The following is a 139,462-nucleotide window of genomic DNA, read 5'->3' as shown; positions in this document are numbered from 1 at the left end:
GTGACCTGGGAGGGTCCTGGCTGTGGACGGGATGACGGGGCCCCGGACCCCTGCCTGCCAGGTGCTGCCCTGAGTCCTGCAGGAGCCTCGTCCCCCCAGCCTCCCGCGCGGCCTCTTCCTCCAGGCAGCCTTCCCTGAGCAGGTCACACCTGCGTGTGACCCCCCACCCCGCCCCGGTCAGAGCCTGAGCTTGGCTGCGTAGGGCGCATGCTCCCACGTCCCAGGGGCCAGCCCTGAGCTGCGGGGACGGGGCATGAGGGGGGCAGGTTGAAAGCCAGAGCTTCGTCTGTTGAAGATGTCCTGGGCCTGTGAGAAGGGTGCAATGCCACACCTGCGTCAGGGTTTGGAAGTGAAATGACCCCCTTCCCTCGGCTCGGGGTACCCTGCAGCCCAGGCCCCACCCCTGCACGTGACTTCCACACGGTCCTCAATCATGCGGACCCGACCGTGTCCTTGCAGGGACGCGACCCTCAGGCGACTTCATTCCATGGAGGAGAAGTCAGGCAAGGCGGCCAGTTTGCACAGCATCACGAACCACAGGTGGAGCCGCTGCCCCGTCCGCTGTGGCGCTGGCATCCTGGCACACACAGAGCCTCCACGCAGCGCCCTCCTAACACCCAAAAAGCCCAGGCCCGCCCTGTGCTCCCACAAGCAGAGCCACAAACGGCATCTTCAAGAAGAATGACAAGAAGGGCCGGGAATTCACCCTGGGAGCAGGTGAAATTTGGTGGGAACCCAAAGCGGCCACCGTTGGCAGAGGGAGGGCCCATCCTGACACACCCTCATGCAGGGAAACCCCTGAGAGCCGTTTTCGGGAAGGAACCTAAGATTCCGTGGCCCAGTAAATCTTAGCACAGCACGGAACACCCTGAGCGGCTGGACTCAGAGATGGACCTGGTTCTGCCGAAGTCAGGGCCGGGGTGGGGGCCTGCCCGACTGCGGCCCTGCAGTGACCCTCCCAGCAGCGCTCCCACCGCGTCGGGACATACCCCTGGCCCTCCCACCCAGCCCGCTGCAGATGGGCCCGTCCACTCCAGCCGGTTCCCTGGTGAGCAAAGGAGCGATGCTGCTGGGTCCCGGGAGGCCACCCCTCCCTCCTGTCCCTCAGTGTGTAATCGAAACCGTCAGAAACTTTTCAGAAGGCGTGCTTTCCATATGCAGTGGTGAGGGCCTGGCGGTCCAGATGTGGTTAGACACAGAAACGCAGCACTGAGTTAAAAAAAAGAAACTCCGAAACTAAGGAATCATCACTGCGAGGTTGTATAATCCTTGTTTTGACAGAAAAGACAGCTTCCGGATTACCCTGTTCTATAACTGAGAGCCTCACACGCTGGACCGTCCTGCAGAAAGTGCACTGCGGGCGCCGTGCAGCACAGTCAGAAAGGAGCAGCCGTCGGGCTAATCAGCGGCCGTGGGGGCCTGAGCTCCACGGGGGGTTCTCACCAGGACCCAGGGTGTCGCCTTCGGGGTGAGCCTCGGATGAAGGTGTTTAGCCTTGAAAAACACAGTTAGAATTTGCAAAGGTGTCAGGGTGGGGGGACCAATCCCATCACTCTGCAGAGCAGGACACCGAGGGGCGAGTCCCCAGCCCTGATCAGGGACCCGCGGGGACCCCACCCGCCCCGCGCCCACATTCCACGGCTGGCTCTGCAGAACCTCTGGCACGTGGGCCCTGCACCAGCCACCCGCCTCCACAGTCTCCCGTTCTCCTCCCAGCCCCACATGGCTAAGTTCAAAACACACCCACCTCCAGCACACACTGGCGGATAGGTGTGCTCAGGTGAAAACACCTGGAAACCACTCAGAGCTGTCCTGTGCCTACCTAGGCCTCAGAGGGGCAGGACGGTGTAAAAGGAACTTCCCTGAAGCTTCGGTTGGAGAGAAGGGAGGAACGGGGTTAGGCGGGTGGAACACCCCTTGTGGGGAGCCCACCCGGGCTGCAGCGGGTCTGCCTGGAGGGACGAGCCCTCAGCCCCGCCCCCACGCCCTGGCTGACCGCCAGCTGCAAGTCCCGCCCCACAGGGCCTGGGCCGGCGTCGCTGCGAGGACTGTGCCCAGAGGAGCAGCAGGAAACGCGCCCTCTTCTCTTTCTGCTCCGCTGATTTCTGAAAATGGGGCCCAGCAGGTTCCGCCCCTGAGATGCAGCCCCGCCCCGTCCTGGGAACTGCTGTGTCGACTGGACGGCAAGACAGCCTAGAAAGATCACACGGTGGTGGGCAAGCACCCTGCCCCACCACGTTCTAAGGTTCCAGGGCCTGAAAGAGCACGACCCCCAGCGGAGAACCAGCTGCAGACTCCCAGCTCCCAGCCGGATGCGTCCGCCTCAGGCCCCTGCCAGGCTGTAGGGTTATCCATACAAGCCCGCCTCGTCCCCCTGGGAACTGCAAAGCTTCCTCTGCAGCCCCCCAGATGGGCCCATCGGTCATGTGCCCGTGACTAATCACCTGCTGCCGGTCTCACCTGTCCAGGGTGGGGTGTGGGCAGGCCCCTCCCTTCTGGGTGGGGCGAGAGGCAGGTGGCCAGAGCGGCCCCTTTGGCTGCATTGGCTGAGGTCCAGGCATCCCTAGACGTGCTTTCCCTTGGGGTCAGGGACTCCTCCCCCTCCCTTCCTTCCAGGCAACGTCCAGACAGCTAAGGTTTCAAAGCCAAAAAAAAAAAAAAAAGCGATTGAGAACTGAATACAACAATTCCACAAAATCTGCAGGAATGGGGGTCTCCCCCAAACCAAGTTCCTGATCCTGAGTTTGTGGGGCTGACGTGAGCCAACGCCCCCTCCCCGAAAACTAAACACGGGACCGAGCGCCTCAGGAAGGAAAGGAAAGGTGGTCGTGAGGGTCCCGTGAACTTGGAGGTGCTGCAGAAATTCGTGGGACAGAGTCCCCTTCCTCCGGTCCACCCCCGAACCAGAATCGGGCACCCTCTGTCCCCCTCCGCGGGCTTTCCCGCCAGGTCCATCTGCAAGTCCGTCCCCGTGGCTGAGCCGCGGCCGGGACCCTCTCTGTGCAGAGCCTGTCGTGAGGGAACAGAGGCTTTTTGTTGCCCTGCGGTTTCCAGGGCTGAGCTGGCCTCGCGCACCGAGTGGTCCTGCTCCACAGACCTTGGCCGCCTGGCCGCTGTCCAGCGGGGGACAGAGGGATCTGTGTTGGGTCCACAGCACAGCGCAGCCACGGCAGGAAAGCGGGGCGGCCGTTCCCAGAGCCCTGGACTGTGCGAACGAGGTTTCTTTTTCCGAAGCCGCCAAAATGTCGGTCCATGCTGAAAGCTCACCGCCAGCCAGGGTCACGGCAGTTACATCGAAAATAAAAATACTACAGAACCGGAAGCTGAGTACATTCTTTTTTCTTACTCTCCTTCAACAAAGCTGAATGGAATAATTGGGATCAAATCCTCCCCTTCGAAATCACATTTGGCGGAGAACCATCTGTGCCAAGTGTCAGCCTGGAATAATCCTTTTGCTGACATTACAAACCCTGTGAAAGAGAGTGGACCACAGAGATGCTGACGCCACCAGAAGCGCGGCAGGACAGACGAGATGTGAGTTCTCTTTAATTTTATGCTTAAAGTGAAAGAGCTTGTCAGCGGAGCTGCATCGAAAACGAGTCATGTAAATGCTGTGAGCGGTCTCACAACCTACCGTCAGGATTTACCCTCCAACGGAAAATACAATTCAAGCCCGGAGATTAAAATTAAAAGTATTGAATATAAAAAGCCATAGCTTCATGATCAAAAGAATAAAGCTCGGGCTTCCCTGGTGGTGCAGTGGTTGAGGGTCCGCCTGCCGATGCAGAGGACACGGGTTCGTGCCCCGGTCTGGGAAGATCCCACATGCCGCGGAGCGGCTGGGCCCGTGAGCCATGGCCGCTGAGCCTGCGTGTCCGGAGCCTGTGCTCCGCAACGGGAGAGGCCACAACAGTGAGAGGCCCGCGTACTGCAAAAGAAGAAAAAAAAAAAAGAATAAAGCTCACGTCCTTAAACGTACATTCCCAGTTACATAAACACCCGTGGGTGTCTCGGTGTCACACCCCCTCCTGGGTCCAGCCCGTCTGCTTTCCTGTGCAGGACGGCAGTTGCCACAGTGAGACTCCGACGGACCCCAGCTTCATGCTGCTCCCCTCACCATCTGCTTTCGTCCATTTACTGCTGGGGTCATTTACCGTTGCTTCAACTTTCAGGAGATGTCTCACCACCTCCTGCATCTGCTTGTCAAAATCTGTTCATTTCTTAGAAGGAGTCCGAGTCCCCACCCGAAGTGCAGCCTTAGGACGCCCCCTGGAACTCTGTGCCTCTCTTCTTTGGTCTTAGGTTGTGACTGTTTCCGTGCTTCTAAACACGAAAAACAAGCCCCATTCCCTGTGGTTCTCCGGCTCTGCCTTGTTCCCACCGCCAGCAGCCGGGCCTGCACCTCCTTCTCGGCTACTAGTCGACAGCTCAGGGCTCCACACGGGACTCTGCGGACTCCTCTTACCACCTGCCCCCGGCTGGACGCTCCAGTTCTCACAATTCCACAAGAAAGCGTCTTCTCAGCTGTGGGGCTTCTCTGGGATGTGTCCCGAGGGCCGTCGTTCCTGGGCCACAGGGCGTGTGCTTCTTCACCGACTGGGTGTTTGCGCACTGGTTCCCGGGCGGCCGCGCTCGCCTCGCGCCCCAGGTCCTGGCCGGTCCCCAGCACCACCTTGCCAGCCCCTCTCATGCCGCATCTCCTTGGGTGCGTCTCCCGGGGGTCTGCAGGCTCAAGCACCTTCTCGTCTCTTCCCGCCCCGCGGGCTTCCTCTCTTGGGCACTGCCTGTGCGTAAGCGTTCCCCGTTTGGGGTCATTTTGCTTTCTTAGAGCCATGTAGAATTTCTTTACTTTATCAAACGATGCTGGTCCTTTTCCCGTGATGCTCATTGTAACTATTTTCTGGCTGAGTTGTGGCTTTTATCTTCAGCTGGTTTACAGTGAGACTCTTACAATGTTAGGAAACGTGCTGGTGTCTCTTTGGCTTGTGATTTTTGTGGACTCGTTAGGAAATCCTTCCCTATCCCAAAGTCATAAAGATAATCTCCATTTTTTTTTGTTTGTTTGTTTTGTTTTTTTTTGCGGTACGCGGGCCTCTCACTGTTGTGGCCTCTCCCGTTGCGGAGCACAGGCTCCGGACGCGCAGGCTCAGCGGCCATGGCTCACGGGCCCAGCCGCTCCGCGGCATGTGGGATCTTCCCGGACCGGGGCACGAACCCGTGTCCCCTGCATCGGCAGGCGGACTCTCAACCACTGCGCCAGCAGGGAAGCCCAATAATCTCCAATTTTTTTAACTTTAAGGTTACACTTTGCACAATTAGCCACTCATTCACTTGTGGGTTATTTTTTTAATGTGGTAAAATAAACATAAGATAATATTCACCATTTTAACCATCTTCAAGTGTATGTTTCGGCGGCATTCAGTGCATTCTCAGCCCTATGCTACCATCACTGGCTCTTTCTTCACCCCGGACTCATTTGTTTTCTAAACCGTTTATTCAACAGACGTTCTGGAGGCTGTCAGGAGGGCCGGCAAGACGCTGGGACAGCCAGTGAAGGAGCTAACAGGCCTCCCCCTGTCCTCGGCGGCCGGCCCTCGGGGACGCGTCAGCGGTGAGAAGCGGGGACTCCCCGGCTTTTGCCCGAGGGCCGAGATTTGTCCCCTCTGACCTGTGAGGTGACGCGTGGGGCCATCACCCCGGCCACGCAGGGCGGCCCGCTTGCGGACCGGACGCCGCTGCATCTCAAGGAGCTGCCCCCAGAGAAGAGCTGCTGAGAGCACCTGGTGGCACAAACCGGCTCCCGGACGCCGCTGATGAGGGCTGTCTGTGGGCAGATGACGCTCCTTCCGTGCAGGTTCCAGATCTTCTGGAGCAGAGATGAGAGCCAGATGAGCTGGTGAGAGGGGCCCCGGCCCTAAAGGGCTCATCCTGGAGGGAGGCAGGCGGCTGCTCTGTTCTGTTCTGTTCAGAGAGCAGCTTTCACGGTGTGGTCGGCGTCCTGGCCCGGGGTCGGGCGGCAGGAGGGGCGGCTCCGAGAACAGCCCAGCCCTGGGGTCCCAGGAGGTGTGGGGCGGGGGGACCCGGGATGCCCCCGGCACCTTCTTCATGTGCAGCCGGCAGGGCCACAGCGCGGCCACGGCTCCCCCGGGTTTGCCGACGGCACGGGCTCCTCGGCACAGGCCTCGGCCACATGTCCGGTGGGTAGAGGGAGGGTCGGCCTGCAGTGAGGCCGCCGGCTCGGGACGCGCCCTGGACAGAGGCACAGGGTCGGGGGATGGCTCAGGACCAGCTCGGGGTGCGGACAAGAGGCCCCGGCCGGGTCAGCCCCCTAGTCTGCAGCCAGGCTGGTCCTGACTGTGTCACTCCAACCGCCCAAGGTGTCGCCGATTTTCACTCGCCTTCTCCTGAGCGGCGAGTTCCACCGGACCTTGGTAACAGAGCCATCGGGGAGCCGTCCCCAGAGCGAGGCAGGCCACTGGGGTGCCCTTCACATGACGGCACTCAGGACTGGGGAGGAAGGCGGCTGTTCCGTGTCTCACGGGGTCTGGAGCTTACACAACTGCAGGTGCTTTCTTTAAGGAGAAAGGTGTACAATTACAGTAATAGATCAGGACGGCACTGAACACCTGTGTGCAGTGAGAACAGAAGTGGCCACACAGCACGAACATTCTAAAGCTGCAGGACAAGGTCAGATGCGGGAGGAGTGCCCTCCCCGGGGCCGCGCCCTCTCCGCTCCCCGGCTGGTCCACACCTTGGACACAGGGAGTCCCGAGCCCAGCCCAGCCAGGCCACGTTTACTGACAGCTTAGGGAAGTTTCCTTCCGCTTTGCCCTGCGGAAGGGCTGCCCTTCTGAGGCAGGAAGGGGGCAGGGCACAGCCTTTAAAAGCACGACATAGCCCGAGGACACGACAGAAGCTGGTTGGAACAACCAGACGGCTGACAAGCAGACCTCCGCTAGACCCCGAGCCCAGTATCCGCTCATTGTAACACATCAGCTGCGTGACTCACCCACGGGAGCCAGGAGAGTTCTGAGGGTGACCACGGAAGGCCCAAAGCGGGCGACGCCCAACTCCCAGAAACTTCCCAGCCCTCCAGCCCTCCTACTCACCAGCCTGTGGCATTACCCAGCCCCATAAAGGCCGACGACCCCGCACCCCGGCCCTCTCGGCTTCTTGCTTCTCTCACTTCCGTCTATGGAGTGTGTTTCTCCCTGAATAAACCCTCTTTCTCTACCACGGCTCGCTCTGGAACTCCTTCCTGTGCGAAGCCCAGATCCGCACTCGGCAGCCGTGCCCGGGACTCGGATGGGACCCGGGAGGTGACCATCTTCCCACACCTCACTCTCTTACCTGCAACGCTTGGACCTCAGCTGTGCCAACTTCTCACCCCGCCTCAGCCTCCGGGCTCGGCCAGGTCCTGGGTGCCCCAGGGGTACCCTGCTTCACTCTTCCGCCTTGAGGGTCACAGAGGTCCACGTGGGCCATGGGTCCTGGGGGGGGGGAGGTCATGTGGAAGCCAGGACCTCGCCAGGGGAGGGGGCACCCCCTGGGCCTCGCCCCACATCCCAGAGAACGCTCTGGAAGGGTCAGGAAAGAGGGGCCCTGAGGGTGACTGGGCCGGGGGGTTGTGGGTGAGGACACGGGCATCACTCTCTGGCCAATGGGGAGAAGCACCTCCCGGGGATGCTGTGGCGGTGGGGTGGACACCTGGCAGGGGCCAGGCCCCGCGGCTTCCTGGCAGAAAGAGGAAGGAAGAGGGTTTGCTTCTCTGACTTGGGCACTTTCTCACTGCGTGCACGGTTAGAGCAGAGGCACCGGGCTCCGGCGCTGCAATTGTCATAGTTGTCACCTGGGCCCCCTTGCTGTCCCCTCACCGTGCTCTGTGGCTCACTCCCCTCTGCTCATGGGGGACCTCGGGGCCCCCACGAGTGCTGTCACTTCCTTCCTCTCACCTCGATCCCCTCAAACCCAGCCCCCAAGGGAGTGCCCACCTGGTCCAGTGCTGGGGGTGACCCCACTGCCCCTCAGTCTCCCCCTCCTTCTTCCTCTCCGGGGCTGCGTCTCCTCTACGGACACCGCCGTCCACTCTGCCTCGCTCCATCTGTGTCCTGGAGCCGCGCCAGACATCTGGGCATCCCTTCCACGCCTGGAGGAGAGGAAAGAAATTGGCTTTGAGGATCTGAAAGAAACCACTGCCAAAGTAAACCTTAGTGTCCCCCACGGTGACAAATACCACGGTTGGTTACTCAGACAACCGAGATTCGAACGGAAACGTGTGGGTCCCAAAGACGCCGTGCGGGTCCACAGTCAACCAAGGAAGCGCTTTGCAACAGCAAATGGCAACATGTCCACAGATTTTATTTTCTACTGAATCTCCTATCACTAGAAACTTTCTTTACTACTGGGCTAAAGAAAAAATTTTCTTTAAGGATTAAGATAGAAAGATTTAAGTTGGAGCCTAAGAACCTTGTTACATACAGCTTGGGGGATTGACAAAAAAAGAAGAGGGAAATGGCAAGGATGTTACGGGTAAATCTGCAAGTCTGTCCTGCCTGCAGATGTTACTGAGAGCTTTATATCTCAAGGTAGAATACGCTTCCAAGGAAAGAAATCATTTCTGGAAAAAGGACCTTTTGAAAAATGTTTTTTTTATTTTTATTTTTTGCGTTACGCAGGCCTCTCAGTGTTGTGGCCTCTCCCGTTGCGGAGCACAGGCTCCGGATGCGCAGGCTCAGCGGCCATGGCTCACGGGCCCAGCCGCTCCGCGGCATGTGGGATCTTCCCGGACCGGGGCACGAACCCGTGTCCCCTGCATCGGCAGGAGGACTCTCAACCACTGCGCCACCAGGGAAGCCCCTGAAAAATGTTTGACTGGTTCACATTCTCACAGTGTGTCTTTACATTTGGACTTTGGATAAACTAGAGGAGTGGCTGTGTAACGTACCCGTGTCCCCAGGGATCCCAGCACAGGCGTCACCTGACAAGGGACTCCACCTCCGAAGCCCTCGGGGCGGGTCTGTCCTCTGCTCTCCAAGCCCTAACCCTGAAGACTTAATTGCTCAGACAGCAGGCCCAGACACCTGGGAATTCATTGGAATTCAGATTCACTGGGCATTCTTTTTGTTTGCTTGTTTTGGTTTGGTTTTTTAAGTTGATATGTTGTATTTTTACTTTTATTCAGTTCAAGGAATTTTTTTTTTTTTTTTTTTTTGGCCACACGGCATGCGGGATCTAGTTCCCCAACCAGGGATCAAACTCGCTCCCCCTGCAGTGGAAGTCTTGGAACTGACTTCCAAGTGGAAGCCTGGAGTCTTAACCACTGGATCGCCAGGGAAGTCCCTGGGCACCCTTTTTGGGTGTGGGGAGACCCATCCCATCGCCCAGTGTGGGACCTGCAAGGAGCTGCCTTTTCACACTTCACGCCTGTGAAGTACGACCGTGGCTGCAGAAACGCCTGGGGGAGCAGACGCAAGGGCTGCACGGGGTCCCTGTGTTTTTACCCGTGTTCGCTTCATAGGTGGGTCTTGTCACCATCACACCTGTCGGGATCCTACAGGAATTCTTCATGATCGCTTAGCCACGTGGGACGTACGTCCTTTACCCCAGGTTGTGCTGTGCAGCTGCGATGCCCTCCCCCACCTCTGAAGAGGCACTGGACGCCAGGAACGAGGAAGTGGCCCTAAACCGTTTGGTTGAAGTCACTCCATGAATCATAATGATGGGTTGGAACAATAAGCCGCATTGTGAGCGCTGCACGAGTTCACCTCAAACATACTGTGCTGCTGTACGCAGCCTTTGCCCGGATTCCTTTTTAAAAAGGGAAGACAGAAGACCTGACTGCCCGCCCACGTGTGATTCAATGTCCGTTTGTCTCGGGTGGTTTCATATGCGGGAGGTGGGTCCCTCCGGCCGTATTGGGGGCTCCAGACCCCACCTACCCTCGCCCCCCAGCCCCTCCCCCAGCTCACTCCCCCGGGGACAGGACAGGCACGAGGCTGGACCATTTACTTAGTGATTACCTCCGTAACCCTCCTGACAACCATCAAAGAGGCAACAAGATCTGGACGCAGCCAGTCCCATGGACTCCAGTGAGAAAGGGGGGGAATTAGAGTCCAGGCTTAGAGGGGGCCGCCTTCAGCCCCTGTCGACTTCAACTTCTCACAGAAGCACAGCATGCCTGTGAGAGTCAAACGTATGAGCTAACGGTTTAAAATAAAAGCGCACATCACATTTAGAGACAGGAAACAGCCTGCAATTGAAAGTAATAATAATAATTTGAAAAACATAAAAAGACGACAGCGCATTGGCGCAATTTGTTCCTGAGAGGCTGTGGTGTGGACAGAGGCCCACGGTCACGAACACTGAGCGGCACCTGAGCCAACGCGGGCCACGACGTTCCACCTCGTGGAAGAGGAGGTCCCTGCGGTTGGCACGGTGAGCGAGGAACAGCAGGACTGCAGGTTTAGATGCGGAAGCGGCTCACGCGGTTCATGCCGGCGCTGACAGCGATCGTTCACTAAGAACGTCCTGCGAGCCCACCTTTGCTAAGGTTGGACATGAAGACGCTGTTTGCAAGGACCCTTGAGACACGCCGTCCCACTGACCCCCTTAACTTGTCCAAGGTTCCCCTCACGGCAAAGGGCCACCCCGAGCCCCAACTCTCGGGCAGCCCCTGGGGGGCAGCCTTTGTTCCGGTGCCCTTGGTCAGAGAGCATGTTCATGTGTCTAAGTCATGTCACCGTGCACACGTGCTGGGGATGTATGTCCAGAGAAATGCGTGTGTGTTACACAGGAACAAACCCAAACTGTGAAAATGAAGAATACCGGGCACATGGTCAGAGTAGGACCCACGAAGCTGCATGTGAATGTGGAGGAAGTCCTCTGCTCAAAGAGAAGGTGGGGAGATGCCCACGTCGAAACACACCACCTCTCCTGTAAGAATTGGGGCTCTCTGCTAAACACACGAAGTTGGCACTGCTTTTCCCCAGTAATCTAGTCAGTAGCAAAAATCACATCCAACTGGGCTTCCCTGGTGGTGCAGTGGTTGAGAGTCCGCCTGCCGATGCAGGGGACACGGGTTCGTGCCCCGGTCTGGGAGGATCCCACATGCCGCGGAGTGGCTGGGCCCGTGAGCCATGGCCGCTGAGCCTGCGCGTCCAGAACCTGTGCTCCGCAACGGGAGAGGCCACAGCAGTGAGAGGCCTGCGTACCGCAAAGAAACAAAAACAAACAAACAAAAAAATCACATCCAACTCTCCACACAACCCCGTTTGCCGTCCAGGACCCAACTCTCAGAGAACTAGAACTGATTCCCTAACCTTCATGAAGCAGTTGACGCCTTGTGTTTTCCCAACCGCATCAAAACAAACTCTACTGAGAACCCAGGGATGTGCTCCTGTCCACCCCAAATTCCCGCTTCTCTGTGAAAAGAGCACTGACTCTGGCGGACGAGCACTGATGAAGACCGTGGGGGCTTCAGAGCACAGGCCACGCCAGGCGCCCTTCCACGCCCTTCCAGGCACCTCACCTGCGCTCACTCGGGGCTTCACAAAAACCCTGCAGACAGGTTCAGCTCCATCCTTATTTTGCAGATGAGGGAGGAAAGTGAGGCAGACAGAGGCGGTCCCTCCCGAGGTCACGGCAGAACCCGCGCTCCTGACCCCACTCTGCTGTCTTGCTGTGTCACAGAATGTAACTCCCATGACTAAAAAGACGTGGGACTTGGGTCAACTTGTCCCAACGGTGAGATCACCATTGGTTACAAGAGGGTTTCCAGGATAACCCTTTAATTCTGAGCCCGGATGAAAGGAGAATTGCTGAGACCGTGGTCAGAAAACAACCCCGCTCATATCAGACAAGCCTGCCCTAGCACGGGGATTGGCACAGCTGGACGGCATGAAAGTATTTCCTTTACAGCTTGAAGAATACAACTGCAGAAGAATCGGATTCATTTTGGGTTTTCAATGCCTGTTCTAACTGGGGGGTCATTTGGGAATTCCCTGGTGGTCCCGTGGTTAGGGCTCTGTGCTTCCACTGCTGGGGGCGCAGGTTCCATTCCTGGTCAGGGAACTAAGATCCCATGTGCCGCGTGGCGAGGCCAGAAAAATGGGCGTCATTCTAAAAACACACGATGACGTGAAATATATGCTGTTCAACTCGGACTAAACATGCTTTCCGGGAACCAAGGGCTGCACGCCCAGTTCTGAGCACAGAGTCCTGACTCAGAAGCCCTTCCTCAAACCCAGGAGCTCCTTTCCACCCCTTGTCTTAAGAGATACACCCTCCTTATTGAGTCTCTAAACTCAAGTGGCTTGTGAAAGCCCTGTGCTCCAATACAAGTTCCCGGCCTTATCAATTTAAGTGCTGAAACTAGGCACAGGGCTCCTGGTATGACCGACACCCCGAGGTCAAGGAGCCGGATCAGGTGATTCCCTGCAGCCTCTGTTCTTGGAGACCACGTGCCCCTGCTCAGGACGACGCCCCTGTTTGCTGAAGCAAGAACCACTTGTACAAAGTGAGCCCCGGGGCTGCCGCAGCCGGGGCGCCAGTGCACTGGGAGGACGTGAAGAGGACAGGTGTGCAGGCAGGGATGTGTGCAGGTGTGTGAACAGGTGCAGGTGTGCCTGCAGGTACAGGCTGTGAGCAGCACAGCCCGGGGTGCCCATGGCTCCACGGCCCAACCCACCCACACCTGCCATACTTGCTCACTTCCAGGTGAGAGGGAGGGATGTCGCACTACCCGTCTATGTAAGAGGTCTCGCCGGAGATCTGGTGCCCAGCCCGCATGTCCCCAAGAGAGGACTACAGGGAGGGAGGGGCAGGCCACGCCCCCCCACTCCTGGCCCCACGTGCTGCAGACACCTGGGGCCTGGAGTGGATGAGGTTCTCAGCTCCTCACTCACTACTTTCCTCCTGGACCTCTTTCCAGACTTTCCCAAATGCCCTCTCCTCCTTGGAGACCTCCGTGACCTTCCAGTAGGAGTTACTGCTCCCTTCCTCAAGCTTCTGGGCCTTTCCAGCCCCTCTTTCCCCCAGGCACCTGCTGGGCCCACCTGGGCAGGTGTTATCCCCCAGCTCGGGGCAAACCCACATCCTTGCCCCAACCTCCCGGCCAGAGCTTGGGATGTACTAAGGGTTAGTCAATCATGAATATGAAGATTTAAGCCACTACACCCATCTAGAAGAAACTTTTTGCTTCTCTAAATGAGTCTATTTTCTCTCTCTCTCTCTCTCCCTCTCTTTTTCAAACAATAATGTGATACAACCAAAATGTCTCAGGAGCCTAGAGCGAAGGTGGCATCTTTGAGAAACATCTCCTGAATCCCTACGACGTTCTAGGGCTTCGAGGCGAATAAAAAGGTTCGGGAGATGTCAGACCACCCAGGGCAGGAGGCCCTCCTGACGGGAGAGCAGGGTGGGCTTTGGGGAGTGAAGTGGTGTGGGAAGGGGTGGAGAGGGGCCAGGCCAAAATGTCCTGTAGAAATTGGGATGAGAACCAACAAGGGGACTGAAGAGGAAGCGGGAGATGGGCATATTCAGAGGGGTTTCAAGGGGCCTCCTAAGTCTATTTCAGTGCACAAAGATCAATACCTAAGTCTATTTTGTCGATACGAAAAGATCAAAAACATACCCCCCTGGGCTTTGCTTAGGTTTTGTGGGGATTTTTGTTTGTTTTGTTTTGTTTGTTTTGGTTTTGCTTGGGCTTTTTCAGTCCAAGCATCCCTAGTGGCCTATAGATTCGTTAGGATTAAGTTTGCTTGCAAGCAACAGAAAAATCCGAAACAATAACCACTTAAAGATAGAAGCGTACTTCTCACAACCACGAAGGCCAGCGGTAGCCACCCAGGGCTGGGAGCATCCTCCACATGGTCCGGGACTTGGGTTCCTTCTCTCCGATTGGTCTGCTAGGATGCCTTCCACTCCCAAAGTTGTTTCATGGCTCAAGATGGATGCTGCAGCTCCAGCCATTACATTCCCCTTCCAGCCAGCAGAAAGGCACCCTTGCTTAAGGGCACTTCCCAGAGGTTCCACAAATCTTGTGCTTTTGCCCCATCTGCTGCTGGAACGTAGTCATATGACCACAACTAACTGGCAGGTAGGTTAGGAAATGCAGTCTTTATCCTGGGTGGCCGTGCTTCCCTGTGAAACGTGCGTATTCCATCACGAAGGAGGTGCGGATGGGTGTGGCCTGGCCTCTACCCCCCTCCTCAACGTGAACGCCCTCCTTCAGGAATATGTCCTTCTTCCGAAAAGTGAGGTCTCCGTTTGCAACTTTGTAAAACTAATTGGACACAGTATTTCTCAATGCCAACTGGAAACAATTACTGTAAGCAATTTTTTTCATAAAAGATCACTCCTTTGAGAATATATTTTCATATTTGTGCTTTCTTTTGACATTTCGGGAAGCAAAATTACATGCAAACATTTGTTCTGCAAACCCAATGTGTGAAGAAGCTGTGCCTCTGAGTTCCAAAATCTGTTTAGTTTGCACAGAGGCCCACGGAAGAGCATCATCTCAGCTCATGTTCCACTCCAAGGATCGTCTTCTTAATGCCACAGAAAATGGAACGCTGCTAAGGGGACACCGCTAAGAGAGGGGCCGTGGGATGACGAGACTTTAAACCCCTGCGGCCCCTTACAGCTGCATCTCTGTGTAAGTGGCTTCCGATCACCAGCGTTACCCCACGTGAGTTGTAAGTGCTCACCTGAATATTAAATGACAGTCAAAAATTACACATAAGGGGGCTTCCCTGGTGGCGCGGTGGTTGGGGGTCCGCCTGCCGATGCAGGGGACGCGGGTTTGTGCCCCGGTCCGGGAAGATCCCACATGCCGTGGAGCGGCTGGGCCCGTGAGCCATGGCCGCTGAGCCTGCGCGTCTGGAGCCTGTGCTCCGCAACGGGAGAGGCCACAGCGCTGAGAGGCCCGCGTACTGCAAAAAAAAAAAAAAAAAAAAAAATTACACATAAAATACAGAAAAATGTCAAGTATCTAGATCCTTACTTGATGTCCAATGTCTGTAACTTTGAGGAAAATGGTTTTGTCTGGAATCCAAGTGTTATAAAAATAGGACCTCTCTCTGGAAGGCCACCTGCAGAGATGGATGGCCACAGGGCAAGTCCCTCCTGACACGTGAGCTGAAGGAACGACGCCTGGAAACACGGCCGCGGCCTTCACTGGTCCTGGCTTAGATCTTGACCTCAGTCTCTGCACCTCCATTTTCCTATCTATAAAATGGCCCTACTTGCCCCGAGTGTGAGGGGAAGGGGGAGGGGAGGGAGGGAAAAAGCGGTCGGGAGAGAAGGGGGAGACTGGGGAAGGTGCTGACGGGGGTGGACGAGGTCAGGGGAGCCGCCAGCCAGGGGAGAGTGGACAGAGACTCCAGGGGCGTCTGGGAGCCCCGGCAGTAAGGTGGACGAGGGGCGTGGCCAGCAGTGAGATGCCCAGGAGCGTCCAGATGCCGACGGACCAGGGCCCAGCAGTGTGGGCCCCAGGACCGGCCGTGGGAGGGTGGGGAGCCCGGGGTGGCAGCGGGTCCGGGCGGCCGGGGGTGCGGCTGCGCCAGCCCTCGGAGAGGACGGACACCTCGGGCCCCTCTGCTGTCCTGCCACCTCCAGAGGGTTCTGGGCCCTCCCCGGTGCCAGAGAGCAGCCCGTGCTGAGGGCACCAAACCAACACAGGCAAGACAGTGACGCTGCCCAGGCCACCAGCACCCGGGCAGCCCGGCTCCAGCCACGGCCACGGGTGGAGCTGGACGCCGGCAACGAGACTTGCGCGGGCACATCCTCGCCTCTGCCAGGTCTGAGGAGGGGGAAGGGCTCTGAAATCCTCCAACAAGAGGCCAGACCTCCCCTGTGTGTGCTGGTGGCTCAGCCCGTGCTCGCGGAGACGCAGGCGTGAGCTCCATCCAGAGCCTAGGGGACACCGACACAGCCAGGCTTTCTTTAAGGGACCACGTAACGTAAACTCCTGAGCGTGCAAAAGCAATATTGTCTTTGTGCTTCCATGCTAGACTGTGCACCTTGAATCTAAATTGAGTACAGAGAAGATGGCGCTCTTCACTGTGCACTAGACAAACGCTGCGTAATAACGCTCAACTGGCTGACGTCCATCAACATTATATTTTGATAGGTTGAAGTCCCCAGATAGGTAATATTTTCTTTCTTTTTTTTCCTTCCAAATTGCATCAGTGTTCGGTTGAATAAGAAAGCACGACGGGGGATACTTCACGGCCTTAGAAACGCGCTCACACACACAGTCCCCTTCTGCCCACGTCGACACCCGTCCCCTGCCCTGTGGAGGGCCCCGGGGGAAGGATTCAGGCCCTGCAGCCCCGTCCCCATGGCTCACGGGCGGCACGGGGACCCCTCCCCACCTCGAGCCCTCCGAGGACTGGACGGGCAGCGGGTGCCCGGAGCAGAAGAATCCTCAGTGCACTGGGTGCTGGGGTATTTTATGGGTATTTTGTGGCCAAATGCGTACGGAAAACTCTCCCAAGGGATCAGCAAGGTAACGTAACAAGGAGAGCGGCGGGCGTGCAGTGAGACGAGGCCCCGGTGCAAGTGGGGCCACGAGGCCCACAGAAGAACTTGCTCCAGGGCCGGTGCAGCTTGTGACGTCCTGAGCCATCCTTTGCAGACGCCACCAGGTTGCTTCTGGACGTGGCGTTCTGGCTGAGCTGCTTCCACCGAGGTGATAGCCCCCAGCCCACGGGAAGAGGGAGCCCTGAGCCCTGACCTCTGTGGGGTGGTGGAGGGGACAGAGGCTGTATTTTATCTTTAGCATCTATTCACAGATTTTGCCAAGATTGCCCAAGATTAGCTGGCCATAATGGGCTGGATCATGCTCCCCAAAAGAGATGTGTCTAAGTCCCGACCCCTGGTACCTGTGGAAAGAGCGTGACCTTATTTGGAAACAGTGTCTTTGCAGATGTGATTACAGTAAGACCTCCAGGTGAGACCCTGCTGGATTTAGAGCAGGCCTTCCACCCAGTGGCTGGTGTCCTCCTAATAGAAAGAAGAGGGCGGCTGGAGACCCACAGACAGACACTGCCCTATAGCTATTAAAGAGACTGCATTTCAGTTAAAAACACTCCCAGAAAGAAAACTGCACACCCAGATGGCTTCATGGGAAATTCTACCAAATGTCGAAAGAAGAGATAGAGCCAGCTCCACACACACTCCTCCAGAAATTTCAAGAGAACTGAACAACCGCTTCTAAGGCTAACATCACTCTGATTGCAAATCCAGACACGAATGTTATAGGAAAGGAAGCAGCATCCTGCGTGAGTACAGATGCCAGTTTTCTTTTCAAATGTTTGCAAATAGAATCCACAATGTAAACAAAGGACAGTACATCAAGCCTAGGTGGGAGAAGACAGGGATGTCCACGTCACCGCTTCTACTCAGAAGTATACTCAAGGGCTTCCCTGGGGGCGCAGCGGTTGAGAGTCCGCCTGCCGATGCAGGGGACGCGGGTTCGTGCCCCGGTCCGGGAAGATCCCACGTGCCGCGGAGCAGCTGGGCCCGTGAGCCATGGCCGCTGGGCCTGCACGTCCGGAGCCTGTGCTCCGCAACGGGAGAGGCCACAACAGTGAGAGGCCCACGTATCGCAACAAAAATAAAAAAGTATACTCAAGACTCCAACCAGTAAGAAACAAAAGACATCCAAATTAGAAAGGGAAGGAGTAAAACTGTCTTTATTTGCAGAGAACGTGACTTTCTATCGAGAAAACACAGATACTAGAAATTGCAAGTGAATCTAGTTAGTTCACGACATGAAATCTGTATTAGAGATAAATCGTATTCTTATATACTAGCAGTGAGCAATCAAAAATGGACATTTTTCAACAAGAATTTACTGTATAGCACAGGGAACTATATTCAATATCTTGTAATAATCTATTGATCTAATGGGAAAGAATCTGAAAATATATATTATATATACACACATAAGTGAATCACTTTGCTGTACACCTGAAACTAACACAATATTGTAAATCAACTCTGCTTCAATTAAAGAAAAAAATAAAAAGGGGCATTTTTAAAGTATTGTGTACAGTAGCACCAAAAATTTAAATACTTACTGATAAATCTGACAAAAGATATACAAGATCATACACTGAAAACTACAAAACGTTGCTGAGAGAAATTAAAGCAAACCTAAATAAGTTGAGAGATAAACCATGTTCATGGATCAAAAGACTCAATATTGTTAAGATGCTATTTCTCCCAAAACTGATGTACAAAAGCAACACAATCGTAACGAAAATGGCAGAAGGAATTTCCTGTGTAAATTCACAAACTGGTTCTAAGATTCACATGGAAATGGAAAGGACCTAGAATAGCTGGAACAACTCGCAAAAAGAAAAACTATGTTCGAGGACCAATGCTGACTGATGTCAAGACACATTATAAGGCTCTAGTAATCAACACGGTGTAGAATTGGCATCAAAGTGGATAAACAGATCAACGCGCAGCATAGACAGTCCACAAATAGAAGCACATACATGCGGTCAGTTAACTCCTGACAAAGGTACAAAGGCAATTCCGTGGTAAAAGGATGGTCTTTACAATAAATGGTCTGGAACCATGTATGCCACGGGCAAAATATTAAAAAGCCATATATATATATATATATATCTCACATCAAATAAAAAATGTGTTCACAATGGACTATATACCTAAATGTAAAATATGAAATTATAAAACTTCTTGAAGAAAACAGGAGAAAGTATTCATGACCCTGGCTTCAGCAAGAATATTTTTAGATATAACACTAAAGCGCAGGATTCACTTAAGAAATGATAGATTCAAAATAACCATGAAAGACAGAACTCAAAATAAATATAAATATGAACACGTGGGGGTTTATCCAGAAATACAAGGTTGGTTTAAAATTGGAATATCAACCAATTTAATTCAACATATTAACAGGATTAAGGAGAAAAACTATATGATAGATCTTTGACAAAACGGCAAAAACTCTCAGCAAACTGGGAATAGAAAGGAACTTCCTCAGCTTTATTCAAGGTGGCTATGAAAACCCACAGCTGAGGTCAATGCAGAATCCCTTCCCCTAAGATTGTTAACAAGGCACCACCTCTGCTCAGCATCGTGTACTGACGTCCTAACCAGTGAAATGAGAGAAAATCAGAACAATAGAAGACACACATGTTAAGGAGGAAAAAGCAAAACGACCTTTATTCACAGGTAGCACGAGCATGAATAGGGAAAAGCCTAAGAAATCTACAAGCATGCTATCAGAACGAAGAAATGAATTTAGCAAGGTTGAAGCACACAAAGTAAACACACAAAATTCAGTTGTACTTCTCTATATTAGCAACAAACTTCTAGAGACTGAAATTAGAAATCAGTCCCGGGAATTCCCTGGTGGCGCAGTGGTTAAGAATCCGCCTGCCAATGCAGGGGACATGGCTTCGAGCCCTGGCCCGGGAAGATCCCACATGCCGTGGAGCAACTAAGCCAGAGAACCACAACTACTGAGCCTGCACTCTAGAGCTCACGAGCCACAACTACTGAGCCCACGTGCCACAGTTACTGAAGCCCGCGCGCCTAGAGCCCATGCTCTGCAACAAGAGGAGCCACCGCAATGAGAAGCCCAACGAAGCAGCAACGAAGACCCAACGCAGCCATAAATAAATAAATAAATAAAAACCGTCCCATCAGTCCCATTTGGGAATTCCCTGGCTGTCCAGTGGTTGGGACTCTGCGCTTTCACTGCTGGGGCACAGGTTCAATCCCTGGTCCGGGAACTAAGATCCCATAAGCTGAGCAGCACAGTCAAGAGGAAGAAAAAAAAAAAAAGGTCCCATTTACAGCAGCATCAAAACATAAAACAATTAGGGGCAGAATTAGAAAAACATAGGTAAGACCTATAAGTGATAAGCAAAATCATGAAACATTGCTGAGAAAAATTAAAGAAAACCTAAATCAATGAGATATATACCATGCTCAGGGATAGATAACAATGTTACTAAGATGTTGAATTTTCCAAATTAATCAGTAGCTTTCACACAATCTCATTAAAAATCCCAGCAGATGTTTTTGAGATATTAACAAATTGATTCTAAAATTTCTATGGGAAGTGAAAGGATCTGGAAGAGGAACAAAGTTGGGGGACTTACATTATCTAATTTCAAGGTTTAACACAAAGCTTCAGTAATCAAGGCAGTGTGATGTTAGCACAGGGGTCGATGTACAGATAAATGAAACACTACACGGGGTCCAGAAATGGACCCCATACTCACGTCACAAAGTTGCCAAGGTAAGTCAACGGGGCAAGGATGTTCTCGTCAATGATGGTGCTGGATATCCAGAGAGAAAACAATATAAGCCTCTGTCTCCACCCTCACCACAGGGCTTCACAAACAGTAATTTCCAATGGAATCTAGACCTACAAGGCTAAAGCTAAAACTATAACACTTTTTAAATTAATTAATTAATTAATTAATTTGGCTGCATGGGGTCTTCGTTGCTGCGTGCGGGCTTTCTCTAGTTGCGGCGAGCGGGGGCTACTCTTCGTTGCGGTGCGCGGGCTTCTCATTGCGGTGGCTTCTCTTGTTGCGGAGCACGGGCTCTAGGCATGTGGCACCAGCCCAGGAACGCGCCAACCAATGGAATAAAACAGAGCCTCCAGAAGTAGCTGCACAGACACTCCTCTTCATGCCCAAAGCGAGACCACAAGTGGAGACACAGACTGATCAACGGTGTTGAAAATATTGGGTCACTGCGTAAGAAGAAAAATCTGTAGCTGGGTTAGAAACAACCGTGAAAGGCAGAACTAAAAATAAATATTAGAAGAAAATGAAAGAATGTCTCTTCCTCTCCTGTAAATAACTCTGGAATTCAAAAACTAAACAAACCAAAACTACCTCATCACCCAGGAACAGGCAGGTACCTCCCGCGCTCCGTGCATCTGGAGCGCAGGAAGTGGTTCTCTCTACATCCACCTTCACCAAACCGAGCACAGCAAGAGCGGGGAGCTGCAGGGACACAGCTGTGTCCCCAGAGCACAGCCAGCAGCTCCTGGGTCCCAGTGTCCAGGGTCCAAGAGTTCCTGGGGATTCCAGGCGACTGGCTTTAGTGGTTAAACGACCCACCTGGTGGTTTTTTCCAAAACCAGGAAACTAAGGCCCAAAATGATTGAAAGCTTTCTTTCTCCTCTAGCAAAAGGAACTGCTTATAACTGCCTGCCCAAGACCAGCTTCTCCCAACCAAGCTTCCAGAGCCCTCTGGGACTTCCGGAACATTCCATCACACTATGAAAATTGAAGCCTAGGTGTGAATGACCAGTGCAAGCCAACAAGCTTCCCAGCCCCTCTTCCGAGCCCGCAGCACCCTCCCCCAGCCCCTACCTGGCCTTCTCAGTCCGCAGAACTGACTCCCCTCCCCCCCACCCCCCGCACGGAGGTCCCTCATCCCCAGCGGGTAACTGTCCTCCTTTCCAGCTGTAGCAGACAGGGCTCCCCATCCCATCCCAGCCCGTCCTGTCCCTTCCCCTGATCCGGGATCCTTCAGGACTGAGATGGGGCCACAGCGGTGGTTTCAACCTCCCCTGTAGGGCTGGCTTTTTGCCTCCTGCCCCCAGCCCTTCCCCAAAGAGACAGTCCTGGATCCGAACCCCTCCCCTCCCCAGGCCTCCACTTCCCTCCTACTCCTCTGTCACCCAACTTCCCCCACGGCCCAGTGCAGGCTGGTCTCCACCGCTGGCTACTGCCACTGAGTGGCCATCCCAGTTCTATCCTGGTCGGTCCTCCTGGCGGGGGCGACTACAGAGCATCACCCCTGGCTCCCAGCCCCGCTCTCCTGGCTGTCTTCCGCCCTCCTCGGCCACTCGGGGCCCACCAGGCTTCTGCTCGTTGTCAATGAGTGGAGCATGCCTCCCTCACCCCTTTCCCCTCACACTGCCCAGCCCCCCGCACCATCCCACCAGCTCTCCCAGCCGTCAGAGCACCTGAGCACCGAACGTCCAGGAGGTCAGCAGAGGGCCAATGGCCTAGAGGCAGAGGAGACGGAGCCCACCTGTGTCCACCAGCAAACGAGGCCCATCATGACCCCCGGTGCTTTCGTGTGGTCACAGCATGGTGGCGACGGCAGGCACTGCTCCAGTTGCCTTTTACAGATGTGACAACCGAGGTTCTGAGGAGTGTTCACTCGCCCGGGTCGAGCATGAGGCTTTGAAGAAGTTTGGACCCAGCCCTGCACTTTCCCTTCTGTATTAACAATGCACGCAGGATGCCGGCGACTTCAGGGGGGACCACTGGCCTCCCTTTTGGCCCTCCTTGCCCCAACGTCTCTCTCTCTCCATCAAAACACAGAAGGGTCCTCAGCATGGCAAGGCTTCACCACGGCATCCGTGAGGGTATTGGCTGTGTTATCAGAGGGCAGATCACTCCCTGACGTGCTGCCCAGGAGAACGCAGATGCCCCAGGAGCCCAGGGCTTTGGAGAAGGTCAGCCAGGCAGCCCCAGAACGATGTGGGAAGAACTGGAGCTCCTCCCCAAGGTTTCGGGAGTCCTTCCTCACCCGCCACCCACTGCCTTCTCCTGCTGTCCGTCACGTGCCTGTCGGGCCACAGGAGAGATCTGCGGAAACGTGGCTGTTCTTGATACTAAAGGTTTGCGGTGACTTTCTGAAATTTATAGACTTTGAACAGGGAGTTATTCTGCATTTGCCCTAGTTAGTACTGTGCCACAAGTTAGGGATCCCCTGTGTACCCCCTTCACCCAAAAGAGTAATCCCAAGAACTAGAGTCCTCAGGGAATGAGAAAGATTCATCACCCCCTTCTCAAACCACTGGGTCCCTGGACCCTGTGGTCTGAGTGGACCCCGTGCATCTGGGATGAGGCCTGCCCTCAGGGGCTCCTGGTGCAGCCCACAGCCAGGGCTGGCAGGACCACGGGGCAGCGCAGCGTAGCCCATCTGGGGAGGACAGGTGAGGAGGAAGAAAAGCCAAGGGAGCTGGGTCTGGGACGGGGACCCCGTGGAACCTCTCACACGTGCGCCTGGCCAGGCGCTGCTCAACAGCGCCCCTCGGGATTTGGGCAGCTGGGGCTGCCTCCCTTGGGGACTGCTCTGGGGCTCTGCACCCACAGCCCGGGGTAGCGCGTGCCCGCCCCATCTCCACGTCGCTGCACTCCTTCCGCTCCACAGGCCGCGCCCCGGCTCGGCGCCCTGAGCGGCGGAAGGGGGCAACGTGGCGGGCCGCGCCGCGGACTCGATCTCCCCTTCTCCGGGACCAGGCCCGCCTCGTGAGTCCCTGTGGTCAGGCCACCGCGAGAGGCTCTCCGCCAGGGCCTCGGCGCCCCTCGGGACCCGCGCCCAGCGGCTCCCGCTGGCACACCCGGGAGCAGCGCGCGTAGCCCTGGCCCGTCCGCGCGCGCTGGGGCGGTCTCTCCGGGCCCGCGGGGGGCGGGGCGAACAAGCACGCCCCTCCCCGGTCCGCCCCGCCCACCCCGCCGGCGCCCCCCGCCCGCCCCGCCCCGCCCACGTCATGCAGCCTCCCCTCCCGCGCCTGCGCGGCCGCGCGCCTGGCCCGCTCCAGACGCCGCGCATCCTCTGCCCGCGCCCGGCGCCCCGCGCCCAGCTCAGCGCCCGGCTCCGCGACCCGCTCCTCACCCGGCCCGGCGCCCCGCTCCCCTCGCCGCGGGCGGCGCGGCCATGAGGCTGCGGGGACGCGATCCCCGAGCCGCCCCCGCCTGCAGCGCGGGGGCCGGCGACGCGCGGCGGCTGGCGCCCCCGGGGCGGAACCCTTTCGTGCACGAGCTACGACTCAGCGCCCTGCAGAAGGCCCAGGTGGGTGTCCGTCGTGTGCCCAGCCCGCCCCGGGCCCGGGGCCGCGCCGAGGGTCGGGGATGCGCGGCCGGAGGGGGCTGGGAAGGGGACCTTGGGCGCGGCCCAGCCCCGCGGCGCCCCGGGGCCCGCGATCGCCACACTTCCCTGCGACCCGCAGCCTGCATCCCCCGCCGTCCTCACCCCATCCCCGGTTCCCGTCACCCTGGTTCCCACCGCCAGTGCCCTGAACCTGGCTCCGCATCCCCTTTCCCCAGGTCCCCGCTCCCGGCTCCATCCCCCTCTCCTTGATCCCTGGACCCCGCAGCCCTTTGCCCTGGCCTCTGCACCCCAATGTCGTACCCGCACCCCGGTCGGTCGGCGCCGCGCGCTCTCCTGGTCCCGGCGTCCACTGCCGCCGCGTGCAGGCCCCGCGCGGTACCGGAGCGGCTCCCCCTGGATGTGACTTCGTCACTTGATGCGCTTCGTGTGGGGGGACCTCTTTGGTCACTTGAGTCAGTGCCGGCGGCAGTGGGGTGCGGGCTGTGGGCTCCCTGGAGCTGCCGGCAGGACGGTTCTGCGTCTGCGGGTTTCCACGTTGTTTCTGGGGGACTCCCTTGGGGGTTAGTCTGCGGCCAGAGTCGGTCGCGGCCAGCCTGGTGCAGCCTGGGGTACAGCGCGCAGGCAGCCTGCTTCTGGCTCGTTTTATCTGCGGGGTGGTCTGGTCCTGGCTGAGGGACGGCGGCTGCAGGAGGCAGGGCGGCCCCTACACTTGTCCCCTGCCTTCACGTGGCTCCCGACCTGGAGGGGTACTTCTCTGACCTGCTGGGATCTCTGAGCTGACCGTGAGCTGTGTCCGCATTTCTGGAGGATTGCTCACAGGAGGGCCTTTCTTTGACTCCAAAACTATGCATAGAAGCAGGGAAGTTTCAGGTCTTCAGGGGTTGTCTAGCCAGTGGGGCGTACACCTCCAGCAACACTTTCTGTGGGAAGATCGGAGTTTTTTAAATGTGTAAAATAACTCATCTGAAATCATATTAAAGTGAAAAGTTCTTGAAGTCAGTCTAAAACTGTCATTTCCCCCGATGCCTGCCTCTTCTCTAACAGCCCCCTTGGTGGGTCCGATGGTTGCCAGTGGGGAGAAACGGGCAGAAGACTGGTGGGGGGCGGAGAACGGAGAGTGGCAGCCCCCCTGGAGACACGAAAGGACAGGGCCGTCCCACCCCGCCCGCCATGTGGTCCCCGGTGCCTCCCCCCTCGTCCTCATCGGCTCACACGCCCCCTTGTCTCCCCCAGGTGGGGCTCACAGTGGCTTCCTCTGAGCTCCTGAGTGAGCCCCCGTCGCTGTCACACCCCCGCCCCCTGCTTCCAGGGTCTTCCTCCCGCTGCTGAGAGCCCTCGGGAGGGGGCTCCCTGGGATGGAGCCCTGAAGCCTTCGGGCGGTTTCCGGCGCCCCCCAGGCCTGTCACCCTTGCTCCTGCTGCTGCAGAGCTGGCCCCTTTCCGCTCCTAACCCCTCTCTCCCGGCCCCTCTGCTCCTCCCTCAGGTCTGGGGTGAACTGTCTCCACCAGCAGGAAGCCCCCTGCGCCCTGGAGGGCCTCCTCCGTGTCCCTGTCACACTGGCAGCCCCCGTTGCTGCGGGCGCACGGGGCGGGGGGTCAGGTCTGTCCTGCCCGGGACCGTGCTCACTGCCCCAGGGGATGGAGGAGCCGCACGCAGAGCCAGCTGGCTGTTGAGGGAATGAACGGGCGAAGGGACAGATGTCAGAGCAGAGTCTGAAACCCTGACCCCCTTCAGGTGGGGGCCACAGGGTTGGGAATTGGAGGATCCCAGCTGTGGGCTGTTGTCTCAGCATCTGGATGAGTTCAGAAGAAGAATAGGTGTGTGGGAAAAAAAGAACAGGTGGGTGGCATGTTTTCACCTGCCTCCAAGGGAGGGATACTTTGTTTGTACCTTGTTGCAGTGTTTCAGAGGCCGGGTCAGAATAATCTTGGTGTATTTGTAACAAAGCCCTGTTTCTGCCCAGGGGTCTGAGGCCCCAGGTGTAGTCTGTACTCTCCAGTTTCCAAGTCCAGCTCTGCAGAGGCATTTCGCTTTTTACCAGCAACGTTCTGCAAAACTGTCCCCCTTTACCATACTTTGTTACAGTAAAGTTTGAGCAGAGTGGACTTGGCCTATGCAAGCAAAGAAAGCCCACCTCCCGATGTCAGTACATAAACGGATCCTGCAGTGTCCGAGACAGCCGGGGCCGCTCAGAGCTCACCTGAATTCTGAGTTGAGATAGAACAGTAAGCGTGCCTATATTTACCTGCTGGCCTTTGCTGTAGGGGAGGGGCTGCTGCGTGCCTGGGGATTAATGCCCAGTTGGCCCATCTGTCATTTAACTGCAGCTTTAGTGAGGAGCTTAAGCATCTCTTTGGACAGAAAACAACATGTTAAGACCTGAAAAACCATGAAGAGTGGAATATCACATCATCACCCTGTGATTCGGAGTCAGGCGGTGGGTCAGCGTCACCGGGTGTTTGTGTACTTCCCGCTGGAAGCCGCGGGTGTGAGCACATCCCCTCCAGCTCTGGTGCTTCCCCATTTCTGAACCCCCTGAACCAGTGTCACCGAGAGTTTACTTCCTGGAGAGCAGCCTGGTTTCCCAAACACCTTGGAACTGAGCCCTCGGAGGGAGAGGCCCTGTGTGCACCCCTCCCCCGGTCCGGTCCTCAGAGAGGATCACAGGAGAGTGACTCCAGGGACAGACCTGTTGGGCAGCCTGCGTGGAGTCCAATCACCCAGAAGCGGGTGATCTTTTTCTCCAAGTTCTGATCCAAATGCCCGAGTCTGGGGCTCGGTCCGGATGCCGAGCTAGGGGCAGCCGCTCTGGGGCAGGGAGCCCGCGCCCCGCACACGCCCCAGCCACTCAGGGGAAGGCCCCACATGTACGCACACCAGGCCCACCTGCACGCCCTCATGACCCGCAAGTCTGCGTGCTCCACGCAGGAGACTCCACAGTGAGCAGCTCTTCATCCAGCCCCTCCCACAGCCCCAGCGCTGTGCCTGGTGGCGGGGTGGGGGGGTCGGTGGTGGGGGGACGGATGAAGGGGGAGGTGGCCCGGCCTAAAGCCAGTGCTCTTGAAGGTCTGGCGATCATAGAAACTGGGAACGGGAGACGGAGGCCCTCCAGGAGAGCATGTGTCCTGTGGAAGGGGCAGGCTGTGTCCCTAGGGATCTGGGAGGCCAAGGCCCAGAGGCCCCTTCTGAGGACTACTGAGGACCCGGCAGCACGGCCCTGGAAGGCAGGCGGGTGGAGGGTCGGGGGCCGTGTCCTCATGTCCAGGTGAGGAAGCCGAGGCCCAGGTCCTGTGCTGTCCCCGGACTCCGGGCAGCGCGGGCTGGCTCAGGGCAGATGTCTGACCCGCCGCTTCTCTCACAGCTCACCGGGAGCCTCCTGTACTCGGCTCCTACTTTTCTGGAAGGATGCACGTGTGAAACTCCGCGGTGGTTAACGTGGAGGAGTGAGACGGGGGATTCAAGGGTGCGGGATCCGTCTTCTCATTCGTTGCGTTCTTCTGCCCTGAAGTGGGACACACACACACGCACGTGCACACAGTTTCCTCTTACACTCGCTTTCATTTCTTAGTGCTGAGCAAAGCACAGTCTTATTTCTCATTTTCCCAAAGCAGGATTTTGTCCCTGAGAGTGGGCCCGGCCCGCGCCGGCCCCGCAGGCCCGGGGACTGTCTGAGGAGGTGACCTTGGGCTCCTGTACCCAGCGAGTCTCAGCACGGCCTCCAGGAGCCTCTGTCACGAAGCCGGGCCCTGCCCACCTGCCCCCGGGCTGTCACCACACAGCCAGGACAAAGGCCACCATCCCCGGCGGGCGGGGCCCCAGCCCACTTCTCGCGGGATCGCTGCAGGTTAGCACTGGTGTTTCCGTGTCCCGTAAACCTTTAGTCTTGCTGTGAGTTATTCTGAAATGAGCGCAGAGGAAAGCGTGTGTTTGGAAATACCCTGTGGAAATGCGGTAGCGGGTTTGTTCTCAAGCCCAAGTCACCGCTCGGCCGTCAGTGCGAGGTTTGCAGTAATTTGCTCATTCACACGTTCCTTGGTGTTTTGACCACGTTCCAGCCTTGTGGGCCGGGCTGGAACCGTGGCTGAACACCCTTCGTCACTGCGCACACGGCTGCCGGCCTCCGGGCCCCCCTTGGGCCCAGCATCCTCGGTGGCGCTCCGCAGGGGTCCTGGATGGGGGCCGAGCCGAGGCGCCTGGGACTGCAGCCTGTGTACCCCTGACTCGTGTTTCCATGTTAGACCCAGAGGAGTGAGTTATTTTCCCTAAAAAGTTAGTTGCCACCTAAGAGCTCTTTACACTACATCGTTCACGCTTTTAGCCTTTCAGTCCCTGGAGCTGGGCCTCACCTTGCAGGGTCGTGCTCGGGGTCCTGAGGTCCGGCTGGGGAGGACGGGCCACCCGGCGGGCCCTGCTACTCCTTGCCACCCGAGGAGCCCGGGAGCACAGAGCGACCTCAGTGCCCGAGACAGCGGGGATGCCGCTGGGCTGGACCAGGCACTGAACGCCCGCCCAAGGCGGGGGCCTGTTTGCTAGCCCTGGAGGGGTAACAGCTGTCCCACGTACAGAGCGAGCGACAGAACCTTCTTTCGGTAGCAGTAGATATTTCTGACCAAGAGGGCAGAGCCAGTGGCCGCTTTTGTTTGTGGGCCTCATAATCTGCACATCCTCACTGGGTCTCGGCAGCTGGAGCCCTGGTCCCCCACCCTGGCTCCCTTCCTGCGGCTGGTTGCTGGCCTGCGACCACCCGGCACGAAGGGGCTGATGTGGGATGTGGAGCCCCTCCTCCCTCCCCCCAGAGTAGCCGGGGCCACTCTGCTTCCAGCCTCCCCGCAGTGCAGTGGTCTCCCGCAGGGCAGTGGTCTCCCCGCAGTGCAGTGGTCTCCCCACAGTGCAGTGGTCTCCCGCAGTGCAGTGGTCTCCCGCAGTGCAGTGGTCTCTCCTGCAGTGCAGTGGTCTCCCGCAGTGCAGTGGTCTCCCGCAGTGCAGTGGTCTCCCCGCAGTGCAGTGGTCTCCCACAGTGCAGTGGTCTCCCGCAGGGCAGTGGTCTCCCCGCAGGGCAGTGGTCTCCCCGCAGGGCAGTGGTCTCCCGCAATGCAGTGGTCTCTCCCGCAGTGCAGTGGTCTCCCGCAGTGCAGTGGTCTCCCCGCAGTGCGGTGGCCTCCACGCAGTGCGGTGGTCTCCCGCAGTGCAGTGGCCTCCGTGCAGTGCAGTGGTCTCCCGCAGTGCAGTGGTCTCCCCGCAGTGCGGTGGCCTCCACGCAGTGCAGTGGTCTCCCGCAGTGCAGTGGCCTCCCGCAGTGCAGTGGCCTCCGTGCAGTGCAGTGGTCTCCCGCAGGGCAGTGGTCTCCCCGCAGGGCAGTGGTCTCCCCGCAGTGCAGTGGTCTCCCCGCAGTGCGCTGGCCTCCACGCAGTGCAGTGGTCTCCCGCAGTGCAGTGGTCTCCCGCAGTGCAGTGGCCTCCGTGCAGTGCAGTGGTCTCCCGCAGTGCAGTGGTCTCCCCGCAGGGCAGTGGTCTCCCCACAGTGCAGTGGTCGCTCCCGCAGTGCAGTGGTCTCCCGCAGTGCAGTGGCCTCCGCACAGTGCAGTGGTCTCCCGCAGTGCAATGGTCTCCCGGCTGCCTGCTCTGGCCCCGCCCTCTCCTTCCATCACTGCCTCACCTGTACCTGGTCCTCAGGAGCTGTCCGACCGGTCACCTCCCCGCTTCCCCAGGCTGCTCAGAGGAGTGACTGCCTGGCTGGGGGACGGGCTGCCCCAGGCTCCTCCCCCCTCCTGCTACCCTGAGCAGCCCCAGGGCCCAGTGCCGGGACCAGCCCAGCCCATGACGATGGAACTGGCGGGCCAGGGGCTACCTGCAACCAGGGCGGGGGGGGGTGGGCAGAGCTGGGGTGTTCTGGGGGGCTGCCTGCTGCTGGGGGAGGTACAGAACGTACCCATGGGTCGCCTTGCAGCTAGAGGGGCCATCCCAGAGCTGGGATTAGAGACAGGATGTGGTTGGGGGGAACCCCTTGCAGTTGGGGGTAGGGCCAGGATGTTCCCTGGGGCTCCCCACAGCCACAGGCCTGGAGGCAGAATTTTGGTGAGGGGCCTCCAGCCGTCGGGCTGGAGTTGAGCTGGGATGTCCTGGGGGTGCTCTCGGTACCTGAGGGTGGGGTGAGTAGGAGGTGCCCAGCTGGGGGGCTGCCTGCAGCTGGGAGCCCCAGAGGGCCCGAGGCTGCTGGAGAGGCTCCCACAGCAGGGGGACCAGGACACTCTGGCCAGGGCCCCGCCACTTCCTGCAGGTATTTGCTGAACAGGTGGAAGCAGCGGGAAATGCTGCAGGTCTGGAATTTCGAGATTCTCTTCTTCAAACCCTGCAGTAAGGGCCCTGGAGATAAGGGATTTCCTTGAGCCACAAGCCAGGGTGGGTCTGACGTCTGGGCGGCTCTGAGCTGAGTGAGCAGGGGCCAGCGAGGAGCCTCTCAGGCCCGTTCTGTGCGGTGGGCGAGGGGTGGGGGTGGGGGGGCGGGTCCTTTGTCATCGGGGTTCTCACAGCTTCCTCCATCCCTGCCTTGGGGACCACCCCAGGCCCCCCTTCCCGTGTGTCCTGCCCCTGTTGGCCACCCACCAGGCGTGGTAGGATGCTCCTGGCTTCAGACAGTGCAAACATGAGAAGGGGTGCAGGTAGGAGCCGGCCGCGAGAGCCCCGAGGGCAGGACCGCCGTGTCCTGCGACACAGCCAGGGGTTCATAGCCACCTGCGGTGAGCCAGCCAGTCGGCAGACGTTACCTCTGGGCCCTGGCACTCACTCGGGTGGCACCCTTCGGCCCAGTGTGTTGTTTGTGGACACAGAGGTGCCCCGCCTCAGCTGCCCCCCCTCCCCCCTCCCGTGTTTCTCAGCCCCTCGGGGAGACATTCTCGAGGACCAGGCTGCTGGTAGTGCTGGTGGGGTGGGCCCTGCACCCCGGGGCCTGAGCCTCGGCACCTTTGTGTGGGACTTGCAGCCCCCTGGGTCCGCTTCTGCCAGTGGGGAGCTCGGAGCCTTGGAAGCTCCCTTTCTGCAGACACAGAATTACCGGGTGTCCTAACCCCACAGGAGAGATGCCTGGGGAAGGAGGTCAGGTGTCGCCGAGTTCCTGAACCAGCACTTGCTTTGGGATCTGAGCCTCGTGCTGGTGGAGCGTCCGGCCCAGAAGGCTTACACCTTCCAGCCTTTCTGCTGCTGCCCATCCGTCCTTCCCACAGAAGGGCTCCAGCCTGGGGTTTGCTTTACTGTGAATTTCACAGCTGGAGACCGCAGATCGCAATCACGGGGACCCCGGGACAGAGCTCTGGTCTCCAGCAGAGCGGTCCTGAAAACCCGGAGAAGATGAGATTTGGTACAAAACTTGGGTGCGTCGGAGGAGGAATGAGGAGGGCCAGGGAGGGTGTGGGCAAGACCCAGAGGCCAGCCCGGCGGGCGCCGGCGGCCAGAAGCAGGGGCGGGGCACCGGTTGTGGGCGCCCCCCACGTGTCCGCCCTGCCCCTCCAGGCCCAGCCTCCCCTCCCACACGTGGGAGGCTCTCCCCCTGCACTTCCTTCCGGCCTTGCTCAAATCCCACCAGTTATTATCCTAGGGGCCTTTCTCAACTGCCCTGGAGACCCGGAGTCCACGTGGCAGGCGGCTCCCGGTGTCCCAAGCGTCCACTGCCCTGGCCTCCCGGGTGGGCTCCTCTGCCATCTGCTGGAATGTACTGAGGCCTCCAGCCTGGCCTGAGTGCCCTGCCCGGCCTCCTTCAGGTCCCCGGGGCTGCGATCTCTGCTGCACTGCCCCCGAGGCCCCCGAACTGCCCCTCCGTGCTGACCGCTGACCCTGGGGCTGCCTTCCCACCTCCTTTGCCTGTGGACCATGGGCCCCACCACCCCCGGCATGCCCCGGCCCCGTGAAAGGCCAGTGTGAGTGCCGCGGCCAGACGCAGGCCGAGCCCGGCAGGATCAGCTGATGCGAAGACTTCGACCCGCCCCCTGGAGCCCTCGGACCCCGGCTGGGAGGAGGAAGGGCCAGTGTGTGGTTCTCCTTGCCGCCTGGGCTGCAGGGCGTCACGCTTAGGGTTCCCTCCGACCAAGTGGGTCTGGTCGCTCAAAGAGCTGCACAGGTGTTCACTGCGGCCTCACAAGATCACCCTGTCAGCTGTGGTTGAAAACGGTGAATATGGTCACCTAGGAAAATCGCTCTGCGTCGGACCGCGCGACGGATTTGTAAACCCGGTGAACTACCGAAAGACACTCATTTTGCAGGAGGTTCCGGATGAGGCAACATGCGCTAACACTTGAGTTGAAAGCTCTTGAATAGAGACCACTGGGATGGTGCGGAAGTTGGGCCTGCTTGAGAGTTTGAAAGAAAAAAATAGCTCTTTAGAAAAGCTATATTTAATTTTAGATTTGAGTGGGAGAGCTAGGAAGAAATAGCTTCTATACACAGTAAGCATGGGCTCTGGAAGGAGAGTTTTCCCGAGTGGAGGCACCGGTTATCCTAATAGACACACAGGTAGATGGAGGACCTCAGAGGTCAGTCAGTGGAGGCCTGAGGTCAAGAAGACAGTCACACCTTAGCAAGAAAAAGACAGATGAGTCCAGTGTGAATTTGGGCACAGGATTTATGCAAGTGGGCAAACCCCCAAAAGAAGCCCAGGTACCCAGTAAACATAAAGTGCTGCATAAGCACAGGACAGGACCTGGGCCCCTGGGCCCCCCTCGCTGGTGACCCCTCGGAGCTCTGGCCACACCTAGTGTTTCACCTGATGGTAAAGAGAAGCCTCTTCTGGAGAGCAGCTGTGTGTGTGACGAGGTCCAGGGAACAGCCACGTTTCAGAACGCCAGCCTTTTCTGTTTCGCTTTTGCTTTCAAGTATTTTAACTATTCGAATTAGTTGGGAAAAGGACTGCTGATCTCCTATTTGAAGGCGGTGTATGATTTGGACCGGAAGGCATTTTATATTAAGGAAGGTGTTTTGCTGATGGGGGTGAGCGGAGGGGATGCGCTTCCAGGTTGATTTGCTCGCTTTGCATCTCAGGCATCGGGTCCGGAGCTGGTACTTCTCCTTCCCAGCTGTGACCTCCAAGGGCCTGTGGCTTCACTGTGCCGGCTTGTAAGACTCCGTGGCAATAACTGTGCATTTCCTAAGAAACATAAGTAAAGTTAGATGTGGCTTTTTCTCCCTCGCCGCTGCGTCCAGCAGGTGGAGGGTTCCCTCAAGGTTCTGCCGGCTTCCTCCCGAGCGAGGCTGGGGTGCGGCCACCGGCTGCCCAGGGCGTCAGGTGTCACCTTGGCAGTTTAGCATCTTCTGTCTACTCTAAAGTGGGATTCTCAAAAACAGCTGGCTTTATAGTTTGTTTGTTTGTTTGTTTTAATGCATGTAAGTAACAGCAAAGCAAAGATTGATTCCCTAGGTGAGGCCTTCCTGTGTTTCTCCCACGTGCCTTGGAGATCTTTCTGCAGAATCTGCGAGGCTCATTTCTTACTTGCTCCACGTGGAAGAGCTTGGAGGTGACCAGGGCCAGGCTCCCAGGAGAGCACAAGACCAGCCCCAGACGCACTGCTCCCTCCCCTTCCACCCCAGCTGTGCTTGTCTGCAGGGGTGAGCTCTGTGCCCCACCGGGACTGCAGCTGACCTGTCTCGGGAGGCTCCTCCGGGTCAGGTCCAGGGCGCCTGTCTGACTCCCTCACTCCTCACCCTCTGGCCCTCGTCTGTGGCCGAGGGGTGAGAGGGTGCTGGACCTGGCCCTGCAGCTTGGGGAAGGACCCCCTGGGCAGGGAGGTGCAGGGAGATGGAGGAAGGAGGCCAGTGTGTCCGGCAGCGCCCGTGAGGGAGCCTGGGGTCAAAGGGTTACTCTGCAGCCGTGCAGAACTCTGAGCCCCGATCTGTTTTGGAGGCGGAGCCAGGAGGAGTTGGTAAGAAAGAGAGGTGGCGAGTGTGACTCCCAAGTGTGTGTCCAGGAACAGGCGGGTGGGCAGGGCCAGCTTGGGTGTCCCTTTGGGGGTTGTTGCCAGCTCTCCCGGGACGTCAGTGTAGGGGCCTCGTCCGCATCAGGCCAGGGTCCGAGAATGTGAGGGTGCTCACGGGAGGGAGGGGGTCCCAGGCCTGGGCTCCCCCCGCCCCCTCCGCCGCCAGGGCAGCCCCTTCTGGTCCAGGCTGCTCCTCGAAACTTGGCTTTGCTCCCACCGGCGGCTGACGTTGGGAAGCCGCCCCGCCTCCTGGCCCGGCCTCAGTTTCCCCGCCCGTCTGAGCCCATGCACTGTGGGTGCGTTCTTTCTCTGGGGGGTGGCCTGCACCCTGCCTTCCCTGGAAGGATGATCGCTGACGCCCCCTCTGGCGGCCTGCCTGCGTCCCGCACTGGGTGCCCACACTGTTTGGGAGGGTGAACTGAGTTGCGGGGAGTTGACGGTCGTGTTCCTGGCGCTGCTTCCTTGCACGCTGTGAGCTGGTGAGCCGTCCCCGTGGCTCGCTGCGCCCGTGCCGGGTTCTCTGGCTGGGAGCCGTGTGGGCTCTCCTGGCCTCTGGCGCTTCCTGTGGCCACCAGTCAGCCCAGCGCCTGCGTCCTGGGCTCCCATCCTCGTCGGTTTGGGGAGCCCACAGGGCAGGGCACCCTGGATGCTGGCTGCGTGCGCCCCAGGCCCCTGTGCTGGCAGTGCCTGTGGCGCCCCCGTTAAGCCAGGCTTCACCTACCCCTCAACGCCACCACCGTGAGTGACTGGCCTATTTTCTGTGTGCTCACCGAGGTCCGCCATCCTTGAAAACACTTCATTCCAGGTTGTGAAGTCATCTAATTGGCTTGCACGGGTCTGTCCCGTCTTGTTTCGTGCCTTTTTTACCGACTGTCGCCCTGGGATGTGTCGGCTGTGTCCCGTGTAATTCATCGCTCCTCCCCTGGCTGGCCCCTGGTGTCTGTCACAGGGGTGACCTTCAGCACACCTGTCCCCCGGTGGCGCCCTGGGTGGCATCCAGCTCCACGGCTACCAGCAGCACGCCCATGGGAGCAGCCCCTGGGGAGCGGGGCCCGCCAGCTGGCCCAGTGTCCACACACAGCTCCCCACCCCTGACCCCGAGTTCTCAACTGCAGCAGAGGCTCCAGCACCGTCCTCACGGCCTGGGGACCAACTCTGAGCTGTGGTTATTCCCAGAAACTCAGGAGCACGTGGACTCCAGCAGAACCAGTGGGCCCTGGGCTCTGCACTCAGTGGCCTTGTGGGCAGTGGTGCAGAGCTCTTGGCCACATGACGTCAGGAGCCAACACGTCTGATGGTCCACATCTGTTCTCTCAGTTCATGGATCTTACCCACTGCCCGAGGATGGTTTGTGGTGACTGTGGTAAATCGAGCACCCAGCGCACGAGGGCAAAGTCTATTCCTTTTTCTCTTTTCTTAAGTCCTGCTAGGATTTTTTTAAAATTTATTTTATTTATAGATTTTTGGCTGTGTTGGGTCTTCGTTGCTGCGTGCAGGCTTTCTCTAGCTGCGGCGAGCCGGGGCTACTCTTCGTTGTGGTGCGCGGGCTTCTCATTGCGGTGGCTTCTCTTGTTGCGGAGCATGGTCTCTAGGTGCTCAGGCTTCAGTAGTTGTGGCACATGGGCTCAGTAGTTGTGGCACATGGGCTCAGTAGTTGTGGCGGACGGGCTTAGTCGCTCCGTGGCATGTGGGATCTTCCCGGACCAGGGCTCAAACCCGTGTCCCCTGCATTGGCAGGCGGATTCTTAACCACTGCGCCCCCAGGGAAATCCCCTTTCTATTTCCATCAGCATGATTTTCAGGAACTTTCTGAGAAGAGAGATGATGGCTGAGGATGTGGGCTCAGCGCCGGGTTTGTGTGGCCAGCTGGCTGTGTGTGTGCTGGCTTATTACATCTCCTTTCATCATAGGAGGGAGTGCATTTCCCTCCAGCCTCCTGGTGAATGCGGTTCCTTTGGAATGGCGGGATTTCTTCCCAGGATGAAAGCACTGGCATCGGAAGGCGGCTTTGGAGAGTCTTCCTGGGCCTGCCGGTCAGCGTGCTGACGGTCCCGACGTGCTGGCACCCGGCATCTGGAGCGTCTGCTCTGCCTGTAACGCGGCCGCTGTGTTCTCCAAGCTGCTGACACCGATTCCCTAGTGCTGTCCTGGCCGCACGTGTCGCGTCAGGGTCTCGCACGGCTGACCGGGGTCCCTCAGCAGGCGTGTGCTCGAGGGCACAGGCATCGCAGCCCCCTGGGGCCTGTCCTCCCTGGGCGAGGGCCTGGGTCTCTCTAGAGATCTTGTCTCTTAAGTAACGCGTTATGTTTCCTCGTTGGTTGTGAAACATAAGGCACTTGGACCGACTTGCACGTGGGTGATGCCAACGGCCTTGGTGGCCTTGGCAGGGAGGAGGGGTGATTGCCGGGCTGGTCTGAGCCGGGCTTTGGAACCTCAGGTGCTGCACCTGGATAGTTCTGGACCGGTGGATTCGATGAATTCAGTGGGAACTGGAGACTGTTCACATCCAAAGCGAAATTGTCACTTTCACAGTCCTTATCACAGGAAGTGTCAAACTACAGCAAATGTTCTTGCTTAGGGCGGCGGCAAAGCGCCCCAGAGGGGCCGGCTCAAGCCACGGGAATTCATTCCTCCCGTTCTCAGGGCTGGAAGCTGAGATCCCGTGTCACAGGGCTGGCTCCTCCTGAGGCCTCTCTCCCTGACGTGTAGACGGCCGTCTTCTCCGTGTCCTCCTGTGGTCCTCCCTCCATGCATGTCTGTGTCCTGATCTCCTCTTCTTATGAGGACCCCGGTCACATGGGATTAGGGCCCACCTTAGTGACCTCATGTACCTTAATCACTTCCTTAAAGGACGGACCTCCAAAGACAGTCACATTTTGAGGTGCTGGGGGTTCGGACTCCAATACATGAATTTGGGGACACAGTTCAGCCCCTGACACCAAAGCAGAGGAAACGCAACGAGCCGCCCCCTCTCCCCACCTCAGCAGTCCCCCCTTACGGCCCCTCTGGGCCCACTGACACCCCCTCTTCCCCCACCAGTGATTTGCAAGCAGAGCCCAGACTCCGTCCTTTCACCAGTAGCAATCCCGTGGGTATCTGCCACTCGAGGACAAAGCCGCTGGCAGCCGCTGTGCAGGCCACTGTCACCCCGGCTCCGGGGCGGGGCGGGTTCTTGGCTACAGCCGCGCCACCCCCCACCCCCCACCCCCACGACACACACTCTGATCAGAGGGTCCCCGTCCAGCCTGTCGTCTTGGTTTTCTTCCTACAGTGTATTGGTGCATCTGTGTCTCCTGGCCTTCCTTTTGCCGACTGCTTGCTGGTCGTCCGTGTCTTCTGGAAGCTGGTGGCTTGACCCACAACTAGAGAGATCCCATTCCTGTCGGGCACGCCCAGCCCCGCCCACCTGCTGGTCTGCTTCCGGGCAGGACCCTCTGTCACACACACGTGCCTGGATGGTGGGTTCTGGACGCCTGTGCGAGCCCTTCGTGGACGCCCCCACGGACACGCCCCCTCCACCCCTTGGCCGTCCCGAGGGACAGTCTCACGGGACAGGCAGCGCGAAGCTTGACATTGCCCCTAGGCCAGTGTCACGATCGGGAGATGGTTTCGTAGGGTCGTCCAAAGGCAACCAGGGAGGCTGGGGCGCGTGTGTGAGCGTGTATAAGCAGAGGTGTGGGTGAGGGTGTGCGTGGACGTGAGCGTGTGCCCTGAGGCGTGCGGGCGTGAGGCTCCCATCACGCGTGGCTCTTCCTGTGTGCGTTCCAGTGCACCGTGTGCTTGGGGCCCTGGGTCCTTTGGGCAGGAAGCGGTGCCCTGGGCCCGGATGGATCACCGCCTGGACCCGCTCTGCTAGGGGCTCGTGCTGAAGTGTGCGGGGCGAGAGTGGGCAGTGCACCTTCAGGTCTGGGTTGAGCCGGCTGCCCGACGACACGGACGTGCAGAGGACTCGCATGTCTGCGTCTGTGCCTGTTAAGCCCCTTTTCCATGGGACGGTTTCTCGCAGGCAACTTCTAATGGCTTAATCCAAGTAGCTCAGCTGGGCACTCACTGCACGTCACCCTCAAGGGTTGTGTTACAAGCCCTAGTGTGGCCCTCGAGAAGGGTGACCATACAGTTGATCTGGCACTTTTGAGGGTGATGGGCCCCCGGTGACGGCCCAGGGCTGAAGCTGTGGGCAACATCTCAGGAAACCGGTCCCCCCACCCCCCGTGGGCTCCTGAAGGGACCCGCCTCCTCCAAGCAATTTCCACGGCCCCCGCGTGCTTCCTGCCCACCCCGCCCCCCCACCCCGGCGCGTTCCGTTGGTACCTGCCCATCTCGTCTGTGGGAGGCCTGCCTGTTTGCCGAGGGTCGAGGCTGTGTGGTCACTCACACGTCCTTTCCCCACTGGCTGCAAAACTCAGACACCAGGACCGCCTCCCCGAGGCACACAGAGATGCATCCTCTGCGAGGCAAATGTGGTCGCGTCTTGTCCGCGGGGAGTGGCCGGCGAGCCAGCTTGCGGGACGCCGTCCGCTCGTCAACCAGCAATTTGAACCGTGCACTTGCCCCGACTCCAGGGTCACCCCTTCACGCCTCGTCATCACCCCAGTTGGTCCGGACAGACTGGGGTGCTGCCTCCCCGGGGCCTCAGAAGCCGTGGGGAAACTGGGTGCTCTTTCTGGAGCCCTGAGCTCTGTTGTTCTCTTCTGTTACCTGCAGCAGCAGCCGTCCTGGCCATGGAATGTGGCTGCGCAGTCGGGGCGTGTCCGCGACCCGCGAGTGCTCTGAGCGTGCTGGCCCCGGAGCTCCTGTCCGGCGCTTTGCTGCCTGCCTTCTGTCTAAGGCACGGGCACCGGCTTTAGGGTCCATTTATGGGGACACACCGCAAAGTATCCAGTGGCTCAGCTGCCCTGCAACCTGGAGGAGCAGCGGCCACGGGTCATAGGACGAGCGGGTACGCGGGGCTCCCAGCACAGCCCCCGGAGCCGGAGCTCTGGGCCGTCGAGGTGACAGGCAGACCGAGAGGCAGCGCCCCGCCAGCGAGGAGGTGGGGTGTCTCTGCCCTCCCTCTGCAGCAAAGTTACAACAGCAAGGATGGAAGAGGATATGTTTTGAAATGAAGGAAAGGCTACATTTTAAAACCTGTGGGATTGAATTAAAGTCCTTAGAGAAAGCTGCCTTCTCCATGTGAATTTGGGGGAAATAAGGTATTTCTGAAAATATGCTCCAGGCTCTTTCCTCAAGAAGTTAGAAAGAACATTAGGGTACACTCAGAGTGGAAGAGAGAGGCCCCTATAAGATACAAAATCAATGCGACTGAATAGGTCACAGCAGAGATAAGGAACAAATGCGCAAGTGGTTCTGTAAACAGATTAGCGAAGGGGAGGGCTGTCTGTCAGCACGGGCCTGAAGGGTCTCAGAAGCACAAAGGCTATGAACGACGCCTAGATCAGGGCAGGGTTGATGTAACTTCAGGGCAGCGGTTCGCACGATTATCCTGAAAATGCACGATGGGGAGTCGGGTGGGAGGAGAAGCCTGCTGAGGACGCCCAGAGATTTCCTCCCTGACAGAAACACTGAAATAACTCCAGAAAATAAGAAATAGGAAATCTAGATAAACAATGAAAAGCATTGGAACAGCCATCAGGAAGCTCCGTAGGAATTCCTCCAACGAGGTGGGCTGGTGTCTGGCGTGGTGACCGCAGGACCCGAGGACGGCGGTGCGGGGGACGTGACCAGGCTCGCCTTCCAGACGCATGTTGGCAAACGAACCTGGAGAGGCCTTAAGAGAGGTGGCTTCCCAGCGCTGGAACCGAGGTTGTGACACCAGAGAAGCCGTGGCTGCCGTGGGTCACGTGGACAGGGTGACAGATGAGCACGTAATTATCCCGCAGGGAAGACTTGTGGTGACATTCACCCCGTTCACGCTGACCCCAAAACAAGACGCTTAGAAAACCCGGGGTGGGAGGCACGTTCCCGCCAGCACGTTCCTGCTCTGTCTGACCCCCTGGAGCAGACCCCCCACCACCACCATTTAACAGGAAGCATTGTCCCCAGCGGCGGCCACGACAGATCCGGGGTCACCGGCCCTGTTCCACCTTGTGCTGAAACCAGAGGTTCAGCCAGGGGACCCCAGCCCCTGAAGGCGGGGGGAGAGGCCGTTCAAAGTCGCCATCGCCACAGCACATGGAGATCTGGACCCACACCGGCCATGGGCGGCACAGGCCACACGTGGCCGTAGGGCACCTAGGATGTGGCGCGTGAATGAGAGGTGCCGTGAGCACAGAACACGCCGGATGCCCTGGACGTGATGAGGATAGTGTGAACTGGCTCGTCCACGCCTTGTGCCACGTGCGTGCGGAAATGATGGTATTTTAGGCGTGTTGGGTTAAATAAACTGCACGTTGAACTAATTTCATCACCTTTGTGTTTTTAAACATGGCTGCTAGAAAATGTAAAACGGCACACGTGACCTGCGTTGTATTCCTGTCGGGCAGCGCTGGCCTTGGTGGAGACCCCAGAGGATCAGGGAACGGTCAGCGTGCAGGCCTGCAGGCGGCAGAGACGGGCGTGGCGGGTGGTGGGGTGAGCAGCTTGGACACGGTACCACGGACCTGGGTCTCTTCCCGTCTTTCCTGTCTCCTGTGCACCAAACCTACGTGTTTCAAGTGTATTTTCTTGCAAATAATCAGAAACTCATATCTGTTGGTTGTAAGGCTCCGTGAGTTTTGTCTCGTCATCCCTCCGCTCCCCTATTTTCTAATCGACCGCCTGAGATCAAGTTCATCACAAACACGCTGTTCCTGAATGTCCCCCAGCCCCGTGTGGAGCCAGAACCTCACTGCACGCAGAAATGCTGGCGCCTCAGCCACGGCTGCCCGTCCACCGCGTGTCCCCCTCGTGCGCAGGGCCCGCCCCCCACGGAGCCCTAGCCTGCTTTCCCCGCGTCCACCGGGCCAGGCCCGTGGCTCTGGACGCCCCCCTCCCTCCCTGCTGGGCCCCCATCCCGTCTGTGACTTCCTGGGGTTGGAGAGTCCCCGAGTCCCCGTCTTCCTTGTGGTCTGAGCCCAGTCCTGCCAGCTCTGTGCCTGTGGCCCCGTGAAAGCATCCTTGTGTGCAGGGGCTGCTGGGCGCGCTGAGGAGGGGGCTCGGGGGCGGGGCTGCCTGCTGGGGGTGCTGGGAGTGGGCGGAGCGCCGTCGGCCGGGAGAGCACCCCGACCCCAGGCGTCCCCTCGGTGGCTGTAGGAGGGACTGGGCCGCAGCGTCCGCGGGAGGCGGGTGCCGGGGCGGCGCGAGGAGCCCAGAGGACAGTCCCGCGTGTGACCGTGCCCTGTCCCCGCAGGTGGCCGTCATGACGCTGACGCTCTTCCCCATCCGGCTGCTGGTCGCCGCCGTCATGATGCTGCTCGCCTGGCCCCTGGCGCTTGTGGCCTCGCTGGGATCCGCTGAGCAGGAACCAGAGCAGCCCCTGGCCTTGTGGCGGAGGTGAGTGCACGTCTGTGGGGCCCTGGGGCGTGTCGCAGGCCCACGCTCCCCCTGCCAGCATCCTGCCCTGAGGCTCCCTCCAGGGCCCCGCAAGCCGAGTGGCCGCCGTGCTGTGCCCTGAGCACAGGGGTCCCGCGCTTCCCTGTCCGCTGCCCTCGAGGCCGCACGTCAGCCTGCTGCCGCTGCTGTGGTCTCTGCTTCGTGTGGATGGACGTGTGAATCCACCTTAAGTGAAGATCCAACAGGGGCCTCACAAAAGGACATGAAACCACAGCATGTTCTCGTGTATTTAAATACCTAAAGCTGTCCCTTAACTCAAACTACACGCCGTTTCTAGTGAAGGAAAACGTTGAGCTATGGGAAGGATTTTGGTGAGTATTTCCAGTGTGTTAGCAGACACCGTTCCGGTCATAAAACCAGGTTGCTGGCCGCCTCCTGTGTCTGCATCTCTGATCATTCCTAAGGTCCTTGGACGGTTTATTCAGAACAGAAGTGTTCTTAGTTGAGCGCAGGGCCGGGGGTCGGCTGCAGCCTGTTTTTGTGAATGAGGTTTTATTGGGGTGCAGCCCTGCCCGTTCATTTGTACACCATCCAGGGCTGCTGTCCTGGAGGGCAGGGGTCACTGTGGCCAAGGCCACAGGCCCACAGAGCCTAAACTACCTGCTGCCCGGCCCGCAAGGTTTATGGACCAGCTCAGGCCCCTCCTTTCTCTCCCAGTGTCTGAGCTGCTGGAATGCTGATGCCCTGAGAGGCTGTGGAAACGGGCGCCCATCCTGGACCTTGGTTCCCCGCTGCCCACGTGCCATGGTCAGAACAGCAGTTACATGCAGGGCAGAGACGGCCAGTTAAGGTTCAAGGGTTTTCGGAGCCTTTCACGAGCATGGTGCCTGGGGACCCCTCACCCTCCTCGTGGTAACATTTCACGTCCTCAGACCATCCCCAGTTTCAAGTGAACCATGGTCTCTCCCCCTCCCTAGAAACCAGAAGGTAGACGTGGCTGTCTCCGTGGGTGTGCCCCCTGCACGGAGCCTGGCCTGAGGGACGGGAAAGTCTCTCCCAAGTGAATGAATGAATGGGTCAGTGAATGAATGAATGAAAGAGTGAACGAGTGCATAGACAGCTGGGTTTTCTAATCTCTTTGGAAATCATGATTTACCTTGAGATCTGGGGTTTTTTTTTAAAGTTTTAACTGTAAAATATGAATTTGGTATCAAATATATAATCAAGCAAAATAAATCCAGACCAAATCGGAATCAGGATTTCAGTTTTCACTTGGTTGAGGACCCAGAGCTAGAAAGCAGAGATTTTGTAGGTTTTTACAAATTACGAATGATTTGATCAAAAGCGTCTTAATTCCCTGTTCCCCCCGCTCTGTTCTGGGGCTGGGCTCCCCTGCCTCCCTGCTGTCCTGTCCCATGAAGGAAGAAACCTCGCACAACCTCGGCGTCTGTCTTTTCAAAACAGGTGACTCTGGGCTGTTTCGGTTTCCCTGTTTCGACTCCCTGTAGCTTTTCTTGTCTGCGGTAATGTACTTGGTCTCATCGGGTGATAAACGGGCCACAGCCAACTTTAGTTCCGACAGCCGCTCGCTTCCCAGAGGCACCGTGTGTGTGTGCGTGTGTGTGTGGCGTGCACACCTGATGTGCCCCACGTGGGGAGACGTGGGGTTAAGGTTCCCGGGAGCTCTGGGTGCTCGGGTGCGCAGAGCCTGAGCGTCGTCCTGAGTCTATGTGCGTATGGGCGTGTGTGTGTGTACACGTGTGCGTGTGTGTGCGTGTGTGCGTGTGAGTGTGTTTATATGTGCACTGGCATGTACCCCAGCTGCACATGCCGCCCACACTGAATTCCCACCCCCTGCAGCCCACGGGGTCTCCACACAGCAGTGTTTCTCGGAAACTCGGTGCACAGCCCTGGGCTCCGTGGAAACAAGAACAAACACCCGGCCCCGAGCTCCTCAAAGGAAACACAGTGACAGCAGGTCCTGAGTTTGGGACACGGGGAGTTAGGAGGAAACAGGTTTAAAGTAACAGGACTCCGAGTAGAGGACGTCACGTCATCAGCTGCGGCGGTGGGTTGGTTCACGCCAGGCACAGCTGTGCGGTTTTGAGCAGAGTTTTGTTTTGATCAGGGAGGATTTTTGCTGAATATAAGTTAATGTCAGTCAGACCTTCCTAAAATAAAATCTTGGGTTTTCAACGAAAGGAGGACGACACAATTTCGCATAAGACTCTGTGTTTCAAAACACAGAGTGTTGTAAAAACTTCTTACAGAACCCAACCAGGCAGGGCAGGAGACACTGCTGACCAGTCCTGCAGGCCCTGGCCCTTGGCCGACTCAGGGTTCAGGAGGGTCAGCTCAGCCGTCACAACCGGGTACCACGGCGGGGCTCAGACAGCAGGATTCGTTTCTCACGGTTTTAGAGGCTGAAGTGGGAGGTCAGGGCCAGCAGCCACGGCTCGTGGCGGGACCTCCGTCCACCTGCAGACGCCGCGTCCTCACAGGCAAGGCCTCTTCCTGTCCTGTAAGGACACCGGTCCCCTGGATCGGAGTCCCACCCCGGGACCTCACTGGCGCTTAGCTCCAGATACAGTCACGTTGGGGGTCAGGGCTTCAGCATAGGAATGTGGGGCGACATGAGTCGGTCCATCGCAGACGATGCCCTTTCCTGAGTGCCCCGTGTGGGGACGTCCATCCCTGGGTCATCTCCATGACGACTCTGAGTCGCCACGTGTATGCTGGTGGCGTTTCTCACTTTCGTTGGAGTAACGCGAGTTGGTGGTTACAGCAAAGTGGTGGGGAAGGGAGGGTGGCCGAGGGCAGGCCTGCAGTCCCTCCTCCCAGCGCCACGCAGACGCCCTCCGCGCGTGTGTGTGGCTTTTCTGCCGTTGCCTCTGTCACCCTGGGGAAGGAGCCACGAGCTCTGGGCCTGTCGGGGTCGGACCCCAACCCCGAGGGGCACCGGGCGGCCTGCGCATCTGCACACGCGGGGCCCTGCGGTGGGTGACGGTGGTGGGCGGCATCACCATGTGCTTCTCTCTCACACGGTTTGTCAGAGTCACCTGCACATCTGCCTGCTTTGTGCCGTCAAGTCTGAACTTTACTTCTTGTATTGTGTTTTCCATTTCACAGAATTTCCGATTTTATTTTGCCTGTTAACCAAGAGAATACTGAGCCCTGAGTGTAGCCTCAAAATTCTCCACCCCCAGAGTCCTGCGGCCGCTGCCTGGGATTCATCCTCCTCCCCGAGGGTCCAGGGCCCTGGCCGCTGCGTGGCGTGTGTTTCTCTTCTGCTGCACTCTCAGGCATGATCTGCATTTCCTGGGCCTGTTTTCTTTGTCTTTGTTCCAAGATTTTCTGAAGTATTGGGTTCTCAGAAGGAAGATGTGCAGGAGGAACTCATTCACATCTTGTGTCTGGAAACGTCTTTATTCTCTCCTCTGTGTTGGTGGGTAGTGTGACTGGGTATAGAATTGCAGGTTTCACGTCATGCGTCCCCAGAGCTTTGGAGATGCGCTGCTGACACCTGCAGCTTTGATGCTAGAAACCCGTTCGTTCCTCTCTGGGAGGTTTTAAAGTCTTCTCTTTGTCGTTGGAAATTTGAAAAATTCTCAAAGGAAATAACATGAGTCTTCTTCGTAAAATTCATTCTGCTGAGCACCTTGCGATGGTGCTGGAGATCTGGGTCTTTCTTCAACTCTGAGAAACTGTTTTCTTTGTATCTGATAGTTCCGTCCTTTTCTTTTTCCTGCATGTTCTGGGAGGTCCCCTTCTCCGCGTTTTTGAGCCTTCTTAGGGAACCGGTATTTCTGCATGAGACTTTTGATTTGCAAGAGTATTTTCTTTTTCTTGTCCTCTGGACCTTTTCAGAGCATCCCTCTCTCCTGGCACTGTAATGTCCCGATTCGTGTGGATTTTTACACGTCTCTTCCGATGCCTGCCCTCGGGTCTCCTCAGGGTCATACTCCTCTTATCCATCATGTAGCTGGTTCTGCCCACACGTCCAAGTCTGAGGTGTCCACCTGTGTGATGAACGACAGATGGAGTCGGGGTGCAGGTCCCTGCCCTTGAGCATGTAGACCTGTCTCCCGATTCCCTTCCCCTGGAGAAGCTCTGGCATCTCCGGTGTCACTGGTGCCCTTGCCTTGGGGACCGTGGTGCTGGCCCTGCACTGGGCAGTGGCCGGGGCTCTGCTCTGAGGCCGGTACCCACACCCATAGGCATCTCTTCCCCACAGGCAGCTTGGGGACAGAATTCCTCCAGGACCTTAGAGAATTATCAGATTTGGTTTTTCCTGTCCCAGTACATCACGGTCACTGTTTGACCTTTGGACCCGAGAGGTGGCGGGTGTGTCTCCGATGGAGGGGCTGAGATCTGACCCCCTTTTCACCAGCTCTCCTCCTGGACCTGCCTTCCTGGGACTGGCTGCGCTCCCACTGCAGCCTCCCCCGCAGTCTTGCTTCTTTCTCCTTGTGCATCAGCTGACATCCATTGGCTTTTATTTTTGTAAATGACTTTATCGTGAAGAATAACATGCATGCAGAGAAGTGCATTTAAAACTGTGCAGCAGAACAGGCGATGGAAGTGCGCACTTTGTGGTCACCTAGCTCTAGACGCAGCGCCCAGCGTGGCCCCGCGTTGCGTGGGCGACTGACTGTGCGGGACCTGCCCGTGGTCGGAGGAGGTCGTCTCCAGGTGGCTCCTTGCAGGCGCGGTGCCGCTTCAGAGACCTGCTCAGACCTGTCGGGGCTCATCTTGGGAATTCTCTTGCGAGGGTTGTTAAGCCCCTTGGGAAATCAGTCCAGTAAGGATTGAGGCTCCTGTGCTTCTATGCAGTGACTTTTGCCCAATTTGATCGCCCACGTAGCACAGCAGCACAGCGAGACATGGGTCCTTCTCCCAAGGACTCGGGTGCGTGGCCTGCCGTCACTCGCCCGCCGGGCCATCACTCACCGCGGTTTCAGGGACGTGAACAGTGATCTGGTTTGTAGTGTCAGAGATTCCCGTGAAAGGGAATGTGCAGGTTTAGATGCTTACGTTCTCATATGTTTAAAAAAGAATAAATAAGAAGCAAATTCAGTTAATCTAGCCTGATTTTTACTCTGTTTTCCAAGTTTATTGTCCATCTAATTTCATCCGCAAAAGGCTGCATCCCGGAGCCTGAGGCCGCCTGCGGGAGGCGAGGGTGAGGTTCACCCAGCACGTCTCTGCTCCTGACCTCAGCTCTGCCGCCTCTCCACATTTCAGCGTGCATTTTAGGTGCTGACGATTTCTTTTCATTTAAAACTTATATCCTTAGGATGCTGAGAGCTCACCCGACGTGTCTGTGTCTCTCGTTCTGTCCTGGGGGCCTCCCTTCTCACATGCTGCTGTCCCTGTAACGGGGCTGAGCCGGCTTCCGTTTTCCTGAGTGAACGGATGCGACAGCGTTCTGCTGCCCACGTGCACAGTCGGAGGGAAGAAAGCACAGCCGCCTTCCCTTCCCTCCTCGGATGTTTCAGTGACAGTGGCGGCAGGTCTCCTGGGATTGGCACAGTCCCTGATGGGGTGTGGGCAATGGGGCTGCGTCCCCCGCCAGGCCTGGGTCTGACAGCTGCGCTTCTGTTGCAGGGTCGTGGACGTCCTGCTCAAGGCCATCATGCGCACCATGTGGTTTGCCGGCGGCTTCCACCGCGTGGCCGTGAAGGGGCGGCGGGCACTGCCCGCCGAGGCCGCCATCCTCACCCTGGCACCGCACTCCTCCTACTTCGATGCCATCCCCGTCACCATGACGATGTCCTCCATCGTGATGAAGGCGGAGAGCAGGGACATCCCGATATGGGGAAGTGAGTGAGCCCCCGTCCTGCTGGGAGTGAACCCCCAGTGCCGGCCAGTCCGGATCACGGTGACAGCACAGCCACGCCCACACAGCCACGCCCACACAGCTCACGCCCACACGGCCACGCCCACACAGCTCACGCCCACGTGAAATAGGCACCGGGCCTTGCTTCCCTGTTTTCTTTTCTGTGATTTCTTCTGTGATATTGTTGGGATTTTCATTTTTTATGAACACGCAAGTGCCCTTGGCTATAAGGTGTTGAAGTGCTCCTTGAAGTTCTAACAAGAACGTGTCGCCCTCATCACACAGAAGCTCTAGAAGTTGGGGACAGCTCAGTAACTGTCCCATTGAGTTAGTTTCTGTACCGTAAATCCAGGTGTATGAGCGTCCTGAGACCTCGTAACCCGTCACCAAAGCTGAGGGCTTAAAATCACAGGAATGCGTCCTCTCCCGGCTCCGGGACCAGAAGCCTGCCATCAAGGTGCCCCAGGGCCCCGCTCCCTCCGGAGGCTCCAGGGGAGGCTCCTTCCTGCCCCTCCCATGCATTTACCCACCGCTTCAAATGTCTTGACCACAGAGCCGCCCGCGGCCTTTCGGCGAAGCGGGCGTCGGGCCCTTGTTGTCCGGGCTCGGGGCTCGCGGGACAGAGACTGCGTTTCCCTTCTGTCCTCAGAAGCGTTCAGTTCTCGGGTGGGACTCGGGTGGGGTCCCCACGGACATGCGCAGTCGGGGACCCCTGCCGTCCTGGGTCCAGAGAGCCCTCGGGGTTCCGCGCCTTGGGCCTCGCGTCCGTCCAGGAATTGGGAAAAGCCTCCTCATCCACTTTCTTCTCTTTGCCGTGTAGACAGAGTAGCTCTGACCGGTAAAACCCACCCCCGCCAGGTGAGCCGGCCTCCTTCCCCCTCGCCCCCTGGGAAGCGGCGCCGTGCTCGGCCAGGCCGGTCGCTGGGCTCACCTGTTTCCCTGCGCCCCAGCCTTCTGGGTGATTCCACCGAACCTCCCTTTCCTTCTCATGGTCATTTTTTAGCAGCATCAGGAGTAATTGGTGCGGAAGGATAAAAGAGTTCCAATTTGGTGAAGAAGCAAAATGTTTCAAGACATGGGAAAAACTATCACTGAGATCCACTTAGATTTTGGGAGTGCCATGGACCCAACTAGATAGAATTTTATTCTTTTTTAAAATGGTTTTTCTTTGCTTTTCGGAAGACCTCCAAGACGTAAGTCATGAAATATTACTCTTTACAAGTAACAGAAATGCTCAGAAAAGAAGCTCAGAGCTCATCTTGGTACCAGCGAGGTGTGGCCCTGGGGCAGAGCAGGTGGGGACGTGGCCTCACGGGCCCAGGAGGGACCAACTGCCACGGCCTCTGCCTGCCATCAGTGCAAAGTTTTCTAAGAAGTATCTTCCCGCCTTTACATCCTCGTTCGAGAGGACCAGTGGGCTGGGTATCGCCATCAGCTTCGGTCAGGGAGCCCTGACCTCACACGCGTGTTGGGGGCCGTGTGTGTGTTGCTGGAATGGGGTCTGTGTGAGTGTCCTGGGGCAGCCGTGACAAAGCAGCACAGACCACAGAGCTCAAAACTGCAGAAATGTATATTCTCTCACTGTTCCGGGGGCCAGAGGTCCAAAATCAAGGTGTCGGCAGGTTGGTCCCAAGGGAGAGTCCATCCCAGGCCGCCCTCCGGTCTCCAGTGGTCCCGGCTCTCCTGGGCCTCCCCCGGCCATGGCCACATCACCCCGTCCTTGCCTCTGTCATCACGTGGCGATCTCTCCCTCTCTCCTCCTTACGGGGACACCAGTCACTGATCAGGGCCCACCCCAGCGCAGTGTGACCTCATCTGAACTTGACGGCATCTGCAGAGCCCCTGTTTCCAAACGAAGTCAGTCCTAGGCACCTGGGCTAGGACGTCAGCCTGTGTCTCTGAGGGACACAGTTCAGCCCGCAGCGAGGCTGGTGGGGTCTGAGCCACGTGCCCCAGGCCCTTCTGGCTCTGGGGCCTCCCCACTTCCCCCCCACAGCCCCCCACCAGTGACACGGGTGACCAAAGGCTCTCCACGCCCCATGGGGTCAGCCCCATCTGTCTCTTTCTCCTGATTTGTCATCTGAGAACGCTTGGAGTTGTTACTGTGGGCCCCGCAGTTTGCAGGGCTTCTGGCCATCCTCTAAGTCCACTGAAGCCTCAGTGCCCCCCCTCCCCGGTCCCTCGTGGTCCGCGCTGGCTGGCTGGCTGCCTGCCTGCGCCACGGCACAGCCCTCGGGGCACCTCTGGGGGCTCACCTCTCACCGGGCGCTGTGAGCAGCACCGCAACACAAGCACCGCCCCCCTCTCTTTCAGCTCTGATAAAGTACATCCGGCCGGTGTTCGTGTCCCGGATGGACCAGGATTCGCGCAGGAAGACGGTGGAGGTGATCAAGAGGAGGGCGCAGTCCAGCGGGAAGTGGCCGCAGGTGTGCCGCGCTGCTTGCGTTCTCAGCAGTTCTCCTAGAGGCGACCTTAGGGATTGGAGGGGAAAGGGAAGCACGAGGGCCAGAGCTTGCTTTCCCCGGAGGCTGGGTTCCTTGCATTGCGTTTTATTTTCGATGAGTGCAAATCCAAGAACGTGCCGACTATCAGGTAGTTTGGGTTCTGGCGTTTTAAAAATAAAAGAAATAGGGGGAAACGATTCTCATGCATCTCAAGTTCCCGAATCGTCTTTTAAGTTCTGTGTCGGAAAGAGCCAGCTGCCCTGACCCTGGGGTCAGTATGGTCTCATGTCTGAATACTGCCTTAGGCTGCAAGGTGTACCCCATTGCTTCTAAGAGTCCCGGGCTTGTCTGTCTGGCGTGCGTCTGGTTCCCTCGGGGCATCGGGAAGGCTGCCCCGGGCCGGGGAGCAGGGCCTCGGCCAGTGTTAGCTGTGGGTGCCTTCGACCTACGCTGCGTATGTAGTTTTTCTTTTCACTCGAGCCGACCTCGAGAAGCCGGAGGTCCCACAGGACTCTGGGTTCTGGCCGCTCGGAAGACATTGAAGGCCTTGCTGTGGCACCCATGCCCGAGGACGGGCAGCCCTTTGGGGGCTGTGCTTCCGGGGCCTCCAGCTGCCATCCACACAAGAACAGGTTGAGCCCCTCCGCCATTCAGCTCACCTGCCTGACCCGCAGGCGTGCTGGGGTCGGTCCCACGCCGACTCGGTGCCCCTTGGAGATGATCTTTCTCTGGGGCTCAGGATTGAAAGCAGCCTCACGGGCTGTATTTTCCACCACGCAGGGGAAAGTTAGCTTACGTTATGTTGATGGAAGTCAGTAGGAGTTGGAGCGACTGGAGGTCCCGGTGAGGAAGGCGTTACTCCGCCGCCGATGCTATGGGTGTTTGCGCTGCTGGCCCGGCCCCAGCCTCTCCCCGACCCCACCCCAGGTCCCGTACTCAGCCACGGGCTCTCCATCCCTGCACCTTCGTCCTGCCTTGTGCTCGTGGCTGCCGGCTCCAGGCAGGGGGATCTCGTCCGCACAGCAGCTGCAGGTGGGCGCTAAGGCCACCTGTTCACATATCCCACCGCCCAAGGAGGCACGCGCTGTTCGCGTACCTGCGTTGCTTCCAGGTTTTAGTCAAACCAGCAGTCAGAAGGGAAATTACTGAAGCCTTCTGTATGCATCTTAACTTTTTCAACTGAATATAATTAAAGTGCCTAAGTCACATCAGGGCTGGAGGAAATAGGTTGTGAAATTGGCCCCTGTGAACTCGGAACTGTCCCTTTGATGCTGATTTTTTTTTCCATTTCAAGATAATGATTTTCCCAGAAGGCACTTGTACCAACAGGACCTGCCTAATTACCTTCAAGCCTGGTAAGTAGTTTTCTTAATTATTTCTTTTCTGCCTCGAGAAGGTGGGGGAGACCCTCACTCCCACCAAAGCGCCTCACCCAGGAGATGCCCTTGTGCCTGTTTCCTGTGACCCTGGGGTTTTCTCTGAGTGTCCACGGCTGGCACAGATGTTGAGGAAACCTGCCCAGCACTGAATGACCGCTGACCGGGAAGGCCTGTCAGAGAAGCCCACTTTGTTCTGAGACCCACACGGGAAGTATGGGCAGGGGACTTGCTGCCATGGAGATAAGAGGTGTCCCTTTCTCCCTCTGCAGGTGCGTTTATCCCAGGAGTTCCCGTCCAGCCGGTGGTTTTGCGGTACCCAAACAAACTGGTGAGTGTGTTTCCCTGGCACGAATGTCCAGTGAATTTCCTGGGCCTGAGAATTGCCCGGTATCTCAGGACATTGTCTCCATCTACCCTGGCACTCTGCCACACTCCCCAGCACTAGCTCACAAGTCCCGCTTTCATGGATCGCAAAGCCCTGGCCCTTCCTTGAGCCTGACGTGTAGGTGTGAGACCCCCGGGTCCCCAGTGGCTCTTGCCTCCCAGCTCGCACTCTGGGACACTTTAAAACTGAGAATATTTAATTCCCAGAGGCTGGCAGCAGGAGGGAAAGAGGCTAAGTACCTCCGTGGTCCCTCTGCCAGGTGCAGAAAGGTGATCTGGACGGGCCCCAGCTCAGCTCGCAGGGTGGGGGGCCCGGACGAGGTTCTGGTGCCTGTGGGCACGCCTCCTGGGCCGCCCTGCCTGTAACCCCCGTGTGACATCTGTGGGCACCAGGGGCTTTCAGCCCTCCCTCTTCCGGGCCAGGGCCCTGGGGTCCAAGGTCAGTGCACTGACCGTGTGCCCATGGGTGTGGACAGGCCCAGTGTGTGAGCGCCAGTCAGGAGTGGCAGCCGCACGGGCCGGCAGACACAGCTGTCCCTACAGCTCTGAAGAGGTGCGTTCGCCAGCCAGCTTCTGAGCATGAGAATCCGTCACCTGTGTGTAGGATTCTAGATGTTCCCCTTTTTAAGTTTGTTGCATCCGCGTATTGGAAGCACGGCGCTGGGCTCTTCGGGGAACGGTGACCCCCGCCTTGCGCTCAGTCTGTGTCACGTGCTCTTCGGCTGGCTAAGGTTTGAGCACCGACCTGCGTGGAGGGGGCTGGGCTGGGGACTGCGTGTGGGGCGCCCCGTGGCAGGTGGGTTTCCAGGAGCCATAGGGGGCAGGTGGGTGTCAGGCCTGCGAGAGAAGGAAGCCCTGGTGGGTGACCGGTGTCAGGGCAGAAGCACATGTGTCACCCACGGTCCTCACCAAGGCGGCTGAGGATGGAGGGCATCTGAAATGTTCCCGTGGGACCCCGGGCAGGCACGGGGTGGGGGAGATGCGGCCCTGTGGCTTTGTTCCGTGCTCCCTGCCCCCGTCCGGGGCTGACCGTCGGGGGCGCGTCTCTGACCGAGAGTCCAGGCGGGGACCCTGGGGGCTCAAGTGGGTGTGGAGCTGGAACGGGGCTGCCAACAGCATCACCTGGCTAGGTGGTGGTGATGGGCAGGGCGGGGCCTGCAGAGCACAGAGCAGGTCCGGGTGTGGACTGAAGTTGCCCCGGGCGCCCGGAGAAGGCGGAGGCAGAAGGGGGGCAGGACGGGGTCTTGGGCGGATGCTGGGATGGGTGACCCCGGGGCCGTGGGAGGAGAGGTGAGCGAGTCTGGGGGGACCTGCGGTGGTGGGCTCCCCCTTCTCCCCTGCCCCAGAGGGGACGTGGCTGGTAGGGAAGACAGCGCCTCTGGGGTCCCAGGCGGCCAGGGCGAGGGCGGGGCGAGGCCGGCATGCCCGGCTTCCTTCCTGACTCATCGCTCCTTTCCTGCCCCCAGGACACCATCACCTGGACGTGGCAAGGCCCCGGAGCGTAAGTCAGACCCCGCCCTGTCTTGTTTGTCCTGTCCTCCCAGGAAAGCAGGCCCGCTCCAGTGACCGCCGTGCTGCGTACTTTAGCAAAGGCAGAAACGGAGCGCAGGGCCACTGCTGCTGGGCGGCAGTTCGGTTCGGCCCAGGGAGGCTAGCTGCACGAGGCTGGCCTTCTTCCCACTCCTGGATTCCAGGGCCCTGGCGGGAACGTAACTGAGAACTTCTCTTCCCGCCTGTGTCTGTCAGCTCGGCGATCAGCTGCACACGGTCGGCCCGGAGAGGAGAGGGCAGCGTGGGGCCTCCTCCCGCGCGGCCGCTGGGGGCGTACGGGGGTCCAGGCGCCGGCATGTGGGCTGGCGTTCGGAGGCGGAGGGCCGGGCGGTGAGGCCACGCAGAGCGCTCTGAGGCCCCTGGCGCATGGGGGGGGAGGGGCAGTGCTGAGGCTGGAGGGCAGAGTGGGCGGAAGCTGGGGAGTGTCTGGGAAGGGGATCCTTCAGGGTCCCAGTGGCCTGGGCATGGGGATGGCATGATGTAGGGCCTGGGACAGCCAGGAGGGGCCGGGGTCGGGTAGACGAGACCTCCTGAGCCGGAGGTCAGACAGGGCACAGCCAGGCGGGTGTGCGTGTGTTTAATAAGCTCAGTGGCGGCTTCTGTTTAATCAAAGTAGCCTTGTCACTCAGCGGTGTGTTTAAGGTTCAGGTTGAGGCTGAGGAAGGCGCCGCATCCCCTCGGGAAGGAGCATTGCCTGCTCGGTGGTGCTCTCTGCAGGGGAGCGGGGTCTGGAGACTTTAACTAAAAGGAATTGGGAAGCTTTTAACCAGTGCTGTAAATGCGTTCATTTTTAAGGTTGAAAATCCTGTGGCTCACGTTGTGTCAGTTTCACAATCAAGTGGAAATTGAGGTTTGTATAGATACAGTGTTACACAGTGTTGTGTGGGAGTTTATACAGATGCCGTGTTAGACAATGTTATTCTGTCTGTATTGTTATAATGTTACATTGTGGTCTCTGTAGGTACAGCGTTACACAATGTTATTTTGACGTCTCTATACATATAATGTTATATGGATACAATGATATATAGGGGTCTCTGTAGGTATAATATTATACAACGTCATGTTGGTATCTGTGCAGATCCAAAGTTATACGTCATCTGTCTTGCTTTGAACTTTTTCCATTTCGCATGGCTCCTCAAAGGTGCTTCCCAGGGGGTTTGCATCAACTTTGTGTCTCTTGCGTGACTGTTTACCCATTCAGATAGGATTTTAAAAATCAACAGGAAGCTAAGCCCGCCATTCTTTTATTATGGTTAGCATAGCTTAAGGGCATACCTGCAATTACTGATTCTTTTGGCTTCTACTTCTACCCAGTACTGACACTGCTGATATCGAACTGCTAAACTTATCATACTGTTATCCTGTTTAATACTTGGTCAGACCAGGTAGACTGCCTCCCCGCATTCAGCCCGTTTCCAAAGTCACAATACCTGTCCTCCCTACTCAGATAAGTATGGTCACATTCATGCAGCCTGTAAACTTAATTGAGTGGATGAGGAATAGGGTTTATTTTCTTCAAAGGGGAGTTAACCTGCTACTCCTACACCTGAACATGAGAGATGAGTCTTACACAGCTTAAAGCATTTCATTTGCTACCTTCTGATAAATACTGCAGAGTAATACCGAATTTACAAATGAGCCCGGCTTTCAGCCAGGTTTTTCACTTCAGTAGAACATAAGCCGCTTAATTATGAAGGACTGGGCTGGAAGGGCCGTGGCCCGGGTCCAAGGGTGGCTGGCCTGCAACCCACGGTATTTTATGTGGCTCGTTTGCTGGTGGCCGAGAGGCAGCAGCGGGGAGAGACTCCAAGGAAGATGCTCTGTTTCAGACTGGTTTCTAATTTGAAGAGTTGGAAAGAAACTGTATGGCTTTGTGAAATCACTCTAAATTCTTTGCGTCACTCCTACAAGACGCCAGTGCTGATATGAGGAACTGTTGCAACTTACAAAGTTTTTAAAAAGGTAGCAGTAAGCGAGAGACTAGCATTATACGATGAGAACTGATAGGATTTGGGGATGTTCCTGTATTCTTGAATGTCCATACTAAAGAAAAGGGCTCAGTGATGGTCATTTTCCTTTTCTACAATGGGGGGTCGGCACAGGCTGTGAGACGTACTTATTTAAAACACGCAGAGACACACGTTCCTGGGACAGTTTATTATATTCTGCAAATGCAGTAGTTGTCAAAAAGCTAATAATAGTCTTTCAAGTGGAAATAATTTGTCGTGTTACCCGCAACACAAAACTGAGACTTTAGAAGTGGAAGCACACCTGCGATTCTTTCGATTGCAAAGACTAAGCCCCTGTGCGAAGTCGTAAGCACGACTCTCTGGCTTCTGTGTCGGAGGAGTGGTGCTCCTGCTGAGGAAAGGTGGGTTGTGAGTTTACACACGTGTGCGTGCATGGGCGGCAGTGACAACTCCAGAGACGATGCCGGTGGAGGGTGCTCTGACAGAGATCCTGATTTGTCCGGGAGCAGGTTGTCATCGTGGGGGGGGGGGGGGCGAGGGCAGTGTCTCGTGCTCGTGCAGGTAACCGGCGTCTCTGTGTGCACAGTTCCTTCCCGTGTACACCCCGTCGGAGGAGGAGAAGCAGGACCCCGCTCTGTACGCCAGCAACGTGCGGCACGTGATGGCAGAGTGAGTGCGCGCCCCTTCCGCGGCGGGGAAGCCCCGGTGCCCTTGGCCACCCTGAGTATTTGTTACCCAGGGTCCGTGTCCACCAGTGCCGTGGCCTCGCTGTAAAGCCAGTCAGCGGCGTCAGGGAGGCGGCTGGAGCCAGCCTAGGCTGGGCATCGGCCAGCGTGTGCTTGGCTGCGTGCATTGTCTCCTGATCCTGTTGGAGGACGTTTCTGCTTGTTCAACATTTGGAAGATGGTTCATTGCCACTTAATTCTGCACATTGCAAACGTCCCCATTAGCCAGCAGTCCCCACGGGGGCTGCGTCCGTGTGCGTCCCTTGGAGACAGGCAGCGGGGCCTGGGCTGGTGCGTCCTCGACACGTGCCATCTACCCAGACAGCGTTACCAAGGTTCTGCCTCCGTCCCGCCGAGCTGAGTGTGGTATTTGTGCACTTAATCTCGCGCTGCTCGTACCACAGTGTGTGTGTAGCTAGGAATATTCTCACCTCCTACTTCCCTGCAGTTCCCGCTTGTTTCGGGCCCTGGCAGCCTCAGCGCAGACCCCAGGTGCCTTCACCCTTCCTCTCAGTCCCAGCCCCTCCCTCCCCTCCTCTCTCCTCCGGGGCAGAGGCTGCCTCTGAGTTCGGCCACTGCGGTGCCTGGAGGGGTGCTCGGACGGCGTCACCTGTGGGGAGGGGCACACGGCTGCCTGGCGCGACTTAGTTTCTAAGGGAAAGTCCATCTCCTCGCGAGGGATGCATCGTCCCCGCTCTGGTGCGTCCTGTGAGACACGCTGAGCGAGGTCATGCGTTTAACCTCGGTACACGTGAATTGAACTCAGCCAGGCGTTCAGTCCGCCCAGGCGCCCTCAGAGTTAGGCGCCGGCAGTGGAGTCCAGCCAGACGCGCCCGCTCCCCTCAGGCCCCCCTTCTCCGAATCCCACATGCGGACACAGAGCTGCCGGGATGCGGGAGATTCTCAACTCCCAGCGTTTGGGAAGTCAGGGCAGTGAGTGACACCCTTGATCAACCTCTAGATAAGAAAATAATACCCACAGAGTCGCAGGCCTGACAGGTTAGGTGTAATTTTTTGTTGTCGTTGTTCGTGTTCAGACAAATTAACTACTAAATATTTTAAATATGTATCCTAAAGAAACTTCTGTGGCATCCTATAATCGGTGTTAACAGAGACACGTCGTGTTCAGTGGAAAAGGGCAGAAACCCATCGGGTCTCCCCTTGCCTCACAGCCAGAACCACGGGCGTGGGCCGTCACCTGCCTGGTCTTTAGTCACACCGGGGCTGCACCCGGGAAGGGCCGGGGTCCCGACAGCTTTGCAGGCGGCCCTGAGCCAGCCCCGTCCCCCTTCCCGTGGATAGCCCGGGAGCTCCTGGGGCGCTTCTGGCGTCCGTCCCCACGCGACCAGGCCTACGCGCTCCTAAGGGGAGCTTAGCAGCCCCGGAAAGAGGCCTTCAGCTTCGCTGTTTCCTTATTACCTGACGCACACAGCGTTGCCATGGCAGCAAGGAGCTATAGCGGTGCCCCAGTACCCGCCAGGGGCTGGTTCCCGGACCCTCGGAGACCAAAACCCAAGGATGCTCGAGTCCCTCCTGTGAGACAGTCTAGTGCAGCCGCCCCCCGCGTCCTTGGATCCGGAGGGCCGACTGTCCCATCGGAATGAGTAAACGCCCTTTCAGTGACGGAGGCGGGCTTGGGGGCCAGTTTTCTGTATGTGGTAAATTTCCTCCCGTGAACGCGCTTTCCATGATAGTCAGGAGAAGGCCATTTTTCTAGAAATCTGACGCCGCCCTTGGAATGACTGGGTTCTGACTCTCCCTCTCACTTCAGGGTGGTACCAGCACAGATAGCAGCGGCCCCTGCTGCCCGCAAAGATGACTTGAGCTGAACTGAGCACCACTGCGGGCAGCGTCGTCCTCTTCAAGGAGCTAGATGCATGCTAGCTCCCTAGAGGGCGGAAACCACAGCGATAGAGGCTAACCACGAAGCCGGGCGGCCCCAGGTGCCACGTAACTGAGCTTTGGGTCAGCTCTCCGGCCTTTATGTTTAGCTGAACGTGGTCTTTATTCTATTTATTGATTTGTTTGTCTGTTCCTATTTTGGCCACACCTCGAGGCATGTAGGGCTGTTCCCCGACCAGGGATGGAACCCGGGCCGCTGCAGTGAAAGTGGCAAATCCTAACCACTAGGCCACCAGGGGACCGCCTGAACGTGGCCTTTAAACATCACCTTCCCGCCCACCTCAGCGTCCAGCGCGCTCGCTCTGCTGCCCCGAGGGGCCGGCTGATGGCAGTGCCCTCCTCTCCCGCAGGGCCCTGGGCGTCTCCGTAACTGACTACACGTTTGAGGACTGCCAGCTGGCCCTGGCGGAAGGCCAGCTTCGTCTCCCCGCGGACACGTGCCTTCTCGAGTTTGCCAGGCTGGTGAGGGGGCTGGGGTGAGTTCCCTGCTGCTTTCTCTCGAGCACCCAGTTGGAGGCAGTGCTCCTGTGGGCGCCTGTGACGCCCACCAGGCCACCGCAGGGTCTCCGCCTGGGCACTTGGTGACCGAGCTGGAGGTCACGGGTGGCGGGCGATCGAGATAATTAATGGTGCTTTTTCTGAGGTTTGGGGTTTTTTTCTTTTCTCTTTTTTTCAAATTCCACACAGAAGTAAGTGTCTTAAACCCTGAATGGTCGGCCCTGGCTGTCTCTTTAGGGACGCGCCCCACCTGCCACCACCGTCCGCCATCCCCTGAGGACCTGCCTAAGGGTGGGGCCCGCACACCCACAGGGGTGTCAGTGCTTGTGCGGACGCTCACACAGGGCACACTCGTGCCTTCAAGCTCCTGGAAGAGCCTCTCTTCTCGAGGACTGACTGCTGCTTGGTCTATGAATCGTTTTAATGTTTTGTTGGGTCTTAATACATGACAGTAAATCTGCCATTTTCAGCATTTTGTAATTTTATTGAAAAAGAATGTTCCCCTCATTTTTTGTTTAGGCTAAAACCAGAAAAACTCGAACGCGATCTAGACCGACATGCAGAAAGCGCGAGGATGAAGCAGGGCGGGAGCTTGACGCTGCCCAAGTTCGCGGCGCAGCTGGAGGTCCCCGAGTCCCGGGCGCTGGAGGACCTGTTTGCCCTGTTTGATGAGGTACGGCCTTGTTGGGGGGGCTTGGGGGCAGCTGTTTCCCTTGTGATAGAAATGTTCTTCAGACAATTTTGGAAGCAGAGAAGGGGAGACCAGCCCTTGTTGCCCATCCTGCCAGCCACCCAGTCTCTGGGGGTATTTTCTCCCCAAAAGATGCTGTCGAATGCACCTAGAAATTTGGCTTTAAATCAACGTTTGCTGATAAACACGCCTGTAGTTGGGGTTTTTGTAAGCGGGTTGCCAAAAGGCCTGTGACGTCACACCCATGCTCGGGAGGGGGCAGGGCTGTCCCTGAAAGCGTCTCTTCCCAGAAGGGCGGCGGGGAGATGGACATGCGGGAGTACGTGGTCGCCTTGTCCGTCGTCTGCCGGCCGTCGCAGACCCTGGACACCATCCGGCTGGCATTCAAGGTAAGTGTGGCGTTTACGCGACCTGTAAGTTGTGGGGTCAGTGAGACCTGGGTCACGTGAGGCCTGTGAGACCTTTTATAGCCCTTATGACTTTGGTAAACTTGCCGTCTGCCTGCTCTTCTCACATAAGCTTGTACTGCAGCCGTTGTTTGTAAAGAGGCCGGCAAACCTCCTCTGCTTTATTTCTCCCTGGAATTTAAAGAGCCCTCACTCGTAAGAAGAGTGTGGGGAAGGGTCTTCCTGAGTCCTGGACGCCTGAGCGGGACCAATGGGTTCTGTCTCCCAACACGGCCTCCCCATCAGCGTGTTGACCAGAGGAAAGCAGGGCTTTGGGACTAAGGAGCCGCCTGCCCCGGCGTAGCCCAGAGCCAGGCCGTTCACCATGGGTGCAGTGAGTCTGGGGAAGGCCCATTATGGGGTCCCGGCCCGCCCGCAGATCCACCTGGCTGCCCTCAAGCATGGCCTCACCTGGTCAGTCCCCTAGGGTGGAGCTGGGCTCGCTTTGCCACCTAGACACATTCTGTCTGTGTCTCACAGGTGCAACTCACATTAGCCAGACTCACGAAAATATGATGTATAGGTCAGGAAGCCGCGGTCACTCACTGCCGGGAGAACCCCTTCTCTCCCTCCTGACCCTAGCAGACCCTCTCCATGGCAGACTGGGAGAGTCCCGCACGGTGCAGGGCGGCTTCTGCGGGCCAGGCCACGGGGGCTAATCAGACGGCGGCGGTCCTTGGTAGCGCCCTGTCTCGGAAAGCCTGTCCCCTCCGGCCTTGGCGGGCACCTCCCAGGGTTGCCCTTGGGCTCAGCGCCCCTGTGCCGGTGCTGCCTCGGCCACGCCCATCTGCTGGCCCTGCAGCAGCTTCTCTGACATCTTGCGGTGGACTCTGCTGCCACGACAGTGGCTGGCAGGGAGGTGGCCAGCTTGTCGCTCAGTGGAACAGCTGAGCGTGCGCACGAGCACCTTGTAGCAGCGCTACCAGGCCCCACCGGAGGGCAGGTGCGAGGGCTGCGGGGAGGACGGCACCGCTTGTGCCGCCTTGTGGGTCCCGGCACTGCTCCACGGCGACCTCCCCTGCGGTGACCACCCCTCACGGGCCCCCCGGGAAGGCAGACGGCCCCGCGCCCGGGCATCCCCACAGCGGGGCCGGTGTGTCCTGCTCATGTGGACATCCCGCCGCGGGAAGCCCACCTCTAGGCGGGAGGGCAGAGTGAATGCTCCAAGAAGTTCCAGGGGTTGGGGAGCAGATTGGTCAGGGGGCCCCCAGCGTGGGGAGGAGAGCCCACAGACAGCGCAGCGGTGACGGCCCCCAGCTCTCCTGCAGCCCTGGTCAGGCTGGTGGGGGGGGGGCAGGGGCCGCTCCTCCCAAACTAGGGCAGCAGGAGGAGGACGTCAGGAATTCACGGCGCAGGATGGAATGCAGTCGTGTGCTGGTCTCAGCCCGTCGGTAGCCAGGGCTGCGGCTGGACTGGCCCCTGGGGCTCTCACAGGGTGACTGCAGTGCGCCCTCGGCAACAGCCATCAGGGAGCTTGGAAAAGAAAGGTCTGTTACTCACAGGTCTGGAGGCACACGGCGTGCCCTGGGGGCAGCGAGGTCACAGCTCACGGGGCGAGAGTGTGGATCTGGGGCTCTGCCTTTGTCAGGGTTGAGGGTAGGGGCCTAGGGTTTTGGGGGTTCACTCTTTCTTGGCGAATTTAAAGCATAAGAGTGGGAATTAGGGCACGGGAGAGGAGAAGCGGGGTCCCTGAGGTGGTCAGTTATGCGGGTCACCCAGGGCCTTCTGGAAGGGGGACCTCATGGTGGCGGGGCGGCCTGGCTCCTTTCCTGGTGGTTTCACTGGTCACCGCGACTCACAGCCGCAGTGTTCATTCAGGTGGGCATCCGTGAAGTGGGCACCTCGCAGCCAAAGGCTGAACGCCAGGTCCTCACGTTGCAGTGTAGATACCACCCTTTCTTGGTGGATTTAAAACACAAGAGCAGGGCTTCCCTGGTGGCGCGGTGGTTGAGAGTCCGCCTGCCGATGCAGGGCACACGGGTTCGTGCCCCGGTCCGGGAGGGTCCCACATGCCGCGGAGCGGCTGGGCCCGTGAGCCATGGCCGCTGAGCCTGCGCGCGTCCGGAGCCTGTGCTCCGCAACGGGAGAGGCCACAACAGTGAGAGGCCCGCGTACCGCAAAAAAAAAACAAAAATAAAAACACACGAGCAGGGAGCTGAGGGCTCCCGGCTACCACCTGCCCGAGGTGCTGAGGGCTCCCGAGGGCTCGGTCGTGCAGCTGAGTTCCGGCCCTTCTGACCCTGTGCTATCTGGGCCGGCCGGAGAGCTGGGAACGCCAAGGAGGCGAAGCAGCTGCCCTGGATAGTCGGGGCTGGCGGGGCCGCGGGGTGACTCCTGCCCCTGCCTTGCAGATGTACGGGTCGCAGGAGGACGGCAGCATAGACGAGCACGCCCTGTCCAGCATCCTGAAGACCGCCTTGGGCGTGGCTGAACTGACCGTGACCGACCTCTTCCGGGCGATCGACCAAGAGGAGAAGGGCAGGATCACATTCGGTGAGTGGCTGGGAGCTGGGGAGGACGCCCCTAGTGCGAGGTGGGGGAGGCACTGCCCCCTGCACTCTCGCCAGGCTCTCCTGAAACCTGGCAGGGCTGGGGTGGGAGCTTCCAGTCTCGCTTCTGCAGGCCGTTAACAGAAGCACGTTCCCAGCCCAGCTGTAAAGTAGGCGCCATCCCCGGGGCTGCGGCCGGGCTGAGGTCAGGGTCCCCGGTGGGGGAGGGACTCCGTGCCCGGCCCGTCAGGACCGATTCCTGGGGCATCTCCTCTCCCGGGGTTTTGGCTGCGTCACCTGTCGCCACACAACGCGGGACAGCCGAGATCCTCGGGAACTGGGACCGGAACCCGCCTGGGGACCGAGGCCGGGGGTGTGGGGGCAGCAGGAGCCCCAGAAGGCGGCCCGCTCAGCGCGCCGGCCCGCGTGCACATCTGAGGATGAGCCCATAATCTCCCTAAAGTAAGAGGAGACGTTTGCTCAGGAAAGGTCATCGTGCACGTTGTGTTTGGATGTGTTTTTAATCGCGTCCAAATGTCAGGCAGGTGCCGCAGCGCGTTGGCCCGGGTGTGCGCGCGTGTCTGCGCTAAAGGGGGCCGCGCCTCCCGGGGAGCGGGTGCTACTGCCGAGGCTCGGAGCCCTGACCGACTACAGACTCCCCGTGGAGGCAGCTCCGCTCCCAGCGGGAGCACGCGTTTCCCTGCAGCCGCTGGAGCTTGCAGTGCCCTGGGCCCGGGCCTCTGAGCATCACCGAGCCCGAGGGCGCTCCCCACCCCGACGCCGGGACCCAGGGCCACCAGGAGACACAGAGCCGCGCAGGCCCCACGATGGCTCGGGGTGACTCTCTGTGCACCCGGTGTCCCCAGGGCCTAGCTGTGTCCATCGAGGCTCCTGCCTCGGGGGTATGAGGCCGCTGCCAGGATGTGAGCACGCAGAATACATCCCTGACTTGACCCTTTAGTTTCCCCAAAGCAGGAGTAGCCGAAATGACGTGAGAGCCACCCTGGTCTTCACACAGAAAACTGAGGTGCGGTGCCTCTCGTGGCCTCCCGAGGGTCCATGTAGATGCCACGACGCCCCCAGGGTGTGAGTGGGGCGCCAGGGAGAGACCCCAGACTCTAGACCTTTGCCCCCGCAGGCCGGTAACCAAGGTGCCTTTGTCTTTCCAGGCGACTTCGAGAGGTTTGCCGAAGCGTACCCCGACTTCGCGGACGAATACCTGTACCCCGAGCAGACGCACTCCCAGAGCTGCGCACAGACACCCCTGACTCCCACCCCCAACGGCTTCTGCGCTGACTTCAGCCCCGAAAACTCGGCCGCTGGGACGGAGCCTTTTCGTAAGAAGCTGGACTAGGACGTAAGGTTCTGGAGAGACGAGGCATCTCCGCAGCCGCCGCCCCGTTTGCTGTGACAGCATCCGGGCTCCACGCTCCCACACGCGCTGTCCCTTTCCTGCCCTCGGGCCCGAGTCCTAGAGCAGCGCGGGCCCGAGGCCGTGGCTGTGCGTGCCCTGACGGGCGGGCGCGGTGAGCTCACAGGGGCGGCTCCTGGAGCTCCCTTCCCGGCGGCGGCACTCGGGGGCCGGCCCGGGCGTTGCTCTCTTTTCACCTCGAGCCTCCCGTTTTGTTTCCATCCTCTCCCACCGTCCCTGCTGGTCCGTTCCAGGCTGCGCAGGCCGGCGGCTGCCACGCGCACCTGAACGCGGGACGTGTCACCCGCGTATCGATTCCGGCACAAAGTCTCTGCCGACCTCGGTGGAATCGGTGGGCAGACCCGCCATCTGATTTTTCAACGTTTCTATATTTGCAGGAGCTCATGAGTATTTTATAAACTTCATTTAGATACTTCAGGAAACACTCAGCATTTTTTTACGAAAAGAGAATTGCTTTTCTACTTCATCTTCCTTGGAGGGTCAGGGGATGTTTACTTACAGGCCCTTTTCCTGACAGACCCTGAGGCTGTCTGGGGCTTTGAGCTAACTCTCCCTCCGGCCTCTCTCGACCAGGGAACTCCTCTCCGCTGAGGCACCCGGCCCGGAACCACTTTTTTGTCTCCTCGGTCCTTTACAAACCCCCTCTTTTTATACCAGCTTGGGGTTTCTGTTTCCGTGCGACATGATCTACTTCACCAAAGTGTCAGCTCCGATCAGAGCATTGAATGTCGGGGAGATGAGGTGGGCCGGGGTGTAAATGGCGGGGGCGGGGTTTCCTGTCTCCCGGGCCGGGTGCCCCAGGGGATGGTGACACTCTGGAAGGCCCCGCCTGCGCTGACTGTCCCCCCATTCGCACCAGGGTTCTCGGGGCATCTGGAGACGGATGAGCCTCGGGGAAGGAGGGGGTGGGAAGCAGCGGCAACGGGCAGTTGGGGCGCCCGGGAGGCCCGGGGGGCTCCAGTCCCTCTCTATGTCCGGGGGCGTCAGTGGGGCGCAGCGCCACCGGGCTCGGGGAGGGGCTCCAGGTGCTGTCTTCACTCTCATGAAACCACCTTGATTCATGTCCTTGTGACATAACTAGAAACCTGTCCTCAAAGCACAATGACAACCACACACTGAGTCTGTTCCCTGAAGCAAAGCCTCTGGGTCTGTTTGGGCAATTTTTTTTGGTTTCTAATTTCTCCTGGGGGCATCTCCATAGGAAGGGACCACCAGAGCCAGAAGTACAGGGGAAATGTTTACTAACTGCCTGAGGCTTGGAGATGTGCGTGTCTACGGTTAGACGTCAGAAAAAGGAAACACCCTTAACTTCCGTTCATTCCGAAGCCCCTCCTGCCCCGCGCAGGGTGCGGGGTGACTGACATTCCAGGGCGCCGCCCGTCGGGCACAGAGCTTCCCGCACGGCCTTGGTAGCGACCAGGACTGACTTCATGATCGTGGGATGCGTGGAGTTTCATTTTTAAAAGAGAAAAACCCACACCTGGCAATGAAGGAGGTGAACGAACTGAGATGTTCCGAGGAAGGGCCTGGGCCCTGCGTCTGTGGATGAAGGGTTTTTGAATGAAATGCCGCTGTGCGTTTTCAGGAAAAAATCTCTGATAAACAGACATCGAATGGATGTTTGTCCCTCCTGATAACTCTTCTCTTTCGTAGCGACTTAGGGTCGCGGGCATCCAGAACTGTGAACGTACAGAGCTCGGGACTGAATCCCCTTGTGTGGGGCCAGGAGCCGCAGGGGCGCCCGCCGCCTGCAGAGGCCCTGCCGGGCGCGAGGGGGTGGGACGGGTGCCTCCCAACAAACTCGGGGTTTTCAATGGAACGAATAAAACGCAAAGTCTTATGTACTTGAGGACGTATTTGTTATGTGCGGTTTTTTTCATCAGAAAGACAACAGCGGACTTGACGCAGGCTGTGACAGGAGAACCAGTCCCGCTGAGATTTCTTAGTGCTTTTCTAGGACGTTGGGGAAGCATCGTAATTGAACTTCTGTAGAAAAAGCTTTCTGGATGGCAAAGGGAGGGTCGGAGGTTTCACGGGCACGCAGACAGCCGCTGACGCCTCACAGAACTCAACCTCGTAGGCTGTTTGCCGACCTGCTGAGTTGGTTTCTATAATTTCTCTGCGAAACACGCACCTTCTATGTACGCTTTGTCGAGCGGAGAGAGACAGGGATCTTGAATTCGTCCTATTAAGTCAGTGAGGGATTTAGAAATAGAAGTGAAAGAAAGAGCTGGCGTACTGCAGTCCCGAAAACTGTAGAGGAGAAAATTGAGGTTGTGTAGCCAGCGGCTTCCGGATGGAGTGACACTTAGCATCGTGTTCATGTCGTAAGTCAGGGAAGCCGGAGAGGGAGCCCGTGGTCTGACCCCATCGGGGCGGCGGCGGCGGACGAAATGCACCAGAATGACATTCGTGCACCAACAGGGATAGGCATTGGCCCTTCCTAACATAACAAATGGGTGTTGCCTTTGAACTTGGTTAAAGTTTGCTCAAGTCTTTAAGCAAAAAAAAGGGCCAAAGCAAGCCAGGGTCTGGACATTCCACATTCAAAGCTGGACACAGCTTCCCAGTCGAAGGAAGGGGACAAGCAGCCTCTGGGAGCTGCGGTGGGGGCGGGCGGGGGGGCACACTGCCGCGGCTTGAGGGGGTTCCCAGCGCCCCAGAGGGGCCGGGTGTTAAGGAGTGGTGGGCGCTCAAGGTGTTCCTGGTGGCGATTCCTACAGAAGCAGAAGGTTCACCTCAGCCCAACCCCCTGCCCCCATTTGCTGATCCGGCCGGAAGCCTTCCAGCCAGTGGGACAGTGGCAGACCCCGGCCCCCTCCTGGGGCAGAGCCCTGCACATGGGGATGCCGCCGAGAGCAGCAGGCGGCCAGTGGCCAGGACAGCCCATCCCTCCAGCCACGCAGGGCCCATCCTCGCTCCTTCCCGCGAGGGAGTGACGCACGTGACGTAATGGTCACTTCTGCAAACGCAGAGGCCCCGCCTCCTCCCAGAAAGTAAGATCCCGGGAACCCTCGCGTCCATCCCGGAGGTGTTCACTCTTCTGGTGCTGGCAGACACCCCCCGATGCTCTGTCACACGGAAAACTAGGTTTTCCCTAGTTCCCAAAGTGCCCGCTCCTCAACACTGCCGTTCCCTCTGTAAACTGAGGACACACACACACACACACACACACACGCGCGCGCCAGGCAGGAAGGCGGCTGCAAGGGCGCTGCCGTCCTCACTTCCGGGGCCGGTTGTGTGGCTGAGGCCGGTATTTACAACTTCCTTCCTCCCTCCCCTCCCCCCTCCCCCGTCCCCCGTCCCCCTTCCTCCCCCTCCCCCACCCCCTCCTCCCTCCCCCTCCCCCGTCCTCCCGCCCCCACCCCCTACCCCCTCCCCCGTCCTCTCTCCCCCGTCCCCCCTCCCCGTCCTCCCGTCCCCCCTACCCCGTTCCCCATCCCCTGTCCTGTGGCCCCCACCACACCTTGGACGGTTGGGTCTTTGCCCAGTGAGACGACTCACATTTTCACTCCAAAGTATCCGGAGCCTGTGGTCTTGCCTCTGCTGGTCACAGGATTTGTCCTGAAAGTGCGGAGAAGCACCCAGAGGAGCCCCGGGCCCCCTTCCCCTGCTGCCGTTAGCACCCGTGACACCCCCGGCCCTGTCACGTCGCCGGCCGGAGGAGCCCAACGGCTGGTGGCCATCTGAACTTGCAGCGCGGAGGCTCCGCGGTGTCCCGAGTAGGAGTGTCTCATCCTGCGGAACGGAGACCCTCAAGACGGACAAGCCCAGAGCTGCAGAGAAGAGAACAGAAGCATGTGGCTGGCTCTCGGGCCAAGATTCAGGGCAGCGACGGTTACCCCTCGCTCACCTGTCCTGGGGCAGCTCCAGCTGCCTGTCCCCGCGCGTCCCCGTCTGCCAGCGCAGCCTCTCTCCCGGGTCCAGCCAGGCGGCCGCACAGGGAGGAGAAGAGCCCGACGCTTCTGCACAGAAATAAAACCCTACCGCTGCTCACATGTCCCCGGCCGGAGCGCAGCACGTGGCACCCGAGTCCCACAGGCTAGGGCATCCCACAGACGCAGAATCACACAGGCCACACCCCGCGGTCCCCGGCCATGAGGGTGAGAAGAGCGTTCCCACGGGCCCCCGGGTGTCGCGGACGTGCGTTGTGAGCGACCAGCTCGAAGCACAGCCTGCATGCCACGGGGGCACCCATCAGGACGGGCCCCGGTCTCTGAAGCGTCAGAAGTCGTTCTCCTCCCGTCAGGCCGGCGGCTTCTGGAGGGGGCTCGCTCAGAGCTGCCAGGCTTCCCTTGCGGTAAGATAGATCCCTTCTTGACGTAACACGAGCTGGGCGGCGGGAGTCAGCGGCCAGTGAGGTCCGCAGGCCATGCTGCCAGAGCCGCAGGGGCGGGAAGGAAGTCTACCCCCGGCACAAGTGCATCAGGATGACGACAAGCATTTCCCCTCGAGGACGGGGGTCCGGTGCAAGCAAGCCGACGCCCAGAGAAGGGGCCGCGCTGGGAGCTCAGTCCTGGGCCCGTGTCTGACAAGGCGGGGTCCGGCCCGGCCACGCCAGCCGGGGCTGCTCTGGTCGCTCGGCTCCGGGTGGGCATCCGTGCCTCACCCAGCGCCTCCGTCCCCTGCCGTGCTGTACTCGCTGGGTCGGCTGCAGGCCCATAGCCACCAGCCGCATCCCGCCCTGGGCAGGGGCACCTGAGATACGCACTACAGAGGAAACACCACGAGCCCGTCGTGTAGCAATGTGTGGGCCCACTGGAGCAAAGACTGGGTAGAAAGCTGACCGAAAGAAACACCAAGGGTCCTATCACAGGTGACGGAGGCCCAGGGAAGGGGAGGTTAGGACAGAAAAACCTATTGGACAGAATAACGGCCAGAGTTTTCCCAAATCTAACAGCTCAGATATCCAAGAGGCTCCACCCGCCACAAGCAGAAGAAATATAACAAAAATACGGCAAAAGGCACTTTACAAAAAATTCTGGAAGCCGCTGGTAAAGAGGTAATCTTAAAAGCAGCCAGAGAAAACGAAAATACTATCATGGAACGAAGGTAAGAGTGACATGCATGTGGAAACCTGGCTCTGCAGAAAGAATTAGTGTTATTTAAAGAGAGACCGTGAAAACTTAAAAACGTATTGGAAGCCTTCAGAGAAAACAAAATAAAAACACAGAGGTATGACTAGTTAATAAGCCTATAGATAAATAAAATGGGATAGCTTAAAATAATAATGTCACCCAGACTAAGCAGGAAAGTAAGAAGAAAAAAATAAAGAACAAAGGACAGATGATACAACTAGAAAACAGACAGCGTGGTAAACCTAAATCCAACCGTACCAGTAATTACATTAAATATAGACTAAAAACTCCTAAAGGACAGTCGCTGGACCAAATTAAAAAGCAAACAAAAACCCTAACTATATGCTGTTTAAACACATGTTGAAAGTTTAAAAAAAAACAAAAAACGGAAATATATGTAACGTGCAAACATAACCACAAGGCAGCTGATGTAGCAGGAGTAATAACACCACAGCGAGCGACCTTTAAGAGGAGGAGGCTACGGCGCCAGAGACAAACGCCGCAGAGCCATGAAGGGCTCAGTTCACCCGAGGACACAGTCCTCCTAAAGGGCTACATCCCCAGTGACGTACCTTGAAATATACTAAGCAAACATAGGCAGAATGAAAAGACGCAATAAGTAAATCAGCAAACATAGCTGGAGATGTTCACACAATTCTCTCAGTCGTCTATAGAACCACCAGGGAAAGGAGCACAGTTCTGTAGAAAATTTGAAAAACGCTGTTTACCAAATTGACTTCATTGCCATTAAAAATGCACATGAAGCACTTGGCAAAATAGACTCCGTGCTTGGCTCGAGAGTGAATCTCAAAATATTTAAATCGTACAGTGTGTGTTCTCTCATCCAAAGGAAGCCGCCCATATTCCAGGGGCAGGACCGACCTCCACGGCCCCCCAGCCACACGAGAGTCTGGCAGGGGTCTACCACGGGATTGTCAAGAGCTGCTCGGGCTCTGATTAGTTCTTTCCAACTTAATAAACGCTAATGAGGCCACAATCTTGCTTTTGGTCAAGACGGAGGGGCAGAGGCTGCCATCCTGGAAGGGGATTTCGGGTAGAAACTCAGATGGGTTTTGCCTGAGTCGTGAAGAAGTCGTAACCCCCTCGGCCAAACTCGACTCTGGTCTTGCTACACAAAGCTTAAAAGCAAGACCTGAAAGAATGACCAAACTCTTTGTAAGTAGCTTACCTGCAGCCCAAAGTTCAAGAATATTCAGAGGAATATACAACTACCCAGCATTCAAGGGGTCAAATTCACAATGACTTGCATCCCATCAGAGGCCACCTAGACGCAAAAAAGCAGGAAGGATGATCTACAATCAACGAAAACAGACCCAGAAGTGACTCGGGCGATGGAATTAGTAGATGAAGGCGTTGACAATCATTATGCAAAATCTGTGTTCAAAAGCTAGCTGGAAGCAAGACTAACCGTGTGTAGTTAAGACATGACAGGTGCCTTTTAAAAGACACAAATCGAAATTCTACAGGTAAGAACTACGATGTTTGTGACGCAAGATACCCTGGTTGGGATTAAGGGTGGCTTTGACATCACAGAGGAGACAGCAAGGGAACGTGAAGAGTAGTAGTGCAAACTGTTCAAAACAAAATAGAGAAAAAAGAGCAACATTTGCACTGAGCACCCGTGAGTGTGAGACTTCAAGTGGCCTGATATATATACCACTGGAGTCCCAAGGGCAAACAAAAATATTTGAAGAAATACTTTCCCAAATTCAGTACAGACTATAAACCCCTGGGTCCAAGGAGCTCAATGAATTCCAAGCACAGGCGCCATGGAGGAAACACACCAGGAGCATCGTAATCGAACGCTTAAAACAGACGATAAAGAGAAGGTCAGCCACCAGAGGAAAAGGACACGGCAACGACCGTGTGCACAGAGCAGATTCTTCATCAGAACGACAGAAGCCACGTCCATAAACTACGCAAAGAAAAAGAACACGGTCAGCCCAGAATTCTTCACTCGGCAAAAACAGCTTTCACAACAGAGAAATAAAAATGTTTTTAGACACAAAAGCTAAAAGAATTTGTCACTGGCTGGCAGACCTCACTACACAGTGTGTGAAAGTAAGTCCTTACAGCAGAAGGAAAGTGATTCCATTCTGAGATCTCGATCCACACAGAGGCCTGAGGAGGCTCAGAGCTGGAATCATGTGGGTAATAGAAACACTTGTTTCTCATCATTTAAACCTCTGTAAAGGATGACTGAGTATCTAAAGTAAAACTGACAATGCATTCTGGGGTTCATAGCACATAGGTGACAATGGCACAGAGGCCGGGAGGGGTGACTAGAAGTGGCCCCAGGTCCGTCCTAATGACATGTACAGCAGTGTGATGCCACTGGAAGGTGACACGAAAATGACACAGCAAAGAGATACGGCTACGAGTCCAACAGGGGAAGCAGAACGTGGGACTTGAAAACTCCTCAGTCTGAAGGACAGCAGGAACGGTGGTAAAGGGGGACAGAGGGCACAGTGTAGCAGATGGTAGATTTAACCCAACTGTATCAGCACTACATTAAACGTAAATGGTCAAACACCCCAATCAGTCAGCAGAAATCGTCAGATTGGATGTAAAAGCAAGAACCAACCACAAGAGGCCTGCAAGAAGCACACTTTACCCGGACACCAAAGGGCCAAAAGGAAGAGGACAGTGCCAACTCCATCCAAAGAAGGTAGGGCAAACGTTGATCTCAGAGCCCAAGTGGTCAGTGGGTGTAAGAGAGGTCATTTCACGTAAGGATTCAGCTCCCAGGAGGCCATGGCAACCCTAAGAGAGCTTCCACATGAACCATGCAAAGACAGCAGAACCACAAGGACTATAAGACCAGCCCCCATGGCTGTGCCTCAAGGTTTCAACACTTCTCTCCCAATGACCAATAGGACAAGGGTACGAAACTGATCTATACTTTACACCACGGTAATTTTAAGTGGATCTTATTCATGAGGGTAGAACCTAAAATTTTAAAACTCTTAGAGGAAAACTTTTTTTGTGAAAATTTTTGTGATCTTGGGTTAAGTAAAAATTTCTCAGACACGGCACTAAAAGCAGGATTCATTAAAAAATTTGATAAGTTGGGCTTCATCAAAATTAATAACTTCTGTTCTTCAAAAGACTCTATTAAGAGAATGAAAAGGCAATCCAAGATTGGGAAAGATATTTACAAAGCACCTGATAAAGGACTTGTATCCAGAATATGTAAAGAACCCTCAAAACTCAATAATAATATAACAAACAAACAACCCAAATGTGCAGAAGATTTGAACGTCCACTTGACAAGAAGTGATACTGATGGCAACCACACACATGAAGGACTGCTGAAACACTTAGTCATTAGAGAAATGCCAATGTAAACGGTAATGAGATACTACTGCACACTTATTAGAATGGCTAAGATTTAAAAGACCGGCCATTCTAAGTGTTGCCAAGGACCTGGAGCAATGGAAACTCTTGCACTGTTCTTGGAAATGTCAAACAGTATCACCACTTTACAAAACAACCTGACAGTTTTTGAAAACAGTTAAACACACATCAACCAAATGACCCAGCCATTCCACAACCAAGCGCTTAACTCAAGAGAGATGAAAGCACATGTCCACACAGAGACTCGTGCACAAGTGTTCACAGGGCTTTTATTTGTAAGAGTCAAACGTCCATCAGCAGGCGAATGGATGAATAGATGATATGCTCTATCTATACGATGGAATACTACTCAGCAACGAAAAGGAATTCACGGATTCGTGTAACAACACAGATTCAGCTCAAACATGCTGCGTGGGAGGAAGAGACCAAAAAACAGTCCTTACTGTAGGTTCCACTTATATAAAATCCTAGGAAGAAAAAAGGAATCTACAGCTGTCGGACGAGCGGTTGCCTGGATGGGGCGGATAAAGATGGATACGCAGGAGCGCGACGACTGTCCGAGTGTGATGAACATTATCCTCTTGGCGCTCGTGTCCCGTGGCCACGTAAACGGCCTCCCAAATGGTGCACTTGAGACCCGCACTGTTTATGGTATGTCGATTAACCCCCAATAAATCTGTCTGTAGAGCGAGGACACAAATGGCAAAATAATGACAGAAAATACAGTTAAGTTTTGTGCAGACGGTGGGATTACAAAGTTTCCTTTGTCCTCCAATCTCGTTCTTTTTCGGCATTGTTTTGGCTACTCTGGGTCCCTATGCATTTTAGAACCAACTGGTTGAGCTGTTCAAAAGAGCCAGTTAGAATTTTGGTTGGAACTGGGTCAATCTATAGTCAGTTTGGGAAGAAATTAACATCTTAATGATACTGAGCCTTTAGATCACGGACATGGTCTTACCACTCCACTTCCTCCGGCCCTTTTAGTTCTTCAGCTGTGTCTAGATTTCAACATTCACGTCTCGCACGCACGCATTTTATGCCTAAGCATTTTGTTTCGGATACTGTTGTAGATGAAATTATTTTACATTTTACTTTATAGTTGTTTCCTGCTGGCATGTAGAAATACAACTGATTTCTGTGTATCCTGTGACCTTCTAAATTCACTTGTTAATTCTAGCTTCTGTTTTGCAGATTCATTAAGATTGTCTCCATAGGTGATTACGTCATCTGCAGATAAAGGTCATCAATTTCCCGATTTTCTTTGAACTCTCTTATCACACAACCAAACACTAGCCAATGTGTAAGAATCACTGAGACCCGTACCTCTGACTGTCTTCTTCCTGGCTAAGGTACAGCCCTGTGCACTGCTCAGGTATCTGCCCACTGGGAAGATTTCCCTGTGTCTTCCGAGCGCAGCCTTCCACTCCCCGGTGGGATCGGTACACTGTGGGATCCATGTTTCCGCAGTCAGATGGTCATAAGAAACGCCCGTGGAGCCCAGGTACGGGTTAACGGGGTGATACCGGCGCAGCAAGGGGGGCACCTGTTCCTGCAGCTTACTTGTGTCTGCAGCACCCGCCCGAGCCTGAAAGCGTGTATGTTGCCTCCACTTGGTGATAGCAAATTGCTGTCTGTACCAAACTTCATGGGTTGGCTGGTTAATTTATGCCAGGCAGCTCAGCTTATAGGCTAACTGAGTTTCTTTGAGTTTCTACTACGGCTCAGCGGTATATAATTCAAACGGAGCATAAGGCTTTTCAGAAGACTGTTTGGTTATTCTCCAAAACTCCAAGTGTTTGCACTGAGTCCCTGCAGGGGCTGCCAGGGGCTCCACGCTGCATCTCTATCTTCCAGAATCTTCCACGCCCCATGGGTCCGGCCAGGTCAGTGTTTCTCAGAGTGTGGCCCCACAACCAGCAGCAGTGGCATCCCCCGAGAAGTTGTTAGGAATGCAGGTCCCCAGGTCCCACCTCAGACCTGCTGACTCAGAGTCTCTGAGGGTGAGACCCAGAATCCTTGCTTTGGGTGCGGGCCAGGGTTTACGCGGGTGACTTGGGAGCTGCGCTAGGTCACAGCCCCCTCTTGCCAGTGCCGCCTGCTCTGCGCTCCCCTCAAAATGAACCCCATGAATAACTTGGGAAGCAGGCCCGCCCACGGGCCTCCGCCTCCGTCTCTGCAGCTGCCCCTGCGGGCTTGGCCGGTCTTCCCAACGCAGACCCTGAGCTGGCCGGACGGAAGCCCTTCGGGAAGCGCAGTCCTAGGCTCCAGCCTCGGCACGTGGGAGCTTGGGGTGCAGGGTCCAAGCATCTATCCGGACAGATGGCCACAGCAGGATGGAGTGCCCGGGGGCGCTCCCAGGCTGCTGGCGGCTTTTCTTTCCGTCTGCTCGCTGCCCTTTGTCCCTCGGTGAGGAGACGCCAGGCCAGGGTGGCCAGGACCCTCTGAGCGCAGAAGGCCGCTGAGCAGAGCCCGGCGCTGCCCTGAGGGTCGCTGCCGGAAGCGATCGTCATTTCGGTCCCTTTCGCACCGTGTGAGGGTGGTCAGCAAGCAGAGGGGAGGACGGAGGCTGGGCCACCTCACGGACGTCGTGTGACCTGTGAACTTGGGGCGAGGCCTCGTCCGGCCACCTGGAGCCCGGCATCCTGGTCTGGTGTCGATGCCTGCAGCAGCGTAGGGTCAGAAAGGGCGAGGGGGCTGTAGCAGAGGTGCTCCCATGGGCTCCGAGCCCAGTGCCCAGTAGGGTCCAAGCACCACGGTTCTGCTTGGCCCCTTACGTCTAAAGCAAAGCCAGAGGGAGCGAGGCCTGAACTGAGCCCCAAGGGCCCTGCCAGTGCCTGAGCAGGGCATCTTCTCCCACCCTCTGTTGGCACCGCCCCCGAGAGTCCCTTCTTCCCTGGAAGCAGCAGGACGCCTGAAGCCAGCTCTCCTGCACCGCACTCCTCCCCCTCCAAGGCTTTGCGCGTCCAGATTAAACTAGCCTGAGCTGCTGGGACCACGTGTCAGGAGGCTCGGACATGTTCTCAGCTGCTCCCCTCGAGAATGGCCCTGATAAGGTTCTTCTTTGTTGTGGGTTGAACTGTGCCCCCAGATTCAGATTGTGAAATTCTAAGCCCCAGGACCTCGGAATGTGGCCTTAATTGGAGCTGAGGTCTTTGCGGAGGTAACCAAGCTAAAACGGACCATTAGGTCCGGCCCCGATCCAACGTGACACAGACACACACACACGTGCACACACAGAGAACACCATGTGAGCGTGAAGGCGGAGATGGGGCGACGCTTCTACAAGCCAACGACGCCAGGGATGCCAGCAAACCCCAGAAGCTGGAGGGGGGCCTGGAACTGACTCCCCCTCAGTCCTCGAAAGGAGGCAGCCCTGCCGACGCCCTGATCTCAGCCTTCTGGCTCCAGAACAGAGAGGACGCTATTCTGTCGTTTAAGCCACCCCATCAGTTACGGCAATCACCCTTAAAACCCAGCCGGGGACCGACCCCATCACCAGTGTGGTGCCACCTGAGCTCTCCAGCTCTTCCTAACAGAGCTTCGGGGTGGCGGCCCTCCAGCCAGGCACCTCCTGACGGACGTGCATCTAGGGATGAAGAAGCACCTCCCCTCTGCTGTTGGACTGCTGTGCTCACCGGGCACCACTACCCCGGCCTCACCTGCAGGTGGCTTTCTGAAGCGCGGATAGAACTCTGCGTTTATCCACCATGGCTCCAGCCTCTCGGGAACCTCGAAGGCCTTGACGTCAGCGCGTGGCCTTTGTCCTCCCGTGGATGGGCCCCCCGTCGGGGGAGCACCCACACTGCCTTCCAAGTCAGGGTGAAGCAGGCTGCTCGAGACAGGACACAGGGCAACGTCCAGCAGTGAACTCCTCGGTTGGCGGCACCCAGATGGGTGTCACCATTGGGGCAGAGCTGCTCTGGGGGCAGCAGCTGGCAGCCAGAGCCCCGGGCTCTCCCCTGGGCCCCCCCACGGGCTCTGCGGCTGCAACGGGTCCACAGCAGACAGCGAGCGCATGCCCTGAGGCTCAGCAGGACGATACTCTGAGATACTTCGTCCATCAGGGCTCTGAGCCAACAGCAGCCACGCCAATAATAAACCTTGGGCAAAGCTCCAAGCACGCGAAGGCCGCCGTCTAATCAGCTCTAACCCCACAGGTTCCACCCGCACAGGTGCCGACAGGGGGGGCCCTGCCGGGGACGATGGAGGTGCCGACGGTGGGGGGGGGACCCTGCCGGGGACAATGCAGGTGCCGACAGGGGGGGCCCTGCCGGGGACGATGCAGGTGCCGACAGGGAGGACCCTGCCGGGGACGATGCAGGTGCTGACAGGGGGGGCCCTGCCGGGGACAATGCAGGTGCCGACGGGGGGGCCCTGCCGGGGACGATGCAGGTGCCGACGGGGGGGGCCCTGCCGGGGACGATGCAGGTGCCGACAGGGAGGACCCTGCCGGGGACGATGCAGGTGCTGACAGGGGGGCCCTGCCGGGGACGATGCAGGTGCCGACAGGGAGAATCCTGCCGGGGACGATGGAGGTGCCGACAGTGGGGGGGGGGCCTGCCGGGGACGATGCAGGTGCCGACGGGGGGGCAGGCCCTGCCGGGGACGATGCAGGTGCCGACAGGGAGGACCCTGCCGGGGACGATGGAGGTGCCGACGCGGGGAGCGCTGCCGGGGACGATGGAGGTGCCGACAGGGGGGACCCTGCCGGGGACGATGCAGGTGCCGACAGGGGTGCCCTGCCGGGGACGATGCAGGTGCCGACAGGGGGGACCCTGCCGGGGACGATGCAGGTGCCGACGGGGGGGGCCCTGCCGGGGACGATGCAGGTGCCGACAGGGGTGCCCTGCCGGGGACGATGCAGGTGCCGACAGGGGGGACCCTGCCGGGGACGATGCAGGTGCCGACGGGGGGGGCCCTGCCGGGGACGATGCAGGTGCCGACAGGGGGGCCCTGCCGGGGACGATGCAGGTGCCGATGGGGGGGGCCCTGCCGGGGACGATGCAGGTGCCGACGGGGGGGGCCCTGCCGGGGACGATGCAGGTGCCGACAGGGGGGCCCTGCCGGGGACGATGCAGGTGCCGATGGGGGGGGCCCTGCCGGGGACGATGCAGGTGCCGACAGGGAGGGCCCTGCCGGGGACGATGCAGGTGCCGACGGGGGGGGGACCCTGCCGGGGACGATGCGGGTGCCGACACGGGGGACCCTGCCGGGGACGTTGCAGGTGCACAGGAGCCGGGCAGCTGCCTGCTCTGTCTTCTGCGGCCAGGCTGCAGGCCCAGCTCCCACGTCATTCTGCTCCAGAGCACCCGGGCTCCTCATCCTGCGTCACCGTTAGAAGAGAGGGGCGGGTGGGGCGGGGGGGGGGTGCTCCTGGACGCACGCAGGACTCTTCTCCTCGGTGCAGGTTCGCTGTTGGGCTTGAGCCACAGCTGCTCCCACCTCCCCAGCCCCGGCAGAGTTTGCTCTGCTTCCCAGGTGTTTCCATCTAGTATGTGTGCTTTTTTTGTGTGTGTGGTACGCGGGCCTCTCACTGTTGTGGCCTCTCCCGTTGCTGAGCACAGGCTCCGGACGCGCAGGCTCAGCGGCCATGGCTCACGGGCCCAGCCGCTCCGCGGCATGTGGGATCCTCCCAGATCGGGGCACGAACCCGCGTCCCCTGCATCGGCAGGTGGACTCTCAACCACTGCGCCACCAGGGAAGCCCTAGTATGTGTGCTTTTAACATACACTGCTGAGCTCACTGGCTCTGCTCTGTGTTCCTGTGACCCTGCCCATTAGGCCCAAACCTAGGATCACTCCTCTTTCTTGAAACCCATTGTGGAGCATCTGTGGGGAGAGCCCGCCTGCTGTGATGGCCACTGATTACAGATTCAAGGCGGCACATCACCATCTTCTGAAATCCCTGCCCCTCCCCGGGTGTACGGAATGAACTGCGTCCCCAGAATTCATGCTGAAACCCTAACGCCCGTGCGATGGTCCTAGGAGTCGGGCCTCTGGGAGGTGGTCAGGTCACGGGCTGAGCCCTCATGAGTGGCCCCAGTGCTCTTATAAAGGTGGTTCCAGAGCACTTCCGCCGTGCGAGGACTTGACTTCCAGCCAACACTTCCCTGTGCGTAAGCTGCCCCACCTGTGGCGTTTCTGTTAGCATAGCCAGCGGAAGCCGGGACCCTGAGTCGTGGGCTCTTCCACGGGTCCCAGTCCTGCCTGGAAGAGCAGCCCCTGCCGGTGCTTCCCCGGTACCAGGTACCAGCCCTGTCCCGGGCACCAGCCCCTGGTGGGGAGGCTGCCGGAGGGGCAGTGAGATGAGCCAGGGTGCTCTGCGGGCCCCTGTACAGGGTCACTGCTTCTGCGGCACCGCCGAGGAGGGACATACGGCCCAGACAGGGTGGAGAGCAGCTGGCGTGGACGCCCCTCTGCGGCCAGCGCAGGGCAGGAAAATCAAAGCTCACACGGAGTGGGGAGGGGAGGGTTACGGCCCAGGCTTGGGTCACCAGGGCCTCCACCATGTGCAGAGCCAGGGTGCCACCTACCTTGATGCTGTCCTGCACCTGGGGGTCCTGGGCCTGCTTGGTGGTCTGGGGACTCCATTCCTCCGCGTCATGAACGTGCAGTCTTGCTGGGGGTCATCTCAGCAATGATTCCGAATCAGTCCGTCCTGAGCCAGTATCGACAGCTGTGGCTTTCCGGGCTGTCCCTGGAAATCGTGTTCCGATGCGAGTGTGACTCGAGCCCCTTGGTTCCAGTCGATTCGCTCTCCATGTGGGCAAAGCGCGACGACGCTTCGCTCCTTGCTTGACGCGCGCGGACACTGGGTCCTGCGAGGGGTCGGCTCTCGGGCCACAGAAGGACCCGCGTCCCCGCAGCCCGGATCCGGGCGAGGATCGGGTACCTCGCGGCCGGGGCACAAGACCGGAGGAGAGAAGGCAGAGACCCGGGCGGGGTCTCCGCGGCCCGGCTAGGGACGCCCACAGGACCCCAAACGCCAGACGCAGGACCCCTGCCCCCAGGCCGGCCCAACTCGAGTGGGACCGGCTGGTGGAGGTGATGCCCCCAGGGCGCCAGACCTCGGGATGGGCGGCCGCGGCGGGAGGAACGGACGGAACCGACGTCTGGGGAGAGGGGTCGGTGCAGCATCGGGAAGGCGGCCCCTGCGGCAGCGGCGGAAAGAGGGAGAGTGGGCAGGAGAGGGGGAGGGAGGCAAGACCCGGCTCGGCCCCGCGGGATCCCGCGCTGTGCCCCGCGCGCCCGCCGCCCAGCTTCCTCCCCGGGCGGAGCGGCGGGTGGGCCAGGGGAGCCCCGCCCCAGGCAGATGCGCGGGGCAGCCCCGGGGGGCGCAAGCTCGAGTGGAAGGAGACAGAAAACCGCCCGTCTCGGTCCTGCGAGGCCTGGGACCCAGAAGGGACCCTGCTGCCACTCGCCCCAGGTTCCGGGACGCGCGAGGCCTCGGGCAGAGCGCGCTGCTGGCCGCTGACTGGCGCCGGCGGTCGGGTCCTGGGGGGCGGGGCTCGGGGGCGCGTCCGGGCTCGTCCTCCGCCCACCCGGGGCGGCACGGAGGCGGAGCCAGGGCGGGTGAGCGCCCCCGGTGGCCGGCGGGGCGGGTCCCGGCGACAAGATAAGAGCCCGGAGCGCAGCGGAACCCGAGCGGGAGCTTCCGTGGACGCTCGGTGTCAGGACCCCAGCAGAGTCGCGGCTGGGGCGCACAGGTGAGGCCGGGCCGCCCCGTGGCCCGCTCCCCGCACAGGTGCCCCTGCGCCTCCTCCGGGCGCTCCGCTCCCGCCTCTGAACCCGAAGGCTGCGGCCGGGGGGCGCCGGGCCGGGGCGAGCACCGTCGGGGAGCGCCGTGTCCCGCAGGCTGCGGCGTCTCCAAAAGTCGCCAACAGTTGGGGTGCACAGCGCCGCGACAGTGCCGTTGGCGATCTTAAGGTGAGGTGGCCGAGAGGTGCGAGCCCCGGAGCGGGCACGGGGCTGATGTGCGCCCCCGTGGCCCCTGGCCCCATCCTGCCCCAGGCTCGGAGAGACGGGGCAGGGGCCGGCTGTCCCGGCTTCCCTGAGGCGCTGACCCCTCCCTGCTGAACCAGACCTGCCCGGGGTTGGGGGCACCTGGGCAAGCGGCCCCCAGAGCCAGTAGTGGTGATTTTCTCAGCCATCGCTTCTTCTCACAGGGCTTAGTCTTTGACTTTTAAGGTGGGGCAGGGGTGCAGGGTTGTGGGGTGCTGAGCGTCCAGGCTGTAGGGTCGGACTGCGGCTCTGTTTCTGTTCTCGGTGCAGAATCACACTTTCTAAGCACCACATTCGCTTTCTGTACCCAAACCTGGCCTCTGAGGCCGGGGCTTCAGGGGTGGGGTGAGCTCACCCCAAATGCAGAGCCGGGGTCTCCCTGGCAGGTGGTCCCCGATGCGCCTGCGAGGGCCGCTGTCAGAGCAAACCGGCCGGGATCTGGAGCCTGCCCGGCCCTCTCCGCTGGACCCCGCTGCAGGCCCGTCCCTCCCGCTTCTCCCCACCCCCGAGTCCCTTCTGTCCCTTTTCATTCATCTCAGGAATGTGCTGTTGTGTTTGTCACAGAGACGTGGTGCATACGATGACGTGTTGTGGGTTTCTGTTCAAACTTGGGTGCAGAGGAAAATAACCCCTTTACCACTACCATCCTGCTACCCGCTGCTTCAGAGTGTGTGTGTGTGTGTGTGTGTGTGTGTGTGTGTGTGTACGTGTACACGTGCAAGCGTCTGCAGTTGAAACATCCAAATGCCAGAAGAAGTCATATTTGAAGCTGCCCTGGGCCTCGAGGGCCGCGTAATTTCTGTGTTACGCACTGTGTGTAATTCCTTCTGTTCTCCTTGATTATGTTACCCAGAGTTTCAAGAAGGTAACCTGGAGATGATTTCCCTGGTAAAGCTACTACGTGCAGGAGCTAGTCCTGTAAACCCCCAGGTAAATCCTGGCTGGAAGGATTTACCTGACCGGGAGCTCTTGTCCCTGCCCAGCCCTTCCAGGTGTGGCCACAGGTGGACGTGAAATGTGCGGCCATTCCTTGAAGGAAACTCTTGTCATCGTTCCTTTGAAACTTTGAATTCCCGTGGCTGACTCTGGTTTTAGAATTTTGCTTTTGCCTTTGGTCTCTGAGTATAAAGAATGTATGTGCACTGTCGTATCTGAAGGTTGTCGACATGGGGCAGGGGTGCAGGGTTGTGGGGTGCTGAGCGTCCAGGCTGTAGGGGTGCTGCCAGTTACTCCCTGGCCATGTGGGGAGTGCGGAGGTAGCATCTTGCATTATTACTAAATTAGAGAGGACACAGCCTTGCACTTGGATGGGAATGGAGAGGGGTGCGTGGGAAGGGGGGAGTGGAGCAGAGTCTGTCCTGAGGTCTCCACGGCCCGTCTCCCAGCCCCACGAGGAAGGCAGCTCATCTCCTACTGTCCTCAACCCTGGCTGTGTCCTCCTGGGTGCTTGGAGTGCATTTGCTCTGCCCCCCCAAAATGGCTGGAAATGCCTCAGATCTGTGCTCAGGCCACCGGGTGCACCGTGATCCGGCTACTAAATCAGTGCATCCCTGTGTGTTTCTCTTTCATGCTGGTTGTAGACCAAGAGGGAGGAAGCTCTGAGTCCAGGAGGCCATGAGTAAGAGCAGGTGCTCTGTGGCACTGATGTCTTCCGTGGTGGCCACAGCGAAGGAGGCCAATGCCACCGGCCCGAAGGCGGTGGAACTCGTCCTGGTCAAGGAACAGAATGGGATGCAGCTCACGAACTCCACCCTCCTCAACCCCCCGCAGAGCCCCGCGCAGGCCCAGGATCGGGAGACCTGGAGCAAGAAGGCCGACTTCCTCCTCTCGGTGATTGGCTTCGCTGTGGACCTGGCCAACGTCTGGCGGTTCCCTTACCTGTGCTACAAAAATGGCGGGGGTGAGTGCGTCCCCCCTCCCCCGCGCCCTCCTGCCAGCCAGGGCCACACGGCTGGCATCTGGAGGAATGCGGCGTAAGTGGGGCGCAGTTTCCCCAGATGAATGTCCTGGAGCTGATGCTGAGGCCAGGAAGGCAGGGTCCCCGAGCGAGTGGTCAGAGGCACCGTGGCTCCGCTTTCTGTTTCCAAAGGTGACTTTCACTTTGGAAAAGAAAATTCTCCAAGGCCCAGAGAGTGGTATCTTTGGCTGATTTAACCCGTGTTTACAAGCATGCAGAGGCCCGTGGCCGTTGACAGCACCAAAGATGCCCTGGGAGTGTGCCCGTCCCCCTCCCCCTGCACAGCCGGTCCCAGAACTCCCGTGTGTGGGCTTGAGGCAGAAAACTAAGAGATGGGCCAGGGTCACCACGAAAATTCGAGCTGAGAACAGGTTGGTGCCTGTTTCCCGTGAGTCCCCCGACTCTGCCAGCCCCTGTCAGGGGTCACTCCATGCCCCACACTTGGGGCTTCGGCAGGCTTCCTTGGGGAGGGCCTTCCAGGGTGCCTGGGCGTGGGTCGGCGTTTTGGCACCCCACTGGAGACCTAAGCAGGTACAGAAGTTGCCCCAAGACAGGCATCACTCTGGGGTCTCCCTGTCTCCCCCGCCCTCCCTGGAAGAGAGCCGAGACAAAGCCCTTATCTGAGGGGGAGCCAGAGGGCTTAAGGAGGCTGAGCCTGCGGGGCCTGAACTCTGTGCCCTGAGCGAGGCTGCAGCCCCGATGGAGGGAGGCTCCACATGCCAGGGGCCGGGCAGGGTCACATCCCGAGGATTCACGGCTCAGGAGGGGGGCAGGGGGACACAGGGCAGGCCCTGCCGCGCAGGTGGGGAAGGGACGGCGCCCAGGAGCAAAGCCACGACGTGGGCTGACCCGTGACTTGGGGAGGGAGCTGACCGGAGTCTTGGACAGCGGGGGCCAGGCATGGAGGCAGGAAGCTCACCGCCCCTGCCTGCAGGGAGCTTCAGGGAGAAACAGGGACAGGAGACGGATGACAAGGGTCGTGCCCAGGACACACGTGGTCGGCTGGGACGGCCGAGCCGTCGCCCCAATGACAACAGGCCAGCCCGTCCTCGGCCGCAGGCTGAACACGCTGTCGTGTCCCCCAGGTGCCTTCCTGGTCCCCTACCTGCTCTTCATGGTCATTGCCGGTATGCCGCTTTTCTACATGGAGCTGGCCCTCGGGCAGTTCAACAGGGAGGGCGCTGCCGGCGTCTGGAAGATCTGCCCTATCCTGAAAGGTAACGGCGGGGAGGGCCCCTTGCACCCGGCGCGGTGTGGACCAGGGCAAGCCTGGAGCGATTCTGAGCAAGTCAACCCCAGCTGTGTGCGTTCAGTCCTGCTTTGCTGGGTGTCTAGGCACGTGGACACATCCTTTTAATGTTGGGCCCACTTTAAAGCTCTGTAATGACTAAGGATTTGCGTGTGTCTGCTTGTTCCCAGGTGAGGCCAGCCTGCAATGGATGCGTAGTGCTGTTTTGTCAAACTGCTAAAATACTAGAAAAGATAAAGCACACTCCTAGCTCTGGGTCTGCCGTCCGTCGCCTATGATCTGTCATTCATCTGCCTCTGCATCTGTATTAGTTTGCTAGGGCTGCCTTACGGAGTGCTGCAAACTGAGTGGCTTAAATAATAGATGTTTGTTGTCTCGAAGTTCTGAAGTCCAAACTCAAGGCGCTGGTGAGGTTGATTCCTTCTGAGGGCTGGAGCGGGGGCGCTGCTCCAGGCCTCACTCCTTGGGTCGTGGGCGGCTGTCTTCTCCCTGGGTCTTCACATCCTCCCTGCATGTGTGTCTCTCCATCCAAACTTCCCTTTTTACAGGGACATCAGTCACACTGCACTAGGGCCCACCTCTGTAAAGACCCTGCCTCCAAATAAGGTCACATTCTGAAATACTGGGGAAAACGTCAACAAATGAACCTTGGAGGCCACGACCCAACCCACAGCACGATCTATCTACCATCTGTGGTGGAGTTCTTCCTTTCGATGGCCTGCTGGGTGAACCCTAAGGCATGAGCCCCTTTCTCCTAGGCTAGATGATGCACAGCTCACCCAGCCATGCAGCTGCAGGGAACCCCTGGCCCAGCTCACCCCACACGCCTCTGCAGGGCGAGGCAGCTGCTCTGGGTTCAGGTGCCAGTGCTGGGCGTCCCCTTAGCAGGATTTGCTCACAGCAGTCAAAGCTTAAGTAAGTCACTGGCACGGCCTCTGGTGCGCTCGGGGTTCCCGAGGGCGGAAGCGCAGGAAGCTGAGACTGCGGGCGCCTCTTCAGAGCCGGGCAGGTCGAGGGCACGGCCGGTGTCTGCGGGCAGGGCCGATACTGTCAGGGGCGGCGATTCCACCCTGACACTTCAGGACGCGTGAGTTCATCCTGTCCTCCGGGCCTGCCGGGCAGCCAGCATCTCCCGCGATGGGCTGCGCAGCAGTCGGTAGTTACACAGCACGAAGGTGCCGGGTCGGACATGAGGCGGGTCCGCCGTCAAGTGACCGTCCTGGGGGCGCCAGGGAAGGACGCCGGCTGTGCGACACGTTTACTTCGGCCTCTTTCCCGAGAAAAAGGACGCTGACCCCAGGGCTGCAGGCCCGCAGACAGAAGCACATTTCCAGCGTGTGTCCTACCAGAAGAAGAATTTTCTCCAACAAAACTGCCAAAGTGAATCTCTACACTGCAGTTTGTAGAACGTCAATGAGGGGTCTCCAGGGGTCTCGAAGGACTAGTTAAGCCGGAAGAATTTGGTTACTGCAGAACATCCGACTCGCACAGCGAGAGTGTCAGCCCCTCCACGGGGAAGTTACGCGTGCAGCTGCGGGGCCGTCAGCACGGCCTGGCCTCAGAGCCTGGAGACCCGGGCAGACGCCAGCTGGCTCCGAGCTCTACTCCACGCCACGGCCCATCCACGCTCCTGCCTCCCAGGTCTGGAAACTCATCCTCCTGGAGGGCTGTGCGGGGCCAGTGAGGCCACACGGAGAAGCACCTGCAGCGCCCGCGGGCTGGAGATTTGGGGAAATCGCACATCACAGGACGTCAGCCGTCGAGCCTTGGAATCCTTGTGTTATCAGCACAGGGCTGTTTGTTGCAGATCAGAGAATCAACGCAAGAACTTCTATGTGTGAAGAAGAGACACCTTGAATGGTTTGATACTAACGAAGCTACGATCCCTAGCAGGTGATCACCTGCTCATTCAGGTTAAGTTTCTCCATAGGATGCCCATTGGACGGGAGGTCGGCATCGCTCCTTGAGTGAGGTGAGGCAAACCGTGCTGTCCTGGATACCCTGATACACGTCTTCCTTTCCTTCCTTGTCTTAAAAAAAAGTTTAACTAATAAAATTGCACGTACTTTCATGTGTCATCAAGTAGGGGGAACACATGATAAACGAAGACATCAGTTAAAATGCCCCAAACGGTCATCATGGGGCTGCAGGTCCTCCAATGGGCGATTGGCGCATCCGGGCCCTGCGGAAGGGAAGCCAGCTCTCCGGGGAGCCCTCTTCCCCGTCTTTCCCTTCCCTGGACCCGGGAGTCCTTCCATGGGCCTGACAGCACTGAGATCAACCCGAGAAGGCCAGGCAGTGACGCCCACGGTCAGGGCGAGGGCCCTCAGAGGGCCGTGCCGTGTCCTTGGTCCCCGGCACTGTCCCTCCAGAGGCTGTCGGTGATGCTGAGGGCAGCCAGTGTGACCACGGGGCCTGGGACGGGGTCTCTCCCAGCTCTCCCTCCCTCCCTCCCTCTCCTTCCTCTGTCTCTGTCTCCCCTCTCCCTCTCATTCCGTCCCTGCCCCTCTCTTCCCCCTGCCCCCTCTCTCATAGACACACACACACACACACACACACACACACACACACACATGCACATACATAGGCACACACACACCAAGTAGATACGAAAGGCACTCAGACCCACAGCGGAGGAATTCTCTCCTGTTTTCTTCAAAGACCTGCCCATGAGTCTTGCAAGGAATGGGAGCTGCCGCATCAGGGCGTGTCCTCCAGCTGGGGTCCTGGAATTACTCTTTGGCCCCGACCCCCTCTTCCTGCTGAAGCCAGCTCGGGGAATGCTCTGGAGTGACCTGGCTTTAGTGGTGGAGGAGGGGGCTGTTGTCCCTCTTGAGGCCCGAGGATGCCCCGTTTCAGGTTGTCTGGTTAATTGCCTAAGATCACCCCCACTGTGTGTACGGCATGGAAAGCACCTATTTTAGCGACTATCAAATAATTTATTATATTTTGTGGTCAGTAATATTTTAGTGTGGTTTACCAAACTCTCCCTCTTTCTAAAAAGGAATTTTAAGTGGCTTGAAAGAAAACAAAATGCATGCAGAGTTAATATTAAAAATACTGAACAAACTGAGATTTAAGAAAATTGACCTTAAAAGCTGTGATCGAAACTCACACTCGGTCTTGAGCCTCCAGGACAAAAGAGGAACACATCAAGTTTTCATTCCTATTTTCACTGGAAGTATTAGAGGGGACCGAGCCTGCCACCTCCTTGGGAGGGACGTTTCCCGTGGCACAGAACGATAGAAGAAACGTATCGGGTGGAGCTTGATTTAGCGTATGTGATGACGTATGAACCCTGATCGTTCACTGAACAGGAGCGTTCTCAGAGCAAACAGCGCAGTGGATTTCCTGTGGCTGGGTCTTAAGTGACAGAAAGGAAGAACCTGAAGGGAGGGTCGGTGAGGGGCTGCCCTTGGGCAGCGCAGGGCCAGGGCTTCCTGGGGCTCTGTGGTCCTGGAGGACAGAACTCAGAGGGACCGAAAGAATGGCTGGCGCTCACAGCCACATCCCTAGGAAATCGCTCCTTCACGCAGGCCTTTGGGGCAGCTGGACGGCAGCGCCCTTGGATGGGGGACCCTCCGGGGCTGGTGTGCTGCGTCTGATGGGGCAAAGCCCACGTGCCCTAGGAGCCACGCCAGCCCGGGGCACCCTTGTCCCTCTGCTGTGACAGCAAGAAACCTGGCCTGCCCCGCGGAGGGCTGTCCACACGGCGGCGGGTTCTGAAGGACCGGAAGCGGAGGCAGCTCGCTCTCCGACCCCGGCTTGAACCTGCTTTAGCGTTTGATCACAGGCTCCGTTGAGTTCCCCCAACTTCAAGCGGAGGATTTGGTGGGCAGCGCTGTCACCTTCCCAAGGTTTCCGGGCGGGCACCCACAGCCGCTCACCACCGCGGAACACCTTCCGTGCCGCACTTCCCGCCGACGTGGCTGCCGGGGCGAGTTCACGGGCAGCCAGCCTCTCCTAAGGAGCTCAGGGAGCAGAAGTGCAGTAAAGAGTCATTTCACATTGATGAGTCCACGTTGCAGAAGGCCTTCTGAAGGGACAGTTTGGGTTTTGCCATCACTGCTACTGAGCGTGTTTTCCAAGAGGGACCACATACCAGGGACTGTTTGCTTTTAAATAAATCACTCCTGATACTGTATCTGTTTAATATCTACACATAAGTAAATTGTAGTCCCTCTCTTTTTGCTTTCAGAAGAGGAAAGAGAATTTTAATGAAGTGTCCTGAGCAGGAAAATAGCTTCTCCTAAGGGCTAGACCCATAAAAAACAAGCCAAGCCACTCCGCGAAGACGTCAGCTTGAAGGCAAGCTCCTCCCTGGACACAGGCGGGAAAGACGGGGCAGGGCGCCCCCCAGGTTCTAAGACAGTGAAGTTACAGTCAGAGCCCAAACTAGTCCTAGCAGCAACGCCGGGAAAGAATGCTGAAACAGGAGAACTCTGCATGGAGCCTGTTACAGTCAACCGCAGTCACGGGACCTGACAGTGCTCGTCCAACACTGAATAGGGAAGAGGTCTCACTGCCAGACCGTCCGTCCACCACAGCCAGGATGTCGCGTCTCCAAAGACTGCTCACCACTCTGTTCTGCTCCAGGAGCCAGGAGCCCCTCAGGGACCGTCAACAAATTCCAGGGCTTGTGATCCTGGAAAGGAACTCTGACAAGCCCTGGGGGCCCCAGCGTGGTCATAGGCGACCCTTGGAGACCCTGGATGGTCATGCATGGTCCTGGGTGATGTTGGGTAGACCCAGCTGACTCTGTTTGCCCTGAGTGGCCTAGAGGGGCATGGTTAGCTATGGGTGGCCATGAATGGCCCTGGACAGCTCTAGGTAGCCCAGGTAGGCATGGATTGTCTTGGAGGCCCTGGGTGGTCCTGGATGAGCCTGGATGGCTGTGGAAGAGCGTGAAAGACCCTAGTTATCCCTTAGTGACCATTGGTGGCCCTGCATGGCTCTGGGAGGCACTGGGCATCCCTGGGTGACCCTGGATGGCCTTCATGGCCCTATTGGCATGGGTGGCCCTGGATGGCCTTAGGTGACCCTGAGCGGTTTGGGGTGGCCTTTGTCGACGTGATGTTTTGTACCCTTGGGTGTTCCTAGATGGCCCTGGCTGGGCCTGGGTGCCTGCAGACGATTCTGATGGTTTTGTTTGGCCAGCGGCCCTGGATAACCCTGGGTTGAGTTGCCCTGGGTGACCCAGCGTGGCCCTAGATGACCTTAAGTGAGCCTGGATGACCCGGACTGGCTGTGAGTGCTGGTGGACAGCCACGGATGGCCCTCCGTTACCCCGTATGTCTGCGGGTGACCTGGCTGTACCAGGGCGTCCCTGGATAGCCCTGCATGTCTGGGTAGACGTCAAGGGCCACGGATGGTTTTGGAAGTGGGCAGCCCCTTCTCTGACCATGACGCGAAGTCTGGGACCCACCCTTTCCCTCGTCTTCTGGCGTGTCTAAAGGCGCTGCCTGGTTTCAGGACAGCCCAGGTGGAGCTGCGACCCATGAGGGGAGGGGCAAGGGTGAGCTGCTAATGGGGCCATGCTCTCCCCACCAGGCGTGGGCTACACGGTCATCCTCATCTCACTCTACATCGGCTTCTTCTACAACGTCATCATCGCCTGGGCGCTGCACTACCTCTTCTCCTCCTTCACCACGGAGCTGCCCTGGACCCACTGCAACCACACCTGGAACAGCCCCCGCTGCTCCGACGCCCGCGCCCCCAGCTCCAGCCCTGACCCCAATGACACCTTCAGGACCACCCCTGCCGCCGAGTACTTTGAGTAAGTGGGGGGCCTCGGGGTCTGATGACACCCCCGAGGGTGGGGAGGGGGACCCGGGCCAGCCACCCGCCCCTGCTGCCTCCCGAGGATGTGGGGAGGACCCCTCCCTGGCCAGTGCCGCGTCCCGTTCCTCTGGGCTCTTGTGGGCTTATTTCTGACCCCACCTCTAGCAGCTCAGCACGGCTCCTGCAGGGAGACCTCGCAGGGAAGGGAAACTGGATGGGCTGCCCCACCTGCTCCCTGCGGCCCTTTGGGGTCTGTTGGGGGGGATGGCCCGTGACCCTGCAGATGCCGCAGGGAGGAGGCGTGTGGGGCTGGGCTCCGGGGGCTGCAGCACCGCCTCCAGAGGGGGCCGGGCTCCCCTTTCCCAGTCACCTTCCCCGTTCTCCCTCCGCTCATGGCCCGGCCTCCAGCCGGAGGCAGGACCATCAGACAGTTGCCCGAGGTCTTCCCTGAGGGAAGGCACCGTCCCACTCCCGGGGCCTGTGGAGCTGGGTGAGACAGCAGGTGTGCAGGAGAGAAACTGAGCCTTCGGGCACTGGGAGAATCTGTCGTGTGGGGGTAGGAGTGACACCGCCAGAAGGGCAAGGGATGTTCATGGAACCTGCAGACATTCAGCATCTGAAGTTGCGTGTTGCAGATACTCAGGGTCTAAGTCCTTTGCTCTAGAATCCCCGCCACACGTGGGGATGTATCTCCAGGACTGGCTGCTTCAGAAAGTGGCAGCGATGGGCAGGAACGGGGCGAGGCGGGGTTTGGGGGGCCTGGGGGGACCGCCGGAGGGATGGGGTGCCTTTCTCAGGCATTATTAGGAAGCGCATGGTTAGCGTGGGGACGAGGGTTGTGTGTGATGGGACTTGTTTAATTTTTTGGAAGATACTCTTTTGGGCAGTTTGGGATTAGAGAGTGAAGGAGTCTGGGGAGGGCAGGGAGGGAGGTTCCGCAAAGCGGGAAAGAGAGGGGCCACTGAGAACCCGCCTGCCCGGAGGAGGGAGAGTCCAAAGCTGGGGCGTGAGGGTCTGGGTCTCCAGGAGCTCTCAGGAGGGGGCGAGCGGGTTTCAGAGGACAGGCTGGAGACGAGAGTCCACCTGGGATGGGTCCCATTAGATCTGCCTGAAAGACACCAATGCGGACGTACCCGTGAGAAATGGAAACCCAGGCCCTGTCACCTGAGTGTGTGGGCAGGACACAGAGCGACAAACAAGCAAGAGATGATAGATTCGTCCCAGTAGAGGAGAGCACAGCGTTCATCAGAGCTGCCTGTGCATTCTCAGGGGCTTGTTGCCAGCCGGTTCATTACTGCATTTCCCAAACCTAAGAGCATCTCATGGACAGGTCAAAGCCCGGGCTGCAAGTACTCTCACCAGTGGCCCAGCTCTCAGGTTTCGTGTGTGATGGGAGATGGGGGACCAGAAGAGAGAGAGGGAGGGGTGGGGACCCCTGCACCAGAAAGCAGAGATGGCTGTGGGCGAGCACCTGGGAGCATCCCACCCGTCCCACCACTGACAGACGTGCAGAATCAGCTCTCGCTAGAGTTGGGTTTAAGTTATCATTTCACCAACAAAACGATGGCTAAGTTTTTAAGCTAGCGTGTCTTTTGCAATTTTAAGATGGATTTTGGTGCAATTTAGAATGTTTAGAAAGCTTTAAGAGATATCAAATGTGTCAGGTGAGGCCATTTGGGGATACTTACCTTTTGTTTGGGAGGTGTGGAAAGAGTTGATTTAACTAAATGATTTTTCAGGTGAGAAAAATAGAGGGAAAAAAACTGATTAGTCAATGATTTATTATTAAGAATGCTAGAAGGAAACATATGTGATAGGTGAATTAAAAAAAAAAAAAAGAGCTCACTAGTGAAGTCTGTTTGGAAATCCCAAGTCTGGAAGAGAAAGATTGAGCTGGAAAGCTGCCTGAACCCTCCACGTAAAGGGCTGTTAGCAGGAGCAGATGTCCAACCGTATTTGGAGGTGACCCCGGGACAAAGGCGGGGCCTTTGAAGGTTTACGACGCAGTCATAGATCATTAATGACACGATGAGTTATTAAACTGAACTGATGACACGCCAGGTGATTTCACTAACGGTGGTGACTGGGTTTCCCTGAGACAGGCCCCACTGAGTGTCAGGTCTGCAAGGGTTTTCTGGAATGTAAACCCACTTTATAAAGCGGATCTTTGTGGAAAGCATTACCTGTTCTTGAAGGCACATGTAATTAGGGAGCTCACATCCCACCGTGAAATTCCAGGATAACTATAATCATTGAAGTAGTAAAGCTGTGAGTGCTGCAGAGTGCATGTGGGCTTCGGAAACCCCAAAAGATTGGCCCCTGTAACTCCAACTAGTGTTAAATTTCCCTCAACTCCATAAACACTTATTAAAACCACCTTCACCTACTTCCTACTATAAATTAGAACGCGATATATTTAAAGCTACAAACTTGCCTCTAAGAGACTGCTTTAGCTGCCTCCTGCACGTTTAGTATGTTGTGTATTCAAGTATTCCCTGATCTGCCTTGTGATTTCTTCTTTGATTCCCAGGAGATTTTTAGAAATTTGTTGTTTGACTTTAAAATACTTGGAGGTTTTCTAGATATATTTCTGTTATTGATTTCTAATTTAATTCCGATTTGGTGAGATAATATATTTTAAAACCTCATTATTCCTAAATATACTGAGGTTTGTCATATTGTCCAATATATGGTTTATCCTGGTAAGTATTCCACGTGCACTTAGAATGTGTATCCTGCTGCTGTTGGGTAGGCAAGCTGGCTAGGTCCTGTCAGCTCCTAGTGCTGTTCAAGTTTTCTACATCCTTACTGTTTATTTGTTCTATCAGTTACTGTGAAAGGGGTGTTGAAATCTCAATTATAATTGCGGGTTTGCCTATTTCCCTTCACAGTTCTATCAGTTTTTGCTTCATTCATGTATTTTAAAGCTCTGTTCTAAAGTGCACACATGTTTATCAAATCTTTTAATTGAGCCCTTTTCCATTATGAAATGTCCCTCTTGGTACCATTCCTCATTCTTTTTTTTTTTTTCTTTTTTTGGCTACATTGGGTCTTTGTTGCTGCGCGCGGGCTTTCTCTAGTTGCAGTGAGTGGAGGCTACTCTTTGTTGCGACACGTGGGCTTTTCATTGCGGTGGCTTCTCGTCGTGGAGCACAGGCTCTAGGCGCGCGGGCTTCAGTAGTTGTGGCACGCGGGCTCAGTAGTTGTGGCTCGTGGGCTCTAGAGCGCAGGCTCAGCAGTTGTGGAGCACAGGCTTAGTTGCTCCGCGGCATGTGGGATCTTCCCAGAGGAGGGCTCGAACCCGTGTCCCCTGCATTGGCAGGCGAATTCTTAACCACTATGCCACCAGGGAAGTCCCTGTTCCTCATTCTGATGTCAGCTTTGTCTGATATTAATATGGCCACTCCAGCTTTCCTATGAATAGTGTTTGCATGGGATACCTTCTCCATCCTTATGTTTTAAACCTGTATGTATCATATTTGAAGTGGGTTTCATTCAGACAGCACAGAGTTGGTTCTTGCTTTTTTATTCACTATGACCATCTCTGTCCTTTAATTAGAGTGTTTCCAATCAATAATTATCAGTATGGTTAGGGCTTAGTCTTTCGTCTTGCTTGTCCCACCGGTTCATTGTTTCTTGTTTCCTCTGTTTATTTGCTTTGGAATTAGTTAATTATTTTGGCTTCCACTTTACCTACTCCATTTGCTAATAAGCTCTAGCTCTTCTTTTCTTGTTTTGTTTTGTTTTCTTGGCCACACCACACGGCATGTGGGATCTTAGCTCCCCGACCAGGGATCAAACCCGTGGCCCGGCTTTGGAAGCGTGGAGTCTTAACCACTGGGCCACCAGGGAAGTCCGTCTAGCTCTCTGTCTTCATTTTTAGTGGCTGTTACAGGGTCTGCAATCTGCGTCTCTAAGTTATCACAGTCTACTCTCTCCTGACCGTGTGGCCCTGGGCCAGGGCTGGGCTTCTGTGGGCTCCCAGCGTGCGGTGGCCCACCTGCTCTGCTCACCTGGAGGGTGGGCCCTGCGTCTCCACTAAGGCCGGGGTCCTGGCCTTTCTGGGGTGGGGGGCGAGGGGTGGGGGTCTCCATCAGGCCAGGTCCCTGCTGCCATGCCGAGTGGGGGAGGGCGGGTCTCTGCACAAGTGCAGCCCCCTGTTCCAGTCTGGGCAGGGAGGCAGCCCCCCCAGGACCCCTTCTCCTTCCTCTCCAGGCGCGGCGTGCTGCACCTCCACGAGAGCCAGGGCATCGACGACCTGGGCCCTCCCCGGTGGCAGCTTGCATCCTGCCTGGTCCTGGTCATTGTCCTGCTTTACTTCAGCCTGTGGAAGGGAGTGAAGACTTCTGGGAAGGTGAGGCAGCAAGGCTCGCCAGCTGGGGAGCGGACAGGTGGCCGTGGTGGGTTGGGAGTGGACAGGTGGGCTGTGGTGGGTTGGGAGCGGACAGGTGGCCGTGGTGGGTTGGGGAATGGACAGGTGGCCGTGGTGGGTTGGGGAATGGATAGGTGGCCGTGGTGGGTTGGGAGTGGATAGGTGGCCGTGGTGGGTTGAGGAATGGATAGGTGGGCTGTGGTGGGTTGGGAGTGGATAGGTGGGCCGTGGTGGGTTGGGGAATGGACAGGTGGCCGTGGTGGGTTGGGGAATGGACAGGTGGCCGTGGTGGGTTGGGGAATGGACAGGTGGCCGTGGTGGGTTGGGGAATGGATAGGTGGCCGTGGTGGGTTGGGAATGGATAGGTGGGCCGTGGTGGGTTGGGAGTGGACAGGTGGCCATGGTGGGTTGGGGAATGGACAGGTGGCCATGGTGGGTTGGGGAATGGATAGGTGGCCGTGGTGGGTTGGGAGTGGATAGGTGGCCGTGGTGGGTTGGGGAGTGGACAGGTGGCCGTGGTGGGTTGGGGAATGGACAGGTGGCCGTGGTGGGTTGGGAGTGGATAGGTGGCCGTGGTGGGTTGGGGAGTGGACAGGTGGCCGTGGTGGGTTGGGGAATGGACAGGTGGCCGTGGTGGGTTGGGGAGTGGACAGGTGGCTGTGGTGGGTTGGGAGCGGACAGGTGGGCCGTGGTGGGTTGGGGAGTGGATAGGTGGCCGTGGTGGGTTGGGGAATGGATAGGTGGGCCGTGGTGGGTTGGGGAGTGGACAGGTGGGCCATGGTGGGTTGGGAGTGGACAGGTGGGCCGTGGTGGGTTGAGGAGTGGACAGGTGGCCGTGGTGCGCTGGGGAGTGGATAGGTGGCCGTGGTGGGCTGGGGAGTGGACAGGTGGCCGTCGTGGGTTGGGAGTGGACAGGTGGGCCGTGGTGGGTTGGGAGTGGACAGGTGGGCCGTGGTGGGCTGGGGAGTGGACAGGTGGCCGTGGTGGGTTGGGAGTGGACAGGTGGGCCGTGGTGGGTTGGGAATGGACAGGTGGGCCGTGGTGGGTTGGGAGTGGACAGGTGGCCGTGGTGGGTTGGGACAGGTGGCTGTGGTTGAAGAATGATGTCAGGAGAGTGCTTTCAGCGTGAAGACAAGCACAACAAAATATTTTTGCTGATGGAAATATTTTGGTCCTTATCTGGGCGCCCAGAGCAACGATGACCAGAAAGCCCCGTCCCTCGGGCTCACACCTGCAGTGGCTCTCCAGCGCCTGAGGGTCTTCCGACGGCCACAGGGGCTCTCCTCCACTTCCCCCGCGGCCCAGAGTCCATCTTCCACAAGTGAGCCAGGTGCCCATTTGCACAATCAGTGCAAATCACTCACATCTGCCTCATCAGGAGTTCAGCCAATGCTGCCTCCTGCCAGAGCCCAAGTGCAGAGAAGGAGGGCTCCTTCCTTGCCAAATTGTTTGTCCATTTTAATCCCCGGGAAAGACAACATACAGGATAGAAGGCACTGGACAGTCTCGCTCCAGGAGGCATTTTTTGAGCTGGTGTCCTGTGACTGTTTGGGCGCCGGGCTTCCCAGTCTGAGGTCCCCCTCTCTGAGCACAAACCATGAGGGTGGCCGGGGGCCGGTGCGGCCTGGTGACACTGTGCGCTCCCCAGGTCGTGTGGATCACGGCCACCATGCCGTACGTGGTCCTCTTTGCGCTGCTCCTGCGAGGCGTCACCCTCCCTGGGGCCGTGGACGGCATCAGAGCGTACCTGAGCGTGGACTTCCATCGGCTCTGCGAGGCCTCGGTGAGTGCGCCCTCCGCTCGCGGCCCCAGTCCTTGTGGGTCACGGGGCTCTACATCCCAGGCAGGAGACCCCAAAGGCTCACTCCCCCTGCTGTGTGCTGGGCCCACCGAGCAGAGTTCCCTGTCCAGGTGACGAGGGGCCGTGTGGGCACAGCAAGCAGCTGAATGGACCAGAGTAAGGACATTAGGGGAACAGGTCACCCAGGTTTCTGCAGGGAGAGAGCGGGAGTCGGCTGCCTCTCGACCTCTTCGCCGTGGGCCGTGCTCTCCCTGGAGGAACGCTCCCGGCTCCTGGGATGAGCACCTGTGGGGCCGCCCGGTCTGTGCCCGAGGCTGTTGCCGCTCAGCTGGATCGCAGCCGCAAGCTCTGGCCCCGGATGCATCCTCGGAGCTGGGCTGAGGCTGCGTGAACTAGGGTCCCCCTCGGGGAGCCAGACCTTGATGGTCAAGCACCCGGCGCCCCCAGCATAAAGGCGCGATGTGACCGCATCGTGGCCAGAACTTACTCCACAGTCAGGCTGCAGGTTTCTTCAGCAAAGGAAGAAGTAATTCTGGGTTGAAATATGAGAAGACAACCTCATGAAGAGAGGAGGCTCTGCCGGGCAATGGCGGGGCGGCGGTGGGTGGAGAGAGAGAGAGAGAGAGAGAGAGAGAGAGAGAGAGAGAGAGAGAGAGGGAGAGAGAGAGAGAGAGAGAGAGAGAGAGAGAGAGAGAGGGGCAGCAGCATCGCAGGGAAACAGGCCCAGATGCGGGGAGGCTGGGCGGGAGGCAGGGTCACTGGAAAATCAGGTGGACTAGACTGGGCAGAGGGAGGGGCCCCAGTGGCCACCCAGGGAGGCTGAGCTACCGGGAGCAGCACGAGGGCGAGGGCGTGGGGCCCGGGCCTGACGCTGCCAGGTTGTGAGAGGGTCGGCTGTGGGGCTCATCGGGCCGGAGGAAGCACCGCCTGGGGCAGCAGTGGGCAGGAAGGGCGAGAAGGGGAGGCAGACGTGGCTCCGACCCCAGGAACCGTGGGAACGGGGGGCGCTGGCGGGGCGGAGGTCGGGCGCCGAGGGGCAGCGAGAGGAAAGCCCCACGGTCTCGGCCCCACAAGCACACAGGCGAGGGCAGCCGTGAGCAGGGCACCAGCCGGGCAGCCCACCCGAGGACCGAGGCTGGGAGGGCAGCACACGGGTCTCCACGGACAGCTAAAGGCAGAGTCCGTCCAGCAGCGGGTCCGGGGCCCCACAGCTGCAGAGCCGAGCCCGGGGAGCTGAGAGGTCAGCAGGGCATCCGTCCTCAGGAAAGCCCGTGGCAGCTGGGGGGTGCTGGCAGGAGGAGGTGGCCTTGGGCGTCCAAGGCCAGCTGGGCGTGATCTGGAAGTCAAAGAGAAGTGGGGCGTCAGGAAGGACAGGCGGCATGAGGGTGCGCAAAACAGATGCCAGGGGTGTGAAGAAATCAGAGAAAAGTAGGAACCGGTGGTTGTCACAAGCGAGGTAGATTGGCAGATGGACGAGACAGATAATAGATTTCAGTGGACAGATGATGGATCATAGGCAGACAGGCAGTGGATGACAGATGGATGACAGAAGGACAGGCGTAGGTGGTGGGCGACGGAGACACAACAGCACTGGACCTGACCTGAGTGTCCCTGCCTCTAACAGTCCCGTCAGCTAGGGAGGGGAAGAGCAGAGACCAGGACAGAGCAGGCCCACAGCACTGGGCTCCTGGGAGACCACAGTCCCCAAAGGACAGGTCTATGCAGTCCCCAGCGCAGAGGCTGGGGCCGTTCCTGGTGCCCCCGTGGGGTTCTGGCTGACTCTGCACCACGTCCTCCAGGACAGAGCAGGGCCTGGGCCTCACCCGCTGGGCGGCCGTCCTGAGCCGTCCTCCCAGGACTGCTCCGGGCCCAGCGGCTGCCTGTACACCCTCTCCCAGGCTCAGGACAGCCTCCCTCAGAGACTGAGCGGCCCCGGCACCCTTCCCCTGGGGCTTGGCAGTGGGGGGCCAGGTCCCACAGGCCCCAAGGGGATGTGGTTGGGGACTGGCCCAGATCGGGGTGCAGGGCCCCAGCACCGTCCCAGGCTTGTCCCTGCCCACCCCCTGGGGGTTCAGCCATGATGGCTCAGTCCAGAGGGGCCACAGGGAGGGGCCTGGCCAGGTCCTCACTGGTCCGGGCCGGGTGGGAGCAGAGGTTCCACTGAGGGCCGGGCCAGCAAGCGGATGGGGCGGAAGTAGCCGTCGGCTCCGTCCCTTCTTGTGCCCCTGGCAGCGGGGACCCTGTGCTGCTCTGACGTGGAGGCTGCCCTGCGGCCTGGGGCCATTGCTAGACCCCCATGGGGATGAAGGGGACTGCCTTCGGGGTCAGCGCCACTGTCCTCAGTGGCGCCCAGAGGCCCGGCCCTTTCAGGCCGTCCAGACTCTCAGCCGTTCATCTGCGGCTCTCGTGGAGCTGCTCCAGCGTCAGGCGGGGTCTGGGCTGGACAGAGTGCTGTCCGGGAGGGCTCCATGCCAGCAGGAGAGAGGAGGACGGGAAGTAAAGGAAGGGCAAGTCCAGGCCAGTTCTGAGAGGCTGCCCAGGCGGGCCCCAGGGTGGACCGTGGCCTGGGTCTGGAGCTGGGTCCTAGGAGCGGCAGTGAGCAAAGGCCTGGACAGATGGCTGGGAGGCGTAACCCGATGGGTGAGCTGCACGTGCAAAGACTCTGGGGTGGCCGCTGCCCACTGTGAGGACCTGGGGTTGAGAGGAGATAGGAGCCCCCCGGCGACACCGCCTCCTGTCCGCAGCTACCTGCCCAGACGAGCTGGCTGGTGACCAACACGAGGGGACCCCTCGGCCCCCTGCCCACCCGGCCACTCTAGGCCTTGAGCTGGGAAACGCTGTCCCCAGTGCTGGGGTGACCCCAAGACCGGGCGTGCTCCCCGAAGGACCGAGCACCACTGGTCCTGGCGTGTGGGCTCCACGTCCAGCCCCCTCACTCAGTCACACTCAGGCCAGCTGCCCTGTGTCTCCAGCTGGGGAGCTCTGGAGTCACTGCCTGAGGACCTCGGCCCACAGGCCTGCACCACGGGCTGTGGAGACAGCCCCCAGGACCTTCCGGCACAGCAGGTCTGACCAGGCCCCCAGGGTGGGCTTCCACTCTCTTCATCCCTGCCCCAGGCTATGCAGGGCCAAGGGGGGCCCACATCGCCATCACCAGCTGGTCTCCACATCACCCTGACCAAGAGGGTCGTGTCTGACTTTCAAAATACCTCCTTGGTCCAGTATCGACTGCAGGCCTTCACTTGTCATGTGTGTTGGCACCCGGATGTCACCTGTGCCACCCCCAGCAAGCGCACAGTGTCAGAGCCACGGTCAGCTCCACAGGGCTTTCTTCACGTCCCGCCGCGTGCTCACCCTGCACTCACATGTGCTCACCGTGCTTTCACCGTGCGCTCACCGCGCGCTCACTGTGTACTTACCATGCACTCACCAGGCACTCACCCTGCACTCACGATGTGCTCCCATGGGAAGGACAGAGCGCGTGTTGGTGGGCACGTGTCTGATTGAGGCACGCACGTCACACAGCATTTTCATAAATTACTGCTGTTACCAGGGTCACGGGCCAGACCAACCCTCACCAGCTGGAGTAATGAGAAACCGCAGGTCCTGCAACAAGACGCAGCCCCCTGTGTTTCAGGCTCTCTCGGGCCAGCAACGCGGGAAAGGTTTATTCCCTGAGATGACATTTGCTTGTTGACAATGATGTCGAGTTTAAGTTCGACCCTGTTCCCTGGAGCCCCTGGCAGCGAAGGCGCGGCCGTCTGTGGGTCCACCCCAGTGGGTCCACCCCATGACCACTCCCTGTCCTCGGGCTGGCCGAGCCCCCCGCAGGGACCTCTCACCGCCGCTCTGTCTGTGTCCCTGCTCCGCGCAGGTCTGGATAGACGCCGCCGTCCAGATATGCTTCTCGCTGGGAGTGGGGCTTGGAGTGCTCATAGCTTTCTCCAGTTACAATAAATTCACCAACAACTGCTACAGGTGAGTCCCGGGCTCCTGTAAGAGGCTCTGCAGAGCCAAGTGGGGGCACAGCTGATGTGGGGGGGCATCGCTGGCTTTAGGAGATAACGTGTCCCCGGATGAAGGGAGGGGGAAATGAGCTGTGCTTGCAACTCAAAGCAAATGGCTTGTAAAGTGGAAACCGAACAGGAAAGCTCTAGGCTCAGTGCTGACTGTGGCTTTAAGGGAGCATCGAAGCAGTGGAGATGCTGATCGCCTCGCTGGGAGGAGGCGTCCAGGACCCCCCCACACACCCAGGCCCCTTCCTCTGCCCCCTGCTCCATCCCCTGCCCCACCCAGCCGGCCTCATCCTCCCAGCACTCAGGGTGGGTCTCCTCCCCCACGTGCCCCACGAGGAGGGGCCTGCATGTGTCCCCACCCGGCCCACACCTAGGGATCCTGGGCCCCAGGGGCATCCCAGACTGTGCAGAGGCCGCCGGGGACCCGGCACCGGGACAAGCCGGAAGGTGGCTTCACTGTGCGCCCAGGGCTCTGGGGCCTCCCCGCCCGGATGACCTGAGTGACCTGCAGCCGCTTGCTGGCCCTGAAATCCTTCTGAAAACAGAGAAAGAATTTCATCCAGGACTGCTTCCTTTGACCTTCATGAGCCTGTATTTATTCTTTCTCATATCATGAGGATAAAAATGCGGTAAAAATACAAAGACGGTGTGCACAGCAAAATGGCCAGGCTGACTGCTACCCAGAGGGCCACACAAAGGTGGGGTCTGCACGGCAGGGCCAGAGCCCACCCTGTGCCCACCTGGGTCTGAGCACCCTGCAAACGTCCTTCCACTCGGGCACCAGGAGGGCTGACCCCACACTCCCCCGTCCCCTGCTCTCTGAATTCTCAGCCGTCAGAGTGGGGTCCACAACCGGCAGCACGGGACCCCCAGGAGCCAATGGGAAACACAGCATCTGGGGCCCACCAGACCCGCCCCGTCAGAACCTTCATCTTAACAAGCTCCCCGGGAGACATCTCAGAGCCCCGCCTGGCAGCCCCTGTCGAGCGGGGGTCGGGACCCCTGTGGTCGTCTGTGCTGCCCACCTGGAGCCCCAGCTTTGCTGGCTGGACTGTCTCGCCTTCAGCACTGAATCGGGGTCCCCAGGCAAACATGGACGGGCCGTAGGGCCTGGCCTAGCCAACGTCTGACCAGAGCCCTAAGCCGCTCAGTGGGGGCTCCAGGTGGGAGGTCCTGTCACCATCACCGGATGCCAGCCTCCCTCCCGCAGGGCAGCCCCGGACAGCGTCTGGGGCTGCAGGAGGGGCTGGCCTGCTCGACTGGGGAAGCGCCCCCGGAGCTGCCTGCCCCAGATGCAGTAAATTACGAATAATGACTGGAAATTGCAGCGGCTCCAGGCCGGGTGCTGAGACAGCACGTCTTGTTCCTGCAGAGACGCGATCATCACCACCTCCGTCAACTCGCTGACGAGCTTCTCCTCCGGCTTCGTGGTCTTCTCCTTCCTGGGGTACATGGCCCAGAAGCACAGTGTGCCCATCGGGGACGTGGCCAAGGACGGTGAGTGCCCCGGGGCAGGCAGGTCCCTCCCGCCACCCCGCCCGCTCCCGGGGTTCAGGCTGCCCAGTTCTCGATGAGTGTTTTCCCTGCAAACCTAGAGGGAAATGCACAGGCCTCCAGAGCCCTTCCCACGAGCTGCTGCTGCTACTGAGAACAGGATCCTGGGTGCAGCGCGCCCTGCGCCTGCCCCCTCGGGCCACCGCATGCAGAGGCTGGGGCATCTTTGCCCCTCGTCCCAGGGTGCCTTGCAGAGACCACTCGGCTGCAGGACGAGGGTCTGGTTCCCCTCACTGGGTGGCCCCCGCCGTTGTTTACACGTGGCCAGGGATGTGAAGTTCAGGGCTCTGAGCTGTTCCAAGCGGCACGGACCTCGGTGTGGTCAGCCAGAAGGAAGCTGGACTGGTTTGGACATAGCAGTTACTCTGTTCCAAGCTTTTCCTCCAGATACCCAGTGGCCATGGCACGTGTAGATGGGATTTGGATAATCGCTGAGAATCCCCCGAAGTCTCTGGACACGGTGACAACAGAGACCCATGTTCCCAACCTGCTCACCATGCTGTCACAGACACCGAGTGTCTGCAAACCAGGAAGTTAGCTGAGGGGGAGTGGGCGGGGGAGGGCTTGGGCCCAGGTGACACAGGGACCGAGCTGGGCCCCGCAGGAGAGAGCCCCCGGGGTGCTGGGCAGAAAGTCACGGCTTAGGCAGCCTGAAGCTGGGTCAGCCCAGGACCCCAAGGCCTCCCACGACGGCCGCCACCCTCACCGGCCTGCAGGATCGCTGTGCGCGAGCCAGGAGGGGCCTCCCCCGAGACCGTCCTGCTCGGGGGTGGGCCCCTCCCTTCCCCTGGGAAGCCCCTCTTCTCCCGGGGGCTGGGGGACTGATCTCCTCCTGGGTCTTCTCACTCTTGAGCGGGAGGGTAGCCTTCAGGGAGGGGCTGAGGGGGACAGAGGGCCAACCCCACCTGCGCCCTGGGCTCTCAGCGCGTCGGCGCGTCAGCCCCTCCAGTTCTTGAGAAGTTGAGTGTTGGGAGCCGCACTTTTTTTTTTTCGAATTTTTGAATTTTATTTATTTTTTTATACAGCAGGTTCTTATTAGTCATCAATTTTATGCACATCAGTATATACATGTCAATCCCGATCGCCCAATTCATCCCACCCCCACCCCCAGCCCCACCCCCGCTGCTTCCCCCGCTTGGTGTCCATAGGTTTGTTCTCTACGTCTGTGTCTCAATTTCTGCCCTGCACACCGGTTCATCTGTACCATTTTTCTAGATTCCGCATATATGCGTTAATATACGATATTTGCCTTTCTCTTTCTGCTTACTTCACTCTGTATGACAGTCTCTAGGCCCATCCACGTCTCAACAAATGACCCAGTTTCGTTCCTTTTAATGGCTGAGTAATATTCCATTGTATATATGTGCCACATCTTCTTTATCCATTCGTCTGTCGATGGGCATTTAGGTTGCTTCCATGTCCTGGCTATTGTAAATAGTGCTGCAGTGAACATTGGGGTGCATGTGTCTTTTTGAATTATGGTTTTCTCTGGGTATATGCCCAGTAGTGGGATTGCTGGGTCATATTGTAATTCTAGTTTTAGTTTTTTAAGGAACCTCCATACTGTTCTCCATAGTGGCTGTATCAATTTACATTCCCACCAACAGTGCAAGAGGGTTCCCTTTTCTCCACACCCTCTCCAGCATTTGTTGTTTGTAGACTTTTTGATGACGGCCATTCTGACTGGTGTGAGGTGATACCTCATTGTGGTTTGGACTTGCATTTCTCTAATGGTTAGTGATGTTGAGCATCTTTTCATGTGTTTGTTGGCAATCTCTACATCTTCTTTGGAGAAATGTCTATTTAGGTCTTCGGCCCATTTTTGGATTGGGTTGTTTGTTTTTTGATATTGAGCTGCATGAGCTGCTTGAAAATTTTGGAGATTAATCCTTTGTCAGTTGCTTCGTTTGCAAATACTTTCTCCCATTCTGAGGGCTGTCTTTTCGTCTTGTTTACGGTTTCCTTTGCTGCGCAAGAGCTTTGCAGTTGCATTAGATCCCATTTGGAGCCACACTTTGAAAGCAGGAAACAGAGGTTTGGAGACGGGGCAGACAGACCCCTCCAAGACTGCGGTGGGAAAGCTGGGGGCTGGGGTGAAGTCTCAGCAAGTGTTTCCAAATCCATACTCTTTCCTGTAGGAAAAAAAAAAAAATCCAATATAGGCAGGAGAAAGGGAACATAATGCAAATAAGCGCAGAGCAGTGAAATTTACTCTGTTGCATTTATGCATTTCCACCGCTCTTTTGCCCTTTATTATGGTAAGTAGCAATAGTTTGCAAGAACCTCCATTAACCCCTGAAGTCAGCTGAATGTATTCTATGCATTTCCGTGACAAGCAGAGTAAATGTCATTTATGGCTCTAATTCTCAAGAAAACAGGGTGAAATGTTAACCCGAGAACAGAAATGAAAGGTGAGGATGTTGCGCTTACGTTCGGCCGAGCACATGGTTATATCTTCCTGGGTTTGTGGCATTTAGACTGTGGAGCTTTTCAAACGAGCCACCCCTTCGCTCCACACCGGAAACCCTGCTCCTTCCGTGGGGTTGGGAATCGCAGAGCACAGGCCTGACACCAGGGCTCCTAAGAGACCCTGGGGGGTGGACCCTGGCTCTGGCCTTTGTTTCTCTAGAAGGATCAGTAAGTGCCCTGTTCCTAACAGCTGGCACCCGAACAGGCCCCGCTGAGGACGAGGGAACCAGAAACGCTGTCACACCTCCGTGATCAAGTGCTCGGCAGCCCGTGCCCGGGAGCTACGTGGCGCATCTTTTTAGGTTACCCGTGAAAATGATCAACTAGCGGTTTCCTGTGGGCATCTTTCTTACTTTGGGAACACTTGCTGAGACTTCACCCCAGCCCCCAGCTTTCCCACCGCAGTCTTGGAGGGGTCTGTCCGCCCCGTCTCCAAACCACGTAACAGTACGTGGTTTCTAGAGATGATACTCAGAGTAATACGTTGGCACAGAAAAATGTGTACAGTGTGGGCTACGTGGACCACAGCATGCCTGAGCGTGTGGGCAGCGCACGTGTGTCCACAACAGGCACGAGAGACAAACCAGGAGGCGCCCCGAGTGCTTGGAGGGATAAAGGGTAGGGCCCCTGGAAGCCACTCCCACCCTCTTCCCGTTGGCTGTGCCCCCTCCTCTCCCAGGGCCCGCACAGCCCCGGGAGGCGGTCGGGGGGGCTGGAGGGGACAGAACAGAGGCCCTCCCTCCCATGGATCCAGTTTCCATTCTCCAGAGTCCTGGGCCCTGACTTCCAGGAGGGAGGACTTTACAAGGAGGGCGGAAAGAAGGCCGTGGGCAGGGCTTTGTGGTCTCCGGGCGGGGGTGGAGCTGGGGGTGGCGGGAAGCAACGGCGGGGTCTGCTTTCAGGGCCGGGGCTGATCTTCGTCATCTACCCCGAGGCGCTTGCCACGCTCCCGCTGTCCTCCGTCTGGGCCGTGGTTTTCTTCGTCATGCTACTCACCCTGGGAATCGACAGCGCCGTGAGTGACCTCGGCGCTCCGCGTGCCGTGGGCCCGCCAGTGACAGCCAGCCCTCACAGGGCCGGGCCGGCCCCGGATGCCCTTGCGGGTCTCCCAAACCCCTGTGCCTGCACAGAGCCCCTGCGTGGGAGGCAGGGTCCCACAGTAACTGGCAAGGAGGCTTCGGACCAGCTCGCCCCTCTTCTTCCCCTGGGGGTGGGGGGGGAACAGCAAGCCCCCGAGAGTCCTAAACACACAGGCACAGGGCCGGGGGCAGCAGGGCCGTGCAGGAAGACGAGGCAACGGGGTGACGGGACACACAGGGCCCCGGCAGCCTGACTCACGCCTTCCCTGCCCCTCAGCCGCCAGGAGGAAGGGTGCCCGTGCGGGGTGGGAAGCAGAGGCTGCAGCCAGGCCCTCTGAGCATCCTGTGGCGGCCCTGCGGGCGCATGGGCGCTGGCTCGGCAGGCGGACTTCCTCGGGCTACTCCTCCACGTGGCCTGCTGGGACCGCCAGCCGGGACCTCAGGCCCCACGTTCATCCGAGCTTCCTGGGAAGTGCGGAGGCCCACGGATCCCCACCGTGTGACTGCTGGCCACGCGCCGTAGCCCTCCACCTCCGTCTCCCCGTCAGCCTTGTCACCTGCCCACTGGGTGGGCGCAGCCTTGGCGGGGACTCCCATAGCCAGCACTTCCTGGAGGAGGCGGTCCCAGCAGCGCAGGGCAGGGAGGCTCCCCAGCTGGCCGGGTTTCGTGGGCGACACCCCGTCACGACAGTACTGAGAGTCAGGAGGGCTTAATCGGTGAGGACATGGCCAGTGGCCGCGCCAGGTCCTCCCCGGGAGCGAAACTAAGCTGTGCTTGTGGGGCAGACACTTGCTTAGAAAAGCCCAGCAGAGCTGAGCCTTCGTGGCGACGCAGGGGACGGTATTACGAGGGCCACGTAGCGCTCCACCCCCGTCTGGCAAATCCTCACCAGGGGACAGGGCATCTACCCAGGTCCTCCCTCTCCAGTGGCCGCGTCTCCAGAGCAGCCCGTGCCGAGGGTGCATTCTGCACCCCGCACACCGTGCAGCTCCTGACTGTGCGCGTCCGTTGCGTTGCCCGAATGGCGGCCTAGGCGGGGTGCAGAGCGCCGGCCCCGCCCCCAGCGCTCCTCTGCCCCGTGTCCGCTGCAGATGGGCGGGATGGAGTCGGTGATCACCGGGCTCATCGATGAGTTCCAGCTGCTGCACAGGCACCGGGAGCTCTTCACCCTCGTCATCGTCCTGGCAACCTTCCTTCTCTCCCTCTTCTGCGTCACCAACGTACGTACCTGCGTACCTGCGCTCGCCCGCCTGACGATGTCTCATTAGAATTTGGTGTTGGGCAGCAATGGTTACTGCTGTCAGACCAGACAGAACCACAGCATTTCCGAGGGCTGCACCCCTCCAAACAACCCGTGACCCGTAATACATGGGTGGCTGTGGTCACACTCGGGGTGGCCTTGAACACACGCAGGGAGCCACGGTCACTCAGAGTCGCCATGGTCTCACGCGGTCCCTGGGTGCCTGAGCACTTGGTCTGGAGTGTTTCAGAACCTGGACAGCTCCCTGGGAAGAGCCCGTGGGTTTGTGGGCCAGGAGGCTCAGGGGAGGCCTGTCGGGGAGATGCAGGACCCAGGTCCCCTCCCTCACAGAGTCCCTGCCAACTTTGGCATTTGCTTTGCCTTCATCCCTAATTGCTGGGGAGGAGAGGAGTTTTTCTTTTTCGGAATAGATGGGTCCCTAAGCTGCTTGTGGACTGAATTTTAGTGATTCAAATAACACTGTCTAGGGAGTAAGCTAGAAGCTGTCTGTCAACGGAAACTGCAGGCCAGGTGTATACTTTGGAGAGCACACCTTCGTGGGCGAGGCGTGCCACACCGGGCACCCCGAGTTCAGCAGGCGCTCCCCTCTCTCCTAGGGTGGCATCTATGTCTTCACGCTGCTGGACCACTTTGCGGCCGGCACGTCCATCCTCTTCGGGGTGCTCATGGAGGTCATCGGGGTGGCCTGGTTCTACGGTAAGGACGGAGCTTCCCTCGGGGGGCTGGTGTGCTCCAACCGCAAAGACCCAGCCCCTGTGCCGTCACTGAGACCGGCCGGGCCGGCGTCCTTGGGCTTTGTCGCTGTGCTGCTTCCTTTCTGGCAAAGCTGCCCTGCTCTGTGGTCACCACACATCACAGAGGAGGCTTGGCGGCCAGCGGTTCCATGGATCAGTGAGGACAGCCTGGACGGCAGCCCGAAATCCTTACTGCGGTCAGAGCTCTCGGGGTGGCCACATAATCACGCTGCTGGTTCTTGAGAAGGAAGGATCTGTGAGGACGCTGGGACACTGGCTGGTGCTGGAGGCGAGGTCTCAGCACCGAGGTGGCAGGGGAACAGGCTGAGTGGGCTTCTTTCTGGGGACGTGGCACTAAGGCCCTCAGCTGACGGGAGGGGTGACGGTGGTGTTCAGAGAGCCGCTGTTCAGCGTCAGGCCAGAGCTCCTGACCCTGCGCGGACAGCACCACCTGGACTCCAGACCACCCCCCGCCCTGGTCCAGCGCTCATTCGTGGATTAGGCCTGGGAGCCCCTCGAGGCCAGGGGCCTGCTGGTCAGCAGGCAGCCCCTGGAAGAGGCGCAGCCCCGCCTGCAGCCGTGCTCCCCGGCCCCTGCTGGGGCGCCCGCCATGTTTCCCGGGATGTCCTGCTGTAGGTTTGACAGCTGCAGACGCTGTGCCCTTTCCAGCCTGCTGCCCGGGCCCACCTTGCTCTCTCTCCGTTTCTTTCCTGTGACCTGGGGTCATGGGGCCGCTCAGCTCTCCTGGCCAGGTATCCTTGGGGGAGTTTGCAGTGAAAGCTCGTGATAACGGGCACACGCCTCTGCACGTGTACGTGCCGCAGCCCAAGCCAGGTCTGTGCTGTTCAGGAACCGCAGTGTCGCAGCAGCCCTGCTGTCACACGAGGGGGTCACGGTCTCTGCCTCGGCCCTGGAATTACAACCTGAAAAGCACTCTAGCTTTGAGAGGCTTAACCTGGCAAATAGTCCATATTCCAAGAACTCTCGCAATTGTAGTTACTTTGCTACAGAAAAGGGAAATATCGAGCTCTCTGTGCCTTCATTGGCACCTGGAATCAATACTTGCCTGTAGCTTTAAGTCATAATCTCCCCACCCCAAAATAAAACCTCAGAGAAGGAGAGAAAGTGCTTCAAACGTATCCCACAGCCACGAACGTGGGGCTGGCGGAGACGGAGGGAGGCTGGCCCTGCAGGGACCGGGTGCTCCCCGAAGCCTCCGAAGACAGAGGTCACGCTGTTTCTCCGGACGGCAGCTCACACCCAGAACGCGCCCACCTCTGTGCCCCCAGGTCCCTGAGGACGGGCTGGCCCGCCCTGGACCTGCCTGAGGGCCCGAGGGGCCTGGCGGACACGCCCGTCTCTGCTGGCCTTTGGGGTCAGCCCCCTCCACCCCACTCCTCCAGGGTCCGAGTCCGGGATCTGCTGGTGGGGTTGGAGTGTGAAGAGGGGATTCTGCACGGCGGTGTAGCTCTGCTGTGTCCCCGCATGTGGCACAGACTCGGCCAACCAGCTGCTGTCACATGACCAGAGGCCAGGCCAGGCTCAGGGCAAGAGAAATCACTGTAAGATCTGGAGAGAGCTGTGGCACACGGAGCTTCTAGAAGTAGCTTTCCTTACAAAGAACGTTCACATAAACGGAAAGGACATTGTGACACATGCCACTACGGCATGGGGGAGCCTTGAGGACACCATGCTCGGTGACATAAGCCAGTTACAGAAGGACAGATCCTGTAGGAGTCCCGTGAGGTCCCCGGAAGAGTCAGGTTCACAGACAGGAAGTGGGATGGGGGCGTGGCATGGGCTGGCTGAGGGGGTGGGGAGCGAGCATTTAATGGGGACAGAATCTCAGGTGGGGAGGATGAGAAGGTTCTGGAGGTGACGGTGGTGGGACTCGCACAACAGTGTGAACGTGCTTGATGCCACTGAGCTGTGCACTAAAAACGGTTAAATTGGTAAGTTTTATGTTGTATACATTTTATTTTATATATGTTATATATTTTATGATTTTTGTAAATGAAAAAAGTGATTACAGAGGGGAAGCACGGATGGCCGTGGGCCACAGGGAGGAGGACCTGAGATGGGAGGAGGGCGGAGGCCCCACAGGCCCCCTTGGGGTCATCGGTGATCCCAGTGTCACCACGGGGACATGCATCGGGCCCGGGTCAGCAAGACCCCTGGGCGGCTGGGTGGGGCGGCCTGGGCACCAGCGTGCAGCCCGAGCTCCAGGTCTGCTGGGGGTGGCCCGGGGTTGGTACGGGCCCGGCGGGGCCCGCGTCTCGGGCAGGTGCCGTGCTGACCGCCTGCTTGGCCACCTCCCCACAGGCGTGTGGCAGTTCAGCGACGACATCAAACAGATGACCGGGCAGCGGCCCAGCCTCTACTGGCGGCTGTGCTGGAAGTTCATCAGCCCCTGCTTCCTCCTGGTGAGGCCCCTCTTCCCCGCTCCCCCGCCACCCGGTCCAGCAGGGGCCACACACGCCTGATGCTGGGGGAGGGGCTCGGTGCTGCCCGGGGACAGGGTCTCCACGGGCGGGAGTCAGCAGGTCACCGGGCTCAGGCAGGAGGGCAGGCTGGCCCCCCACATCCTCTGGTCTCCTGAAGATCCCCCCCGACTGGAGCCACTGAGAAACCATTCATGGGAGGCAGGGCTCCCACCCGATTAAGGCCCTGCTCGTCCCCTGTGCTTGGAGGGTGTCAGCTGACCTCTGCCTGGAGGCCCGAGAGAAGGGTTAGAACCTGGGAAGACGGGTGCTCAGATGCGAGGCCGGACGGGAGCCGCTCAGGTTCCGTGACAGCACGGCCCCCAGGGCTCCCCAGCAGCTGCTGTCATCCAGGCCAGGGGTCTGCAAGCTCGGGCCTGCGGCCAGGTCCACCCACCGCCTGTTGCGTTGGAGCAGGGCCGTGCTGGTCCACCCACACATCCACACCACAACCTCAGGGCTGGGTGGCTGTGACCGAGCCCCGACGGCTCGCGAAGCTGGAACTGCCTGCCCTGTCTGGTGGCCCCAGGCAGCCGTTCAGCGGCCTTCCAGCTCTGAGTGCAGAGCCCAGGCCGGCGAGCACCTCGTGACCTTGGCCCTCCTCCTGCCCAGCCAGCCCAGCGGCACCCAGGGTGTCCACAGATGGGGCAGGGGCCTCGGGCAGCGCCCCCTCCACCCCAAGGGCCCGTGAGAGAGGAGGCGGAGTGGGGGTGAGGTTCCCGGTTCAAGCCCCAAGCTCCCTGAGCTGCTCCAAACCTGCAGGGGCTGCTGGTCACTGCAGCTACCCAGCAGCCTGGGGCATGTGACCTCCAGACCAGCCAGGTGTCCTGCTTCTCCCCGCGTGGCAACCTGTGAGGTGTACGAGGGACAGCGAGAGAATCCCCACCCATCAGACTTAAGAACTGGAGGGCTGTGTGCCCCCCAAGCACGCCCGCCCCGTCCCTCAGCGGCCCCGGTCTGCAGAGTACACACAGACGCCCGCTGCCCAGGTTCACGGCCTAGTCCCGTTGTGCGGGGGGCCCTCCACCGGAGCCACCCGCTTGGCACCCCTGCCCCCAGCCGCCCCTGACCCCGTCCCTCGGTTTCAGTTTGTGGTCGTGGTCAGCATCGCGACCTTCCGGCCCCCGCACTACGGAGGCTACATCTTCCCCGAGTGGGCCAACGCGCTGGGCTGGACCATCGCTGCGTCCTCCATGTCCGTGGTGCCCATCTATGCTGCCTACAAGTTCTGCAGCCTGCCCGGCTCCTCGAGGGAGGTGTGTATCTGGATGGGTCTCCCTCGCCTGCCCTTCCCCCCGCCCCCGATTGTGAGGCCACCAACAAGGTCAGGCGGGTGTCCCTGTCCCAGGCCTGCTCCCCTCTGCCCAGCAGGAGGGGCTGGAGGGGCCGGTGATCATGCCAGAGACACGTGGGCTGGTGTGGGGATGGGCTGTGCCTGTGCGTGCGTGTGTGCGTGTGCGTGTGTGCGTGTGCCTGTCTTTGTGTGTGTGTGCGCGCACCTGTGTGTGCCTGTCTTGGTGTGTGTGTGTCCTCACGTGGGCACATACACGAGCGTACTTGCCTGTGTGTGTCTCTGTGTGTGTGCACACATGGTCTATGGCGTGCAGTGCAGGTGGAAGGGCAGTGGTCTGAGGGTGGGGGTGGAAGCAGGGGACCCACCCTCTCCTGGGACCGAGTCCACGTGGGGCTGAGCAGGGCCAGCGGGATCCCCAGGCGGGCAGCCCCGTGTGGGTTGGGAGTGGCTCTGGGCCTCGCAGTCGCTCGGGCAAGCTTCTGCATCACCTATGAAGGAGGAGGTGGGTGGGTTGGGCACAGGGGTCCCTCCACCTCACATCTTGATGCCGGGATTCCTGGAAGAGATGGAGGGCGCCTTTGCTCAGGGCCCACCGTGAGCTTGACGTGGAGATGAGCCTCCTCCAGTAGTGGCTACTTCGAGTTGGGCTGGACTTTGCTCCAGGGTCTAAGGAGACCCAAGCCATCAGCTCCCACGTCGACAGCCATTGACCAGGGCCCGTTCACCCCGCTGAGGCTGGGCCGGCGCCCACAGTTGCTCCTTGTCTTCTAGAAGCTGGCCTACGCCATCACGCCCGAGAAGGAGCACGAGCGGGTGGACAGAGGGGAGGTGCGCCAGTTCACGGTGAGTACCACTCTCCCCGCCGCTGGCTGGGGGCGGAGGCGACCTGGGTGGGTGACCCTCCTCCAACCCCAGAGCGAGGTGCGTGGTCAGGACGCCAGCGTCAGCTGTGAATGCTGCACAGCTGAGCCCTTCCAGGGCGTGGACACTCTGACTCAAAAGCTGCGTAAGGGGCATGATTTTAGGCAGGGGCGGAGGTGGGGGCCTATTGGGACAGAGAACTTCCCCTTGTGCAGTTCGAAGGCTCGCGACGTGGTTGCAGGGTGCTCTGCTTGTGCTTTGCTTTCTGTCTCGTTCATTTCAGCTGTCATTATTTCTCCCTTCTACTTTCATTGGTCTACTCTGTCATGCATTTACTAACTTCTTAACGTAGACCATGGATCATTAATTTTCAACCTTTCTTCTTTTCTAACATAAGCATTCAAGGCTAAGAATTTCCCTCAAAATACCCTGTTGGCTGTGTTCCACAACTTTTTTTTTTTCTTATAATTAGACATTTTTGTTAACATCTTTATTGGAGTATAATTGCTTTACAGTGTTGTGTTAGTTTCTGCTGTATAACAAAGTGAATCAGCTATATGTCACAACTTTTAACATAGCATTTTGTGTATCATTTAGTTCTAAGCGTATTTTAATTTTCATTGTGACTTCTTCCACCCATGCTTAGAAGTCTGCCTTTAAATTCCCCAGTATATGGGGATGTTTCATTTATCTTTTTGTTATTGATTTCTAAATTAATTGCATTGTGTTCAGACACCTTTTTACTCATTCTTTGGAGTGTATTGATACTCCTTTATGGCCAAGTACCTAATCAAATTTCATAAGTGCTACGTGTATCTTTAGATGAGATGTATTCTCCAGTTGTTGACATGCAATTCTCCTTCTGTCCATGAGATTGAGCTTGTAACTGCGTTGTTCAAATCTTTCACAATTTTGCACATTTTAGCTCTGTTTAACCATCAGTAATCAGTAGACATTTACGGGATAGCTGACCGTGAAAGCATATTTGTCCAATTTTCCCTTGTAGTTCTACTGGGTTTTGCTTTATCTACTCTGAGCCTGTTTTCTGGGACAGTTATGGGTTCAGAATGATCACATCTCCTTGGCCGATCCTTGCTCCCTTGCTGTGTTTTTGCTCTTAAAGTCCTTCTTGTCTGAGGTGACTACAGCTGCACTAGGTTTCTTTCGAGTTTACCTGAAATGTCTTTTGTGATCTTTTAACTTCCAATTTTGCAATCATCTTAACATTTAGGTGTCTTTTGCAAACCTCGAATACACTGGAATGCTTTAGTCTGGCAACTGGGCAGATTAATCCATTTATATTTGTTGTACAGTTGGGCTTCCTTCTTCTATTTTTTAACCCTGTTCCATTTTTTAATGTTTATTTTTCCACCTTATTATTGCCTTTTATGATTGATTTCTTGGTCTTTTTTTTTTTCTTGTTCTACTCTTTCCTCTCTGTTTGGAATTTATATACTTTATTCTCTTCATTTCATAGTTGTTTGTGAAATTGTACCATGCATATTTCACTTTAAGTATAAAGTTAAACATTATCTGAACCCCCATCCTGAATATGACAAGGACTTAAATTTTCCTCCTACAGATTAATAAGCTATTATTGTCCAATATTCCATTTATGTCATTTTTAACCCACAACTTAGTCACTATTATTATTGTTGTTATTTTGTCCAGAAACTTCCCTGGACAAGTGTGCATGTCCAGTGTTCATTTGTTCACTCTACTTTTTGGCATATACGTCTTTCCTTTGAGGACCATTTTCTTGCCTTTCGAAGAAGCATCCTTCAGACATTCCTTTAAGGGGGTGTCTTAATAAACTTCCTCACTGTTGTGTGTCTGTGAATGTGTTTACTTTGCCCTTATTTATGACAGAGTTTCCACAGGCATGTGGCTCTCGATCAAGTTATGGTCTTTCAGCATTTTGAAGATGTTGGTTCTCCACCTGCAGCCCTGCAGTCCTGCTGAGACATGTGGCCCCATGGGGCAGGGTCCCCGGACCCGTTCCAGCTTCCCTTGCATTTGGTGCTGCAGTTCCCCTGTGATGTGTCTGGCATAGATTTCTTTTATTTATATTATTGCAAAGCTATTATAAGTAGTTTTATTTACTTATTCCTCCCGGCATCTCTTGTGTGCCCAGGGTCTGTAAATTCATGTTTTTTGTGAGTTCTGGGAATTTTGCAACCCTACTTAAATCTTGCCCCTTGCCTCTCTGCTTCCGTCCTGGGCTCTGCCACATGAGCCTTCCCTGGCTCCTCCGGGTCTCACACTCTTTCAGGTGTCTTTTTAGGTTTTGTGTCCGGGTGCACCATTGTACATTAGTCCACCCGTGCCTGTGTTTCATTTATTTAACCACATAACAAAATAAACCCTTGTGAACAACCGTACAAAAGTCCACCTTGATAGTAACTCACGTCTACCTCCGTGTCTGCCACCCTCCTGCCCCTGAAATCAACACCAGCTCAGTCTAGCTGAATATTTCCCATGCATTTTCTGCTGCACAGTTTTGTTGCATCTGTAGGTACTGCTCTATTCCTGAAAAGTAGACTGTTTGGTTTGAGTTGTTTTTAAATTTATTGAAAGGGCATCACGCTGCCTGAGTCTTTGGGTTCATTTCTCCACTGTGCATGGTTACAGCACCGTACTTCGTGCTTCTCATACCCACAGTCCACTGAGCCTTTGGGAACTGTGGGTTTATAATTTTCAGTGTATTTGGAAATTTGGGGCTATCATTTCTTCCATTTTTTTCTGTCCCACCCCCTTCATGGGCTCCAGTTACACATATTTTAGGCCACGTTCATTCTCTTCCCTCTGTGTATTTTATTTTGCGTGCTTTCTGTTGCTTTTGTTTAGTCCACTAATTTTTTTCCTCTGCAAAGTCTAATCTGCTAATAATCCCATCCAGCACACCTATCATTTCACACCTTGTAGTTTTCATCTCTAGAAGTTCACGCTGGGTCTTTTTATGTCCTTCGTGCCTCTACTTACCTTTTTGGACATGTGGACTGCAGTTATAATCACTGTGTAATTCCCTCATCTGCCAGTGTCAGCGTCTGTGTCTGTTCCGGGTCAGCGTCAGTTGCCTTTTCTCATAAGGGGTTGAATTCTGCTGCTGCTTCACACATCGTCATTGTTAATTGGATTCCGGCTGTCGTGAGTTTTACCTTGTTAGAGGCTGGATGTATCTGTGCTCCTTTACGTATTATTAAGCTTTGCTCTGGGTCGTCATTAAGTTACTCGGAGACAGTTTGATCTTTGGGGGACTTGGCTTTTAAGACTTGTTAGGTGGGACCAGAGCGGCATTTAGTGGGGGGCGGTTTCCAATGCTGGTGCAAGACCTTGGTGAACACTCTACCCGGCGCCCCGAGATCCAGGAGATGCTCCAGCCTGGCTGCGGGGCGGGCACAGCTCCCGTCCTGTGAGTTTCAGAGACATTTCCCGAATCCTGCCGGGAGGGTGTCTCCAGCCTCGAGTGCCCTGAATGCTCAGCTGAACCCTCGGGTCCCTGTGCACGTGCCCAGGGCTCAGTGCCGCACTCGCCCCTCTGCAGCTCCATCCTGTGAACTCCAGCCACCTTGGGCTCCCCAGCGCTCACCCCAGCTCATCAGGCCAGGGGTTCGCTGCCCCACCTGGGCGTCCCCTCCCCCGCTGAAGCCTAGATAGCCCCTCGAGGCCGCAATGGGGCAGCTGGACAGACCCCCCTGCTTGTCTCCCTCGGGGAATCTGTCCTTTGTCGTCTGGCCTCCTGTGTCTGAAAACCCACTATTATATATATTTTGTTCACTTTAAGCTGTGTCAGATGGTGGAATATATTCAGTCCCCATTACTCCATCTGGACCAGAAATATCTTTGTCTGTAGCTGTGGCCGTTCACTTTGACGCTGCACATGGAAGTGTCACGTGTGCAGTTATGGAAACGCGTCTCCGTCACGTACCCCCTTCCTGTGTCCCCCTTCACCGACAGTTACGTTGTTCACGTGTCTGGAAGCAGCAGTTGGCCTTGGAACTGTGCAGCACCGTGCGTGGCATCTATCGCTTTTTAAACCATTTCTTACCCAGCTGCCCAGTAATCTGAGGACCACACAACCTCTCTGGTCCGCGGGGATCTGAACTGGAGTTTCCGGTTCTTGCCGACCCGCCCGGGGTGGCTGCTACCTGTGCTTCTGCCCTTCTGGCTGCAGCATCACGGCCTGATCTCCACCTGTGGGGACTCTGAGAGGCCCCGTAAGCACACCTTCCTCTGAGAAGGTCGCCTTCGGCTCATCTGTGGCCAGGACACAGGGCCACTTCACCCCCGGGGGCGGGTCTCAGCTGGGGCCCCAGGTGTGGCCCCCCGGGCCTCAGCACTGGTCTGGGGCGTCCCTGGTCAAGCCCTGCCCTCTGGCGGCCCTTTGGCTGCTGTGTGGGTGTGTCCTAAGCAGGTTCTCCCCGTGGTGACGGAGGGCCCTGCGGTGGGACCGGAGGCAGCATCTTCCTACCCCCCCCCCCATGTGGCTGTGTCAGAAACAAGCCCTGCCCGTCTTTGTCTGGAAATGTTTACAAAACACAGTCCTTGCCATTTAGTGTGATCGAATGGCCTGTGCTCAAACTAAGCTGAACTAACAGCTGGGTGATAACAGGTGATGACATTTGTGGACAACGAAATAGGGCCCCGTCCGTCTCACCCTTCCCCGAGCGGTGAACGAGGCCTCATCCCCCACCCACAGGGTCACACAAAGCAGACAGCTCCACGGGGTGCAGGGTTCCACTGGGTCGGGATCAGAGGCCCCAGGGGGCCAGGGGCGTCGCAGGTCACGTGCGAGCCAGTAGGCGAGAGCTCTGGACCAGCCCAGGCACGCTGGCATCTAGTGTCTGCCCAGCAGCTGATGCCACACTGGCCAGGGATGGCAGAGGCCGCTGGTCCCCGCTCTGGCCCCTCGAGGCCACTGTGCCCGCCGACAACATCTCTTCGTGAAGTGATGACTTGTCTCCATAGGCGTCAGGTCTGTGGTGCCCCAGGAGCAGTGCTGGGCCCCCAGCCGCCCGCTGGGCTCAGGGATCTCCCAGCTACAAGCCGGGCCGCCGGCCCAGGAGCGGCTTTTATCCAAGGAGCTCCTCCCTTCACGTCTGAATAAGCCCTGTTTTCTTTCCAGCTCCGCCACTGGCTCGTGGTGTAGAGGGGAGCGGAGGAAGGAGACCCGCAGGGCACCGTCCACGGCAGGACAGAGGCAACGAGGAAGGGAAATCGGAGTTTTGAGAGAAAGGAGGGCTGCTCCCATGCTGCACCTTCTGCTTCGCCGGACACACTCAAGCCCTTCCCCTGACTGGTCACACCCTCTGTGCCGCGGAGAGACGACCCTCTGTCCGCCGTGTCACTGTGTAACTTCCCTAGTCTGTGCCCGTCCCACAGGTAGAAACGTCTGAGTCGTGTTCTGTGCGTTAGAGCTGCTCCCTTCTCCCGTGCCCACCCCAGGGCCCCCTGGAGCCCACAGCTTGCTGTCACCCACGTGTGCAGGAGAAATACGATAATTATAGATTACGGATTCTCTGAGAATCCCAGCGCTCACGATAGCTTCTGGGATCTTTTGTTTTGCTCGTATTAAAAATACCGAGTGCCGTATTTTGCCTAATTGTGCAGAGGTGAAATGGCGGAAGCCATACGAAAGGTGACGAAGTGGGACCACGTGTCCCCACATCACACAGGTCTGCTCAGAGCCCACGGAGGGCCAGGGCCCGGGTGTGAGATGGGGGTGCTGTTTATTTCCTTGTAGCTACAAGAAAACTCCATAAAATGCATGTGGGCTGCCACCACTCCTGCCCGACGTGGACCCCCAGCCACGGAGAAAGTGAGCTTGGCACGAGCAGGAGTGCGTCCCCCGTGGCGGTCCCCGACACGCAGAGCCCCCGAGGTGGCAGCCTGGAGCCCCGCAGTCTTGGGAGGGAGACCCCGCCGGAATTCTCTCTGAGGCACGTGTCACGTCAGGAAGAGCACTTGTTTCCTCAGGGAACGGCTTTTAGAATCGTATTGACATGGGAATCAAAGCCAGTTCTCAGAACGCAGGGCTGGTTTCTGAAATCTGTTTGCTGACGTTCCCGTGGTCCTTGGCGAGGGTGTTGGACCCTCAGCTGAGAAATGCTCCCAGCACTGCCGTCCTGGAGGGAGCACGGCCGCAGTCCAAGCATGGGCTGCTGGGCCACAGGAGAGGCACTGCCAGACAGGCCCACGGCGGCTCCTCGGCCATCCCCGCGAATGGACCTCGGCCCAGGCCTGTGGAACCGGCCGCTCAGGGGAAACCAGCTTGCGGACCGGAGCGCGAGAGGAATCGGGCCCACCCTGTCCTTCCCAGGAGCGTTGAGCACTCGTGTTGTCCACGTCCGTCTGTCTCACAGTGGCCTCTTGTGTGGTCGTCACCAACAATAAAAGAAACCCATGGGAAAACGGCCAGGTTCCTGCTCGATGTCGTTTTGTGCCGGAGGCTGCCTCGGGCCCCCCCCCCCCTTGAGAACCTGCCTTCACTCACCTCTCCCTGGCCAAGAGCAAGCACAGCCCCTCCCAGGTCCAGTGGGCTTAACCCAGACCCACCCCAGGGCCCCCGCTGGCTGCGCGCCACCCCCTCCTGCCCCCATCTGTCCCACCTCTCTCTCAAGCCCTCACCTGCCTGGTCAGCTCCCCTGCAGTCTCCCCAGGTGTCCAGACTCCAGCCATGTGGTCTGACCACTGCTACTGCCCAGCCCAAGAGCCTCTTCTGGGGAGACAACAGCAGAGTCCCGAGTGGCTCCCTGCCTTTGGTCCCTAAGGATCTCTTGTCCACCCTGGCCAAAGAGGTCCTTCTAGACACCAGTCAGCTCTGGTCACAGCCCAGAGGAGAGCTCCGTTGTTTATCATCATGCTTGGACGCCACCTCTGGAAGTCTTCTCTGGCCCCGCTTCTGGGTTCTGCCCTGCTCAGTGCTCCTTGATCGCCCACTGTCCCCAGGCCTCCCCAGCAGGTGTCCCATGGAATGGAGAGCGCTCACTGGCCCCCCCCCCAGTTTGAGCAGGAGCTCCCCTGGGAGCAGGGGCTGAGCTGGTCTCCTTCGCTTCTGCCATTGTCTTAAATAGACCTGGTACACAGTAGACAGTGGCACTCAATTTATATTTACAGATGAATGAGTTAATGGATGGGTATTTAGGTGGATGGATAGATGGGTGGTTGGTGGACGGGTGGATTGATGGATGGATAGAAGGAGGAAATGGAGAAAGGAGTGAGGGAAGAGGGGTAGAAAATGGATGGATGGGTGTGTAGACAATGAATGGACAGATGACGGAGGGAGGGATGAATGGATGGATGGAGGGCTGATGAGCAAGTGGTTAGATTGATAGATGAATGATGAATGTGTAAGTGGAGGAGTGGTGGACTGATGGATGGGTGAGTGGATGGATGACGGGATGGATGGGTGAGTGGATGGATGGGTGGATGGATGGGTATATGGATGGGTGGGTGGGTAGATGGATGGATGGGTGGATGGGTGGGTGGGTAGATGGATGGATGGGTGGATGGGTGGATGGATGGGTGGGTGGGTGGATGGATGGGTGGGTGGGTGGATGGGTGGGTGGATGGGTGGGTGGATGGGTGGATGGGTGGGTGGGTGGATGGGTGGGTGGGTAGATGGATGGATGGGTGGGTAGATGGATGGATGGGTGGGTAGATGGATGGATGGGTGGATGGATGGGTGGATGGATGGGTGGATGGATGGGTGGGTGGGTGGATGGGTGGATGGATGGGTATATGGATGGGTGGGTGGATGGGTGGATGGGTAGATGGATGGATGGGTGGGTGGATGGGTGGGTGGGTGGGTGGGTGGGTGGATGGATGGGTGGGTGGGTGGGTGGATGGATGGGTGGGTGGATGGGTGGATGGATGGGTGGGTGGATGGGTATATGGATGGGTGGATGGGTGGATGGATGGGTGGGTGGGTGGGTGGGTGGATGGGTGGGTGGATGGGTATATGGATGGGTGGATGGGTGGATGGATGGGTGGGTGGGTGGGTGGGTGGGTGGATGGGTGGGTGGATGGGTAGATGGTGTGTACCTGGGTGGATGGACAGGTAGGTGGATGGGTGGAAACACAGATGGTGGAAGGTCCTGTATTACATGTAAAGGTCTACCATTCTGGTCCAGTCTCACACATCCCAGTAGCCATCTGAATGCTGTGTTTGGCATCTGTTCTCCAAGGGGAGGTCAGGTTCTTTAATACAAGTGAAACGTGTCAATTTTGAAACACCCGAAGAAGTGTTTTCTTTCCACACTAACCTGGTGCAGAAGCCAGCTCCCTGGGCAGGAGGAGGCCGCCCGTACCCTAATTCTGTTGATGGGAGGCCTCGGTCCCTCTGTCCACACCGCACTTTGCCATCAGGTTCACACTCTTCACCCAGTGACCTTTAGACACAAAATCTGGGTGTTAAGGCCCAGAAAAGCCGTGTGATTTTTCCTTTGAGAGAAGCATTTTAATAAAGGTTTGGCAACAGTGAAATAGGTGATTTGAAGGGTAAACAGATTCCTCCGTAGTTGGCTTTCTTTGGTTTTGCCCCACAACTTCTCCCTTAATCTCTATAGACGCACCTGACCAGCATCTTTACCTGTCTCCTGGTCACTGACAGCAGGAAAAGGTCACTTTTTTTGAGACACTTAATTAGCAAGTCCTGTGTTCCATGGTCCCCTGTGGAAGATGCTGCCACGCCCTGACCTCGGGGGACCTTCCTGCTCCCCTCCTCCCCCAAGGACCCCCAGGGCCCCAACGCCACTGACAGAGCCTCCTAGCAGATCGGGGGCCTCCCACTGAGCACAGAAGGCCCACCCAGAGCTAGGAAAACAAAACCAAAGACGGTAGTCCACCTGCCCAGCCCCTGGCCTTAGGTAATGGTGCCCCAGGTGATCCCGGCCGCCCCTGCACTGGGCCACGGCAGACAATTTTTGGTGTCATTACACAGAATGGGAAACGTTGGACTATGCCAATTTAGTGAGTCTGCCTTGAGTTTTTTTCAATTTAACAAAATAGAAAACATCAGAGTCAGCGCACCTAAGAAGGGCAAGGTCTGTTTTGTGAAACGTGCGTTTCAGGTATGCATCTTACCTGCGCGAGGGAGCGACCGCGAGAGAGACAGAAAGTCAGAGACAGAGAGAGACAACAGGGTGCGGGGAGACAGGCCCTGGCAGGTCAGGGTCAAAGGCCTCGGGGCCCCGCCCTGGGTAGGGCAGCGAGCACCCCAGTCTGCCTGGTACCTCCAGAACGGCCTAGTCTCCAGCCCCCCGGGGCCCCACTGCGTCCCCCAGCGCAGGCTGGCTTGCATTTACTTAACAAAACTTAAAACCCAAGTCAGCATTGACTCGGTGCTGAAGATGTTTACCTAGAATTTGAATAATTCTACTTATTCCAAGAACTGAGTTCTTTGCTTCAAGTCATTTGTTGTGTAGACAGGGCGCTGCTCTGGGTTAAAACCCGCCTGGCGTCTGTATTTACGCAGCAGCGCAGTCGGCCAGCTCCTTCCCACCGGGATCAAAGGTTAATATTTGGAACAGTTTTCAATAAATGTATTCAAAGATGGTGTTACGAGCCATCAGCTATTAAATGCTCTGATATCTTTAAAGCCTTGTGCACACAGAGAAACTAAATGTAAATTCTAAAATGTTCTATTACACCAGAAATGATCACCTTGAATGAGAAGCCGCCGGAGGGTGACCCTGGGCTCCCCCTCTGGTGGTGATGCCGGCCCGGTCCACCCTTTATCTCCTGGGTGGGGACTTCAGCTCTCTGAGGACGAAGCGGGAGAGGGAGGCAAGGGCAGGGCTGGCCCGACTGTCCAGGTGAATAACTGGTCCTGCCGCTGCCTGGGTCCTCACTGCCCACCTGTTTGCCCACCTGTCATAGGTGCCTCCCCCTGCCCACCTGGGTGGCTATTAAAAGCGTTAAAGTGTTAAAATGTGGGAAGTGCTGAGAAGTCCTGGGTGAGTGTGGCTGGTGGTGTTTCCGTCTGCTCTGAGCGGTATCTCAGACAGAGAGCTGACGTTTTCTAATATGCTTCCTGGTTACGGCTGGCATGTAGAAAAGTTGTTTTTAATCCAGCTAATGGTTTGCTTTTATGGCTCTATCTGACTTTGGAAATGCAAATTTATTTGAACCCCTAAGCTGTCCGTTCCTTCGCTCTCTGACCACAGCACCATTACCTTGTGCGCGCGTTGGGACGCCCGTCACTCTGACGCGCCCCCTGTGGGCGTGGCCCGGGTACGCCTCCCTGCAGGCATCCACGGTGCCCACGTGGATACAGGGGCCAGGGCTTTGGAGATGTGGGTGCAGCCTTGGCCGGGAGACGCTCTGCCCGTGCAGTGAAGTGTCCGTAGCAGCCAACGAGGACCGGGAAGGAAGTGCCTCTTGGGCAGGAAGGAGGGAGTGGATAACGCCAGCGAGGATGGGCGCCCAAGGGTCCAAGGCACCCCCCCCCCCCGCTCCCGTGGGCCCCGCTCTGAGAACCTTGTAGATGCAGGGCCCGTTACACTCAGCAGACCAAGTGCAGTGCTCACACCCCCTCCTCCAAGCCCCCATCCCCTTGCACCACTGATGGGTGTGACTCCGGGTGAGATGGGAGGGCCTGGCCGAGGTCTCCAGCCCTGCGCTGCCCTGTGACGTCTCTGGGTCCAGGTCTAGAATTCAGCCTTTAAACACCTGCTCTCTGTGCTGAGGCTCTTCAGCTGGGAAAGTCTTAGACCTTCTCTTCTCTGATGGAAAAACACATCCCTGCGTTTGGGCTCATATCAGGAAACTCTTCCTTGTTTTAGCAAAACAACAGACTTTCACCAAAAATGAAAAAAATGCTTTGAAACTAAAATGGCACAAAATGAGATTCAAGCTCCCAGGCAGGGCTGGGAGATTCCAGGGAGCACGAGGGAGATTAGAGCCTCAGCCGAGTCCAAGACCCCTCCCACAGGCCCGTCGCCCGCGACCCGGAGCAAACAGGGCAGGCGGGGAGGGGCGCTGGGAACGCCCCCTCTCCCCGCCCCCGCCCGCAAACGCCCTGCCAGTCGCTGAGCGTCCGGCCGACCACCGTCCGGCCCCTTGGGTCCCTGGGCGGCTTCTCCATCCTACTCATGTCGACCAGACGCAGATGCACGTGTGCACTGGCCTCGCTGGGGCATCTTCTCTGCCATCCCCGCCCCGGGAGGGTGTGGCTCACGCACCCAAGCCTCCGCCTCCACCTCCACCCCACAGAGCTGTTTGCCCTCCGGGGACACCTCCCGTCTCAGCCACAGGTGCCCCAGGCCCCGCCATCGACCCTGTCTCCAGTCGCCATTGGAGGAAACGAGTCCGAATGGGGCCGTGTGACCCTTTCCCCGTGGCCTCTCCCCTGCCCCATGCCGCAGGCCTCCTCTGCTCCCAGGGGTCTGGCTGCCCCGCCTCCCAGAGCTCACGCCCTCGGGTGCCCTGCCCCCGCCGCCCAGCCTGCAGCTCCCATCTAACTGACAGGACGCAGCAGAAATGAAGGGACAAACCGCGGAGGCCGCACCCGCTTTACTGGAGTCTCCTCCGTGATGAGGACGCAGACGGCCCAGGTCCCGGGGGCAGCGGGAGTAGCCTCCGGCCAGCATTCAGCAAAACCGAGTCCGGCCCGCGGCCACGAGAGCAGCCTGGGGGCTTAGACAGAGTCCTTCCCCGTCGGGCCTCAGACGGGCCGCGGCCCGAGACCCTCTCCTGCCCGGCCCACAGCCTCCCGTCACGGCAGCAGTCGACAGACTGGCAGACCAGTGGCTGAGCAGGCCAGGGCGTGAGGCCCCCGTAGCTCAGGGGAGGCCAGGAGGGCTCCGAGTCCCGCAGGGCTGGGACAGGCGGGCAAAGCGTTCGAGGGGCCCCTCGACGGCCCACCGCCCTTCCTGCATTCGGGTTTGGGAGCCAGCTGGGTCCTGCGTGCACGTGAGCCCCTGGCCAGGAGGACTCGGCACTCACTGTGGACGCGTTGAGTTGGGGCTGAAGAAACAGAGGCCCTGAGGGAGAGCTGGGGCCCGCAGCCTGGACGCCGGCCCCCGGGATTTCCAGGACTCCACCACACTTCTTGTCCAGTTAGGGCTGCACTTGTGCCCCCAGATTCGTGTTGAAGTCCTAACCCCCAGTACCTGGGAGTGTGACCTTGTTAGAAATGGGGTCTTTGTGAATAGATTTGGTTAAGATGAGGTCACACTGCAGGACCAGGCCCTGATCCAGTAGGACTGGCGTCCTTGTAGAAACAGGACATTCGGAGATAGACACGTTCCCGGGAGACGCCATGTGAAGATGGGGCAGAGATGGGGTGACGCTTCTACAGGTCCAGGGCGCCAAGGACGCCAGCAGAGCAGAGAAGCTGGAGGGGGCCTGGACCAGGTTCTCCCTCGGCCTTAGAAGGAACCAGCCCCACTGACACCGTGACCTCTGACTTCCGGCCGCTGAACAGGGGTTACGGCAGCCCCGGGACACTCACACCTCCCCTCCCTCATCTTTCTGTCCAGTGAACACACATGACATCCTACTAGTGCCAAGCACCCGGGAGGTGCTGCAGAGACAACGGAGCCCCAGACAGGCCTGGCCACGTCCTGGGGTCCACAGCTCACCGGGGAGACTCTCAGCCTAACAAACACAGCAAATGCACTGACGCTGATGTGCTAAGAGGCCCCAGAGCCCCAGGGTCCCAGCACAGCAGGCGGGATGCAGAAGAGATGCTTCAGTGGCAGCTGCAATGATCTGACGAGCTCATGGGGACGCGGGAGAGGAGAGGGCTGAGGCCCCGCTCGGGGGCTGACGTGGGCGGGTGTGGCCGGCACAGCCCCTCCCTGCCGCTCTGTGAGCCCCACCAGAAACACACAGACGGGGGTGGGAGGGGCGAGGGCCGTGCTTCCCGGCCTGCAGGTCATAACCATCAGTGGATGGAGGATCCAACACAAGGGTAGCAACTCTTTCTTTTAATGAATTAGAAAACGCCACGTGCGCTGTATGTTACAAGGGTAAGAATTGTTTCCGGAGGCTTTTTGTTCAGTTACTTAGACACAGGTTACGCATGCCCTGGGGCTGAGGAGTAGACTGCTTCCTGTCTGACGCCGCGAGTGCCCACCAGGAAACAGATGCACACGACTGAACCACACCTCGATGTCCAGCCCAGGACAGAGGAGGCACCTGGGTGCCGAGACAGCCCCAATGCCTTCCACAGCGGGCAGAGCCAGGGTTCTGGAGCCAGACCGCCAGCCTCTCCCTGAGCGACGGCCGCAGGACAGAGCCTGGGTGCCGGACCCCAAAACCTCACGTGCCGACGGATGCCAGCTGTGTGTGCCCTGTGCTGGCGGTCCCCATCTAACGCTGCCCGGGACCCCAAGTCCCACCCGCTGCCCATCCTGGAAAGCGCACGATGGCCCAGGGAAAAGAGGATTCCCACCAACCTCACCGGTGTCGTGGTCGAGAAAGCACGTCACACGCTCAAGGGAGTGATGTAGGTGTACTCGTGCCAGTGCACGCGTGAGTGTGCACGTGTGTGTAGATGTGTGCTCATGTGAGCATGTGCACGCGTGTGGGGTACGCGTGTGCACTCACCCACACACACCATCGTGGTGCCGGGCTGGGGGTGGAAGGTGCCTGGATCTCTTCCCCAAGTGACTCGGGGGGCAGAAGCCAGAGAGGAGCCCCAGGGATGCACGACAGTCACTGGACGGTGAGATCCGGGGGAAAGCAGGGGTCGCTGAAGGCGAGGGAGGCGTGGCCAGCCCTCCAGGTGTCCCAGCAATCCGGGCCAGGCCGGGGCAGCCGAGGAGCGGGTGCTGGGAGCACCAGAGGCACTGCCCTCTGCACCCAGTCCAGCCGGTGCTCCCCTGAGGCCGCATCGGGGCTGTGCTCGGCACCTCCCTTTCTGCCACCCTGCGAGGGGCTCCCCACTGCTCCCTGTGCCCCGTCGGAAGCCGGAGGGCCAGTCGCATGTCCACATGCTCCACAAAGTAGGCGTGTCCCGAGATGTGAGTCTGCACAGGATGTGCTAACGAGGAAGGGGGCCCACGAAGCTACAGATCCCACCCACGGCGCCAGGCCAGGCTCAGCAGCCACAGCGGACGCGAGTGCCTCTGCAGAGCCGCCGCCAGGGCTGGCCGCGAGTGCCCCTGCAGAGCCGCCACCAGGGCTGGCCGTCCAGATGGTCACTCCTGACCCCTGGCCGGGTTGCTGACCGCTCGCCCCACACAGGAGGGGCTGCTCCGCCGTTGGGCACTGCCCCCGTCATCCTCCCCGTTTCTCATGGGAGTGATGCTAAGCCGTTGCCTCACTCGTGAGGTTACTTTAACTAAAACCGAATGAGCTGGGTGGCCAGGTGCAGATAACGCACAAACATGCCAGGCCCGGCCACCGGCCTGGTGCCCGGCTCGGGCTCCCGTCCAGCCAGACGGGGGCCGGCCCTTCCCTGGCCCAGGCCTGAGCGTCCCCACGCCCCTCCCTCTCCAGCCCTGCATGCCCCTCCTCCCTCAGCCCCCCTCACTGGGCCGGCCAACCGTCCGCCGGACCTAGGGTGTGCCAGCCCAGCCTGTGTGGGTGGACAGATGGACACCTGACCCAGCCCAGCCCGGTCACTGGAAGACGGTGTTTTGACCGAGAACCGTCAGGCGTAGAGCTGTGCCCTAGTTAGGGCGTTTGTTTTGCACAGAGACGAGTGAGCCATCCTGAAATTGCTCTGTATTTATTCTAGAATTAGGCAAGCAGGCAAACGCGTAGGTAATCAGAACGGCTGCACAGTTTGCAAGTTCTGTTCAAAATGAGAACGCGGGGCCCTTGCTCAAAACTCGCTCAGAATTTCAGGACGGCAACAGCAGAGCCGCAAACCCTCCAAGCACGAGGCCCTGGATAATGCGAGTCTGGGCTGGAGGAAGGAGCTGCAGGTCAGCAGGGGAAGGGGGAGGGGGGCTGCCGCCCCACATGGGAGTCCGCACGCGCTCAGGACTGTGACACAGATATGGGTGTGGACACGCACGGCCAGGCAGGCGGGCGGAGACCTGGGCACACGTGTGTGTGGAAGCATGTTCTGAGCTCCGGTCTCAGACGCCCCAGCGCCCAGGTGGGCATGGAGCCCACTCTGAGCCCAGACCGCAGTTCCGAAGATCCTTCTCCCGCCAGAGGCATCAGGGCGCCCTGGAGAAACCGCCGATTCCAGAGCTCAGGCCCAGAAGGCGCCAGTGAGCCTGCAGTGTCCTTCGGGGCCACAATGGGGGGCCCATGGGAAGGACAGAGCCACCCCGAAGGGCTCCCGAAGGCCAAACCTGGGACGAGCTGACCAAAGAATAACAATAATGACAGTGACGGGTTACAGACTCCTGCCTCAGCCCAGGCTGCCCTGACAAACACCACAGATGGGTGTTTAAACAGCAGGCAGATTTCTCACGGCCCCGGAGGCTGGAGGCCCCAGGCCACGGGGCTGGCAGGGTCCTCACGCAGTAGACACAGACACCAGTCCCACCACGGGCCCCACCTGCGTGGGCTCGTCTGAACCTAATCACCTCCAAGGCCCACCTCCCCATACTTCCCACTGGGGGTCAGGGCTTCAACATACGGATTTGGGGCACACAGATGTGTAGTCCATCACACCAGCTAGGAAAACAAATGCCCAGATAAGGAGGAGAAGCCGAATTACGGTTCATAAACGCAGAAGGGCCAATGGGCTCAGAACGGCCACTCAGCAAACACCACAGTGATCACTGTGTTAGGCCAGAAGCATCTAGGGATGTAAAAATTGGTGGGAAATTATGATGAGACGTGAGATAGTCTCCCCATGAGACAGCGAACGGAGACGCAGCAAGTTCACGGTGGAGCAGACCACCTGCCGCGCACACGCGGACAAGAGGCCCCCAGAAGGGCCCAGTGCCGCCCCTGTGGGTTCCTACCCAGGGGCGCGTCCTCAGGGTGGCCGCCAGGCAGCAGCAGACGAGCCCCAGCTGACAGGCCTAGCCTGGGCCAGTGTCCCCCAAACGTCCAAGAACGAGGTCTCCTTGGAGGAGACCCAGGAGACATGGTGACTAAACGCCATGCACGTCCTGCGGTGGGTCCTGCTCAGATGAGGCCACGTTGCACCGGTGTCAACAGTGCTCACGGAGCTGGGTCGTGTTCCCTTCCCCACCGTGAGCGGGGCATGGTGGCGATGGAGTCGTTGGCTCCGGGGGTGCAGCTGCAGGACACGCCGCAACACCCTGTGCGGTTTTGCTTTTTTATGAGTCCAAAGTCATTTCCAAACAAACAGTTAGAACGTGACCCTGAAGTAAACGATGTTCCTTTGTCCTTGGCGTATACCTCACTGACACACAGTGTGAGCGCTGTGCTCGAAGGCTTCGACTTGCATGGTTACGTCACCGCCGCTTTGTCCTACGGCTGTGCCCGCGTGCAATGGCACCTCCCCAAGTTCATGTCCACCCAGACCCAGAACAGGCCCTTATTTGACGTAGGGTCTCCGCAGAAGTGGGTGGCCAGGACGAGGCTGTACCGGGTGGCGCGGGCCCAGTCCAGCACGGGCGTCCCGTAAGAAGAGGGCGGGCACGCAGAGGGGAGCCGCGGGAACAGGAGGGTGGCCCCTGCCCAGGGACCCAGCCCCGAGCTGCCAGAGCGGGGCAGGTTCTCCCCAGGCCTCAGCGGGAACCACCGTCTGGCACCTGCTCCCAGACAAGAGACAATAAACCCCTGTCGCTTTAGACCCTGCAGTTTGCGAGCTCGCTGGGCAGCCCCAGGCGCTTGTTCCCATCGCCTGTTTCTTTTTTTTTTTTCTTTTTTTCTTTTGGCCACAGCACGCAGCATGCGGGATCTTAGTTCCCTGGCCAGGGATCGAACCCATGTCCCCTGCAGTCCTGCAGTGGAAGCGCGCAGTCCTAACCACTGGACAGCCAGGGAATTCCCAGCGGTTGCCCGTTTCTTTCTTTCTAACGATATGATATTATTCCATGTGTGGGAACTCCACGCCCTTAAGTGAGAAGACGAGGCCGATTCACCCGAGGCTGGCCGTCCTCAACCCCGACGGCTAGATCAGTGCTTCCATCATTACAGTGTCGCACAGAGCATCCCCCGCCCTGGAAGTCCTCTGCGCTCTGTCTGCTCATCGCTCGCCACAGCCCTGGTGACCCCTGATGCTTTCACTGTATCTGTAGGTTTATCTTTTCCAGAATATCGTACATTTGGAATCACACCGTCTGTAGCCTTTTCAGATTGGCTTCCTTCACTCGGTCATATGTATTTAAGGTTCCCCAGTGTCTCTTCACAGCTTCATAGCTCACTTCTTTTCAGTGTCTGATGTACCACAGTTTATTTACCCCGTAACCTACTAAAGGACACCTTGGTGGTTTCCAAGCTTTGGCAGTTATGAATAAAGCTGCTATAGACGTCCATATGCACGTTTTTGTGTGGACATAAGTTTTCACCTCCTTTGGGTAAAGAGCAGAAAGTCTGATTGCTGGATCGTATGGTAAGAGTAGGTTTACATTTGTACAAAGCTGCCCAACTGTCTTCCGAAGCGTCTGTACCACGTTGCGTGCCCACCAGCGTGAAGGAGGTTCCCGTTGCTCCACGTCCTTGTGAGCATTCGGTGCCGTCGTGTTCTGGATCAACAGGTGCATGACGGTGTCTCGTTGTTGCTTAACTTGCACAGAGGATGTGAAGCATCTTTTCATATGTGAATCTGTCATCTGTGTATCCTCTTTGGCAAGGTGTATATTCAGATCTTTTCCAATTTTTAAAATGGGGTTGCTGGTTTTGTTATTACTGAGTGTAAAGAGTTCTTTGCATATGTTGGATAATAGTCCTTTATCAGATGCGTGTTTTGCAAATATTTCCTCCCCATCTGTGACTTTTTTCATTCTCTTAGCTTTCACAGACACTTCATTAGTTTCAACAAATCCCAACTCATCAGTTCTTTCTTTCATAGATCATACTTTTGGTGTTGGGTCTAAAAACTCATCTCCAGACCTGAGGTCATCTAGGTTCCTCCCGTCTTATCCTCTGGGAGTTTCAGAGTTTTGTAGTTTCATTTTAGGTCCCTGATCCATTTTGAGTTGATTTTGTGAAGGGTGTGAGGTCTCGATTCATCTTCTGTGTGGACATCACTTGTCCCAGCACCATCTGTCGAAGAGACTGTCTCTGCTCCGTTGCGTTGTGTTTGCTCCCTTGTCAAAGGTCAGTGACCACATTTATAGGGTCTGTTTCTGGGCTCTGTTCTGTCCGTTGATCTATACGTCTTTTCCGTCCCCGACACCGCAGTCTCGGTTACTGTAGCTTCACAGTAAGTCCTGGAGTCGGGTGGCGTCCGTCCTCCAACTCGGTCCTTCTCCTTCAATGTTGCCTTGGCTGTTCTGGGTCTTTTCCCTCCTCTCCATGTTAATTTGAGAATCACTTTCTTGACATTCACTTACAATAACTTGCTGGGATTTTGATTGGGTACACTTCATTTTAAATGGTTAAACTTACTGATTTTTATTTGTTCTACTGAATTGTAAACTGTAACTAGAAAGGCTTTTCTCCCCTGTGTTTTCCTCTAGAACTTAACGTTTCATTTTTTTGTATTTATATCTCTAGTCCTTTGGGGGGTTATTCTGGTGTAGAGTATGAGCTAAGGATTCCGTTTTATCCTTTTCTAATGGCTGCCCAGTTGTCCCAAGAATATTATTTTCGAAAGTCCATCTTCTCCCACCTTTACCATAGGCCAAATGTCTATGTGCATCTGATTCTATACCTCCTATTCCACTGGTCTGCTGTCCAAAAACTGAAATTTCAAATATTCAGACCAATAGAAGAATTTTCAAGAATTAATGACGAAAACCCTCATCTCCATCCACCTGGGCACAAGAAGGGGCCGAGAGTGGCCTCCAGGGCGTCCTCTGCTGCTGTCGCCTCTCGGGTGGCACACGTTCCGTGGTCACCATTCCCTCGGCCGTCGTAGAGGATGTTCACTGGCCGTCCGTGAGTCCCAATCTTGCCGACCTTGGTGCCTGCCTTTTATAACAGACATTTTCCCGTTGCCTCTTGCTCTGCCGAAATGAAAGTCAGGGTCAGTGTTACCTACTTGTACGTATCATTTCGGAAAGATCAATGTAACGGCCTGTCATAAAAGAGCAGAGGGTGAATAAGTTTGCACGTGCAAACAGGTACTTTGGTACCTAGATGCACAGATGCCTCCCCTGGAAGGCAAGGTATTGGACCCAGCGTCCCCATCGTGGTGCTGTGGGACTGCAGCCGCGGGGAGGGCAGGTGACACGAGTGCCCTGTTGTCCAGAGTGACGGCCACTACCTGCTTGTTCTCCACAGAGCCGAGCACCGTCCTCCCCGACCACCTTATTGCAAATTCCTAGAAAGATCAGACTTGTTAAAAACATGCAAAAATTATGTGTTTATATGTAAATAATCAGAATCTGGGCTCAAGCTTTCCACCGGGTGTCCGGCAAGACCTTGCGAACCGCTCACACAGGGCCAGGGCACCCTAACGACCAGGCATGGGGCCACCAGCCAAAGGCCCACAGCGTCCAGCGCAGCCCTTGGGCCTGGTCCCCCCCCGGCAGGGGGCACCGGGTCACAGGGGAAGACAGAGGGAGGAGAGTGACAAAGGCGGTGGGGGAATCTACGTAACTGGCTGCCTGGACCCATGGCCACGTGGCACCACCGTGCAGCACCTGCCTGTGCGCGAGGCCCAGCCGCCTCCTTCAGCCCTTGGCCCCCGTCAGAGGCCGTGGTTGTCACCAACGTGCCCATCCAACACCGGCTTTGACGCTGGACAGAGGCGGAAAGAGCCGGCTGGACGTGTTAATTCTTGCCCAGGGTCTGTCTTCCTCAGGCCTCTCCTCACCGAGATGACGACCAGGACGGCGGAGCAAGTCGGGCTTCCACCCTGAAGGGCGATGAATGGACCCTGCCTTCCCCTGGGTAGATAATCCCAGCCCCTACCCTGCCAGACTCCGCCCCTCCCTCCCTGACTCCCCCCCAATCCCCTGCGGGGTGACTGCAGGTCCTGGCCGCATTGCACCCCAGGGTGGCAGTCTCCTCGCGGCGCTGAGCGGCCGGCCTTCTCTGCCAACTCCCCGTGTCCTTCTCTTCCCTCTGCTCTCCTCCCTCGGCCTCAGGACCTTCCACATCCAGACTGCTTGGTCTCGACCTCCTGTCCCCGGAGCCGTCACCTTCCACCCACCTCGCCCCATGTGGCCTCCTCTCTCTGGCTGTCTTTCCAGTCCTCTGGGGTCATTCACCCCATCACTGCCACCCCAGCCATTGGTCGGGCTGCTGTCACGCCCCCTTCCCCCAATGCAGACCCCACGTTTTGGGCCTGAGCCCCTCCTTCCACGCAGCCGGCCCTCCGTCACCTGACAGGCCAGCCGCACTGCACTCAAAGCTCCAAACGCGCCCAAACCCGGCGGCAACTGTGCCCCCGACGTCACCCACCTCCCAAACCCGTAAGGAGCTCCCATCCGCCCGCTCCTATTGCCACCTGAGACCGCGGGCCCCCGAGCCCCCGTGCCTGGTGAGAATGGGGTCCTGGAGGGCGCCCTGCCCTCTCCGTCTGCTGCACATGCGCGGCCCTGCTCGGCGGAGGCCTCCGCGCCCTGTGCTCTGCAGCCCTGCTCGGCGGAGGCCTCCGCGTCCTGTGCTCTGCAGCCCTGCTCGGCGGATCCCCAGAGCTTTGGCCTCTGCGGCTCCCTACATGGCGGCACCCCGCCAGCCCTGACTGGCACCTGCAGTTGCCCTGCTGACCACCCGCCCCTGCCGGTCCGCTCCCCCAGCCCCGGGACTCGCCAGTGCTGGCATCCTCCTTCGGGTGTGCATGTCGGGGACCGCACGGCAGCCTGGGGTGACAGCACACCCACCGTCGCCAGGGGCCCGGGAGGATGCAGCCGTGGCCAGGGCTGTGCCCCGCTCCGAGGGACTGCGAGGGCCTCCCCAGGGACCCCTGAGGCCATCTCCCCGTCCTTCTCAGCACCTCTCTCTGCAGGTGAACCCTGAGCTGCGGGGCATTAGACGTCCACAGCACCACATCTGCCAGAGTCTTGCCCCCCGCCCCAGGCAGCCCGCCCTGCCCCCAGGTCATGTGACATCATCCCTGTGCGGGGGAGGGGGAGGGGGGGAGGGAGGCAGGAGGCGCCCTCTTGCTGCAAGTCCCCCCCCACCGGCCCCGCCCCAGGTCTGCTGTGTGTCCCGGTGCTGGCGGTGCCGGGTGATGTTCTGCAGCTGCTGGCTGTGCAGTGCGAGGGTCCCGAGACCACCCTGAGGTTCAATGACTCACTAGGACTCAGCTCAGCAAAACTGACTTATGACATGACAGCCAAGCGCCCAGATTACAGCCAGCCGGCGGGGGAGGGGTGTGCAGGGGGAAGACACAAAGGCAGGGCCCAGGGGAGCCCGGGCACCCTCCCTCCGAGGAGTCCTGGACGGTGACAACACGCCCGGGGGGCGACGGCCAGGGAGCCCGGCCTGAGCCCTTGAGTCCAGGGTTTTATTTGGTGTGACCACATGGCGTGGCTGACCTGAGTCATGTTCCCTGGGCCAGGGAAGCAAGGATGCTCGCATCAGGCCAGACATTCCAGGGCCTTGGAGTCGGGGGCAAAGGGCCAGGCCTCACCTGGGCAGGGCAAACCCTCCGCCGCACAGGCCGGGCCCTGGACGTCGGCTGACAGCCTCAGTGTCTGCCTCACGCTGGTCCTGGAGATGGTGGTGTGTACGGTCCCGGTCAGAGTTTTAGTTAATTCAGGTGGGGACAAGGGACTGGCCAATGGAGCTTCTGCTCTTCTGGAGAAAAGACAGCAAATTCTGAGACACTTATAGCTTATACTATACTATACTATACTAGCTTATACACTTATAGGAGGGGCCCTGAGTCAGCTTAAAGGGAAGCAAAACTCGAGATCAAATCAACAGAGACGTGAAAACTGGAGGCCACCAGTGAAGAACTGGAAAACCTCAGATCTTAACTCAGGCTGGAAAGAGAGACGTTGAGAAAAGATGTGAAGGAAGAGAAAGCTAACCGTTTAGAACAAGACTACCTGGTGGCCAGAGGAGCATGACCCAGAGCTCCCTGGGGACGTGTCCAGCTGGGAGCAGCTGAAGGGAGTGGTCTCGGAAGCCCACCAGGAGATGTACGGCCGCAGACAGCAAGGAAGGCTCCCTGAGTCGCGGGATCCCTCCTCACCCACGCACCCCAGACAGAACGGGCGACTGGGGAGGCCCAGGGCCCACCTGAGGTCACATGGCTGTGCACCAGCTCGGGTGGACGTGTGACGGGGGTGACTCTCCCGGGGACAGCATCTCACAGACGCACTCTGTTCAGACAGAAATGTAGTTATTTCGTGAGCAGATCGTCTCCTGTTCTCTGAGTGCTGGACGCCGTACGGAGGGCTTGCAGTTAACGTTTCTGCCCAACCCCCCGCCACGGTGAACCGCACGGAGTTTGCCTGAGCAGCTGACGTCACTGGAGACATTTGGGACCCAAGGTCCACCGAGCGAGGGCTGTGCTCACTCTGCGATGAGATGTGAGTGCTGGGCTGACCAGTCCAGCCTGGAAGAAAGCCCTGCTCACAGCTCTAACGAGCTCAGTGTAAGCAAGGCCAGGCCCGAGACGATGTCAGCGGGAGAGGCCGGGCGGGGACACTGTGCGGGATGCCACCCACCCCCAGGAGACCGGCCCCAGCCATCCAGGTCTTGAGCACGGGGCCCGGCCTCTCTGTGCCCATCCCACTCCCGCTGCTAAAAGGCTCCCTCGCTCCCGCCTGGCCCTCGCCCTGCGCTGGGGCAGCCTCTCTGGACTCAGCCCCAGCTCCCTGTGCGCACCTGCGGCAGGTGTGCAGAGACTCCGTGCCCTCTGGGAGGGATCTGCACCCTCGCAGTGGGGTCTCCACGTGGAAGATCCAGGGCTGTCGATTTTGCTCTCAGTCCTGGGCGGGGTTGTTATAGCAACAATCAGGGCCCAGGGCTGGAGCTCAGACAGAAACATCAGAGCACAAGGGAAGCAGGACAGAGCTCCAGACGTGGCCATGTCAAATTGGCCTCTTCCTGCCACGAAGGGCTATTTCCTGAAGGTTTGGGGCCTTCAAAAGCTGTTTGGCTCCCCGCATGTTCCAGAGAAGAGAATCTATTATTTGTTCAAAAACACGTTTCCAGTACCGACACGGAGTCATATTAGAAGCTCTGCAGGAAGGTTCGCCCAGCTATCTGTGAGATGATGACAGGGCTGAGTGCTCTACGGCTGAAACCTGTCATCACATTGATCTTCCTCCTGGAAAGCTGGTCCGTCCATGAGGGTACAGCGGGGCGGACCACCAGCACCTCGCTGGGGGCAGAGGGATCTACGGGTCTGCCTCCCGAGCCCCTCAGGACACGACCCACACCAGCCCCGCTCGCGCAAGGACGGCGCACGCTGCCCCCGGGGTGGGGACTGCGCCCTGGGGCCAGGGCCAATCCAGCTGTGAGAGAAGCAGAGGGCGTCCAACTCCTGAGAGGGTGAGAGCCGCTGCACCCGCTTGTGTGCACCCCTCCCTTCCCGTGACCTCACACTCCTGCCCGCCATCTCCTCTAAGCCTCGAAACAGCCGATTTTGGTGACATTCCAGGAGGATTCGCAATGGAGTTGGAGGAGGGGCTGTATGGGATGAACTGTTTCCCTCCAAACTTACATGTTGACGCCCTAACCCCCAGGACCCCAGAATGTCACTGAATTCAGACATAAGGTCTTTAAAGAGGTAATCAAGCTGAAAGGGGTCACCAGGGAGGGCGCTAATCCAATCCGAGCGCTGTCACTGCAAGAAGAGATTAGGACACAGGCAGGGACAGATATGAGGGCACAGTGAGGAGATGGCCCTCAAAGAGACCTTGATCTTGGGCCCCCAGCCTCCAGAACTCAGACAAGGGATGTCAGCTGCTGAAGCCATCACGGCAAACCCACACGGACCCAGAGCCAGACCCTTCTGACCCTCCCTCCAGGCCGGCCAATGCCTCACAGGGCAGCCGTCCAACAAACGATGGTCCGGCGGCCAGGACAACCTAGTAGGACCTGGCTGGTCCTTCGTGCTGGGCTCTGGGCCGCGGGTTTCCAACATCTGCTCTCCTCAACTCTCCGCCAATAGGCGGATTATCCCGATTTCACCAAAGGTAACTCTAGGAGGAGTTACACGTCTCACCTGAAAGCTGAGTCCAGTGTCCAGGACTGACTGGTCACGGCCAACTTCACTCCGCGAGCTGTGACCACACCTAGGAATACAAGCCAACCCACCCCAGGGGAGAAGGGGCCCAGAGGCCGGCACCCACCCCATTCGGCGCCTCCGATCTGTTCCTGCTGTTTCCACATAGCAGCACCTCAACTGCATTTCTCACAGTTTCTCTTCACAGGGTTTTATTTTTGCTGATAAATAAACCCTGCAGAGTCACCTCCGATGCGTCAGGATGAATGGGCTCAGGAAACACCCCAAGTTCAGCACAGAATGGGGCTCAGAGCAGCCACAGCTCTGCTCCAACACGGCCAGGCGTCTCTCGTCTTCAGAGAGACACCCACGAAAACTCCCACCACATAACAGCACCTCACCTGTCAGACTGTTTGACACTGGACCCTGAACGCAGAGCACCAGAAGAGCACGCACGCTCACACTGGCGGTGAGAATCTGAGCCGTGTGCCAGCCGGGGAAGAAACGTGGCTGCACCTGGTGAGAACACCTGCACCTACCATCTGAACCTACGCCTCCACCTCTCAGAACCTATCTCAGACACACCATCAAAAACTATGAGAAATTGTATATTCAAGGGTATGCATTACAGCCCTAGTCTTAATAACTAAAGACTGGAAACAACCCAGTTGTCTATCAACATGGAGACCATTGAATAAACTGTGGTACATCCACAAAATAGAGACGTGTGGCTGTAAAGAAATACAAGAAACACCACTATTTACCGTAGGGTGTTTTCTCCAGATGCAGGTAAAAAAAAGAATTAAAAACTCAATGGAGGGCTTCCCTGGTGGCGCAGTGGTTGAGAGTCCGCCTGCCGATGCAGGGGACACGGGTTCGTGCCCCAGTCCGGGAAGATCCCACGTGCCGTGGAGCGGCTGGGCCCGTGAGCCATGGCCGCTGAGCCTGAGCATCCGGAGCCTGTGCTCCGCAAGGGGAGAGGCCACAACAGTGAGAGGCCCACGTACCGCAAAAAAAAAAAAACCTCAATGGAGGGGCTTCCCTGGTGGCGCAGTGGTTGAGAGTCTGCCTGCCAATGCAGCGGACATGGGTTTGATCCCTGGTCCAGGAAGATCCCACATGCCACGGAGCAACTAAGCCCGTTCACCACAGCTACTGAGCCTGTGCTCTAGAGCTCGTGAGCCACAACTACTGAAACCCGTGAGCCACAACTACTGAAGCCCGCACTCCTAGAGCCCATGCTCCACAGCAAGAGAAGCCACCGCAATGAGAAGCCCGCTCACTGCAACTAGAGAAAACGCACGCACAGCAACAAAGACCCAACGCAGCCAAAAATAAATAAATAAAATAAATAATTTTTTTTAAAACTCAGTGGAACTTCTAGAGATGAAAACTATAACATCTAAAATGAAAAATTCACAGGATAAGCTTAAGAGCAGTTTGGAGACTGCAAAAATATACCAGGGAGCTTGAATACATAGCTTTAGAAAGTACTCAAACCTAAGCAAGGAGAGGAGATAAAACCCGAAAAAGTCAACAGCCTCACTGACATTGGGAGAGCAGGCTGTCTAACATACACGTCAACGTACATACCCCAAAGAAGAGGCAGACGAAAAGTATTTGAAGAAATCCTGGCTGCAACATTTTAAAGTTTGATGAAACTCACAAATTGAATAAGTTCAACTGGCCTCACGCAGGACAAACAAGGGAAACTGCTACAGCAAACTGCCGAAAACCAGCGACTTTTTATAAAAATTCTAAAAGCAGCCAGAGAAAATAGACAGCCTACATAAAGTGAAACAAAGGTAATATAGCTATAACCGCTAACCTCTCATCAGAAACAATGCAGACTGGAAGATAATAAAACAATATTCTTTAACATGCTGGAAGAAAAAATGCCCATCAACCTAGAATTATACACTTAGTGAAAATCTTTCCAAAAAGTGAAGGCAAATTAAAAAGAGTCTCATACAAGCAATAGTTGAGAGAATTTACCACCAGCAGATTGGCAGAACAAGAAATGCTAACGGAAGTTACTGAGGCTAAAGGAATAAACACGAGCTAGAAGCCAGCATATGTACACGAGAGCCAAGAGCACAGGTGTATGTACAGAAACAAAATGTATCTTTGCTCATTTTAAATTTACTTAAAATATAGTTGAATGTTTAAAGCAAAAACAACAATGGACTCGATGGCGTACCTGGAAGTGAGGGGGTGCGGAGGAGGTTTCTCCCCCCGATGGCAGCCCCCTCCCTTATCCTGGGAACCTGGGTCTGTGGACTCCATCCCAGGCTGTCCATAGTCATTCATCCTCAGGGGCGTGGTGAGTAGTTCTTGGGCCCAAAAAATAAAATAAAAACTTGGGATCATACCGGGAGTCCACTCCACTTGGGAATTACCATGAATGAAGGAAAGAAAGGCCCTTGGGCGGTGGGGGGGCTCCATGCAGCCCTGGGCGCAGCAGCTGCTTCCCCTCTTTCTCCAGGTGACCCCACGCCGTGAGGAAACAGCGCAGAGCACCCGGCTGTGACGGCCTGAGTGGTGTGTGTGTGAGCACTGGGGTTCTGATCTCACACAGCGCCCGGGGCTGACATTTGAGGGGCCCTGAGAATAAGCCTCACTCTGGAGGAAAGGTATTAGCATTCGAGGGACCCCAACCAAATGCCCACCCTCAACAGTAAGTTCTCCAGATATCACCTACAAACCAGCACCAGGAGGGCCGCTCAGAAACAGGAGAGCTGTCATGAGGAACTTTCCAACACTGAGTATTTTTTGTGGGTGGGAAAGAGAACCCCGTGGGAGCCACAGCCTCACCAAGAGGGCTGGGCATCGGACACAGGGCGTGACCTGGAGTCTGGAAGCTGTGTGGGCCCCAGGCTCCCACACACCAAGGCCTTTTCATAGCTCCTGGACGCACAAACAGCGGGACACCCAGCTCTGCGGGACGGCTCTCCTCCCTGCAGAACAATAACCAGCTGCACCTGGAACGGAGTTCAAACTGGATCAAAGCTCAGTCTGCAAGATTGGGAGAGGGATGTGAAGCTGCATCCTAGAGCCCCCCCACTGAAGGCCGGCTGTATCCTGGCCTCTGGATGCCATGAGATGCCCTGCCCTGGGTACCGCACCCATCCCCTTGTAGGCTCACAAAACTGGAGGTGGCCTTTGTTCCCTGCAGACTAAGAGGCCTATAGCATGCCTTCCTCCGCTGCACAGAGTAGAGCACCGAGGGCAAAGCTGCAGGGTGTAGGGCAGCCCAGCCCTGAAGGTGCTCCCCAAGTGTGGCAGGAGCACAGCACACGACAGCTGAGGGCAAAGGGCTGGTAAGCCTGCTACGGAGGATGGATTTTATACTCAGGGTGACAGGAGTCAGCAAAGGGTTTCCAACAGGAGGGCAGGTGTGCTGAACAGGGAGCAGGCGGGAGGGGAAGGTGGAGACGGGGGTCCAGCTACATGCTATTCCAATGGCGGAAGCCAACATGGCCACAAGAAGATGCTACAGGGGAGGGTGAGTACGTGAGGGTGCAAGAGGCAGGGAAAAGTCTCCGATGCCCCTAAGTCTCTGACCCATATCCCAGGGGGGTGACCCAGAGCCACCGCTGCACTCCGCCCCTGATGCCTTCCTCCTGGGAGGCCTCCATCCCTCCACCGTCTCTGCAGCAGCAAATCACCCTCCCATCTACTCAGCGAGCCCCCACCCCCTTCTCTGAAGCCCTGAGCAATTTATTGGGTCTTTAACAGCATCTACTGTTTCTATAAACGCTTAGCAATGTTTTTGATTGTGAGACAGAAGGAAAAGAGAAGTGGATGTGAATGCGAATGAGGATGGCGCATTCTCCATCACAGAGGGCCGGCCACTGGGCATGGGAGGCTCCAATGAATCAAAGGTCCTGATTCCACGGACTCTTTAATGCAAACAGGAAGAGCACGTGCCCTTCCAGGGGCCAACTGGGCAGCTTTCAACAGCCTGGACAGGGGGAATGAGTTCCCTCACTCCCTGGAGCCCCAGCTGAGCTCTCCCTCTAGCGGGCGGGGGGACTGGCCCTAAGGGGAGCTACTGAGGATCCGGTCCAGCCCTCAGCAGCCTCGGCTCCTGGGAGGCACTGGAGGGTGATTTAAAAGAAAAAAAGAAAAAAGAAAAAAAGAAAAAAGAAAAAAAAACTGTTCACATATTGAGATATAGGGAAGTCGTTCTGGCTTATATATGAATTAACTTGAATTTGATGCTAACTAAAATAGCCTGTTTGTGGCCTATGAGACATACATTGTACATCTGCTTTAATTATTAGAAAAAAAGGACACATTGACCAGAAGTAAAGAATGTCCATGTTAAAAAAAAAAGATTAAATGGCGCTCTTCCTGGGACGCCAATGCTGGTCCTCCTTTGATAAGAAGCCCTTCCCAGGCGCCAAGGCCATACTGATTCGCTGTTTACGTGCTGATCTGTTCTCTTTATTAAAACCTTGAAGAAATGTTATCTGACTTGTTTAATGTTCTTTGTTCTGACGAAATATAAAACTGTGCCGAAAATCATGCTTATCCGGAGCAGTTTCTCGGGGAAACCTGGTAAGCGGGCTTCTGGGCTAGTCCTCAGCTTGGCTCAAATAAAACTCTTTTCTATTGTTATAGATTGTTTATCGATTACTTTCGTTGACAAGGGCCTCGGCCCTTCATTTAGAAATGCTGTGTTTTTCTTCAAAGGCGCCCCTCTGGGGGTTCATATTTAAAGACGACGGAAATCAACACGAAAGGGTCGCTGACTTTAGTGAGTCTATTTCTTTTCTCTTCCATTTTTCACGTTGACATAACGCCAGACTCAGAAAGGCTGAGAACAGCGCACACCCCCGCCGCGTCTCAGGCCCGGCTCCTCCGCGTTCACACGCCGCCCCGCCGTTTGGCCCGGGTGCGAGGGTCCCTCCCGCTTCTCCGGTGGTGGCGGCGT

The 139,462-nt window shown here is 57.9% G+C and overlaps 2 protein-coding genes across 4 annotated transcripts; both read left to right on the top strand.

The window, feature by feature from the left end:
* Positions 1–23,588: 23,588 nt before the first annotated feature.
* Positions 23,589–64,878, top strand: LPCAT1 (lysophosphatidylcholine acyltransferase 1). Of its 3 annotated transcripts, XM_079918224.1 has the most exons (15): positions 23,589–23,814; positions 41,139–41,281; positions 46,889–47,103; positions 49,434–49,546; positions 50,859–50,919; positions 51,213–51,271; positions 52,794–52,828; positions 53,674–53,728; positions 55,438–55,520; positions 57,829–57,954; positions 58,496–58,649; positions 58,958–59,056; positions 61,465–61,606; positions 62,772–62,823; positions 64,361–64,878. In XM_079918224.1, exons 1-15 carry the CDS (start codon positions 23,680–23,682, stop codon positions 64,389–64,391), a joined length of 1,503 nt encoding a protein of 500 aa, XP_079774350.1. In that variant the 5' UTR covers positions 23,589–23,679; the 3' UTR covers positions 64,392–64,878. The 3 variants fall into 3 exon arrangements, with proteins under 3 accessions (XP_079774350.1, XP_079774349.1, XP_079774351.1); XM_079918223.1 differs by lacking the exon at positions 64,361–64,878 and having other exon boundaries at positions 62,772–63,879; XM_079918225.1 differs by lacking the exons at positions 23,589–23,814; positions 41,139–41,281; positions 46,889–47,103; positions 64,361–64,878 and adding an exon at positions 48,687–48,742 and having other exon boundaries at positions 62,772–63,879.
* Positions 64,879–79,081: 14,203 nt separating this feature from the next.
* SLC6A3 (solute carrier family 6 member 3) lies at positions 79,082–115,983 on the top strand. The gene is made up of 15 exons (XM_079918192.1): positions 79,082–79,195; positions 81,071–81,390; positions 82,533–82,664; positions 88,247–88,472; positions 92,693–92,831; positions 94,498–94,632; positions 98,525–98,628; positions 100,039–100,163; positions 103,592–103,704; positions 104,861–104,989; positions 105,627–105,726; positions 108,087–108,187; positions 109,333–109,500; positions 110,310–110,381; positions 115,525–115,983. Exons 2-15 carry the CDS (start codon positions 81,105–81,107, stop codon positions 115,546–115,548), a joined length of 1,854 nt encoding a protein of 617 aa, XP_079774318.1. The 5' UTR covers positions 79,082–79,195; positions 81,071–81,104; the 3' UTR covers positions 115,549–115,983.
* The last annotated feature ends 23,479 nt before the right edge of the window (positions 115,984–139,462 follow it).

Source organism: Stenella coeruleoalba (assembly GCF_951394435.1).
Source record: "Stenella coeruleoalba genome assembly, chromosome: 3".
Classification (NCBI taxonomy): Eukaryota; Metazoa; Chordata; class Mammalia; order Artiodactyla; family Delphinidae; genus Stenella; species Stenella coeruleoalba.
Note: the sequence above shows the minus strand (reverse complement) of the source record. Positions and strands in the feature narration are given on the sequence as shown.

Coding starts and splice junctions, on each gene's coding strand:
- LPCAT1 (XM_079918223.1), top strand. CDS start 23,680: ATGAGGCTGCGGGGACGCGATCCCCGAGCCGCCCCCGCCTGCAGCGCG. Junction 50,920..51,212: donor CCTAATTACCTTCAAGCCTG/GTAAGTAGTTTT, acceptor CTCCCTCTGCAG/GTGCGTTTATCCCAGGAGTT. Junction 51,272..52,793: donor TGCGGTACCCAAACAAACTG/GTGAGTGTGTTT, acceptor TCCTGCCCCCAG/GACACCATCACCTGGACGTG.
- SLC6A3 (XM_079918192.1), top strand. CDS start 81,105: ATGAGTAAGAGCAGGTGCTCTGTGGCACTGATGTCTTCCGTGGTGGCC. Junction 88,473..92,692: donor CCTGCCGCCGAGTACTTTGA/GTAAGTGGGGGG, acceptor CTTCCTCTCCAG/GCGCGGCGTGCTGCACCTCC. Junction 103,705..104,860: donor CCCTGGGAATCGACAGCGCC/GTGAGTGACCTC, acceptor TGTCCGCTGCAG/ATGGGCGGGATGGAGTCGGT.